General features: G+C 43.7%; 4 protein-coding genes across 11 annotated transcripts in view; 1 reads left to right on the top strand and 3 right to left on the bottom strand.

The window, feature by feature from the left end:
* Positions 1-2,298, bottom strand: part of CLEC2L (C-type lectin domain family 2 member L) — a gene marked incomplete at its 5' end in the record, with an annotated part of 13,248 nt that extends 10,950 nt beyond the window's left edge. For both annotated transcript variants that reach the window (XM_080818865.1, XM_080818866.1), the window contains one exon: positions 2,109-2,298. In XM_080818865.1, coding sequence (XP_080674991.1) covers positions 2,109-2,298 — 190 coding nt within the window. The remainder of the gene's footprint in view (positions 1-2,108) is intronic.
* A 19,105-nt stretch (positions 2,299-21,403) lies between these two features.
* Positions 21,404-36,656, top strand: KLRG2 (killer cell lectin like receptor G2; the record flags this gene model as incomplete). Its single annotated transcript, XM_080818570.1, has 5 exons — positions 21,404-22,142; positions 27,777-27,878; positions 28,484-28,629; positions 34,875-34,978; positions 35,404-36,656. The coding sequence occupies 5 exons, from the start codon at positions 21,404-21,406 to the stop codon at positions 35,522-35,524; spliced, it is 1,212 nt and encodes a 403-aa protein (XP_080674696.1). The 3' UTR covers positions 35,525-36,656.
* Positions 36,657-55,981: 19,325 nt separating this feature from the next.
* LOC308352374 (putative RNA-binding protein Luc7-like 2) lies at positions 55,982-118,380 on the bottom strand. Of its 7 annotated transcripts, none has more exons than XM_080818612.1 (12): positions 117,872-118,297; positions 114,870-114,953; positions 104,489-104,559; positions 102,754-102,848; positions 84,074-84,172; positions 80,717-80,827; positions 75,969-76,112; positions 71,183-71,359; positions 68,435-68,526; positions 65,423-65,452; positions 60,863-61,054; positions 55,982-57,264 (listed from the first exon to the last, which is right to left on the bottom strand). In XM_080818612.1, exons 2-12 carry the CDS (start codon positions 114,905-114,907, stop codon positions 57,087-57,089), a joined length of 1,227 nt encoding a protein of 408 aa, XP_080674738.1. In that variant the 5' UTR covers positions 114,908-114,953; positions 117,872-118,297; the 3' UTR covers positions 55,982-57,086. The 7 variants fall into 7 exon arrangements, with proteins under 7 accessions (XP_080674738.1, XP_080674739.1, XP_080674737.1 ...); XM_080818613.1 differs by lacking the exon at positions 104,489-104,559 and adding an exon at positions 86,042-86,120; XM_080818611.1 differs by lacking the exon at positions 117,872-118,297 and adding an exon at positions 86,042-86,120 and having other exon boundaries at positions 114,870-114,941.
* Positions 118,381-128,895: 10,515 nt separating this feature from the next.
* FMC1 (formation of mitochondrial complex V assembly factor 1 homolog) lies at positions 128,896-133,590 on the bottom strand. Its single transcript, XM_080818618.1, has 2 exons — positions 133,300-133,590; positions 128,896-129,394 (listed from the first exon to the last, which is right to left on the bottom strand). The coding sequence occupies exons 1-2, from the start codon at positions 133,435-133,437 to the stop codon at positions 129,191-129,193; spliced, it is 342 nt and encodes a 113-aa protein (XP_080674744.1). The 5' UTR covers positions 133,438-133,590; the 3' UTR covers positions 128,896-129,190.
* Between the last annotated feature and the right edge of the window lie 10,589 nt (positions 133,591-144,179).

Raw genomic sequence — 144,179 nt, 5'->3', positions numbered from 1 at the left:
AACCCTTGATCCCAGCTCAGGTCTTGATCTCAGGGTGGTGAGTTCAAGCCCCACATTGGGCTCTGCACTGGGCATGGACCCTACTTAAAAAAAAAATAAGTAAATAAAAGTCCATAGGCTTCAGATGCTGAGCCCTCGAGGACCACAGGCATCAAGGGTGGGCAGGTGCTGGGGAGCCCATGGGGAGAACCAGAGGTGGCAGGAGACACTGAGCCAGACCTGGTAAAGAGCCACACCGGGACAGGCAAGACAAGGCTGGAAGGCTGGACACAAGCAGGCACAAAGCATGGAGCAGCTAGGTTCTGTCGGGGTGGAGGAGCCAGTCATTGGGCCATTTTCCTGCTTTCTTCAGCCTAACTGCAGGTGGTTGGCCCAGCGCCGGCGGGGAGCAGGAAGCAGAATGGGTCAAAGTCGGGGCAGGAGGTAAAATAGGAACCAGCAAGCCAGAGAAGCACTGAAAGAGGCCACATTCCCCCTGAAGTGGTCCTAACTGTCAGGGGGCTGGCGTTAGGTTAGGACAGACCCTGCAGGAGTACTCAGGAGTGAATGAAGACATACCGGCAAAAGGTGTGAGCAACTTCAAGAAATAACTTGAGCAGGAGGGAAGCAGGGATCACAGGCAAATCCAACAATGCCTGGCAGAGAGAGGGGTTTGTCCACCTCTATTCAGCTCTACTCTTCCCAGCCTGCAATGGCTCTTCTACTCCGTGATCCAACATCTCTGCTTCCTTTGTCCCAGATCACCATCCAGGCGTCAGACTGCCCCTCCCTCCAGTCAGCACAGAGTTCGTCCACACCCTTGGCCTTCTAGCCTCTGGGTCGAAAGCTGGCATTCCTGTGCCCACCTCTCCCTCCGTGACAAGGCACCTGAGCTGGCAAGTAATGGCCAGACCTCACCCACCTCGCCCATCTCACCCACCCCCCCACCACCACCACCCCTCCTTCCTCACCAACCTGGCCCCTCTTCCAAGGGCAAATCCACTGGCTCATTCTAGGCTTAAAAGCTCTCAACACCGCCTGCCGAACAAAGTCCAAACTCTTTGGCAAGGTCTGGGTGGCCATCCGCAGTCTGGGCCCTCCAGATTCATCTCCCCCCACCCCTCCCACCACCCTAGTACTCCAGAGTTCAGTCTGACACAAGGGACAGGCTAGTTCTGGCCCCCTGGTCCCTGAATGTGTCAGTCCTTGAGCCTGGTGCACCCTGTCTTCTCTCCACACCTAAGACACCACTTACTCCAGGAAGCCTTCCTGTTCTAATACTCTGTCCCTGTGGGTTGTCCCTCTGACCCAGGCTCTGGGCTTCCCTGGTTAATACTGCCCAGATCCTCAGCCTTTGGACTAGGGATGTCAGGAGGACCCAGAAGGCCAGTGCTTTCCCATGCCAGCTGCAGCATCTCCCACACCACACACCACCAGGGGCCACAAAGTTTTCCAGAAGAACTCGTGAACTTGAAATCTATTTTCCACTTGGTTACTGCTCCCTGTACTAGTGTACTGTACTAGTGACTGTACTGTACTAGTGACCCCCTAGCCAGGGGCCACTCCCTGAGCCCATCTGACTGGAAGGGGTATGTGGCACTTGTGACCTTGCAAGGAAGAGCCTAAGGCATATTCTCCACATCTCCCCTCCCTGTGTCCCCATCACCAGCAGCACCCTACCCCCACCCAACTTCCCACGGGGCATGGGCACCATCTCTGGGCTTACAGCTTTTGTCACTTTGTCCAAACCTTTCCACTACTACAGATTTCAGCCACCCTCGTAACATGCCCATCAGATGAGAGCCGCTCAGTAGCTGACCCCCCTCCCTTAGTTCTGGAGGAGATTGGGGCTCAGAGATTGAAACCTGCTCCCAAGGTCAAAGATAGAGTTAGCTGTCTAGGTAGGGTCAAGGTTGTAACCATAGGTGGTCCCTAACTACATCCCCCACCCCCTCCACCATGTGGCATCTGAGGGCCCTGAAGTCAGTCGTCCGGGCGCTCCGCCCTCCCCTCCGGGAGCTTGGCCAAGGTGACTCTGACCCGCCTCCCGGGTCTCCAGGTACCCTGGTCCCCGGGCCGAGGGGCGGGGGGTGGGGGGGAGGGGTGATGGAGGGCCGCTCGGCTCTTACCCTCCAAGGCCGCCTTCCAGCTGGTGCTGCCCTCATAACCCGACCCGGATCGCCGCAGCAGCCCCTCGGGGCCTCGGCCCTCCACCTCCGCGGGCGAGCGCGGCCTGGGCGCGGCGGGGGCGGGCGCGGGGCGGGCGGCTGGGGGCGGCGGCGGCCGGGTCCGCGCGGGGGGCTCCCGGGCCGGCTCCATGCCCCGCGCTCCGCCGCGCCGCGCCCGCGCTCCTGCGCCGGGGTGCGGGGCCCAGCCCGACGCGCACTCGGCGCTCCGCGCGCCCTGCGGGCCCCCCAGGCCGGCCTCGGGTGGACGAGGGCCGCGGCTCGCGCAGGCCGGGGCTGAGCCCGGTTCCCCGCGCCGGACCCCCTGTGCCCGGTCGCTGTCGCCTCCGCCGGCCGTGCGCGCCGCGCCTGCCCTCGCCGAGCCGCAGCTTCCGCGCAGAGCCGGGCCACTGGGAGGAGCGGGTGGAGGCGCGCGGTAGCGGGGGTGGCGGGGTGGCGCGGGGAGGGAGGGAGGGGTGCGGGTTGGGGACGGGGAGGGAGGAGGCGCCGAGGAGCAGGGACAGCCCCACAGCCACGGCCCCGCCGGCCACCCGCGCCCTCGGCGAGATGCCAGATGCTGCAGAGAGAGGAGCGCGGATCCTGGAGCCGGGAGACCTGTCCTCTAATCCGGCTGCCCCTCCCAGCCTCCTGCCTGTCCTCTGTAAAATGGAAATAAAGTTTACAGGGATAGTGCAGCGAGACTTAAGGAAAATGAGGGGCTTTCCTCTGGCGTCCTGGAGCTGGAGCAGAGGGGTGGGGCTGTCACTTGGCCCAGACCCTTGACCCAGGAGACAAAGGAGAGAGCAAAGGTCTGATGGGGACAAGTGGGGCAACATTTCAAATTGGTGAGCATCCTCTAAGCGCCAGGGACTCTTGCAGACATGAGCTGACCACCTCCCCAGTTTAGGTTGAAAATTGGAAGTCAAGGGCATTTCTGAAGGCCTTATCGTGCAGGTGTGTGGATGGTGGGTTTTCTCACTCCCAGGCCCGGGCTTCCTCAATGACCTTCACTCCACCTGTACTCCCTCCCTGACTGAACCACAGTCACCTGAGGCCCTCCCCCTGAATGTTCCTTCTCCCATCCCAATCCCACACCTGTTTCCTCATCCTCAACTCCTGTTTTTCCATAGGAATGAGAGCTTAATCTGTGTACAAGTTGTAGATTTTTCGGCTTATGCCTTTGGATTGGGCTTGAGAAACCAAATTGCCTTCCCACCATACTGGTGCATGCCCAGAAGTCCACAAAATCACCTAAGGTCTGCAACCAGGATGCCCATCACTGTGGGACACCAGGGAGGTCCTAGGTCTTGGCAGAAATAGGGCTAGGACCAGACTATTTATAATCATTTCACTTTACATAAGTGAATAAAGTGAAAAATTGTAAAACCATACAAAAAGAAGAAAAACTAAATACTGGTAGTTGAACATATTTTGTTCCATGGTTGTATTTTGGCATAGTCTCCTTCACAGAGTTTATTCTTGGCTGTCAACAATAAATTCTCATTGCCAAGTCCATGTGAGTATTGCTGTATGATTCACTGCTACTCCGCTCAAGCCACGGGGTCTTCAAGGTCCTTCTTCTTTGGGTTCAGGAAGACAAGGGGCCCCGGGTGGGGGGCAAGTATCTTTCTACTGCAGAAATGCTTCTCTGCTGGAGCAGACCCTCCCTTCTGCCAAGTGTTTCTCTCTGGCCCATGGCTCATCTTGCTGGAACAAGTCTTCCCAGCAGGAAAGGACCACTCCTCTGTCCTGCCCCTCTTTTTTTTACCAACAGGTTCCCAGTGATGCCTGTGATCCAGCCTCTTCCATCAGCCCCTTCTCAGGCCAGGTGATGACTTTGAATCTTTTTCATCCTCAGCCTCGCCCTAATATCCAGCCCATATTTGTGACCCCCAAGTGGAGCACACAAATAGAATGTTCAAAGCGGGAAATAGTGGGGATCATCAAAAGACTTTGGCCAAGAGATTTTCCAATCCCAGAGCCGAATATGAGACACACTGCCGATGATACTATGGCCCAGGAAATGGGCCATATGAGCACGCTCTTGGTTAGTTCCCCAGACTGTGCACATTAAAAGATGATCATGGTGAATAAATCTTTGAAGCAGCAAAGACTTTGGCACAGCCCAGGGTTTCCCTAAGCTGCTCCAAAGATTGTCCTCAGGAAGGACAAGAACCCATAAGAATTAAAGGATGTGACCATGACAATAAGGGTGGGCAAGGCGGTAGCTGGTAAATCCCCACATCATCTTTTCTGCACCCGGGGACCAAGGCACAGCCTGCTTCTCATTGGCGCAGCAGGGCTTGGAGATGGCTGAGAGGGGAGAGGGAGGGGGTTAGCCCACACCAGCCACTGCGAGTCACATGCCAGTGTCTCTGATAACACGATTCCCTTGGGATTTGGGGGCACTTCTAATGCAGTGGAATGGTCACAAAACCATCTACTGCTCAAGTCACAGTCCTATCTCTGTCTCTTACTGACTTCTCTTTCCTTAACAGTTTGAATAAAGTCCAGGCCATGGCTGGCATTGCCCTAACAAGGGTCACGTGTCCATCACTGACTCAATCATCACGGCAAGGTCCAGGCCATGCATCCAAGCCAGAGATGGGGTCAGACCCATCCCCATCCAAGTCACGGGACTGACAGAGAGGAAGAGATGATTCCCCAAAGGAAAGGTAGGCTGATATTCCTGGACGGAAGAGGAGAGTCTGCTGGCAAGAAAAACAAAAAATTATATACCGTATATTTAGAATAGTATACAGCTGTTTAAAAAGAATAAGGTCAGTCAGCGTATGCTGATTGGGAACAATCTCCCAAAATAAATTAAGTTAGAAGAAAGCAGTATGCAGAAGAGTGTGTATAATGTAAACTCGTTTGTGTCTACCAAGGTGTGTGTGAGTGTGTGCTTGTGTGAACGTTTTTGCAAGAATACACGAGAAACAGTGAACGGGTGTTTATCTCTGTACAGTGGCACTGGGGTGTGGATGGTGGAAAGAAGTCTCTGTTTATTTGTTTTCTGTCCTTTTGAATGCTTAATTGAGTGCCTGCACATTTTCATTAAACACCCACCAAGGTCCCACCTTTAAGTTGCGTTCAGTGCATCTGTGTTAGAATTTTTGCCTCATCGGATGATCACTGTGTGCGTGTAATCTGTGACCTGGCTGACGTTTTGACTGAGAGGCCATTGCCTGGGCTAGCCCAGCCTGGGAGCCACAGACCAGGAGCTGGGCAAAGCAGAGCTCACTGGCATGTGCCTTGGTCAGGAGCAGAGGCTGCTAAGACCTTCAGAAGGAGAGGGAAGCAGAGGGCTTGGCTCTGAGAGCACAAGTCGGGGGACTTTAGCCCTTTTTGGAAACAGAGGGGGCCTAGATTTGGGATCCAAAGGGTCTTTGGAGGGATTTCAGGGCAGCTGCAAGCCCACCGGGGCCCTTTTTTGGCACCCTGGTCCCAAGGATTTTGCTTAGGCCATTAACACCACTTACCAGTATAGGGCGATTACTGTTTATATCTAGTTAATGCGTAGCAGGCATATTCTGCAAATCACCAAGACGTGTCAGATCAACTCCATGGTGTTGTTTCTGAGTCCAGGGACGGTGGGCTCTCCTGTGTTCAGACTCCATCAGGTGCCACTCGGGTGCTCAGGCTACCTGCTCACAACTCCACAAAATGGGGAGACAACCCTGACTCGCCACCCAGGAACTGCCAGCCATATTCACAGACACCCCTTTTCCCCATGATACATAAAAATCAAGTCAATGGGAATAAAAAATTCCTCCTTAAATTCATTCAACATTTATTGAGCCATGGAGCGCCTAGGTGGCTCAGTCAGTGAAGTGTCTGCCTTCAGTTCAGGTCATGATCCCAGGGTCCTGGGATCGAGCCCCCGTGTTGAGATTCCTGCTCAGTGGGGTTTAAAAAAAACAATTATTGACCATCAGTGACCTACTGGGTGCTGCGTGGGTGCTGGGAATACAGAAGTGGACGGTGTGTCCAGTCCTGGCCCTCAGAGCTTCCTGATAAGGGTCCAACCGGCAGGTAGAAGCTGACCTTTTGGTGGTCTCTCTTTTTCTTTAGAGAGACTCAGGTCTCTCCTGAGTGAGAGAGCACCAGGTCTCATTCACCACGAGGGTGAGTGCCCTGGGGACCAGCTCTGAGAGTGACAAGGCAACTATGTTTAGCATTGCCTGATGGAACCAACGTCTGCAGTCAAGAGAAGCTGGTCTTGGCCAAAAGATGGGCTTTTGGATGAGAATGATGTCTTCAATAATAATCCTGCCAAAAACCACTGCCTCATGCATTAGCCTGCTCCCTAGAGGGTAATAGGAACCAGCAAGTGACAGAAAACTCAACCAGTACAGGCTGGGGAAAAAACCAAATCCGATTTTGTATTTTTTTCCTACAAGGACAAAAATAAACACTTTTTCTATTGTAAAATGAATAAGTAGGATGTTTTCCTGCAAACAATGTATACATTTAAAAAATAACTTTTCTTTAGACTTTGGTATACAGTATGTACTCCTAAGTACTTCTTAATATATGTAAAATAAATACTTATAATTTTTTTTACAAAAGTAGAGTTAATACATTCTGCAGCTTGCTTCTTCTGTCATTTCATATAGCTCTATTGCATTCCTTTTTTTTTTTAAGATTTTATTTATTTATTTCACAGACAGAGCTCACAAGTAGGCAGAGAGATAGGCAGAGAGAGAGGAGGAAGCAGGCTCCCCGCTGAGCAGAGAGCCCGATGTGGGGCTCCATCCCAGGACCCTGGGATCACGACCCGAGCCAAAGGCAGAGGCTTTAACCCACTGAGCCACCCAGGCACCCCATTGCATTCCTTTTTAACAGCAACATAGAATTCCATAAAGTATGGAGGTATCAAAATTATTATTACTTCATTATTTGCCTATTGGTGGACACTGAAATTGTTTCTAATTTTTTAACAGTACAAACAACACTGCAATGAACATTCTAGTACATACAATCTTGTGCCCTTGTAGGAGTGTTTCTGTGCAAGAAATTTCTAGAAGCGGAATCAGTGGGTCAAAATTTCTCTGAGATGGTTCAACCTGATTTTGAGGTGAAGGATACTGGGTAAGCGGACAGTCTGCAGATCAGAGAGTTACAAAATAATAGACGGGATTAATAATTCAGAGTAACCTGTAAAGTGTGCCCAAGGGTGTGCTTTGTGGAGTTGGGCCCGCCTGGTCAGAAATATTCCAATCGGTTTCCTCGTTAGGACAGGAAATGAGCGGAGCAGGATTCCTGAGTCGGTGTGTCCCCCTGGCATGAACGTGAGAGAAGTTTTGATGTCAGCATCAGGATTAGCCATGAACGGAACACATCAGTGAATGCCACATGAGGATGGGTCACACAGAGCGAGAGACACTTGGAAGCATCAGCCCTCAGACCGGGGAGTGCAGTTCTGAAGAGAGAACAGCGCCCCCAAGAGGCCTTTGGATGTCAGCACCTGTGCTCACACATCCGGGATGATCTCTCCTCCAGTTTAGGCAAAGAGCCGGGGGCGGGCGTGGGTGGGCGTGGGTCAGTTTCTAGCTTATTCTTAAACTCACCCAGAAATATCTGCGGTCGAAACCTCTTCTTAAATAAAATCAATACAACATACCACAATAAGACTCTGGGTAAGTCTTAGTGAGTCTGAGTATGTCGTAGTGTTTTCCTCTTGTGAGTGACCAAAGGTCCACGGTCAGCAGGAGTGTGCGGGTGAAATTTCAGACAATGGTGTAGAACATTCCCCTAACCTAGTGAGCGGAGCCTGGCCGCCAGTTCTCACTGCAGTTTTGCTGTTGTCCCAACATCACTGAATAGTCAGCAATGTTCCAGAAGTGATAGGAGGTAACACAACTGTTTGGAAGAGGGTCCTGAGATAAGAAATAAAACAGCAGACAAGAAAAACGTGGTTCTAGAATGAGAATAAGCACAGGAAAAACGCTGGGCTGAGACTTTTTTTTTTTTTTTTTTTTTTTGAGCAACACAGGAACCAAATAAACATTTCCATATTCCAGGGTTTTTCACCTTCCAAACTGTTGACTTTTTGGTCTGGAAGATTCTTCGTCAGGCTTTGGCGTTGGAGGGTTGGGCAGTCCTGCGCACTGTCTATGCACTAGATGTCACAAGCAACCCCAGACAGTTGTGACCATCATTAATATCTCTTGAACTATTGTCATTTTTGAACTTTTGGAGATTCAAGAAGCTCTTGGGCAGTATCTCTCTGGAAGACAAGCAGCCGCTGTGGACTCTGTCCCTGACCGCAGGAACCACTTCAGACTCTTGTTATTACTTGGTGTTTTCCCTCATCCTGCCCTGGGGCCTGAATTCAGCCACCATGGGGCAGACGGAGTAGCCAGTATGGCAGGGGAGCGGCCGCGGAGGACCAGAAGCCCCACAAACAAGAACCCCAGAACTTGGTTTCTGGAGCAGTAACATGTGGTTGCAGGGAACCCTTCCAGAGAACTGCGGACTCTCGCGCGGTCGTGCCTAGAGCGAGATTGAGGGAGAAACCCCAGGTGAGGGGCCGGTGTGGAGAATCACAGGAAACTTCCTGCGTCGTCCAAGTATTTACTGAGCACCTGCTCGGGGGGTGTAAGCTGGAGTGTGCATGGGGGCGGGAGTGGGGACGGACAGTAAACCTATCAAGGTGGGGAGCCACTCTGGTGTTTCCAGGAGACTGTTCTTGCGGTCGAATCTTGCAGTTCCTGCACAGCTCCCGCCTTGGGGGTGGCCTTGAGCCCGGGGTCTGTGCCTCAGGGGCCGCTGCTCGGCCGGGACATGCTCTCTATTCCTCTCAGAGCTCGCGTCCTGCGCGGACTTAGCGCTTCATCTGAAACCCGACTACCACCCGGGTAGCGCGGCGCAGGGGCAGGGGCGGAGCACACAGGAGGGCCCGGGGGCGGAGCTGCGCCCCAGAGCCACGCCTCCGAGGGCGGGGCCCCAGACCGCGCCGGCGTCCTCCCCAGCCGCCTGGCGCCTGCTCAGTCCCAGCCGCGGACCCCGCCGCCGGGAAGGCGCCCGGCGTACCCCTTTCCGCCTCAGGCATCCCGGCCGGGAACGCGGAGCAGCGACCTCCCGCGCTCCCTTTACACAGGGTCGCCCTCTAGTGACGGCAGGATATACTGCTGCGTTCAGACGGGATACCGGCCGACGTTCCCAGTTGGGAACATTCTGGTTAGTGCGGGAACACTTCGGCGTGGGGACTGGACCCACTCCCAGGCCCTGTGGGGGGAGGCTGACTGGTGGCCCTTCGCTCGCCTGCACGCCGCAGCCCGGGGCCCCTCCGCAGAGGAAGGGGGGCCTGGGCCACATCTGAGGAAGGCCCCGTGTGAACAGTGCCCTGGTCTTCAAAAGAAGGGGCCCGTGGCGCCAGTGAGGTTCGCTCCGAGAGCCCACACTTGGCAGACGGCCTGTGTGCGAGTAGGTCTGGCTTAGGAAAGCCCACCCTCTGTCGGAGCGGGGAAAGGTGTTCAGGGGGCGGGCGTACGGGAGGGGGCGCCACTAGCTGCACTAGCTCCACCAGCTCCCAACAGGCCTGCCCTCCCGAAGTGCCACCTCCAGAGGACAGGGCAGCGGAGGGCAAAACTAAGTTCCTGAAACGGCATCCCGGCGAGCACCTCCCCCCTCCCCCCACTCGCCCTCGCTGCCCCACAGACCCAAGGAACCAGCGCGCTCTGCAGCACAGGTGGGGACAAGACTCCAGTCGCCTATTTGTAGTCACCCCGAAACTTTATTAAGGGTTTTCTTGCATCCCTCCAGGTTGGCTTCGTGGAGGGAAAGCGTTACCGGACAGAGTACCGGCTCTGAACTCAGGTTGGGGAGCTCGCTACTGGAAAATCCGTACCCGGGAGACAAGTGATGGTGGGAAAGGAAAGGTGGTTTTATTCGGTAAGTCAGCAACTGGGAAGCTGGTGGACTGATGTCTCAAAGACGATCTTCTCCATCCAGGCAAAGCCAGAGGGTTTTAGACAGAAAGAGGGGAGGGGAGAGAAGGGAACTAGGTGTGCAGGGGTTTAGTCCTGTTGTTGGCATGGTCTGGAACAGACCTGCCGGCATCTGCGGCAGCTGACCTTACCTTCTGGGAAAGCCTGGTCCTTCATCCCCAAGGCCAGTGGTTTGCAAATCTCAAAGAAAGTTAGTCCTGCTACAGACCAAGGGACTTAGGTCAGCAAGCAAGGAGGGCATAAGCTTGAAGGAAGGTAATCCTTAAGACGGGTTGGCCGGCTGTTACAAAAGCACCCACCCCCTTTAAGGCAATAGCTTCTCTCTGCAAGCACTATACTCCCAAAGGCGGATGCCCTCCCTCCCTGCAAGATCTTATATTGGGAGGGAAAGAAAGTTCTCAGTAGGTACCACTCAATGAGCCCTACAGATTGGCTTGGTCGGCCTGCCGGGGTTCCTTAGCTTTCGAATATGGGGCATTTAGCACCTCTTATTCACAGTGTTGGACCTTCGCTGCCATTCTTGGGCAACAGGACAAATCCCCACCCATATGGGATCAGTACCTTAATAGAAGCAGATGCAAACCAAGAACAGAGAGAGCAATCATAGCTGCCGTGCATGTTTGTGCAAGTTGCTCACTGCACAAGGGCACCTGGTCATGGTGGAGGGGTGGGCACTGGGCACTGGGATCTGGAACTCAGTCCTTACCTGATCACAGAGCCATGCAACCTGGCAAGGGCTGTGTCTGCTGAGAGGACGGAGAGCCCTCCTCAGATTCACCTGCTCTCCATGAGCCTGCCTACAGGGACCCCCTTTTCCTTCGCAGGCACAGAGAGGGGCAGGCTGCAGCCCTTGGGGAGTTAGGTGACTGTCTTTGGAGAAAAGGCTCCTGTATGGAGCCCCAGCCCAGGATTCTTTGGTTTCTATGGGCCACAGTCACCTCACTTCTCCCACAAGTAGAAACTCCCTTGGAGGTCTACAGTGTGTTAGCCGGAGGGCCAGACCTTTCCTGGTGATTGTGGTCTCCATCAGGGGCACTGGTGGGGAACAATGCCAGTGCACTTGTAGAAGCCTGGTATTTGATTGTAAGGTTTTTCAGACAGGAAACACATGTTTGCACTGTTCTTTTGACTCTGGCCTGGTTCCTTAAGCCGAGCTGTGAACAGCTTGCCCTCATTTCTCTTGTACCCAAAATCCTTTAGGTGCAAAGACACATCTCTATACTGAAAGGTCAGTATAATCCCAGTGGACAAATGTTAAGGAGGGCCCAAAGGTGGGTTTATGTTTCTTCCATCTGGTCTATAAAATCTGAGTGGTTAGGCACATTTTGAAATTGGAAATGGGTGAGGTGTTTCCTCCTGGCCCACCAGAGGACCAGGGAAACATATACATTTCCTCAGGCTGCTGCAAGGAAGCACTTAGAGCCTGGGTGGTATGGACCATAGAAATGTGCTGTCTCACACTTCTGCAGGCAAGAAGTCCAAGAGCAACCAGTCATCAGGACTGGCCCCTTCTGAGGGCTCTCCTGGCCTTTCTCCCAGCTTCCAGGGCTTTGCTGGTGATCTCTGGTGTGTTTTGGCTTGTAGACACATCACACCCACCTGCCGTTATGTTTACGTGGCATTCTCCCAGGATGCGTGCCTGTGTCCCGACCTCCCCTTTTCATAATCACCCAGTTATACTGGATTAGCCACCCCCCCGCCAACGGCCTCACCTTGACTAATGACATCTCCAAAGAAGGTCACATTCTGAGGTGCTGGGGGTTGGGGTTTCAACATATGAATTTGGGAAGACACAGTTCAACTGATTCCATTAAGAATCGCAAACAAGATGGCAGTAAAGTCCTCCCACCCCCCGCGTCTACCCACTGCCATGGTGATAGGAAAAGGGATGTGGGAGGGAGGGAGGGGACGTTCAGCTCATAAAAGCTGCAAAAAAGTTTTTCTTTCTGCCTCAGGTTTGTATCAGGATTGTGTCTCATCCCCCGATAAACAATAAAATCCCCAAGACAGGCAGACAAGCCAGACAGTCTCTTCCTTATGTGTTCCCGGACCATAAGGGAGAGGGAGGTTTCAATGACCAGAAGACACTGTGAGCGGCCTCAGTAGCCAGAGACATGTTCATCCCTAGAGGGCCTCACAGACCTGGCCTGCCCGAGCTGTCATGGACCTCACAGCTCCTTTGCCTTTTCAAATCACAAGTTTTCTTAATCATCATCGTGAAGGTCTCCTTAAGGTTAACCATAACTTAAATGCTTGTTTCAGTTGATGAGTTTTGCTTGCAGAAATGTCCTAATTCTGGCTGCAAATCGGTGTTTAAGTCTCCAGCACTGTGGCCGGAGGGGCTGCCATGCCATCTGAATCATGGCATCTGAGTTACTTAAATCTGCCACATACAGAGTCATCCGTCATCCGAGTTTGGGGCTCTGGTGAGGCAGGTGGGGAGGAGCCGGCCACTGACGGCCTGGAAAGGCTTGAAGGGCAAAGATGTGGTAGAATCAGGAAGCTGATGGTCAGAGCTTCAGCCTCTAGCCCAGAGGTCCTTACGTTGCCATTTGTGGGTGGCCTGTAATCTCTGAACCCCTAAAATGGAAAATATGTGTTTCTTGCTACAGAAGGGAGAGGATTCCCAGCTTTTGTTGCATTCTCAAAGGGATCTAGATACAAACCGATTGAGAGCTACTAACCTCTCATCCCCTCACACATCTTTATGGTAAAACAGTAAATTCAGTTTTCTTCTACCGTGTAGAAGTTCATCATGAAATTTAGAGTTTTTAGCAAAGGGAGCAAGACCTTTAAACTTGACAGTGGTCCATCTCCTGGTTTGAACCTTGAATTTCCTGACAAGGTTATATATATGGACTTAACAATTTGGCGTGTGCAGGCTAGGTTCTAGTGGTCAGGAATTGGCATATGATGTCCCCCGTGGCCTGGGGTCTCTGATGGGTCCCCTCTAATAGAAGTGCCTATTCTTTATGGAGAAGCAGGGACCTTGATGGAGCCCATGGACTTGGTCCCAAGATTGTTACGGATGGAAGGCCCTTCCCCCGGAAGGTTGCCTCTGTGGAGGGTGTTTGTTCATGTCAGCTAGAGCTGAGTGGCACATGACTTCTGTGTGGCCAGAGGATTCACATGTTTATAATTAGGACAGAATCTCATCGAATATTCTCTCTCTCTCAGTTATGCTCCCATCTGTCTGACCCTCCTCCACCGCTCTACCCTATTACATATATAGAGAATAGATATATATCTATAGATAGATATAATGGATAATATTCATGGTACATAGTAGGGAAAGTTCTGTCCGCATTATAAAAAGGACAACAGGATATCAACTTCTACAGAAATAAAATAAGAAGTTTTAACAGACTGTTTAATCTATTTAGTAGATTTCCTTCACAGCCAGAGATCAGTAGTCTCCCCTGCAGAGGTCACTTCTGCACTAACTGATGGATTTGGCTTTTCCTTTGGGGAGAGAAGCTTCTTTTTCTCGACTTGCTTGCATTTTCTCTTTAATATCGTCTAGAAAGCTTGGGTCATTCTGACGCACACATACGGTGCCCCGAGAAGATCCCCACCTTACCGTGTGCTCTGACCATCTCTCACTGGCCTTCCCTCTCCTTGTATTTGACAGTCCGGCAATCACGCTTGTTACCATGCGGGACTGTATAGCATCTGGCGAATTATTCCTGCTGTTCGGAAAGCGTTTGCACAAGAGCACCAAGGGTGTGGCCTAATGACACCTCTGTCCCGGCCAACCCTTACGACGCGGCAGTGTTAGCATCAGTGTATCTTACTGTCTGGTGCTCCTGGTCTCCGGTAAGTGCCAAGCTCATTACCAGTGTTGTTAATGTGGGCCACAGAAGGCTCTTACAACTCCCACTTTTGGGGCAGTGAGGGGATTTCAGGCTCTTTCTGGGCCATTTTGGTCAGATGGGATGAGACTACACCTTGGGGGCGGTCCCAGCAGGTGTAGGAGAGGCTGGCACAAATGTCCATGGTCAAGCAATGTTCCAGCTGTGGGCTTCCCCTGCTCCTGCCAGTCTTGGGTCATTGGGGCCCCTGAGGCATGACTGGGTCTGTGGGTGAGAGGTGGGGTGAGACTCCTGAAGCTCTAGAGAAAAGGGACACGTGGTTTGGATGAAGGCCTGAGGGAAGTTCGGGGCTGGCAGGGAAGAGTGGCCATGATGGGGGCAGGGGGAGGTGCGAGCAGCGTGTGGAGAATCCCTGAATTCTGGGGCTGTTCCCTTGTGAGAGGAGAGGGCTTCTCTGGGGAGTCACAGTGTTCACGCAGCACCCTCCTTTCTTCACATGGATAAATCCTCAGGTGTTCGAGGCCCTTCTGAATTCGGAAGCAGACCCACCTACGCTGAGGTGAGCAGAGGGGGCTGAGGGGACAGTTAGAGGCAGGTGAGAGGGAGCCATCACAGAAGCAGAACAGGACTGAGAAGGACCAGGGCCTAGGAGGGCAGGAACTCCACGTTTCGGATGGACAACGCCTCGCGCCTCAGACAGGTGACCCCTTGCCCCGGACAGGCAGAGGCAGCCGGGTCAGTTTACTTCTGACGGACCAATTTCAAGGCCCAGGACAGTCAGGAGAGACCGGCCCACAGTTGGCGATGCGGCTGCTAAGGCCTTATGTCTGACCTTCATGCTGAGCAGCCCAGCACCCCTCTTTGGCTCCGGCACGGCTGCCTAGCCTGGCATCAGGCGGCCCAGCTTCCCTGGGAGGACCCATCTTCTAGATCAGGCGGAACCAGAATCAAGTGCCGTTAAAAGGAACTCAGGCGGGGCGCCTGGGTGGCTCAGAGGGTTAAGCCTCTGCCTTCGGCTCAGGTCATGATCTCAGGGTCCTGGGATCAAGCCCCACATCGGGCTCTCTGCTCAGCAGGGAGCTTGCTTCTCCCCCTCTCTCTGCCTGCCTCTCTGCCTACTTGTGATCTCTCTCTCTGTGTCAAATAAATAAATAAAATCTTTAAAAAAAAAAAAAAAAAAAAAAAAAAAAAAAAAAAAAAAAAAAGGAACTCAGGCTCTTTGGCCTCACTGAGCTCTGCACAGCCCAGCCTGGAGCGGGTAGTCGGGGTCTTGCGGAAAGACGCCCCACCTCTTCTCTGTAGTGAGTCACCCACTGGGGCCCCAGGCACAGGGTCCAGCAGGGGGGCCCTTGACCAAGCTGTGCACCAGCAGCTCAGACTGGGAACGGCTGAGCCCAGGGGTTTCTGCTCACCTTGACTCTAACTCGAGTGAGGATGGAGGCCCCCGCTAGCGGAGCACCTAGTCCCGCCTGCTCCTGACCGTGGTGAGGAAACAAAGCCCGTGGGTAGGACTAGCCTGATCCCCAGCTAGCCACCTTCCTCTCCTACTGACTCATAACCCAAAAAGAGGGATTTTCTGCTGCTGCTTCTTCTCGGGGCAGTTGGACTTTTTGTCCTGAAAATGATAGCGTTCCTAGCCCCAAGGGAGAGTTGAGTGTTTTATTTTTAAAAGCCGAGGCTTATAAAATAATCATAACACAGGAGATCTGGGATAGAGGAGGGCTCTGAATTGAGTCCAAAGAACAGCCCAAGGGTGGAGGATACTGGGCAGAGACCGGTGTCCCCACAGTGCCAGAGACCGGCTCCCCAAGGGCACGGAGGGGGGCAGGACATCCCACTGGGGAGGGGACAAGAGGATGTGCGGAAGCAGCCTCCTTGCAGTGCGCTGGGGAGTGACAGCCGGGAGGAGGAGTCCGTGACCCCCCCCACACAAAGGCTGTATTAGTCTGGGTTCTTCAGAGAAATCAAATCAATAGGAGATATCTTGGAATTTCTCAGCCTCTCTACTTGGTGGAGCCAATTCCTTATATCTATTAGAAGGAATGATAGATACTGTGTAATCTTACAGTCTTATAAGGAAGTAGCTCACCCAATGATAGAGGCAAAAAAAATCCCAAGATCTGTAGTCAGCAGGTTAGAGACCCCACCCCCCAGGCCAAATTTGGGGCCCCCCTCACCAAGGTGTTCCTGGGCATCTGCTGCTCAGACTCCGCTGATGGGGGTCTCCCCTCAGCCTGATGGAGTCTTCCACACGCTTGTGATGTGAGGGGACGGTGGCTGTCTCTCTGAGTCTCGTGTCCCTGGCCTCCCTTGTCCCTGCTCCCCCTGGTCTCCTGGTACTTACTGCGGCCCCCCATGCAGAATGTTTCAAATGCTGAGCCCCGGATGCACGGAGAGCAGCTAAGGAGGGGCTGTTATCCACGGGAGAGCTAGGTCTGCCTCAGACGTTACTAAGTTGGGGCTGTCTATTCCCCCCCACACACGTGCACACACACGCACAGACACACTAGTTACTCGTCATCCGGCACGCGTGCACTGCTCTCCACAGGAACGGTTCTAGGGGTGGGGCTCCTGGCAAGAGAGGATCTGTCTTGACTTGCAGAAAGCAAACAGCGGGTGACTCAGGGAGATGTTTGTCTGCTCTTCTCGAAGTCTCCTCGGATGAGCTTGCACACATCCAAGTGGGACGTTCTCTCGATCCCTGTGGCCGCTGTACCCACACACCCTTTGTCCCTGCACGGGAGCCGTGGGGGTCTCTCCTCTGCCCAGGCCGCCGCAAGTGGATCAGGCACTGAATGAGGCAGGGACAGGACTGCCTGTCACTTGGAGCTGTTGGCTGAGGTCTCCGAGAGCGACGGAGACAAGCCCAGGGGTGCGGAGTGGGTGTGTGGCTGGAGGGACTGGCCTGTTGAGTAACTGGGAGGCACCTCGACCTCAGCCCAGCGCTTGACTCGTATGGACCAGATCAGCTAGAGACTGGGAGTGAAGCCTCCAGGGCACCAAGAGGGACGGACTAGGGGAGCCCGATGCAGGAAAGGGGGAGAAAAGAGGAGTTTGGGAGTCAGGGACGAGTGACGGCATCCTGGCCTTCCCACTCAGGAGGCATGGGCTCCTGGACAAGCTCCTCGAGCTCTCTGACTCTGGTTCTTCACCGCTCCAGTCGGAATTCTGGTGTCTTCCTCCCAGTGATGACAAAGTGAACAGACGCGACAGCCGAATGCCACAGACGAATTTGATGGCATCCTGCTTTGAAAAAAAATAGGGACATTTAAATAGGATCTCTTTAGTATCATCTGGCATGGAGTAATTGTTCATTTGCTGGTTTGAGAATGGTATTATACTTATTTAGGACAACCTGAACTCTTAAGAAACGCGCGCCACAGTGTTTGAGGGCGTGTTTCCTGAGGTCCGCGGCGCACTGAAATAACAACCAAAAGTGCATGTGTGTGTGGAGACGAAGAGCAAATACGGTGCAGTGCTAACTGCTGAAGTCAGGAGGAAAGGGTGCACGTGTTCATGGTTTATTCTTTTTTTTTCCCATGGTTTATTCTTAACGTTTCTTCCTAATGTTTAAAATTAGGGGCGCCTGGGTGGCTCAGTGGGTTAAGCCTCTGCCTTTGGCTCAGGTCATGATCCCAGGGTCCTGGGATCGAGCCCCGAATCGGGCTCTCTGTTCAGCAGGGAGCCTGCTTCCCCTTCACGCCCGCCTGCCTCTCTGCCTACTTGTGATCTCTGTCAAATAAATAAATAAAATATTTTTAAAAATAAAATAAAATGTGTCAAAAATGGGGGAGAAAAAGAATAGATGAGAAGATACGCCAAGCCCCCTACACAATGCCCGTGCAGCAGTCTTTATCTAAGCCACTGAGGGTGACGTCAGCCAAGAACCAGAGACGAACACGCAGATTTCTGTGGGGACACAGAAATGATTTCTAGAAGGCCAGAGACAAACATTAAACAACAAAACAAGTATGTGAACTTGGTAACCAAAGCTAGTGCTCAAGTGCTACGAAGACAATCCCCAGGTGAAGGACGGGGGACCGGAGGGGGTGGGAGTGCCTCCGAGCTCTGAGCAGGTGGAATGTGAGCCGAGCATGGACTGTGCCCGGGGCCAGCTGTGCAGAAACTACCCCTCCTCCTCTCCTCTGTGTGGCCAGGAGCCCTGGAAAGGCTCGGGATGCCAGAGGGGACATCAGCCAAGAGCCTGGAGGGTGGCGGGGGGTGGGGGGTGTTTGCTTCCTCCCTGGGAGAAACCAGCCATGCTCTTGTTTATGCTTTTGTAACTCTTGGGTCTGTTCAGACAAGTCAGATACCATCACTCTCCCTGGACCAGTGAACTCCATGGCGTGGGGGCAGGAAGGGTACCTGCTGAGCCACTTTCTGGAAGCAGCCCGGGATCTGGAACTGGCCCCAGAGGCAGCCCTTTACACAGCCCCTGAGACTGGTGAAGACACTGCCCAGTAACACAGGTCACAAATGGAGCTTCATTCATAACTAAAGAAATGCAGTAGAAATGTATTTTCACCCGTCAGATTGGTAAAGACATCCGGTACTGGGGGTGCTGTGGGGAACGGCCCCTCAGCCGTGGTTACTTCAGCTTCTCGTGGAGAATTTGGGGAGTTTTGACACTGTCCATCAAATGTGAAATTGTGACTATGCTTTGGCTCAGCATTTCCATTTTGATGAAGCTATTTTAGAGATGTCATCAGTTGAATTTTTAAAAACAGGGCACAAGGATGGCACTGAATTATAACTGGTTTTTGCAGAAATGGGACTGCCTATCTGAGTGTTGGCCAGCAGGAAACTGCTTAAATAAATGATGTATGGGTATGGGTATAATATGAGTAAAGTCTTAGAAATAAAATATATGTACCCATAATAACAATATAAATAATATGGGCATAGAAGAAAGTCCAGAAGACTCTATATTGAAGTATTAACAATGGGGATGTCTGGGGTATGAAATCACTTTCTACAGCCTGTGTTCCTGTGATATTTAAATTTTGCTTCAGAAGCATGTATGGCTGTTATAAGCAGAAAAGAAAAATAAGGATTTAAAGTGGGAGACAAGGATGGAAGGAAAAATGACAGCAGATAGTGGTTCTTCTCTGGGGGCAGCTGGGAGATAAACCTTGAAACAGCTGGAGAATTCACCTGCCTTAGCGTTTCCCACCACGCGAGTTGTCAGTGGCCTTCTGACCATAGAGCCACCATGGCTCGCCATGGAAGGCACAATGGAGATGGCTACAGAGCCCAACTCTCACCCAAAGGGAGCCCAACAGAGCCCAAGGCCACCGGTGTTAGAATTTGGGTTTTCTGCCACTTGCAGTCAGAGTGGTAAATGATATCCTCACTTGAGGTAAAAAAGGGAGGGAGGGGAGAGATCCTGTGGGGTCTCATGAAGTCCACACAGATTAACAAGCAGGCTTCAGGAAGGGCTGAGACCAGGGAAACGCCAGGGACCTGAAGAGGGGTTTGTGGGTCTTCTCTCCAGGGAGCCGCCCTGTTGGAGTTGTGACACCTCCCCGCCCTCAGTCTCTCAGATCAAGTGCCAAAATTCCTGCAAGGGAGAATCGGATTGGCCCAGCTGTATCAGCCACGGTGGGGGAAGGGGTCCAGAGGGGGGACACAGAGACCACCTGCATCCGTCCAGAGAGCCGTTGCCAGGGCGGGCAGCCATTTGGACGGGTGACTTGTTTGCTGTGGCAGCCTGTGGTGACAAGGTAACACGCTGGGCCACTTAAATGACAGAAATGTATTATCTTCCAGCTCTGGGGGCAGGAAGTCCAAGGTTAAGGCGCCAGCAGGGTTGGTTCCTTCTGAGGTCTGTGGGAAGAGAATCTGCCCTGGGCCTGTCTGGTATCTTTGGTGCTTTGCCAGCAATCCTTGGCCTTCCCTGGCCGGTAGACACATCACCCTGATCTCTACCTTCATGTTCACACAGTGTTCTCCCTGTGTGTGTGTTTGTGTCCAAATATCCCCTTTTTATAAGGACACCAGTCATGTTGGATTATGAACCCGCCTACTCTGGGATGACATCATCACAGTCCCTGCCCTAATTCCAAAGAAGGTCACTTTCTGAGGCTTGGGGGATTAAGACTTGAACATATGAATTCAGGGCAGGGCAGGGTGGAGAGACGAAATTCACCCCACAGCCTGTTACGGTCCAGGTCCAGAGAAAGATCTGGGCTGGAGGGACGGCTGCAGGGTCCGTGACCTAATGGGGAGTGAGAAGCCTTTGGGAGCAGATGGCAAACCAGCTGAGTGCACACGAGGAGAGCCACAGATGCGTGGCTTCCGCGAGATAAAGCAAGCACTGAAGACATGTGCGGGATTTGAGGGTGTGTGGTGTCCTTGGCGGGGCAAATGTCGGCAGACTAGCCGGGGCGAGAAACACTGCGGTGGTGTAAGGACGGCTTAGGATGTGATGGAGTGGAGAAAGTGTGCAAGTAGGTCGGACGTACAAGGAAGAAAACAATGTCCGCTGGAGGAGGAGATGCCAAGGAGGTATTTAGCACCTGCTCCTGTTTACTGATGGTGGGAAAGAACCCGTTGTGTGCCCACGGGCTAGGGATCCTGCTCATCAAGTGTCTGTGAAATCAAAGTGTGACCACACACAAAGGGGACAGAATCCAGAAAGCAGGTTGGAGGGACTGGCCAGGGCCACATTTGGGTCCACTGCAGCTTCTGCCCCCGCCTTCTTGCTGCCAGTGCTGGCTGCACTTTCGGCCCTGGTTGATGCCAGTGCCAACCACGGTTCAAATTCGAGATTTGAATTCAGATCACTAGCCAGGTTTGGGAACCCTGCACTGCACCACACCGGCTGACTGGGGCCAGGCTCCTCTCCCTGTGAAAACACGCGTGCATGCTTATTCATCCCTCAGTTTTTAATGAGTTAGGCTACTAAGTCATCCCTCCAGATGTCCCTCCGGCTGTCCCTGGGACTTCTGCTGCAGGGAAGTCTCCTAGGTGTGGTGTCCCTTACCCCACTACACTGTCAGGACAACCAGCTCTGCTACTTTTCCCCAGGCCACCGAATTTCTTTTGGCTCCGCTGTTTTGTTTTGTTTCCTGAGGTCGCAGCATCTCATAGACTTGGCCAACCGCTCTCAGCCCAAACTGTAATCCTCAAAATCAGCGCAATGGCAGAGGGCCGTGGAACTGGGGACAAAGAAGAGGAAGGAGTCGGGTGGGGCTCTGGGTTCTCCTTCAGCTTCTGCTTCCAGTTCTTTCTCGGTAACCCCACGGGCCGGCCCTCTGCTCCTCTCTCCCGCAGCCCTGCGGAGCGGGCGTGGAAGCCTGAGGGGGCGTGGCCAACAGAATCCCAGCCGCTGCCAATCCCAGCGGGGTCCTTCGGGTGGGCGGGGCAGAGAGGCGTGGCCTGGAAACTTCAGGGACCAGGCTGGACCAATCCCGAGCCAGGTGGTGAAGCCGACTCCATACCTGGGCCCAGGTGCGCTCGCTCTGCGGCTCTCAGTCGCTCTGCTCACCGGATGGAGCGGGCCCAAACAGGGTCCGGAGGAGACCAACCCGGAGCCGAGTTCCCAATGGAGCCCTTGGGGAGCCAGGTCGCGGCGCCGGAGCAGCCGCAGGTTCCCGCAGAGGAGCGACAGCTCGAGAGTCCCGAGAGCAGCCCGAGTCTGGCCCGCGCCGCGGGCCAGGACCTCTCCGGCGGGAAGAAGCTGCCCCCGCCTCGCCCGGCGCTCCTGCGGCTCCCGCCCCCCAGCCTGGGCTACGGCGCCTTCCGCCGCCAGGTGTCCGCGGGCTCCGAGCCGCCGTCGCCCGGCCCCGCCTCAGCGGAGCAGCCGCGGGCGGGCGAGGCGCCGGGGGCCGAGCTGGTGCCGGGGGAGCCGCCGCAGGGCGCCTGGGCCCCGGTGGAGCTGCAGGTGGACGTGCGCGTGAAGTCCGTGGGCGTGGCGGGCGGCAGCCGCGCGCCCTCGCCGGCGCCGTCCCCGCGCTTCCTCACCGTGCCGGTGCCCGAGTCCCCGGCCTTCTCCCGCCACGCCTTCCCCGCGCACCCGCTGCTGCCACGGACCCCCGCCCGGCCCGAGCGCGGCCTCGACGCCGAAGGCAGGGCGAGCCCCGCCGACGGGCGCTCGGAGCTCCCGGGCTCCCCCACGTGCCGCGGCCGCTGCAGGGAGCTGGGGCTGGAGAAGGAGGAGGCCGGCGCGCTGCTGCACAGCGCGGAGACGGGCGGCGACGAGAAGCTGCCCCGGGCCATACAGCTCGTAGGTAAGCCCGCGCGGCCGGGAGGGGGCGACGCCGCCTGAGCGCCCCCCACAGCCGCCCAGCGCCGGGGCCACTGCGGCCGAGGCCCGAGGGGACCCGGACGACCGCCCCGCTGCCCCGGCCCCACCTGGCCTGTCCGGCCTGGGATCCGTAACATTCGGGGCTAGGTAATTGTACGGCGTTCGTCTGTGCCGAGAGAATAAAACCTCTATTTCCGCCACCACTCCGCCTCCCCAGCGCGAGAACTTCCACGTTCCCTCTTCGTGCGCGCGGCGTGGCTGAGAAGTAGAGGTGGGAGGACTTCCAGGAGAGGGAGGTCTTCCAGGATCACCCGACGGCGCCGGCGGCTCGGGCGGGAACCGGGTCTCCCGCCCCGGACTCCCCTTCTCTCTCCGCCTCTGTTGGGGAGCATCGGGCCCCAAACACTCCCCCATTCATCAGCTACTGCGGGGGGACTGGGGACGGCGGAGAGGGGCCGGTCTTGGGGGACAAGAGGACAAGAAGGAGCTTGTCAGAGGACAAGAAGGAGCCTGGAGGGGCGCCTGGGTGGTTCAGTCGGTTATGCCTCTGACTCTCGATTTCAGTCAGGTCGTGATCTCAGGGTGGTGAGATGGAGCCCTTCCCCAGCTCTGTGCTGGGCGTGGAGCCTGCTTAGGATTCTTTCTCCCTCTCCCTCTGCCCTCCCTCTCCTCGCTTTCTTAAAAAAAAAATAATAATAATAATAGTAATAAAGGAGCATAAACAATCCTGGACCAGGAGCCAGGAGGGAGTGGTTGGTGAGCTTGGGGGCATGGCAGAGCTTCCTGGAATAAGTGTTGAAAAGTGAGTAGGATTCAGGAGTGGCAAAGGCCCCTTCCAACTGGAAAGCTCAGGAGGCAGTGTGCCAAGAGTTTGGCCAGGTTAGAGGAAGGCCAGGCCAGCTAGACAGGCCCCAAAGCCTCAGGGACTCTGCCACATCTTAGTCCCGGGGAGAGTTCAGGGACACAGATCACTCGGGATTTTGCAGTTTGGCGTGAGCACATTTTCTAAATGATGGTATATTGGTTTTTTTTTGTTTGTTTGTTTGTTTGTTTTGTTTTCTTAAGACAGGGCAGGGCAGAGGGAGAGGAAGAGAGGGAATCCCAAGCAGGCTGCAGGCAGTGTGGAGCCCCACACGGGGCCCATCTGACAACCTTGAGATCATGACCTGAGCCAAAATCAAGGGTCGGCTGCTTAACCCACTGAGCCACCCAGGCCCCCCAAAGATGTATTTCCTATTGCTGCCCTAACAAATTGCCTCAAACTTTGTGGTTTGAAACAACACAAATTTATTATCTTACAGTTCTGTGGGTCAGAAGTCTGATGTGGGCTCCCCGGGCTAAAGCTGAGCAGTCAGCAGCCTTATGTTCCTTCCTGGGGGCTCAAGGGGGGATTCTGTTTCCTTGCCTTTTGGAGCTAGAAGAGGCTGCATTCCTTAGTTCAGGCCTCTCAGAATATTCAAAGCCAGCAAGCAATGTTGGGCTGATTCCTTCTGCTGCCCTCTCTGACTTTCCTCTTCTTCTGCCTCCCTCTTGTTTATTCGGACCCTTGTGTTTACATTGGGCCCACCCAGAACACCCGGGAAGATCTCTTCATCTTAAGGTCAGCTAATAAGCAGCCTTAATTCCGACCAGAACCTGAAGTGCCCTTTGCCATGTAACCTAACTTACAGGTTCCAGGGATTAAGTCATGCGCATCTTTGGGGCAAGGATGGACGTTATTCTCTCTACCACAATGAGTCTACAGCTTTTTGTCAGAGTAATTAAAGAGTCTAGGACTAAAAAAAAAGTACAAGTACAGGTCAGCCTGGGCTGGAGCCAGGGGGGTCTGGGCAGGGAGGACTCTGGAGCTGAGCGTGAGAACAGAGGCTGGGGGAGGAGGTGTCTTTTTTTTTTTTTTTAAGATTTTATTCATTTATCTGACAGAGATCACAGGTAGGCAGAGAGGCAGGCAGAGAGAGAAGGGGAGGCAGGCTCCCCACTGAGCAGAGAGCCTGATGCTGGGCTCGATCCCAGGACCCTGAGATCATGACCTGAGCCGAAGGCAGAGGCTCAACCCACTGAGCCACCCAGGCCCCCAGAAGGTGTCTTTTGGAGAAGGTGGGGTGGGCCTCGGAACTCCAGAGGTAGTTCGAATTTTGGTGGGATGGGCAGGAAGAATGTACTCGGTGCTGGGGGCCTGGAGGAAATGGGGCACGGAAGGGTGATGCCCAGCATGGTCAGGCCAAGCTGGAGGAGCAAGGGCGTTTGTAACAGCTTTACCTGAAGCAGTGACACAAAAGGGACACTCATGGGCACCAGCCCCCTGAGTCAGTCCTATTCTGAGCTTTGTATTTGGAAGTTTTCTTCTTTTCTGTTTTTTGTTTTGTTTTGTTTTGTTTTGTTTTTTTAAGATTTTCCCCTCAAATTGAATAACCTTTAAGCCCCAGAAAACCTGGTTCCACCCCAGGCCACTGGATCTGACTAGGAGGAAACAGACAGTGCTTCAGCTGCCTGTAGGAAATGTGGCAGATTAAGAGGGACTCGCAGTTCGAGAGTGAACAGAGGATGTGACATCAGAGATGCCATCCAGCCTGGGGAAAGGGAAATTGGGTGGAAGCTAGAGAGTGGAGCTGAAGGGAAGGTGCTGGAGAGAAAGGGAGTGTGTGTTATTATTGCCACGTGGGACTGGGTGTGTTTGCAGACACGAGAGGATTCGGTTTAAGGGGGTCCAGAATTGGAAGTGGGGTGAAGACGGGTTTAGAGGGGCTTTAGCTTTATGTGTGTTTTCATTTTTTTGTAAGGAGAATGTTTTGGGGTTACCTGTGTAATTAGGAATTGCTTTGGAGGGGCACGTGGGTGGCTAAGTCGGTTAAGCGGCTGCCTTCAGCTCAGGTCATGATCCCAGGGTCCTGGAATCGAGCCCCACGTGGGGCTCCCTGCTCAGTGGGGAGTCTGCTTCTCCCTCTCCCTCTCCCTCTGCCTCTCCCCCACTCATTCTGTCTCGCTATCTCTCTCATTATATAATCTCTCTCCAATAAATAAAATCTTTAAACAAACAAAAAAAAAGGAATTACCTTGGAAAGGGGTAGGCAGGACTTCCTCTGCCTGGAAGTTTGGGAGGACTCTGGCTCTGTAGGGGGCCATTCCCAAGGTCAGCCATGCAGCCCTGAGCGGAAGGTGGGTGGGACTGTGTAACCTGCTCTTTTTTTTTAATGCATTCTTTTCTGAAAGGCCAGAGCGTGCAGTCACGGTCGTTGCATTGACCGAGGTGACTGGTAGACTTGTGTTCCTTTTCTTCTCCAGGTTTTTTAGTTCTGCTTTTATTTTAAGACTCTCAATTTATATGTATCTTTGATTCCAATCAGATTCAAGTCACTTTTTTTTGGTAACAGCTTTATCAAGTTATAATTCATGTAACCGCACAGTCCACCCACTTCAAGCGTGTGGGCCAGTGGTCTTCACATTCCCGAATGTGCATAGTCATCACACATCACACAGGTGGTTTTAGCATGTTTTCAACACCCTAAAAAGAAACGCTGTATCTTTGAGCTGTCAAACCCCCCCCCCCCCCCCCAGTCTCTCCCAGGCCACCACTGAGACACTTTCTGTCCCTGTGGGTTTGCCTATTCTGGACATTTCATAGATGGACTCATATGTGTCCTTCTGGGACAAGCTTCTTTCACTTGGCATAAAGTTCTCTTGTTCAGCCACGGCCCAGCACCCACCAGCCCTGCCTTTTATGGTTGAATGTTCTGCTGTATGGATATGCCACATTTTGTTTATCCATTTATCAGCTGATGAAAATTTGGGTCAAATCCCTCTAAGAAGCAGATTATGTAATTAAAAATAAAAAAGCAAACTCCAAAAAGGTCACAGATGGAATGTGACTCTTCGTATATATCTGTGTAACACACTTCCCTTTTCAGTCTTTGAAGCAAGTGTTTTTTTCTAATGGAAATAGGAAATCAAGGACTTCAAAAGTGCTTTTAGAGTTGAGTTATGATTGAAAACATGTTTTATGAAAAACCTTGGAAATGTGTCCCAGCTTTCTTTGTGTACAATGTTGTGTGTATTCATGTGGAGGTACATATGCATATGCATATGGTTTTAAAAATGGAATTAGTCTCTTCAAAATAATGAGATATTTGCTGGAGAATTAACCTCCACTGTTTTGGGTTTTGGCAAAAATATGATGATTGAGTTCTTGGGACCCTTACGCTGGACATGTGGCATTTTCAGGCTATGGCCCCGAGATGTGGGTGGGTCCTCCAGCCCCTGGCAGCAGGTGTCTGGGAAGTTTATTTTTTAAATTTTTAAAAAATATTTTATTTATTGGGATGCCTGGGTGGCTCAGTCGGTTAAAAGCTGCTGCCTTTGGCTCAGGTCATGATCCCAGGGTCCTGGGATCGAGTCCCGCATGAGGCTCCTTGTCCAGCAGGGAGCCTGCTTCTCTCTCTGCCTCTGCCTGCCGCTCTGCCTGCTTGTGCTCTCTCTCTGACAAATAAATAAATAAAACCTTTAAAAAAATAAAATCAAGTATTTTATTTGTTTGAGAGAGAGGGAGCGCAAGCCAGGAGGAGTGGTAGAGGGAGAGAGAAAAGCAGGCTCCCCGCTGAGCAGGGAGCCCGACGTGGGGCTCGATTCCAAGACCCCCAGATCATGACCCGAGTTGAAGGCAGACACCTAACCGACTGAGCCACCCAGACACCCTGGGAAGTTTAAATTGAACTCACATCTAAAGAGAGGCCTCTTTGCATTGATTTCATGCCTCTGTGTCCAGGCAGAGATCAAATTCAGGAGTGCTCGGTTACTTTAGATGTTTCTGGGTGGAAGGCTGCTTACAACCGCCGATGGCCGTGATTAGCCATTTACTGCGTTTTCTTCTCCCTGTTTTCCCCTCTGGTCTCCACCGTCACTCCGTCACCAGGGCAGATTCTGACAATCGAACAAGTTCTCTCTCTCTCTCTGAGCCTTTGCCAGCGCCTTTCCTCCCTCCCAGCTCCATCTCCGGAGCTCCTTCCCCCCCTGCAGCCTCACTGCCCTTCTCGGTCCCCCGCGGCCCTGAGCTGCGGGTAGCCTCACCTCTGTCTCCTGCTCTCCTGCCTGCAAAGCACGCCCTGCACGATGCTTCCCTGGTGGCCTCCAGTGACCCAGGGAGATAGAAGAGGCAGGTGATTTCACTGGCAAAATGGGAAAAGACCAAAAACACATGGGGGGGGGGGCGCTGTGGAGGCCAGACCTGAACCCAGGTCTGTCCAAGCTGAAACGGAACCCGCATCCCTCTCTGGAGGGGCAGCTCCCGGTACCGTTAGCTCCGTGAGTGCAGAGGTCTGGCCCTGTTCTTGGTGCGGTCTGTGCCCTGTGTCTCGTGTCCATTCAGTGCTCAGAGCACGGTTGTCAGCCACTCATTTGTTCCCTTTCTTGAACGGACTCTTAGATCTTCTAATTATTTAAGAAGCAGAATATCTTCAAGCATTTTTCTCCCCAACAGGAAGTTCTGTCCTAAATTGAGTGGGTTTTTGTGGTGTCTTGGGCCAAGGGATTGGGGTGCTGGTATGTGAGTCAGTGCGGTTCCAAGTCGGGTGTGGTTTGGGTCGTCTCCTTCTAACCCGTCTCTCCTGGTTGTCTGCTCCCCCAGGGCTGCCTATGTACATGAAGTCCCTGCGCTGGGCGCTGGCGGTCATGGCCGTGTTCCTGGCCGTGTCCGCAGTCGCCATCGTGGCTCTGGCGTCTAGAGCAGGTGTGGTGCCTCCTCCTGGTCCCTCTCCTCCCCTGTCCACCACCAGGGGGTCTACTTCTTACGGCAGCTTTGTGAGAATTAGAAAATGACATCCCCACCGGGCTTGTTGAGCAAAGAGAGGGACAAAGAGCTCCTGCCTCCCACTGGACACAGCCTGTGCTCTAACAAGCAGGGGGTTGGCAGACCCCACCTGGGGGAGGAGCTCTGTGCCCTGCACAGACTCCACAGTCTGCCCGGGGCCCTGCCCACCCTGCTTGCTCTCCCAGGGATCACCCGTTCCACACTCCAGATTTGCCCCCTCACTCAAAACAGTGCCTAGGTTTTGATTATTTATTTATATATATATTTAAAGATTTTCATTTATTTATGAGAGAGAGAGAGCGAGAGCCAGAGAGTGAGAGCACAAGCAGGGGACGCAGCAGAGGGAGAGGGAGAAGGGAGAGGACTCAGCAGGGAGCCCGATGTGGGGCTTGATCCCAGGACCCTGAGATCAGGACCAGGCCTTCGGGCAGACGCTTGACCGACTGAGCCACCCATGCGCCCTAGATTTTGACTTTTTTCACGTGCGTACATTCAGTTCTTTATAGCGGTTTCTCTGCTCGCAGGGACCAGGTGCCGGCCGTGCCCCCGGGGCTGGATGTGGTCCGAGGAGAACTGCTACTACCTCTCTGCCGAGGCTCAGGCCTGGGAGGCCAGCCAGGCCTTCTGCTCAGCTCACCAGGCTACCCTCCCGCTGCTGAGCCACACGCAGGTGAGACGGAGGCGGTGGGCGGTGGGAGGATGTGGGTATCCTCACAGACCACAGACTCCTGGCAAAGATCTAGTGCATCGCCGCATTACGGAGAAAATCACCAAGGCCTGGGGAAATAACGTGACATGCGAGAGGACCAGACCTCAGGGGTCCAAGGTCTTCAAATTACTCTTCCTTCCAAGAAGAGAGGTGGAGCAGGGAAGATGGGGGCAGGGACGGTCCCGTCCACCCTGTGGCCAAGCAGTTAACGGGGAGCATTCCTTCTTCCAGTGCTTTCATAAGTATTTATCAGGCACCTACACTGTGTTTGACACCGGGGACTCAAGGACGAGCTAGAACACCCGGCCTCACCTTTGCACGGCCAACAGAGCAGTGAGTGCGGCAGGCGTTAATCAAGAAACCACATGGGACGCCTGGGTGGCTCAGTTGGTTAAGCAGCTGCCTTCGGCTCGGGTCATGATCCCAGCGTCCTGGGATCGAGTCCCACATCGGGCTCCTTGCTCGGCGGGGAGCCTGCTTCTCCCTCTGCCTGGCACTCTGTCTGCTTGTGCTCGCTCTCGCTCCTCTCTCTCTCTCTCTGACAAATAAATAAATAAATAAATAAATCTTTAAAAAAAAAAAAAAAGAAAGAAACCATAGAAACGCGTGTTTAATCACTGTATTGATCTGTCCTGGGGAGGGAAGGCGCACAGTGCTCAAGGTATATGTTGTCTTTGAATCTTGTCTCCATCCTTGGTATGCTTTTGCCATTTTCCTAGGTGGGATCCCTGGTTCCTAGATCTCAAGACTTTTTCTTGGTTTATAGCCTTTTCTTGGTAGAGCACATATACATGTTAAGTTTCCTGGAAAAATAGTGCATGCCTGGTAAATTTCTTGAGACCTGTCATGTCTGAAGATGTTTTTATTCTAAACTTATTTGACTGATAGCTTGGCTGGGTATAGAATTCTAGGGTGGTTTCCCTTCATTATCTCCCAGTGTTCAGTGTTACCATTTAATAATTTCTGATTTCCGATCCTTTGTATGTGACCCCCCCCCAACTCCAAATTTCAGGGCTTTCATCTTTCTTCTCCCTCTGTCCTGAAATTGAACAATCCTATCCCTTTGTTGGTGTTTTTCTTCATTTTTATTTCTGCTGCCTTATTTTTAGTTTTGAGAACTCTTTTTGGTTCTTCAAATATCCTTTTTTATGGTGTCCTATTTGTTTCAAGGATGCAATATCTTCTTTTATCTCATTATAAAGATTTACTTATTTATTTGAGAGACAGAGAGAGAGAGAGAGTACATGCACACAGAGGGAGAGGGAGAAGCAGGCTCTCTGCTGAGCAGGGAGCCCGAGTCCCAGGACCCTGGGATCATGACCAGAGCTGAAGGCAGGCCCTTAACCCACTGAGCCACCCAGGCGCCCCTCTCTTATCTCATTATAGATTAGTAGATATAGCTAACTTTGTTTTGGAATTTGTTCTGCTCCCTGTACTATATCTGCTTTTTTTCTGCAAGTACTTTTTATTCTATGTACTGAGTTGTGGGGTTTTTTTGTCTTTTCATGTTAGAAAATGTCCTGAAATGTCTGATGATCCCTAGCTGTTATAATCCAGAGGGAGGCACTAGAGAACAGGCTGGAAGCTCTGTGTGGGGGTGGAGAGGAGGGGCTGCACTGGGCTTTAGCAGGGGCAGGCTTTGCAATGGGGACATCACACTGGGCCTCAACTATTCTTTTTCTTTTTCTTTTCTTTTTTTTTTTTTTTAAGTGAATGCTAAGATGTCAGCATTCCAGGAGCAGTGGGGAAAGGGAGCCAAGGTTTCACTTGTAAGAATGTAGCACTTAATCCCTCTCCTTTTTTAGTCTAACTTCCTCCAAACCTCAGCCAGACCTGGTGCTCTGGGTCCCCGGTCCCCTGTGGTTTCTCTCTCAGTTCTGGTGACCTGCCATACGGGAGGGGTGAGTGGATTTTGTGGGAAGGGGTGGGAGAGGGGCCTTTGCCGCTGCTTTTGTAGACTTGTCACCAGACTTTTCCAGGCCCCTTTCCTGTGTCTCGGCCTCTAGAAGGACCTGTCGCCTCTAATATTTGAGCATTTGGGGCCTTCTCAATTCAGAATGGCATCTTTCTCAGCTTCCTCTCACTCGACCTTTCCCTTGAAAAACCACAGCACTTTCTTGGGGCTGCTCAGCCTATCACGGTTGTCCAGCTACCCAAGTGTTATGGGAATTTCTCATTGCTATCATCTCCTGTTCTTGTCTCTTATTTTCCCCTTCTGTTATCATTTCAGGAAATTCCTTCCTACTCCTATTTTCTTAAAAGTTTTAAACATGAATGAGTTTAATTTCATTGGATGGTTTTTTGTGTGTCTGTTGAGATGATATCTTTTTGTTCACTTCCCGGATTTCTTTTTGTGTGAATTACATTGATTTTTTTTTTCTTTAATATTCTAGGGCTCTTGTGATAGTTTACTTAGCCAGGATTTTTTCTTCCCCCAGGACTTCTGGATTTGACTTGTTAATATGTTACTTAGGATTTCTCATACATGATATTTTGTTTTCTTGGACTGTTCTGCCCAGTCCTGACCTGAAAGCTATTCTGCACCAGACAACAGGAAGGGAGTCCCTGCCTCTTTCTTTCCATCTGGGAGAGTTCCCGGAGGTGGATATAACACTGAGCTGGGGAAATATAGTGAGTTATTTGATCACCAGGAATAACACTCTGCTTCAAAAAACATGGGGAAATGAAAAAGATACAGTGCCGATTGAAAAACACCAAATCTGGGCTCTCAGTATGATAAAAAGATACACGCAAAGAAAAAACACAGGAAGGAAATATGTATACTCGTTATTCTAATTGTGGTTACCCCTGGGGGCAAGATTTATGACTGGTCTTTTCTTCTTCTTCTTCCTTAAAGTTTTAATTATTATTTTTTAATTTTCTAAATGTTCTGCAAATAATCTGTGCTGTGTATAATTTGGAGGAAATGCCAGAGGGACAGTAGCCTATGAAGAAGATTGGTTTATAAAGGTGTTGCCAAGAGGCCTGGGGCGGCCTGGAGTTCTTATACTTGTCAAGTAAGAACCAGCTGTGTTGAGGAACCTTCCCAGGCCCCTCCCTGTTAGCGTCGGCAAAATGAAAGCCAGTGGGAATGGGAGCAGAGGTGAGTCCCTGGACAGTGGTGGCGCTGGGGGAGGGGGCCGAGCCTGGCAGGGACCCACCGAGCCCAGCAAGCATCCTCGGAAAGCCTGCCTCTGCCCTCCAGCCCCTGAGGACACGGGTTCAGTTCAGAATGACCTCAGCCCTCTGGTCCGTGGCAGGTGCACCCTGCCACGGGAGATGGGCTTACACCAACCAAACTGCAAGCTTGAGATAAAGAATTCTTTTAAAACTAAGCATTCAGGATCAATTATTTGGGACATACGTGTCTGAGTAAGTTCCTTGCAAAAAGAGGATTAGTTCCCAGGCAGTTAAACTCTGGAATATGATGACTGTGGAACTCTGGAATCCTTCCGAGCTCTGGACGAGGGCCAGACGCTCCAGGAGGCACCGGGGCAGGGCAAGGCAGGCAGGGGCAGTGGGCAAAGGCCAGGCTCCAGGAGCTGGGACCCACACCCAGAGACATTTTGCTGTGGTACCAGTGGTTCACCCAGCCCTGGGAGAAGCAGGTCTCATCCTTCCGCAGAGCTGGGTTTGCTCCAGATTAGCGAAAAGAGAGAAAGTTGAGGTGCCGTCGGTGCCCTTGGTCTCACACAGCTGTGTCTCCTGGGGTGCAGGGAGCTCAAGGTGCGCACATGACTGTCAGCCTCATGCACCGACTGCAGGAAGGTGAAAAAAGACACGAAGAAATACCCGTCCTAGGATTAAGCCAATTAACTAATTGATCATTTGCATATGAAAGCGGAAATGTACACAGGTGGAAAGCGGAGTAGGGCTGGCAGGGTTGGGGGGTAGGTGTTGGAGGTGCAGGGAGTTTCCCTTGAGGAAGGTAGTTCCAGAGGCAGACGGCCCTAATGGTCACATAACAGCGTGGACAACCGCGATGCCACCAACCTGGACACTTAAAAATGATGAAAATGCTCAATTCCATGATACGTATTTTACCACAACTTTAGAAAAAAAGAAATGTTTGAGGGCAGAGCAGATAATTTACCTCCACTTTAAGATGCCAGATATGGGGTTTCAAGTACATTCTGCTCAGGATCCCATTCCCATGGGCCCCAACATTGGTGGCCAAGTTGGAGAAGCGCCTTCGGGAGGCCATGGAGGCCCAGGGACGCCGGCGGCATCATTATGGGAGCGGTGGTTTGAACTCAAGTGATTCTTGAGTTTCTGGAATTTTCATCTGTGGATGATGCTTTTCCCTTACCATGGTTTTTGCTAGCTGTGAGAACAAGTGCACGGTGTCCGCGCTACGAGGAAGGAAGGGTGGAAAGGAGTGAGTGTTCAGGGACGGGCCATGCCTCCTGTTCCGGGAGGCGCAGAGGTGGAAGTCAGGGCAAGCCAGGTGGCCTGGGGCCAGAACTGAGGGCAGGGGCTTCTTGGCAACACTGGGGACCTCAGATGAGGTCCCCTGTGTTGGGGGCTGCGTTTGCACACCCTCCGGCCCAGACCGCAGAGTTCTCCTGTAGTGAGTGTGTACACTATGCCCTTGGCTTTATACAGATCCTCTCAGGCCTCCTTCCCAATGTGCCCCACTTCGGAGGCCCGTATGGAAGCTCAGAAAGGTGTCCTTGCCTAAGGTCCCACAGGACCGGAATTTGAATGGGGGGTGTCCCGGTGCTGGGAGAAGCCCCGTGCCCCGGTGTTCCTTCCCAGTTCCCAGGAGGAGGGTGCCGGCCAGCAGGGGACCCCTCTGCTGCAGCCACTGCCCAGAGCTGCTCTGCCTGCTGACTCAGCTCCCAGCCGCCTCCGGGTTCCCCGTCCTCCCCTGCACAGCCCCCTGCCTGGCCCTGCTGGCGGGCCTCGGCCTGCAGTCCAGCCCGACGTGTGGCCGTGGGTGTGCCTTCCCCGTCCTCGCCAGGTTCACGGTCCCACATGGGAAAGTGCCATGCACCAAGCTCCGGAGTCTGGTTAGGGCAGCTTACTTTACACGGGGTCCGCACAGGGTCCCTACAGGGGACGGTCATTACTTTCGTGCTTACTTTATAAGAACCAGGGTTAAATAGCGAGGTTTGGGATTTCTCAACTTAAACAAGTTTTCTCGGGAAGAGCTGGTCAAACCCTAAACTCACACAGGACAGTCTCCTAATTTTCGCTCGTGAATAGAGGCTTCTGGATGTTGTGAGCAAAGTGTCCTTCCCGGTGCGGTCTGCTTTTCTTCACTCAGCATGATTTCATAGTTACATTTTCTACGTACTTGGCATCCTGAACAGCATTGTAATTTTCCATCGTGTTGATATCCCATAACGGGCCCAGTTATTTCCTGATTGCCGAGCATTTGGGTGGTTTCCATTTTTCCTTTCTAAATAGCGCTGTGTTATCTTTGGGTAAGTTCATTTTCTCCCCTTTATGTTCTTGGATTTATTTTCCAAAGTGGAATCACTCCTGGGAGTGGCAGGAAGGGTGTGACCTTGCGTGCAAAGTGGCGGCAAAGTAAGTTCTGAAACCACGCCAGCTTTGCGGCCTCATGCCGGGACTTACAACATTAAAACATCTTTTTCCAAGTTAAACATTTTTAAATGCCATTTGTTCCTTTAATGTGTGACATCAAGGACAAATACTGAAGAGGCAGATCATCTCTAACAGCTCTCTGACATCCTTGGGGTTTTCGTCGTTCCCCTCGTGCGTCTGCGTTCTCATGCGAACACATTTTGTCGTGACTGTAATCGTGCCACACTCGGAGTCAGCCTTTTTACCCACCGTAACCCTTGATGTCCCATAACTTGCTTCTTATGGCTCCATGGTCTGTGTTCTCATCTTTTAAAAAAATACTCTTAATAACATGCTGAGCTGATATGATGTCACTGACCAGTGCCCTGCCGGCCCTCTGCTCTGTCCCCTCCATACCCAGCTCGCACTGCTTGGTGGGGACTGGCCTTAACATGCTCTCTCCCCTTGAGGCTGAGAATGGATCCCCCCATTTCCGGTCTCCAGTGTCTGGCAACCGGCAAGCATCCAATACAGCTTTCCAGTTCCTGGTGTTTGGGGACAGCTGGGTGAGCTGGGAACTTGCCCGAGGTCCACCGGGGAGGAGGGGGCACAGAAGCCCCAGGTGAGTCTTACTAGCGTCCGAAGAAGGGTGACCCGCTGCTTTTTTCCTTCAGGACTTCCTGAGCGGATACCCAGTCCCCAAGTACTCCTGGGTGGGGGCCCGGCGAGGCCCCCAGGGCTGGCACTGGATCGACGGGGCCCCACTGTCACCTCAGCTGTGAGTGACCATGGGCCTGGGTGGGTGGCCCCTCTGTCTCCAGTACGACCAGAATGACATCACAGCACATGCCACAGAGGGGCTGGGGCCTTCCTCTCTGCTGACACCCCCCCACCCTCCTTGCCCCGTCTGGCTTGGAGCCTTAGTTTCACTTGTCCCAGTCACCCCATCCCTTGCTCGGGCCCCCAGAGCACTCACCCACGCAGGACCATTGCCCTGTTCTGTAGATGAGGGGGCTGCACAGAGGGATCTGGGTGGTTCTCGTGAGCTATGGCGCATCCTCACGGCTCCCATCTGAGGACCCTTCCCAGACCCCCTGGCCCCGTGCAGTGATGAAGCCTTACCCATGCCAGCATCGGCAGCAGGCACACAGGCCAGCAGGGGCCGTCACCCTGAGCTCTGTCCCTTCTTCTCACCCTCCCCAGACTCCCGGAGGAAGAGGAGGACCAGCCAGATCTCAAGTGCGGGGGCCTGGAGGGAGGCAAGCTGGTGGCTTTGGACTGTGCCTCTCCAAGACCGTGGGTCTGCGCCAAGGGGACCAAGTGACTTGGCTTCCACCCATCCTGAGACTTGGGGGCCTGCAGCCACCCCAGGGGAAGCCAGGGTGCCGGCTGGGGTAGCCTCTTGCCTGGACCCAGACTTCCAGGTCTCCCTGCTCTGTGCTCAACAGGGGCCCTTTCTGAGCCATAAGGGACTGGACTTCTGGCTCAGGCGGGTCATGTCCAAGGGAAAGGAGGCTTTCTGTGGCCCGGGCTGAGTGTCCAGCTTCTGAAGCAGATTTGTTCGATTACCCTGGGATGGTGTGTGGTTTTCTTTTTGTTTAAGTTTTTTTTTTGCTTTTTTGAGCCTAGGTTTCTCCCTCATTAAAATGCCCATTTCCCATCCTCTCCCTCACCTGCTGAATTCAACCTGCACACCCCCTGCCCCCAAGTCTTGGAGGACCAGGAGGCCTTAGCGATCCCAGGTGCTGCCAGGCGGTTCTCCCCTGAGCGCAGGGACCGAGGCTGGGATGCGGCGGCTGGGTGCATGGCCGACACCGCTGACCAACAGTGTTGGAGGACAGCAAGTGAGAAGTGGTTGTCCCCGGAGGAGGGAAGAGGAGGGTGTCCTTCCCGGCCCCAAGCTGGCAGAGGGTAAGGTTCACGGTGTGCGGCACTGGCTGGGCTTCTGAGCCCCTGATGCCCAAGGCTGGGAAGATGCGGAGCACAGCCCACCCCCACCCCGGCCCCGGGCAGGAAAACCCGGGAGCTGCAAAGCACAGGGTGAGGAAGGAAATCAAAATTGTGGGGAGGTTCGAGGCAGCTCTTCCCCTGACAGGTGTGGGGACACCAGCCTAAAGATGTCTGTGTTGGGGTTCAGTGAGGGGCCTTCAGGCCAGAGGGAGTAGCCGGAGGGGGGCCGGAGGACTGGTTTAGTCTGTGCAGGCTGTCCAGACGACCTCTCTCAGTGACCGGGGACAGTACCTGCATGTTCCCTTGGTGCCAAGCACTCGATGCGACTGTCCTGGGCCCACCGACCTCCCTCGTCAGGGGCAGGCCAGGCGTTCAGCTTCCTCTTGAACAGAACCTTTACTGGTCCGTTCACACCAGTCTCTGGTACAGAACGCACGGGCTGGCTGGCAGAGAGGGGTGGGGTCCTAAGAGTGCACTGGGCAAGCAATAAAAATCTTAGAAACGCTCTGGTGTTTCTCCTGGCTTTCTCACTCCCGCTACCGTTTCACCCCGGAGCTTGGTAACATGTTCCACTCACACCTCACAGCCCTGCTCAGCAAGGTCCCGAGCCTGGCTCGTTAGGCGCATCTGACACTGGCAGCCGTCAGGCTGCTCCCAACTCAAGGCCAGGGACCACAGGTGGGGGACACCTGGGGCACGGGTGGCCAGGTGGGGTGGGTGGTCCCAAAGCCCGGAAGTCCTAAAGTTTTTAAGCTTCACCGGGTGAGGAATTGAAACAAGAGCGATCTTTTGACCTACTGTTCTAAGAAGCTACTAGTTCCTGTCCGAAGTAGGCAGACCAAGAAACAGGAGTGTAACCATATTATTTAGAAGTATGGAGAGGCGCCAGGGTGGCTCAGTAGGTAAGTGACTGACTCTTGGCTTTGGCTCAAGTCATGATCTCAGGGTCAGGAGATCGTGTCCCACCTTGGGCCCCGCACTCATTGTGGAGGTTCTCTCCCCCTCTTCCTCTGCCCCTCCCCACCCAATAAATAAAAATCTTTTTTTTTTAAGATTTTATTTATTTATTTGTCAGAGAGAGAGAGAGAGAGCACAAGCAGGCAGAGTGGCAGGCAGAGGCAGAGGGAGAAGCAGGCTCCCCTCCGAGCAAGGAGCCGGATATGGGGCTCCATCCCAGGACGCTGGGATCATGACCTGAGCCAAAGGCAGCCGCTCAACTGACTGAGCCACCCAGGTGTCTCAATAAATAAAAATCTTAAAAAAAAAAAGAAAGAAAGAAAGAAAGAAAGAAATACGGAAACAGTACTAGAAGAAATGGCAAAAATAATTTAAAGTGGTTGCCTTAAAACTAACTGATGGTGACTGGAGTCAGAATAGTGGTTATGTGAGGGAAATATGAACTTAGAAGGGTCCCCAGGGAACATTCTAGGGTGCTGGAAGTGGTCCGGATCCGGACAGGGTCAGGTGGACACGTACATAAACGTTCATCAAGCTGTACACTTAAGATTAAGAAACTCCAGTGTTTACAAGGAGCAGGAATAAGATTATAGAGGGACCAATGTTTGTTGTTTAAAAAGCTTACTTTAGTATTACTGAAGCTGTATTCGTTGGTCGGTTTTCTTGTTTGTTTCAAGAGCCCGTATTTATGTACTACTATGATTCAAAGAGGAATTAGACTTTTTAAAAAAGTCCACAAGATCCTGACGCACAGCCCGGCTTGAGAATTGCTGGCTTCAGAAGTGAGTGCTGGGGCTGCCCCTTCTTGCAGCCTGTCATTACCTCATTTGCCGAGGGGCCTTCTCATGGATTCCAGGCAGGCGTTCAGAGCGCATCTTTCCCTTTGTACAAAACTGAAGCTGGGGAGATGACACAGCAGGCTGGACGGCATGGAATTCCTCCTAAGGATTTTCTCTAGTCTCTCTTCCCACCAGGCACCACCAGCTGCTAGTGTGTGAAATCCACACATCATCATGCCACTGCCGGTACTGGCTGGGGTCACAGAGCCGTGGGGACCAGCTGCTGGCATGGGTGGGCCCAGCAGCCTCCGAGGTCCATTCAGATGGCCATCCAGTGGTGGATGGTGTATTTGACTCCTCCTCCGCCCCATCAAGAGATTCTGCTTCAGTGGGTCAGATTTTTACCAGCTTTCCTGGTGATGCTGATGCACATAGTCCAGAAGCCACATTTTGAGAAACCCGGTCTAAAAGAGCCCATGGCGGGGCAGGGAGGTGGGGAGCGGGAGAGATATGTAAACCTATTTTAAATCAACTTATTGGGGTGCCTGGGTGGCTCAGTGGGTTAAGCCTCTGCCTTCGACTCAGGTCATGATCTCAAGGTTCTGGGATCAAGCCCCACATTGGGCTCTCTGTTCAGCAGGAAGCCTGCTTCCTCCTTTCTCTCTCTGCCTGCCTCTCTGCCTCCTTGTGATCTCTCTGTCAAATAAATAAAATCTTAAACAACAAAACAATCAACTTATTGAGGGGGTGCCTAGGTAGCTCAGTGGGTTAAAGCCTCTGCCTTTGGCTCAGGTCATGATCTCGGGGTCCTGGGATCGAGACCCGCATCAGGCTCTCTGCTCAGCAGTGAGCCTGCTTCCTCCTCTCTCTCTCTGCCTGCCTCTCTGCCTACTTGTGATCTCTGTCTGTCAAATAAATAAATAAAAATCTTTTTAAAAAATTAAAAATAAATCAACTTATTGAGATAGAGTTTGCCCAAAAGAAAATCTACCAATCTTGGAAGTACCTTCCAACAAATGTAGCTGCCTGTGTCACCACTACCAAACAAGATATGGAATAGGTCCCACAGGCCACAGAAAGTTCCCTTGTGTCCCTCTGCAGCCAATCCTCCCTGACCTCCAGTCCCAGGTGAATCTGTGGTCTGTCTCTACAGGTAAGTTGAACTTGTTCTAGGATTTTGTAGAAAAAAAAAAAAAAAGGCGTGTAGTATGTACTTTTGGTTTCAGAGACTTGCTTGCGTTGCCACAGGGGTCCGTAGCTGCTTGCTCTGCAGGTGTAGAGCCCAGTTTCTCTCTGCTCGGGTTGGTGATATCACGGTCATCTCCAGGTTTGGGCTGTTAGGAATACAGCTGCTATGAACGTTCACATACAAGTCTTTGGAGGCAGGTTTTCCTTTCTCTAGGGACCTAAGAGGATTACTGGGTTGTATGGTAAGGTTATGTTTGTAAGAAACTGCTGAATTGTTTTCCAAAGTAGCTGTACCATTTTATAATCCCCGCACCAGTGTGAGCTAAGCTCCCGCCATTCCACACCTTCATCAGCCCTGAGGTGGCCAGTCTCCTTTGGTGTCGCCATTCGCGCGGGTGTGTAGTGCTGGCTCCATGTGGCTTCTGTTTGCATTTGTTTTCATCCAGTGTCATCGACACACACGTCCCATTAGTTTCAGTGCACGGCAGTGATACCACAAGTCTGTAATTATATTGGCCTTTACTGGATGCCTGACATTGAGCTTCTTTTCATTTGCTTGTTGGCCATTTCTCTGTTTTCTTTTTGTGATTCTCCTATTGATGATGAGAGACCATATTTTTTAAAACCCTGCCTGAAGGACAGAGCACTTTTTTTTTAAAGATTTTATTTATTTATTTGACAGACAGAAATCACAAGTAGGCAGAGAGGCAGGCAGAGAGAGAGGAAGGGAAGCAGGCTCCCTGCTGAGCAGAGAGCCCAACGTGGGGCTCGAGCCCAAGACCCTGGGATCATGACCCGAGCCAAAGGCAGAGGCTTTAACCCACTGAGCCACCCAGGCGCCCCAGGACAGAGCATTTTTAAAGTGATTATTTAAATGGAAAACCTAAAGATGTCCCTCAACTTTGTGAAAATTTTCAAAATGGAGTGTTGAAAAAAGGATGAACTCCTATACACCTTCTACCCAGATCTAACGAAATAACATTTTGCTGTATTTACTGTGTGTGTGTGTGTGTGTGTGTGTAAATTGGCTGAACCATTTGAAAATAAGTTGTAGACTTCAACACTTCACCCCTACATGCTTTGGCATGCATCTCCTAAAAATAGGTGTGTTTTTCTGTGTAATTGTAATTCCACCATTATTACACTTAATGAAACTACTGTTAAATTCACATTCAGTCCATGTTCCAATAGTCCTGCTTGTTCCACTAATGTATTTTGAACAAAGATCCAGTCAGGGTCTCAGCACTGTTACTGATCCCTTTAATCTCTTTAAACCTAGAACTTATTTTCTGAAACACTGACTTTTTGAATAGACAAGGCCAGTTGTCTTGTAGAGTGACAAATATTCTGGATTTCTCTCATTTTCTGTAAGCTGCAGGAGTTAGGCTTAGATTCACTATAAACATTTTCAACAGAGACCACTGTTTAAGCCCATTTGAGTCAAATGTTATGTTACAGGTGGTCGGTAGTCTCCAGCTACAGGACAGCACTGACTGGGGACCTCGAGAGCCACTCTTCCAAAGCCCTATTGGAGGAGACTCTGGTGCTGCTGCCAGCCTTTGGCTTCTCCTGTGTGACCTCGTCCTGCCGGCTCCTTGATGGAGAGCCCTGTTCCGCGAGGCTGGGTGCCTCGCTTTCAGGCCTGCTATGCTGGCCAGGAGTTTGGTCTGATCTCCTTATGTACTTGTAGACCCAGAACACCTGACATCCTTCATGCTGTGCCAGCACCCCACAAGGCCCTCCTCACCTGAGGCCCCTGCACCCCGCTGCTGGTGGGCCTTGCCTGGTTGGTTCCCCCCAGCCTGGCCTCTGCCATGAAAACCCCGTTCTCTTGGCACTCTCCCTCTCACGCCCCTTTACTTGGATTTTTAATACTAAAAATCCTAGAAAGAATTCTTATTGTTAAAACTGTCACCAACATTTATAAAAACTTACCATCATTAAAATGGGCCATTGCTTAAAACTGTCATTTTGGGGGTGCCTGGGTGGCTCAGTAGGTTAAGCCTCTGCCTTCAGGTCAGGTCATGATCTCAGGGTCCTGGGATTGAGCCCCCCATCGAGGTCTCTGCTCAGCAGGGAGCCTGCTTCCCCCTCCTCACCCGCCTGCTGCTCTGCCTACTTGTGATCTCTCTCTGTCAAATAAATAAATAAAATCTTAAAAAAAACCCAAAACCCTCATTTTTACAAGGCACCACACAGAATGAGAAATTACCTCATTTGTCACTCGGAAGGACAAACTAGCAGTGACTGAGGGAAGCGTTGAAACGGCGGCGCACACTTGGCTCAGGCCCAATGGGGTAATGCTGGAAGCTGTTATTAAACAGTTTATAAAAGTAGACGCTTAAAATGAGACTTCAAGAGAAAAAACAAGAACTTGGAAATGATAAAGAAAAGTAAACCTTAGTGTTAGGGTTATCAGAGGAGTGAGAAAGTCTTTCTCGAAAAAAACAAGCCTACTTAGAAATGGAGGGTTTTTTCCCCTCGAGCTTCAGCTTTGGAGGAAATGCCTGATGACAGCAGAACAAAGGCCTCGAGGAAGGAAACACTGCGCATGATGTCCCCAGAGGACCGAAGGCTTTTGCGAATGTGACTAAACTTAACACCCTCTGCCGCACGGGCCAGATAACACAGCAGTGCGGAGAACTGGACAGGAGGAAGATGGCGTCAGCGTGCTGGCAGCACTGGCGCCATCTTTGGGCCGCCATCTTGTTCCCGGGGCGATGGGTTGGGGGGAGCCTCCCTCGGGCGCACAGGTGGCTCCATTTAGGTCACTGCCCCGGGACCTCCCCCGCACGCTCCTCGCTCCGTAAACGCTGGCGATTAAGGTCTGGATCGCGGCGCGGGAGTATGGCGCGGCGAGCTGCGTGGTCCTCTGCACGCCTTCCTGTCCCTGTAAGTCAGCCTGAGGAAACCTCGGTGGCTTGCTTCGTTTATTCGGTCTGACAGTGTCTTCTGACGCTGGAGGATGGGTTAGTGACCCTCCTCCACCTTTAAACAACGGGGGTAGTCAGCAGGGTACTGAAGACAAAACCGGCTTCAGCAAAGGGTCTGTGCTGGGGGAGAGCCGGCTGTCTTGGGGGGGGGGGCACGCGGCCCGGCAGGGGTTGGGGGAGGGCAGGCTGCTGGTTCAGAATCCCCCGCCGGCCGGCCGCCCCCCCGTGGGGAGACTTGGCCAGGTCTTTGGAGCATTTCGGACCAGCGCGTGAGTTCGGGGACACCTTAAAAGGGCCCAAGGAGTTGTTAGGTGCGCTCCCTGAGATGGGGGCAGGCAGAAGGGCTGGGAAGGGGTGGCAGCTTGGGTGTCAGACTGTGGGATACTGGGGGAGACGGTAGTATGTTAACTGGCTTTGCCACGTTAAAAAAAAAAAAATGCGAGTCACTGCTCAAGCAGCCTTGCAACACGGATGACATGCTGCAGGCCTGGGTGAGGATTGCAGGCGCTTAGCTAATTTGACCAGATAAACACTAGAATCAAGATAACCCGGCTCTCCAGAAGAACTACAAGAAGCAATGACAGGTGAGGCAGGAACGCAAGGTGCCATTTTCGCCCAGCATTCAGAGGCTGAAGAATTTTCCTGTGGCCTGGAGGTGTCTCGCAGTCGGCCCCAGGGATATATAGTACAGGACTTTGGCGCCTGCCCTGGCTGCTGTGGTTAATCAGCGCCTTTCCCCAGTAGCTTCATGGTGACTGACTTAAGTGAAACTGAAAGAATCCCCCCCAAAGGAAATAGGGTGAAAACAAAAGGACCCTGCCCACGACAAAATGGCGGAGAGGGGTGCCATCACGGTTGCTTGTGAACAATTGTGGCAAGATCTAGTATCTGGGACTCCCAAGAGAAAATACAACCCAATTCAGTCTTGCTAAGCCTACAGGAGGCACTGCCTAAGAAAGTAGTTTACTCCCTAGAAGGAAGGCTCAAAAAAGCCAGGGGTGTCGCCAGTTGTCCCTCTGCTAACCCTCTATCCCTAGAGGTATGGATTAGGCTAGCGTTGTCCTCTGGTGCCCACATAGGTGTGGGCCAGAGGCCCCAGGATGAATTAACTATTTTTTGGTCTCACACAGACTATGCTCTAATAGACAATACGGCTAAAGACACACTAATCTATACGGAAACCCCTCGAAATTTTGGGGAGAAATAGAGTACTGATAGTTAGGAGGAACAAGTTATTAAGGTCAAACAAATTAGTCTCTACCTCCAAGATCAGCAGGCTTCCTTCCCCGTGCTTTCTTGTGCATATGTCCCCCATTCCTGACCAATCTCTAATGACAACAGGTGAATTCTGGTTTTGTAGCTGAGTAGTGAAATCGAGCCTCGTGGGTCATGCAAAATGGGAACCTGTGCTGCACAGCTGCTGGTTCCCTAGAGAAGAAGAATGCACACAGCCAAGGCAGTGGGGCTTCATCATGATGTGGATGACGTTAACCTGTGCTGACTTATCCTCCGTCCCAAGCAGCTGCATACTTGGTCGCTAGGATGGGAGGTAAATACTGACAGGATTCGATGGCCCGGTCAGTCAAGCTCCTGACCGTCATCTGGTCGGGTAAGGCAAAAGTGCGGCCAAGATGGTCATTAATAAAATACAAACCTTTCCAGTCTCTCAAACAATAAAGGGATTGCAGGCTTGTTGGCTTACTGGGTTACTGGGGCCCTGCATTTCCCAGCTGATGCCGTTATTAAGGCCTTTAAGGGGGACCTGGCTGGCTTAGTTGGTAGAGCATGCGACTCATGAGCTCAATAAAATAAAAAAATTTTTATTCTTAAAAATAATAAATCTTAAATCTTTGTATGCCTTCATTAAGAAGGGAAGCCAATTGGATTGGGTTGCTAACCAACAAGAGGCTTTCTTTTCTTTTTTTTTTTCTAAGATTTTATTTTTAAGGGGTGCCTGGGTGGCTCATGGGTTAAGCCTTCGGCTCAAGTCATGATCTCAGGGTCCTGGGATCGAGCCCCGCATCGGGCTCTCTGCTCGGCAGGGAGCCTGCTTCCCCCTCTCTCTCTGCCTGCTTCTCTGCCTACTTGTAATCTCTGTCAAATAAATAAAATCTTTAAAAATAAATAAACAGATAAAAAAAGATTTTATTTTGGGACACCTGGGTGGCTCAGTTGGTTAAGCAGCTGCCTTCGGCTCAGGTCATGATCCCAGCGTCCTGGGATCGAGTCCCACATCGGGCTCCTTGCCCCGCAGGGAGCCTGCTTCTCCCTCTGCCACTCTGTCTGCCTATTCTCGCTCGTGCGCGCTCTCTCTCTCTCTCTCTGACAAATAAATAAATAAAATCTTTAAAAAAAAAAAAAAAAAAAAGATTTTATTTTTAAGCGATCTCTACACCCAATGTGAGACTTGAACTTAAAACCCTGAGATCAAGAGTCCCATGCTTTACTGAGACAGCCAGGCGCCCCCCACAAGAGGCTTCCTTGAAGAAAAAAATCGTAGTCAAACAACTACAGGCCCTGGGGGTCTTTAATGCCCAGTGTGAGCTGTGAATTACATGAACTTAACATCCAGGAGGGTTTGGTTGGGGCCCGCTGTGATGACCAAATGGGAAATCGAATAAATTTGATGAGAATCTGTTCTCCCTATAAAAGGACACCACTAGAAATGTCGGTTATATGACCAAGGCTTTGACTGGAATGTCCTATTTGAGAGAGACCTGCATAGGCTCAAGTATGACCAGAGAGCATGAAGGAACTAAGGTTGACTTTATGGAACCCACGAAGCCCCGTGGAAATAATGGGTCTGGCACCTTGCTTACAGAGGCGCCCCGGAGCCCTACCAGATGAGTAAGATTGTCGCTTCCTGGTGGGCTCGGGAATTTCAGGATATTTTTGGGACCTCGAGAAGAATGTAACCCAATTCTATAGGTATTCATAGGCAAGTCTGATGGCAGGTGTGTGGCTTGGCTCTTAAGCTGTTACAGGCACAATCTGAAATTCCTCAGGAGATGCTCTCGCAAACTGGATTTAAAGGAACCTGTATGGCCAGTTACTGTTCTTGCCGAACTTCCGTAGGTACTTGGGCCAAGTTTGTTAAGACGATTTGCTTCACGAACAAGTAACTCTTAATTTGGGTACCTCTGACAGAGAGTTTAGAGAGGGAATAAAGTAAAATGCCTTTATGGGAGAAATATTCTGGTTCTGATTATCCCTGAATGATTGATTACCTATAAAATGAGGCTGGATCCTGAATTCCTCTGGTTTCTTTGCAGATCTGGCTAATTTTCTACCCAGCTGCACATGACAGGCTGGATTTTGAAAGCCCACTGGCAGGACAGCCTCCAGAAATGAGACCACTAGGAACTGACTGAACTTCTGAAATGCAGAAGATGGTCAGTCTATACATCAGCGTTCTGAAATAATGGCTCCACGAAGGCTGGGGCTTCAAGTTAGTACTAGGGAATGTTTGCAATTAGATGGCAGCAGCTTCACTTGTCAAATCCTGTGGGTGCCCCTTTCCAGCAGGGGGAGAGTGGTCAGAGTCCCTACCCCTCAACAATGAAGCATGCTGAAAAGCCAGGGCTGGTTTTGCTAATGAGGACCAAACACTTACTGTGTTGCTGCTCAAGAAAGATTGGCCAGGTCTGTTTTCTGTAAGACATTTGTCTTTTTTTTTTTTTTTTTTAAGATTTTATTTATTTATTTGACAGACAGAGATCACAAGTAGGCAGAGAGGCAGGCAGAGAGAGAGAGGGGGAAGCAGGCTCCCTGCTGAGCAGAGAGCCCGATGTGGGGCTCGATCCCAGGACCCTGGGATCATGACCTGAGCCGACGGCAGGGGCCTTAACCCACTGAGCCACCCAGGCACCCCTGTAAGACATTTGTCTTATTGTCCCTAGGCTTGCATGGATGTTCCTTCCTCTTACATCAGAAAACGACTTCCTGTCACATGAGGAACCACCTTCCTGTCATGGATCGCCACTTAATGCTGAAGTTCACAGTCCCTCCCACTGTTGGGTAAGGAGAGCACCTCTTCATCAGGTGGCCAGGGCATCTCCTGTGGCTGTTCAGACTACTGCTGTGGCTTAGGTCTGGAACTCATTTCCCCGTAGCTGGCTCTCGGGTCATAGAAGAATGGCACACGGATGTTACACGGGCCATAAAGATATTGGGGCTGGCGCGTAGGAGCGCTGACAATACTGACACCATCTTTGGCCTTCCATCTTGCACTATCTGCTGGTGCACAGGCAGTAACACTGTTTTGTTTTTAAATCCAGTTAACATGGGGTGCCTGGGTGGCTCAGTCAGTTTGAGTGTCTGACTCTGGGTTTTGGCTCAGGACATGATCTCAGGGTTGTGAGATCGAGCCTCATATCGGGTTCTGGGCTTAGCGTGGAGTCTGCTGGAGATTTTCTCTCCCCCTCCCCATTGCTTGCGCTGTCTCTAAAACAAATTAATCCGTAAAATAAATAAATAAATTCCAGGGGTGCCTGGGTGGTGCAGTTAGGCATCCGACTCTGGGTTTCTGCTCCGGTGGTGATCTCGGGGTCATGAGGTCAAGTGCTCTGTCAGGCTCCACATGGAGTCTGCTTAAGAGTCTCCCTCTCCATCCGCCTCTCCCTCCCTGCTTGCTCTCTAAAATAAATCAATCTTAAAATTCCAGTTAACATAGTATAATATTAGTTTCCATACACATGGAATAATAGTGATTTCGTAATCCCTCCCAGGCATCCGCTGGTGCTCCTCACAAGTGCACTGCTTAACCCCATCCGCACACCCACTGACTCCCTTCCGATAACCATTAGTTTGTTCTCTACAGCTAAGAGTCTGCTTCTTGGTTTGCCTCCCCGCCTTTTCCCTTTGCTTGTTTTGTTTCTGAAATTCTGTACGAGTGCGGTTACATGGTACTTGTCTGGGACTAACATAAGTCACTTGGCATTGCGCTCTGGATCCATCCATGCTGTTGTGCGTGGTGAGATTCCATTTTTTTATGGCTAATATTCCATTGTACCACATCTTGTTTATCCATTCATCGATTAGTAGACATTTGGACTTTTTCTGTAATTGGGCCATGGTAAATAATGCTCCTATAAGCACTGGGTGCATGTATCCATCTGAATTACTGTTCTTGTATTCTTTGGGAAAATCCCCTGTAGTGAGATCACTGGATCCGACGATAGTGCTTTTTTTTCTTTTTCTTTCTTTTTTTTTTTAAGATTTTTATTTATTTATTTGACAGAGATCACAAGTAGGCAGAGAGGCAGGCAGGGGGGGGGGGAAGCAGGCTCCCCGCTGAGCAGAGAGCCTGCTGCGGGGCTTGATCCCAGGACCCTGAGATCATGACCTAAGCTGAAGGCAGGGGCTTTAACTCACTGAGCCACCCAGGGGCCCCTCTCTGCCCATTTTTAAATTGGATTATTTATTTTGGGGGTGTTAAATAAGTTATTTATTAATTTTGGATACTAGCCCCTCATCGGATAGGTCATTTGCACATATCCTCTCGCATTCAGTAGGTTGTCTTTTAGTTCTGTTTCCTCAGCTGTGCAGAAGCTTTCAATTTTGATGTAGTCTCGGTAGTTTATTTCTGCTTTTGGTTTTCTTTGCCTCAGGAGACCTACTTGGAAAAACACTGCTATCTATGGCCAGTGTCAGAGCGATTACTGCCTGTGCTCTCTTCTAGGCTTTTTATGGTCTCAGGTCTCACATTTAGGTCTTTAACCCATTTTGAGTTTTTGTGTACGATGTTAAGAAAGTGGTCCAGTTTCATCTTTTGCATCTTGCCGGTCCAGGTTTCCCAACATCATTTGTTGAAGAGACTCGTCTTTTTTCCCCGCTCAATATTCTTACCTCCTTTGTTGAAGCTTAACTGACCAGATGATTGTGGGTTTATTTCTGGGCTTTCTATTATGTTCCATTGATCTATGTGTCTGTTTTTTTTTTTGCCAGCACCATACTGTTCTGATCACTACAGCTTTCTAAAGATTTTATTTATTTATTTGACAGACAGAGATCACAAGTAGGCAAAGAGGCAGGCAGAGAGAGAGAGGAGGAAGCAGGCTCCCTGCGGAGCAGAGAGCCTGATGTGGGGCTCGATCTCAGGACCCTGGGATCATGACCTGAGCTGAAGGCAGAGGCTTTCACCCACTGAGCCACCCAGGCGCCCCACTACAGCTTTCTAAAACAACTCAAAGCCCAGGGGCGCCTGGGTGGCTCAGTCAGTTAAGCATCTGCCCTCAACGCAGGTCATGATCCCGGGGTCCTGGGATAAAGCCCCGCATCGGGCTCCCTGCTCAGTGAAGAGCCTGCTTCTCCCTCTCCCTTTGTGATCTCTGCCACTTTTGCTCTCTCTCAAATAAATAAAATCTTTAAAAATAAAACACAACTTGGGCGCCTGGGTGGCTCAGTGGGTTAAGCCACTGCCTCCAGCTCAGGTCATGTTCTCAGGGTCCTGGGATCGAGTTCCGCATCGGGCTCTCTGCTCAGCAGGGAGCCCAATTCCTCCTCTCTCTCTGCCTGCCTCTCTGTCTACTTATGATCTCTGCTTGTCAAATAAATAAATAAAATCTTTAAAAAATAATAAATAAAAATAAAAATTTAAAAAACCTCAAGGTCCAGAATTGTGATGCCTCCAGCTTTGTTCTTCTCACAATTGCTCTGGCTATTTTTCTGTGGTTCCATACAAATTTTAGCATTGTTTGAGCTTCATGAAAAATGCTGATTGACAGGGATTGTATTAAATGTGTTGAATGCTTTCGGCAGTATCGACATTTTAACAAAATTTGTTCCAACCTGTAAGCACAGGCTGTCCTTCCATTTCTTAGTGTTAGCCTCACTTTGTCTCATCAGTATTTTAGAGTTTTCAGAGTAAAGGTCTTTTACCTCTTTGGTTAGGTTTATTCCTAGTTATCTTACTATTTTTGGTGCAACTGTAAATGGGATTAATTCCTTCTCTTTCTGCTTCTTTGTTAGTGTACAGAAATGCAACAGATTTCTGTATGCTGATTGTTGTGTCCTGCAACTTTACTGAATTCATTTGTCATTCCTAGCACTTTTTCAGAGGAGTCTTTCGGGTTTCTGCATAGTGGATCAGGTCATCTGCAAAAAGTGAACGTTTGACTTCTTCCTTACCAATGTGGATGCCTTTTACTTCTTATTGTTATCTGACTGCTGTGCCTAGGACTTCCAGTACTCTGTGGAATAACGTGGTGGGTGTAGATATCCCTGTCTTATTCCTGACCCAGGAGAAAAAGCTGTCAATTTTTCCGTATTTAGAATGGTATTAGCTGTGGGGGCGCCTGGGTGGCTCAGTGGGTTAAGCCTCTGCCTTCGGTTCAGGTCATGATCTCAGGGTCCTGGGATCGAGTCCCGCATCGGGCTCTCTGCTCCGCAGGGAGCCTGCTTCCCCCTCTCTCTGTGTGCCTCTCTGCCGGCTTGTAATCTTTCTCTCTGTCAAATAAATAAATAAAATCTTAAAAAAAAAAAAAGAATGGTATTAGCTGTGGATTTTTCATATATGGATTTTATAAAGCTACTCTGTTTAGGGTTGTTATCATGAATGGATGTTTGTACTTTGTCAAATGCTTTTTCTGCACCAATCGAAATAATCATATGGTTCTTTAACTTACTGATGCGGCATATTATGTTGATTGATTTGTGAATATTGAATCACACTTACAAACCAGGAATAAATCCCACTTGATTGTGGTCACTTTTAAAACTACGTTGTTGTATCTGGTTTGCTAGTATTGAGGACTTTTGTATATATGTTCATTAAGGATATCAGCCTGTAGTTTTCTCTTTTTTTTAAAGTGTTGGTTTTGTTATCAGGGTAATGCTGGCCTTATAGAATGAATGTAGAAGTTATTCCTTTTCTATTTTTACAAAGAGTTTGAGAATAGGTATTAAATCTTCTTTAAAGTGTTGGGTAGAATTTGCCTATGAAGCCATCGGCCCTGGACTTATGTCTGTTGGGAATTGATCACTGATTCAGTTTCTTTGCTGGTTATTAGTCTGTTTTCTGTAAGTTTTCTATTTTTTTCATTTCCATTTTGGCAGTTGATGTTTCTAGAAACTTACCCATTTCTTTTAGATTGTCCCATTTGTTGGCGTGCAGTTTTTCACTGTATTCTCTTATGATTGTATTTCTGTGGTATTGGTATTTCTCCTCTCTTTCGTGATTTTATTTGGGCCCTTTGTCTTTTTAAGTCCAGCTAGAGGTTTACAATTCTGTTGTTCTTCTAGAAGAACCAAGTCCTCATTTCACTGATCTGTCCTACTGGGATTTTTTTAGTTTCTATATCCTTTATTTCTGCTCTAATCTCTATTATTTGCTTTCTTCTGTTTTTTGGTTTCGTTTGTTTTTTTGTTTGTTAGCTCCTTTAGGTGTAACATTAGGTTGAGATTTTTCTTGCTTCTTCAGGTAGGCCCGTATTGCTGTATACTTTTCTCTTAGGGCCACTTTGCTGCATCCCAAATGTTTTGGACTGTGGTTTTCATTTTCATTGGTTTCCATGTACTCTTATTTCCTGGTTGACCCATTCATTGTCCTTCCTCTCTCCCCCTTCATTGTTTAGTAGCATGCTAGGTAACCTTCATGTGTTCGTGATCTTTTCAGACTTTTTTCTTGTGGTTGACTTCCTGTTTCATAATGTTGTGGTCAGCAAAGGTGCATGGTGGGAGTTGGAGCTTCTTGTATTTGTTGAGGTTTGTTTGGTGGGCTAATAGGTGATCTGTTCTAAAGAATGTTGCATGTACACTTAAAAGTAATGTGTATTCTGGTGTAGGATGGAATGTTCTGCATATATCTGTTAAGTCCTTCTGGCCCAGTGTGTCATTCAAAGCCAGTGTTTCCTTGATTTTCTGTTCAGATGACATCTTCTTGAATGTTTCTCCATCCCCTCACTTTCAATCTGCAAGTGTCCTTAGTTCTGAGTCTTTTGAGGCACCTGACTGTCTCGGTGGAGCATGGGACTCAATCTAGGGGTAATAAGTGCAACCCCAATGTTGGATGTAGAGATTATTTCAAAGTAAAATCTTAAAATTTTTTTGAGTCTCTCATAAGGAATATGTAGATGGGTCTTGCTTTTTTGTTGTTTTTTAATCTACTCTGTCACCCTATGTCTTCTGATTAGAGCATTTAGTCCATTTACATTCAAAGTAATTATTGACAACCATTTCTTTTCATTTTACTGTCTTGTGGTGGTTTGTGGGGGCCTTTCTCTGATCCTCTTTCTTTCATGGTTTGCTGGTTTTCTTTTTTTTTTTACATATGTATTTGTTTCAAGGGTATAGGTCTGTGATTCATCAGTTGTAAACAATACACAGTGCTCACCACAACACATGCTCTCCCCAGTGTCAATCACCCAGCCACCCCATTCCTCCCACCCCCCCCCCACTCCAACAACTGTTTATTTCCAGAGTTCAGAGTCTCTTATGGTCTATCTTCTTGTTTCACTTTTTCCTCTCTTCCCCTATGATCCTCTGCCTTCTCAAATCCCACGTATCAGTGAGATCATATGATAATTGTCTTTCTCTGACTTATTTCACTTAGCATAATACCCTCTAGTTCCATCCACCTCACTGGAAATGGTAGGATTTCATTTTTGATGGCTACATAATATTCCATTTTGTGTGTATACACAAACACACACACACACCCCACCTCTTTTTTATCCATTCATCTGTTGATGGACATCTGGGCTCTTTCCACAGTTTCGCTATTGTGGACATTGCTGCTATAAACATTGGGAGTGAAGGCACTCCTTTGGATCATTACATTTTTACTTTTGGGATAAATACTGTAGTGCAATTGCTGGGCCATAGGGTAGCTCTATTCAACTTTTTGAGGAACCTCCATGCTGTTTTCCAGAGTGGCTACACCAGCTTCCATTCCCACCAACAGTATAGGAGGGTTCCCCTTTCTCCACATCCTCTCCAACACCTGTTGTTTCCTGACTGGTTAATTTTAGCTATTCTGACTGGCATAAGGTGGAATGTCACTGTGGTTTTGATTTGTATTTCCTTGATGCCGAGTGAGGAAGAGCACTTTCTCATGAGTCTATTGGCCATTTGGATGTCTTCTTTGCAGAAATGTCTATTCATGTCTTCTGACCATTTCTTGATCGGATTACTTGTTCTTTGGGTGTTGAGTTTGGTTAAGTTCTTTATAGATTTTGGATACTAGCCCTTTATCTGTCATTTGGTTTGCTGGTTTTCTTGAGCAATTTGAATTTCTCATTATTCTTTGCATATTTCTATTTTGATTTGTGGATACCATTAGGTTTGCATATAACTTCTACATATAGCCGTCTGTATTAAGTTGATGGTTGCTTAAGTCTGAACCCACTCTTGACTCCTATCCTCCCCACATTTTAGGTATATATTGTCATATTTTGCATCTTTTGTGAGTTCCTTGAAGGATTTTTAAAAAATAGTCATTTTTACTGCATTTGCTTCCTACCTCCATACTGTCACCTTTTGTCTCCTATTTCTCCTTTAATATTTCTTGCAGGGATGATTGAGTGGTCACAAATCTTAATTTTTGTCTGGGAAACGCTTTTCTCTTACTTTGAATGTTAGCTTTGCTGGGTAGAGTATTGATGGCTGCAGATTTTTCCCTCAGCACTTTGAATAGATCATGCCACAGTCCCTTCTGATTTGCAAGGGTTCTGATGAAAAATCTGCTGATAGCCTTATAGGTTTTCCCTAATAAGTAACGGTCTTATATTGTGTAAGTGCTTTTAAGATGTTCTTATGACTGTATTTTGTAAATTTGTCTTGGTGTTGGCCTGCTTTTTGTGGGGTATTGTTGTTTTGTTTTGTTTTGTTTGGCTGTTCTGTCTCCTGCACCTGGATGTCTGTTTCCTTCCCCAGAGCAGGAAAGTTTTCAGCTACTGCTTCAAGTAAATTTTATCCCCATTTTTCTTTCTTATTCCGGGACTCCTATGAATGTTATTACATTGATGGAGTCGATGAGTTCCCTAAATCTATTCTCATTTTGTATAATTCTTTTTTCCTTTTGTTCAGCTTCTTTACTGTACTTGAAGTCATTAATTTGTTGCTCTTCTTCCAGCCTGCTGTTCATTGCATCATTCATGCTTCTAATTCTAATCTCCTTTATTGCACTTTTTTTTAAACTCGTATCTCCATGGTAAGGGTCTCACTGATGTCTTCCATTCTTTTCTCAAGCCCCATGAGTATCCTTATGATCATTGCTTTAAATTCTCCATCGGGCATGTTACTTCCATTTCACTTAGATCTCTGGTCGTGGCCTTATCTTGTTCTTTCATTTGGGTTAAATTCACCTGCCTTCTCATGTTGTGTAAGTCTCTGCCTGCTCCTGTGGGTTAGCCAACTAGGTCTCCTGCTTCCCGAAGAAATGGTCTGAAGGAGTCCTATAGTGCCCCGGTCCTGGTCCTTCACGGGGTGTCTCCCTGTGTGCTGTATGTTTTCTGCTGTTGTATTTTAGCTCCTCTATCCTTCCAGCCCTTCATCTGCAGAACCTCTCCTTCCCTGCCATGGGCAGTGTTTGGTGCCTGGCCAGAATGTTTGAGCTGGCAAATTTTAGTTGGGTGGCCTTTGATATGCTCGAGATGAAACTTTCAATGAGGCTCTGGTTGGGAGATGTGGTATGGACAGGGGGGTTGTGCTGGTCTTCTGGATGAGGGGGCTTGCCACACTTGGGACTAAAGCAGGCTTGACTAAGAAGGGCAGGTCTACTGAGGCACAGAGGTATGGGGCTTACTGTAAGCAAGTTAGGCAACCAGTTCCTGCAGGTGGCTCTGTGTTCATGCCGAGGGACCTGGGAGGACAAGGGCAGGCAAGGGCAGGGCCAGCCTCTTTGTTCTTGGAGAGGTATCTACAGCGAATACTGCCTTTGGTCACACTTGGAGAAGATAAAATAAACCCCCCACCCCGGTTTCCGCTAGCACTCCTTAGACTGCGGTTTATTTGTCCCCAGGTTGTTTGCCTGCCTTCTTTCCAACAGCAGCTGCATGCCTCCAGACTGGACTCTGCAGGAGCCCAGCCTGCCAACAGTTAGAACTTCTGGCTTTAAGTCTCACTGGTTGCAAACTCAAATTCAGCTCCTCTTACTTTCCAAACCAATGGTTATGAGGAAACCTTGTCCTTTAGTGTTCCCCTATGTGCTCCTCTTTCTCTCTCACTCCCTCTCAACCTTCTCCATAACCAGGGTTCCCTCCTCTCTGCAGCAGCCAGGACCCATTTCTCCACAAACTCCATCTCTATGCTTTGGTTTTATTTGTCGAGTCTGTTCTGCCAGTCTTGCGGCTGATTTGGGGGGATTAAGGATGAATGGATAGTTGCATTTGTGGGGTGAGGGAAGCCAGGGTCCTCTGCGGCCGCCTTCCCCTCCATACCAGGAATACCACTTTAGATAACTAAACTGTGACCTCACCTTCATGATGCTTGCTCCAGAAGATACCGGGATTAAGGTCCGGAGAGCTGTAGAAAAATCAGCCTAGGAAACAGAGGCAGAAGACAGCTGCACAATGCCCTGGATCACCTTCAGTCTTAAGATCCTTCTCAGAATGGGGGCACCTGGGTGGCTCAGTGGGTTAGGCCTCTGCCTTCGGCTCGGGTCATGATCTCAGGGTCCTGGGATCGAGCCCCACATCGAGCTCTCTGCTCAGCAGGGAGCCTGCTTCCTCCCCCCTCTCTCTCTGTGCCTGCCTCTCTGCCTACTTGTGACCTCTGTCTGTCAAATAAATGAATAAAATCTTTAAAAAAAAAATCCTCAGAATATACCTGGCTCCTTGCTTAGCAGGAGCCTGCTTCTCTCCCTCTCTCTCTCCTCTGCTTGTGCACTCTTTCCTTCTGACAAAACCTTAAACAACAAAGTCCTTCTCAGTGTGGAAGACATGGTACTGACCCCTCTCCCACCTTCTTACAGATGAGATTTTAAGGTTACTTTAATTCAGAGTAGCTGCCCTGGCTTAAGGATGATGATTAAAAATGTAGATTGCTTATCCCGAAGTCCAAATACTAGATGTACCTAAGCAAAAGAATTGTTCTAAAAGGATTTTTAAAATGAGATTTTTAGGGGTGCCTGGGTGGCTCAGTGGGTTGAAGCCTCTGCCTTCAGCTCAGGTCGTGGTCCCAGGGTCCTGGGATCGAGCCCCACATCAGGCTCTCTGCTCAGCAGGGAGCCTGCTTCCTCCTCTCTCTCTGCCTGCCTCTCTGTGATCGCCATCTGTCAAATAAATAAAATCTTTAAAAAATAAATAAAATGAGATTTTGAGAGAGCCAGGCAGCTGACGTGCTCTAACAGGGTAACCCAGCCCCAGATGATGTCCTTCACTGGCTATTGCTGACCTGCAGATGGTCGTGTAGCCTGCACTGCCCTACAAATCAGAACTGCGTTAACAGCTAATAAGCATTTATGCAATTAGGCAGAAAGGTAGTAACCGTCACTTAAACAATGTGAAAACATTTTCCAGTGTTTTGGAGTTTTTGGTCACAGTCTTCTTTTATCTGCCAACTTAACCTGTTTGGTCTTACTCCACACCCCAAGGTACTATATCCAAAGGAGTTTAAAAAAAAACAATTCCTCAGAAACCAAGAGTAAAAGAAAATGGGCCACTGAAGGCAATGGTTCTCAGCCTGAACTCTGCATAAACTGGAGTGTGTGGAACTAAATATGGCAGCAAACCTTCCGTTAATGATACCCAGCTTAGTAAACTTGCTGAGTGTCCCTTTTAGATGTAAATTTGCAACTTAGAATTAATTTCTCTTTGCCTCTATGGCCCACGTACCTCAGTCATATTAAAGTTGTCACACTCAGGGGTCCAAAGACAATTCTTAGAAGGTGATGTTAGTTAAACAGACACTAACTTTGCTGAAGTATTTTTGTTCCTAGATTTTCTAGAATCACAAGGGATACCTCCCAACTACTATTTAAAATCACTGGTAGGTACACAGTTCTTCAGTGGAGAAATTGTTCTTCTCGTTACATTGATTACACCACATTTTTATTTTAGTTTGCTGAATGAAAAAAAAAAAATAAACCAGAAAAACCCAATTTCTTTTGCAGGTCTGGTCCTTCTCCATAGCAGTTGTTAGACAGCCCTGGAGCAGCTGGAATAGTCACCACGGGGCCCAGTTGGAGCAACAGCTCATCTTGGAAGTATGTGTTTATTTCCTTTGGTGCCTTGCACGGTAAGGCACTAATAACGATAAAACAGAATGGAAGAAATGCCCACAGCAAATAGTTCTAGTGACAATTTACTAGACAAGTTACAGTTTAATGATGGTGGTGGTGATTGTTTCATTTTATTAATTTTTACAATAAGGTTGTAGCCTTTATACTCCACACACACAAAATAAAACAAGTGCTTATGAAAGAGTCCCTGCCCCCACCCCCCTTTCCAAAACATCCTGAACATAGCAATTCAATAGAACAGAAAAATCAAGACATGTTTGATTTCAAAATTTCAATTAAAAAAGCAAAGTAGGTAATGCAACAGCTGTTCAACTTCCAACTCTAAATAGGCACCGTAAAACAAAACAAAAACTCTCAGTATTTAAATTTCTCCAGCACACTTTCCAGTATAAATGCTCTGTAATCAGCTAGTAATAAATGGGAACAGAACCTTAGAACAGAAGTTATATTGCTTCCCTGCTCCCCCTTTTTCTGATAATTAGAGGGTGGAGGTATTAGGGGATACAAAAGTCAGAGGAAGAAGAATTAAAAAGAAAAATTCTGAAAGCTGTTGTTTGTGGACTAGAAAGGAAGACAGCATTTTACAAATGTTCAAAAAATCCCAAGGCAAGCAACACAATTCGTTCACTATCACTCCTACTAGAAAGAATAAAGATATCAGCATCTTATTATATAAAACTGTACTTTCAGAATCGCATTACAGGTTCACCAGAAACTATGGATGTAGTTTTAGGCTTCATCGGGGAAACAAGTTCAGTTCAGATCAAGTTAGATACTGCGCATCTAGCCTATTTGGATCGGAGTCTGGAACTGCTCACTGTTACCCCCAACAGCTGTAAACTAAACAATAGTATGTAACTCCGTAGGAAGCTTAAGGACTGAGGATGTGTACACAGCTAATTATATCTCCCCTGCTTCGCGCTCTTCAGAGCTCCTCCTGTCTTCTGATCTGCCATTAGCGCTCTCATAGGACCGCTTCTTATCTTTTCGATCTCTGTCACGAGGTGATCTGTCTCTTGAATTCCTGTCTCTGTCACGTGATGCTAAGTCTTGGTCTCTGAATCTTTCTTTTGAGGATCTGAAAAATATTAATTTGAGGAGCAAAATGTGTTGGGAAACCCAATATCCAAATGAAAGAATCGGATAAATATTAAGGTACGGATAGCTGAAGTTATACAGAATACATCCAAGAAAGACAGAGGAGCCAGTTTTCTGACCAAAAAGAGCATTACCCAATCTGACAAGGGAGATGGGCGAAACAAATTAAGGGTCAGAAACCATAAGCTAAAATAATGACTTAATGGAGTATGTTTTCATTATCTCAGAGGTAATCATAAAGGTTTTCCAATTCATGGCAAATGTGCTTAATATAAAAAATAGTATATAGACAATACCCTTAAAAAGGGGAAGTGTTAACCAATTTAAAAAAAAAAAACAGTACAGGTGCCCAATTGGGTGGAAATTAAGGACTTAGAATGGGGGTTAGCAAACCTTTTTTTCTTTGCTGTCTGGCCAGAGACTAATTACTTAAGGGGGTATTCTTCTTCCTTTTCTTTTTATCAACCCTTTAACACTGTAAAAACCACCCATAGCTCACTAGCTATTCGAAGAACAGGCTATGGGACCAGATTTGGCCTGCAGGCAACAGTTTGCCAACACGACTTAGATACTAGAGAACCAGTCAATGACATGGCTTTAAATAATCATTTATCATTTTTGAATCCTCTTTACTCTTCCTGAGTGAGCTCATTCAACTAACAGAGAAAAATAAGAATGGAAGACATAGAAAGATGATCATCACCCTATATCTTGATTAACCATAACCGTTTCCGGATACTCTCTCTCCATTCCCATACCCAGTTTTGTTAAAAAAGGTAAGTGATAACAGGCTCACAGCAGAGATTCAGTAAGAAGGAAAATCAAAGGCTATTATGGGATCAGAATATAAAATCTATACTTTTAACATCTAGAATGAATCAGTAATATATATTACATTTATTTGGTTCTTTACAAGTGACATGGTACTTTTTATATAATCTCACTTAACCAGGCCTCAGATCCTAATTCTGAACATGGGTCAAGTAATACTTTGAACTTCTAAGGCAGGAAAAAAATACAATACTCAGCTTTAGAAATAATGTTAAGGAGGATTCAAGCAGAAAGGTTCAAAAGTTAGTATCAGCTTTGAGCATGTTCTACTGATTTTAAAAAGATGTGAGAAAGAAAAAAATCACAGTGTAATCCTCTCCACAATCTTTTTAAGAATAGAATATGGAGAGAGATGATGCCTAAGAATTAAGGACACAGTTGCAGGTAAGTCTCAGAGGTCAGTACTAACTGGAAAATAACCATGAGATGAGCATCAGCTATGATTTTGTGAGGGATCACAATGTCCCATCCATAATCAGTTTACTTACACTATGTCATTCAAACTACCACTAATCCTAACAGAGGTACTTCGAAGATGGGGGGAAGACAGGATAATGAGATTACTTGGCCAAGGCCGCTAAACCCAAGTAGTCCGACTCTCAAGACTTCACTAGGTGTTTCAACAGACCAGGAAGTAGAAAAATGCAAGTTAAGTCCTCATTTATTAAGGTAACTGTTGCCAGGGAAATGTCACCAACAGAATCATATCAGACCAGTATTTCACAATTGGGGAAAAGGGAAATCATGAGACTTGTGACTAGGATCTTTACCTTGAAATTTAAACTGAAATGTATAGCAATTGCCTGCTTATTTTTGGTAAAAACACAGAAAGCTGCTTTGAAAGAGAATAAGTTGTCGAGATTATAAGTGCTCTTGAGAAAAGCAAAAACTTTTAATAGTTTTACAAAAATAAACCTGCTTATAAACATGCTGAAAATATTAAGTGTGTCATGTAGGACAGCAGAAATATCTCCTCTACAACTTCATAAATGCAGGAACCATTAGGGACTAGGACAACATAACCCTGGTGAGGCGACATGCCCCTCCCTTCCATCCCCACCACCATTTAATAAAGACATTTGAGAGTTCACAGATACCAGAAACAATGACCTGTGGGCAGGTTCACAAACAAACTCTCCATACCTTCCATCCATCAGTAGTGTGACTCTCAAAATACACAGTGCAGGTAAATCTCAGAGGGAATTTGTTCATTCTCTGCATTGGTCTGTGATAGTTACTCCAGCTCCAATTATCTTTTTACTATCTGGTTTTACCTACTATCTGAAGCCTTTTTTAATTTCTCTGGTATTTCCTTCATCTAAACTTCTATACTACTCTGGATGTGCCCTGTAGCACTTTAAGTATCAGACCAGTCTGATTATAGAAGATGTTAGTCTTATGTTCTAACGTGAATAAAGTTGCTCAACTACAATAAAGTTGCTCAACTACAATATACTTTTTGGTTATTTTTTACTAGGCCTAGTATTGAAGCAAGTATACAATTCTTACTAAAGTTACATGAACTAGTTTGCTAATAAGAGAACATAAATGTTTTCTGCAGGGGGCGGGCGGGGGGGGGGGGGAATGATAAACACCTGAAGTGAATGATATGTTAACCACTGGCAGGAACCTTTTCATAATGTGTGTGTGTGTGTGTACATATATATATATGTATAGATATAGATATGTAAATATATATCTATACATATAGATATAGATATATATATAAGTACACCTTAAATATCTTAAAATGTTGTCAATTATACCTCAGTAAAGCTGGGGGAGGGAAAAGGATCTACTTGAAACAAGGCAAGAATATAAAGAAAATACTCAGTGAAACCCTATTCACCAACTCTGCGTGTGAGTGGTTTCAAGGAAAGGCTTCCCTCCTCTCCCCCACCCCCGCCAAAAGATTTTTTATCAGCTTTCTGTGAATTCTATCATGGGCTTTATGGAGAGTAATCGATAGAAAATTTAAGACTAGTAGGTGCTAGGCACTCAAAAAAGATTACACATATGCTTAAGAAGAGTTGTAATGAAAAAATCAACTGTAAGCATGGTTTATAGGTTTCGTAGAAATGAACTGGCTTAAAGACCATCTCGTGACCTGAGAAGTTTTGGGAGCTTGGTCAATGTAGATTTGAGTGCTAAGGCTCTATCACTCATTCTAATCCTTTGTCCTGAAAAAATATTCAGGTCCTGCAACATACCACACCCTAGATCTGCTCTCCTTGCACCTTTCAAATTTTCACGCCAAGAAAGTCCAACCTCAAGATTCTGAATCCGCCCCACCAAGCTAACTGTATATAGCAATGTATACCTATAGTGCAGATAAAACAATATACCAGAAGGTGTCTGCTCTGAAAAAGTGCACCAGCTCAAAGAAGTTTGGAAAACAGTAAGTCAAGCAAAGCTAAACTCTTTAAATGAAAAGGCTTCTCAGAACCCCTAATCCACCAATACATACTGAAAAAATGGAGTATTGGTACCTAAAATTGCCCACAAAGTACTTTTTTCCCAAAATACACTAAGCAGAGAAAAAGCAATAACCTCTGCAGCACATATTGGTTCCAATTTCTTACTCTGGCTCCTAAGTGTATTCTTTAACTACCCATATATTCAGGGGAAAAATGTTATACACTCACACACAAATGTGTACATGTGACCAGATGCAAGTTTCAAACCAATAGTATTCCAACTCTAAACCATAAAGGTAGTTCCAAATCCTCTTATGGACACCTCAGTACCTCCTCCTGGATCGCTCTCTGCTCCTGTCTCTAGAACTGTGCCCACTGCGCTGGTGGCTGCGGCTGCGGCTGCGGCTGCTGGAGCGGGATCGGTGGCGATGGCGTTTCTCCCGAGATTTGGATCGAGTTCTCCTCTTCCGTTCCCGTGACATGGAGCGAGACCGATGTCTGCGATGCTCTCTGGACCTGGACCTACAACAAAACATTTGCCGTAGTTTTTAGCTTTCTCAGCAATGCACTCTCCTTTACTAAAGCCTTCTCTTTTATGGTATCTGAATAACATGACTTAATGCCAGTTCCATCAAGTCAGCTCAATCTACACCAAAATAAAATGCTGGCATATTAGCTATATACTGAAATTCCAAAATACAAATGAAACACTAGTCTCAGGGCCCAATCAATATAGTACAGATTTACATCAAGAATATTATAAAAAATTATGACAACAATCCATACCACTACTCCACGCTAGGGATTGTTTTCTCCAGATGTTTTATGGATTTGTATTTCATTTAAACTTCTAATATTTCTGGGATACTTCAGAAACAAAGTAGGTACCTGATGGACATGGATAAAATTAAGGCAGAAGAAAGAGTATTGTTTATGATAAGTCACTAACTGAATTAAACAGGTGACAGGACCACCAAAGTAAGTCTGAATACCCACAATATGCTTAGTCATGATCAACATAGAGTTCTTTATTAAAGCAGTCCTTAATTTGGGAGAAAAAACCAACATAAGTCAGTCTAGAGAACTTTACTGGAGTTGAAAAAAGTATGAATACAGAAAAGGAAAAACGTTCCAAAGCAGCAGCAAGTGAAAAACACTTGCATGGCCTCCTCTATGTCACAAAACTAACAATGTGTGTGTGGTCTGAGGGTTGGAATGGCACTTGCAGAGACATAAAACATTTGAGAGAGGGGCACCTGGGTGGCTCAGTGGGCTAAAGCCTCTGCCTTCGGCTCAGGTCATGATCCCAGGGTCCTGGGATCGAGCCCCACATCGGGCTCTCTGCTCAGCGGGGAGCCTGCCTCCCCCTCTCTCTCTACCTGCCTCTCTACTTGTGGTCTCTGTCAAATAAATAAATAAAAAATCTTTATTAAAAAAAAAAAAACATTTGAGAGAAAAAAAAAAAGATAACGCAACTTTGTTCTAAAGGTCATTTTAAGAGTGATGGCAACGAGCTAAACTTGACTTTGACAATTCTGTAACTCTGAATTCACTAAAAATGATTGACTTGTACAGTTTAAATGGGTGAACTTATGGTATGTAAATTATGCCTTAATAAAGCTGTTAAAATGTTTGAGTCATGTTAAGAATGTGATATTTTCTCATAATCTGATAAATACAAAAGCATATTCAGGTGATACAGTTTACAAACAGCTCATTTTCAAGTGATGATTTTGTTAAAGGAAGTTTGAAAGCATTCAGCTTATGTCAACATTATATTCAAAGAAAGCATAATTAGTGGACCCAGCACCAAGCACAGTTGAGTATTTCAACAACTGAATACAGTATCTCTGAAAACCAATAGAGGGAACAGATCATAAAATTCATTCAAGTTTTATTAAAAGGTGTTTTTGTTTAGTCACATTTTGAGCAATTACAATAAATCTATGTCTTTCAATGCGCAATTTCATTCATCTTTTAAAAAATTCTAGACAATTACTCATTTAAAAGTACTTAGGGGCACCTGGGTGACTCAGTTGGTGGCTCAGGTCATGCCCCTCATCAGGCTCCCTACTCAGCGGAGAATCTGCCTCTCCCTCTCTTCCTGCTCGTGCTCTCTCACTCACTCTCCTTTCAAATAAATTTAAGTATTTACTGGGTGCACACTGCAGTACTCTAGGTACTAGAAAAAGACTGAGCAGCTAATAAAGCAAAATCCTTAACCTCATGAAAGTTACACTCCAGAAAAAAGTCCACAGATACGCTGGCAGTCAACAAAGATACATCAACTAGTAAAGAAATTATATATTAAGAAGGTAAATATGGACAGAAATGAGGTGGTAATCTTTTATAAAGAATACGCAGAAAAGGCTTTTCTGGTAAAACGGCATTTAAGCAAGATGACATAAGGTAATCAGCTAATCAGCCATCTCAAAACAAGGTGCTTCTGGTAGAGGGAACACAGGTGCAAGGGCCTTGAGGTAGAAGAAAGTTCAGAATGTTGAAGGACTAAAAGATAGCTGTTTGGCTGGAATGAAGTGAGCAAGGGGAGTAATTCAGGGGTCTTACAGGCAGGATGACCAAATACCTTATAATTCAAACCAGGATCCTGTCAAAGATAAATTACATGAAGAGCAAGGGGAAGCTATTAATATGCTGACACAAGACATAAACTGGTAACTACCCCAACTCTCAGATCAATCACTCTACTTAAAAGCTATGGGGAGGATTTCCACTTCTAGGTGAAATGGAATACCTCTGGAGAGTCTGAACAGAAGGCTGATGTAATCTGTTTCACTTGTTAAAGGGCTCATTCTGGCGGATACATAAAAACCAGAGTGAGGTGGAAAAGGGAACTGGGCAAGTACAGAAATTAAGAGACCAGTGAAGAGGCTATTGTAATCACTAGGCAAGTGGCTGGGAGCAGAATGGTAGAAATTAGATTTCTGGCCTCAATATCTGAAGATGTTCTATGTACACAGTTTAAATATCCAACAAAGGGTCTAATTTGTATTAATCAAGGTAAACAAGAATAGTATCACCAATTAATATATCCTTTTTTTAAGATTCTATTTATTTATTTGACAGACAGAGAACACAAGTAGGCAGAGAGGCAGGCAGAAAGAGAGGCGGAAGCAGGCTCCCTGCTTGAGCAGAGAGCCTGATGCTGGGCTCGATCCCAGGACCCTGGGATCATGACCTGAGCTGAAAGCAGAGGCTTTAACCCACTGAGCCACCCAGACGCTCCTATTTTTTTTTTTTTTTTAAGATTTATTCATTTGACAGAATGAGACAGCAAGAGAAGGAACCCAAGCAAAGGGAATGTGAGAGGGAGAAGCAGGCTCTCCACTGAGCAGGGAGCCCGACGTGGGGCTCGATCCCAGGACTCTGGGATCATGACCTGAGCCTAAGGCAGAAGCTTTAACAAATGAGCCACCCAGAAGCCCGAATAGTTCTATTTCTCATCCTAGATTTCAGAAACAATATAAAATGGCTGACACAACTGGGCAGGTTTTTCTTTCATAACAAATGCTCTAGTTTTATACGGTAAGTTCTCGAGAAATAAATACTCTTTAGAAGTAAGAGTACTTGGAAGGTTTCAAAAAGATGTGATCTGTACAAGAAAAATGGTAGGACTTGACAATAAGGGCATTCTAGATGGGGATGGACTCATGGGAACTGCCATGAAGTATTAAAAATGATGACGTACAACATGTCTCCCCACCTTTCTCAGAAAAAAATTACCAGCAACTAGTAAAAACTGTAAAGAAAATCTTCAAAAAGCCCTCAACTTTTAATGCCACAAGTCAAAAGAAACTGTTCTATCCTCATTAGGGCTGTAAGTGCCCCTTTCAAGTTGTCATCTATGTACAAGGGTAAGTAATAAACTCATAGAAAGTGAAGATCAAGATGTAAAACTAATAAAACATTTAAGTTTCTCTTCAACAGCCCACTATGGATCCCTCTTTCAAAAATGTATTCAACTAGGGCTGCCTGCGGGGCTCAGTCATTAAATGTCTGCCTTCAGCTCAGGCTGTGATCCCAGAGTCCCCTCATCTGGCTCCCTGCTCAGTGGGCTCAGTGGAGGGCAATGCTTCTCCCTCTCCCTCTGCCCCATACCCACCCCCGATGTCCACTCTCTCTAATAAATAAAATCTTTTTTAAAATGTATTCAGCTATTTAACCTATTTACATTTTCAACAGGTATAACGTCTTAGACCTGCGTTTCTGACATGCACCACCCAAAATGATTTTAAAAATAAATGCTGTCATATATTTAACCTGTGCTTCTAAAGATTTTTTTTAAATATTCTAAAATATTCTTAAGCATTCTTTTTTTTTTTAAGTCAGCTCTATACCCAACATGGGTCTTGAACTCACAACCCCTAGATCAAGAAGTTGCATGCTCCACAAACTGAGCCAGCCAGGCACCCCAGTATTTTCAGTTTTACCCTTACCTCCAGAGTACTGTATATATCCTTGATAAAATAAAGTTATAGTTCATAAGTACCTTCTTTTTTTTTTTTTTTTAAGATTTTATTTATTTATTTGGCAGACAGATCACAAGTAGGCAGAGAGACAGGCAGAGAGAGGAGGAAGCAGGCTCCCCGCTGAGCAGAGAGCCCGATGCGGGGCTCAATCCCAGGATCCTGGGATCGTGACCTGAGCTGAAGGCAGAGGCTTAACCCACTAAGTCACCCAGGCGCCCCTCATAAGTACCTTCTAACCAGTTACATCTTAACACACAATGCCCAAACTTGGAACTACAAAAGAATTAAGAGTACTAATCTAGTAATTCTCATTCATTTTTAAAAGACATTTAATCTTATATAAAGATTACCTCTGAAAAACAAACCAACTTCACTACTGATATGTTTTGTGTATGCTTACCTTTTGGGGTTCTTGCTATGTGATCGAGACCTAAAAAAAGAATATCTATTTTTAGAAAAAAAGAATTAAGTGAGAAAAAGTAAAAGTATTGTTAAAATTACTCTTCCTGATTTCTAATCTTTTTATTAATTCTATAAATATAAGGCACATATAAATGCACACAAATTTTTCCAAAATACACCATAAACTATGCAGATTTCCCCACAGATTGGCATAGGAGATCCCCTAAGTAGGATACCTGGCTCTTAAAAATGAGTATGCTCCTAGGAGACTAGAACATGGTACATCACCACTCAGTAATTCTCCAGATATCACTTCCCAACCTGGGAAAGATTCTTTGTTATTTTTATCTGTTATTTCTTCTTTCCCTCTGGGAAGAGAAAAAAATTTCTCTGAAATGTACTTTTTTTTTTTTTTTTGGACACGTATTCACTTTCAAACAGCAACATCATAGTATAATCCCTAGAACACCCAATTCAGTCTTACAACACCTGTTTCGTAACAAGACACGATTCCCTTATTAAAGCACTCTTCACATTTCCTAGCACATAATTAACACTCAATAAATAGTAATGGCTAACATTATGGGTACTAGGAAACAGGTGTCTTCTGTGGTGAATATAAAGCACAACTGAAGGATGGCTTTGGACTCAGCCTGATTTAAGTTTTTGTTGTTGTTTTAAAGATTTTATTTATTTATTTATTTATTTATTTATTAAAGATTTTATTTATTTATTTGACAGAGATCACAAGTAGGCAGAGAGGCAGGCAGAGAGAGAGGAGGAAGCAGGCTCCCTGTCGAGCAGAGAGCCCGATGCGGGACTCGATCCCAGGACCCTGGGATCATGACCTGAGCCGAAGGCAGAGGCTTTAACCCATGAGCCACCCAGGTTCCCAAGATTTTATTTATTTTTTTGACAGAGATCACAAGTAGGCAGAGAGGCAGGCAGATAGAGAGGAAGGGAAGCAGGCTCCCTGCTGAGCGGAGAGCCGGATGCGATGTGGGGCTTGATCCCAGGACCCTGGGATCATGACCTGAGCTGAAGCCTTAACCCACGGCGCCACCCAGGCGACCCTGCCTGATTTAAGTTTTAAAACTCTCACTGCACCACTATCTGTGACCTGGACAGATTATAAATTTTCCCTAAGCTTTCCCTGTCATTTGTCAAAGAAGGACAGTAACAGAAATTTCACGAAGCAATTATAAGGATTAGATGAACTAATGTAGGTAAATTCTTAGTACCATGCCTGATACATAATAGGCACTTAAATAAGTGACAGTGATTTTTATCATTATCTTTTTCAATACCATAGTTGGAATCCCACCTTGCTTAACTCTGTACTTGCTTTTAATTTCTTCATCTTTCATTCTTGGTTACATTATTTCCTCAAGTACCCAGGTTTAAAAATAATTTTAAACACATTTCTGAAATAGCATTGCATTTATAACCAATGTTAAAAGAAATCTGTCAGTTGACAGCAAAGGAGTAAGAGTGATATGCTTTCTTGTCACCTATAGATATGAAAATGTAGTCACGGCAAAGAATTTTTTCTTTCTCATTCAACTATCACTTCAGTTGAATCATATAAACCAGTGGCACTATATACAGAATTTTAAAAAACAGGTTTCTAATGCCACTTATATGGTCTTATATTACCATGCTGAGCACTATTCCCATAGAAACGCAGTGTACACAAAAGAGAATACTGATAAAGCTATGAGGTAAAACTTATGGTAAATGAAGAACATATTTATCAACGTATGTAAGACAGCACTTCCCCTAAAAAAGGCAAAATAGCCGCACAAAAATCATCTTTCATTATAATGCAAAAATACTACCTGCTACAAGCCATGTAACAAAGTTAGTTTAAACATTTTGAAATAGAAGAAATACAACATGCTAGAACCTTGGCGGAAGCTGGTGTGACCAAGTCACATATTATAAAGGGTTTTAATTAGGCACAAAATCTGCTGGGGATAAAGTATTTAAGTTTCAGAAATGTGTAATACAATTAAGGGAACATTATAAATTAGAACTGCAGGTTAATTCTTTTGTGGCATAGCTATCCACTGTAAGGTTGTTAAAAAAAAGTTATGTACTTGAGTTCAAAGAAGATTGCCATCATGATCCCACACAATTTGCTATCAATGGGTAAAAGTCACTCAGAACATTTAAGCATTCTAAATATGAAGAATATAAATTTATCACCTAATGAATACCAATATAAAAAGAATTGCATACATTTGGCTATTATTGATACAATTTTAATAGTTAATAGCTTCTAAAATTGAAGAATTATAAAATCAAAGTATGATTAAAATATCTTAAGATTTTATTTTTTTTTAAATATTTTATTTATTTATTTGACAGAGATCACAAGTAGGCAGAGAGGCAGGCAGAGAGAGAGAGAGAGGGAAGCAGGCTCCCTGCTGAGCTGAAAGCCCGAAGCGGGGCTCGATCCCAGGATCCTGAGATCATGACCCGAGCTGAAGGCAGAGGCTTAAACCCACTGAGCCACCCAGGCAGGCATCCCTAAGATTTTATTTTTAAATAATCTTTATACCCAGTATGGAGATCCAACTCACAGCCTTGAGATTAAGAGCCACATGCTCTACAACTAAGCCAGCGAGGTACCCCAAAACTCAAATCTTTCATCAAGAATAAAATATATCACAAAAATGAAAATAGTTTTATACCCATCTGGTACAAATCTAGCTGTTACGAAAATCAGAGGGCTAGAAGAGCTTTGTAGTCAATCTCACAAAAAATAAGGATGTGACTCACTCTTTATTTAGCCTTCCATACATTTTAAAGGAAATCACCTTGACTTAAATGGCCATAACTTAATATATTTGTATAAACACTTTCACATGGTAATATTTTCAAAAGTAAACAAATCTCCCATATCTAGATTTATTAACACCTAGAATCCTGTATCAATCACACCTCTTTTTAGAGCCAGGGACCTTCAATTTCACATACTTGGACTATTCAATTAATCACTCCATACCTCCTCAGCTTCTCTCTTTCTTCTCTCTCCCTTTCTTCTCTTCGTTTCAGGCGTTCCTGATTTCTTTTCTCCTGTTTCTCAGCTACAACTCTCTATAAAAGACAATGAAAGGTCAAATAATAAAAAATGAGAAGCATTATTTATTGGGCCTATTAACAAGAATTATTCTAAACTCTACCATAACTGGTTCCCAATACAGTATAAAGAACATCAAAATCTATTTAATAACAACTTAATTAAAAGTTTTGCTGGGTAAAATCATTACACTTACAAAAGTCTAGTTTCCAAAATCTTTCCCTCTTCTGGGGAACACTTGTAAAATTTCATACTTCTTCATGACTTAATATTCCAAAATCATTTCTGTAAGATCTTCTCCTATGAATGCTTTCTAACATTATTTTGTATTTTTTCAAGTATCTTTTTTTAGTAATCTCTATACCCAATGTGGGGCTCCAACTCACAACTCTGAGAACGAGAGGCACAAGCTCTAACAATTGAGCCAGGAAGGTGCACCTATTTTGCATTTTTTAGAGGACATTAAGCATTATAAATCACTGTAAGTTTCTATTCTCTGATTTCCAAAATGAAAATGTCTTCAGTCATTTCCAATTACCATCCTAATTCCACTACTTCAAAAAATACCAGGAAGACGCTAGAAAGTCCTGCTGCTAGGTCTGTATCTGCAAAGATTCCCAAATAGGTACCATTTTTGAGTTTTAATTCAGGGCCCAGTAACCATTTGATAAGGTAAAACTTACTTTGTCATTTTATTTACTTATTTAAGATTTTATTTATTTATTTGACAGAGACACAGCAAGAGAGGAAACACAAGCACAGGGAGTGGGAGAGGGAAAAGCAGGCTTCCCGCTGAGCAGGGCCTGATATAGGGTGATCCCAGGACTTTGGGATTATGACCTGAGCTGGAGACAGAGCCTAACGACTGAGCCACCCAGGCACCCCTTACTTTGTCATTTTAAATAAAAACTTACCCAAAATCATCCTAGCTACTCAGAATACTTATAAGATCTCACTGTTGATATAAATATGAAGACGTCCCTATGTGTTTCTGACTCATTATTTTAAATGTCAAACTACAGATCCTGGGTGAATTTCAGCAATAAAAGTCACTATCTAGTGTTTGCCATCACTGAGCCATTCTTTCATTCACGACAAAATGCTACAGTGCCGCAATTTTTTTTAAAAATTAGCCACATCACACTGTTGGAAAGGAACTGATTATATCCATTTACTAATTCTGTTTACATCTTTAGAAATACCCTATGCTGTTTCCTTATCTTCTCAAAAGAATTCAGCACATGATATAGTAAGAACTGTACTGCCTTTCTTATAATAGCCACATACGTGGCTTTTTTTTTTAAGATAAGTTTCATTCTAATTCTTTTCTGAGATGGAAGCCAAGAGAAAGTAGAACTAGAGATCTACATACAAGCTTGCTATTTAGTGAAGAACTGCAAAATACTTCACATAAATAATAGTCTCATTTTCTCAATCTTCCTTTAAAATAATATTATACTAATACTGTTAATTTTAATTCAAAGAAAATAAAAATCTGGGGGGAATTTATATGAAAAGAATATATTTTTTAAGATTTTATTTACTTATTTGAAAGATAGAGAGAGAGAGAGAGAGAGAGAGAGAGAGAGCATGAGAGGAGAGAAGGTCAGAGGGAGTAGCAGACTCCTCATAAAGCTGGGAGCCCAATGCGGGACTTGATCCTGGGACTCCGGGATCATGACCTGAGCCCAAGGCAGTCACTTAACCAACTGAGCCACCCAGGCGCCCAGTTTTTATTATTCCTTTTTTTTTTTTTTAAAGATTTTATTTATTTATTTGACAGACACAGATCACAAGAAGGCAGAGAGGCAGGCAGAGGGGGGTGGGAAGCAGGCTCCCTGCTGAGGAGAGAGCCCGATGTGGGGCTCGATCCCAGGACCCTGGGATCATGACCTGAGCTGAAGGCAGAGGCTTTAACCCACTGAGCCACCCAGGCACCCGATTATTATTATTCTTTTTAAAAGATTCTATTTATTTATTTGACAGAGGGAGAGGCAGCTAGAGAGGGAACACAAGCAGGGGGAATGGGAGAGGGAGAAGCAGGGAGCCTGGCACAGGGCTCAATCCCAGCACCCCAGGATCATGAGCTGAGCCGAAGGCAGATGATTAATGACTGAGCCATTAGTTTTTAAGACTTAGTTTTTAAGAATTAGTTTTTAAGACTGAAGAACCCAGTTTTTTTGTTTTTAAGACTGAAGAACCCAGTTTTTTTGTTTTGTTTTTTAAGACTTTATTTATTTATTTGACAGACAGAGATCACAGGAGGCAGAGAGGCAGGCAGAGAGAGGAGGAAGCAGACTCCCTGCTGAGCAAAGAGCCTGATGTGGGGCTCGATCCCAGGACCCTGGGATCATGACCTGAGCCGAAGGCAGAGGCTCTAACCCACTGAGCCACCCAGGTGCCCCAAGCACCCAGTTTTTAAGACTCCTAATTTAATGTCATACATATTCAACACAAAATACTGCCTCCCAGAATAAGGGGGACATTATTTAAAAGTCTGTTTCTCAAACATCACCCATTAAACCAGTTATTATCTCCATTTATAATCCTATACTATTCAGTATGAATTGTTAGCAGAATCATAGTCAAGAACATTATACAAAAAGATAACCAATATGCATCAAAAGAATGAGTGGTTAAATTAGAGCACATGATATTAATTTATCAATGTACCTTTAATTCTTCAAGCTTCTCTCTTATTTCAATAAATCCCAGGTGCAGTTTACCCCCAAAATGATCAGCCAGTCGTCTATCATTATCATGAAGACCTAAATAGGCAGAGCAGACTTCACAGACTCGAAGTTTCTGCTGTTGGAAACTGGAAGCTGGCATAGAATTCCGATAAACTTCCTAAATAGAAGTGAGAAAAACAATGTTCATATAAATCTCTGAGTCATACCGCTACACAAAATACATTATGTTTATATTAAAAAATGTTTTCTAATGAATAATTAAAGTATGGCTATTTTTGTCACAAAAATGGACTCCTCATATTCTCATCCTCTGTCCTTGGGACCTCTTCCACTAGAGGTAAAAGATCCAAGACACAACTGCACTTTGCCAAGAACTACTATAAGAATTCTATCATGAATTCTGACTTCTACCACAGAATATTACTTCCGGAAAAAATTTTCTCAGTGTTCTACAATGCTTTGTTTTCTACAATTTTTGTTAAAAATGAGATGCAGCAGCCCCGAAACTGTGTATCAGTGAAGGACCAAGGAAAAAGTCACCCACACTGGCAGAGAAAGAAAGAATGCATGTCTTTGATACTGTTAATTTCCTTCTAGTGCCTTCTCTCCTACAGATCATTTTCTCCTCCTTTGAAAATGTGGACAGGGCATATAAATGATGAGACTTTCTTTCTACTGAGAGGAATAGTTCTGTAAGACAAGCAATGAAAGGTGCCTTAATGAGAGAAAGATGTCTTACACAAAATGATTTTAAGTTCATTAATGAAATAACAAGTATTAGTGGGTTTGTGTATTCACTGTACTCCTTTTGTTTGAGGCCAGCAGTATGTCCAGCTAAAAGATATTACATTCCCAAGCCTCCACAGACCTTTGGCTAAGGAGATATTCAAGTGGACAATGCTGGATGGAATCTATAGTAAGTCCTTTCAAAGGGAGTCAACAGACTGAAATAAACAAAAAATCACCAATGGCTGCTATCACCTATAGATCAAAAAGTGATGGGAAACAATATTTACAGTTTCAGAAATGTCAATACCAAGATACTTATTAATTACAAAAAGAAAGCACTCTAACTTCACAGTAGAAAAATAGGCCAATCATCAGAAATGGGACAAATCATTAACATGTGTCTTCTAATGAGATATGACATTACTTGAACGGTACTGTCAAAAATCTAACCAGGGGGGCACCTGGGTGGCTCAGTGGATTGGGCCTCTGCCTTCGGCTCAGTTCATGATCTCAGGGTCCTGGGATGGAGCCCCGCATCGGGCTCTCTGCTCAGCAAGGGAGCCTGCTTCCTCCTCTCTCTCTCTCTGCCTGCCTCTCTGCCTACTTGTGATCTCTGTCAAATGAATAAATAAAATATTTTAAAAAAGAAAAAAAAATCTAACCAGGAAGAAAAATCAGACAAACAGAAACTGAAGGACATTTCATAAAATGAAGCCTGTACTTTTCAAAACTGTCAAGATCATGTCAGACAAAGACTGAAGTTTCAGATTAAAGGACCCTAAGACGACATTAACAACTAAATGCAGTACATGATCCTGAACTGGGCCTTAAACAAATAACAGAAAATTTTTAATAAAAATGACATTATTGTGGCAATTGGGAAAATCTTCATAAAGTCTTCAGATTCACAATAGTATTGTATCAGTGTTAATTTCTAATTCAGATCATTCTACTGCGGTTATATAATATCCTTGTCTTTAGAAAACACACACGGGAGTATCTGGGGATAAAGAGGCATCTTATCTATATAAGTTAATGTCAAACAGTTCAAACACACACACACACGAGGAGAAAAACAAAGCAAATATGGTAAAATGTTAACACTTGAAAGCTGGGTGAAGCATACAGGGGAATTCTTTATTCTATTTCTTAAATTTTTTTGAAGATACTTCAAAATGTAAGTTTTTAAAAAAGAAAACCAGGGGTGTCTGGGTGGCTCAGTGGGTTAAGCATCTGCCTTTAGACTCTGGTCATGAACCCAGTGTCCTGGGATCAGCCACACTGGCTCCCTGCTCAAGGGGGAATCTGCTTCTGTTTCTCCCACTACCTTTGTCCCCCAACACCCCCATCTCATGCTCTCTCCTGAGCTCTCAAATAAAAAAGTTAAAAAAAAAAAAAAAGGAAAAGAAAACCAAATGCATGACACTAGGAGGCAAGTCAACTCAATTTTAGTGCCTTGTTACTCTTCTTCCTTTTTCTAGTTACATATAGAGAAAACGCTTTAGGCATGGTAGCTCTACTGCCAACACAAATTGGTTAAGTATAAAGATGAATCCATGTAGTAAGGATGGCAGAAATAGTCTGTGTACTTGATGGAATTACGGAGCTGCTGTACCAGCCCCAGACTCCCTAATGACGATTATTTAATAAATGAAAAAAAGAAAACCCTTTCTTGGTTAAGCCATTTAAGTTTCTATTATGTGCACCTGAACATAATCTACAATGAGCAAGTAAATTTTTTAGTGCACTGTCTTAAAAATCAACTGATAATATAACATGTTAAGATCTTAAGATGTTAAGCCACTGTGTGCTACTAGAAAATCTTCAAATACATATATATGAAACTTCATGAAAACTGCAAATTATGCAAGTAATAATGCTTACTAAGGTTCATTACTTGAGTCTTTTGGGGAAATGAGCTATAAAATACTCTGCATTTTAAAATTCATAGGATTTAGGGGCACGGGCCTGGCTCAGTCAATTAGGTGTCTGCCTTTGGCTCAGGTCATGATCCCAGGACCAAGCTCCACGTTGGGCTCCCTAGTTGGTAGGGAGCCTACTACTCCTTCTCCCCCCTACTCATGCCTGGTCTCTCTCTCTAGTGCTCTAACAAATAAAGTCTTAAAAAATTTAAAAATAATAAAATTCATAGTGTTTACTTTCTGGAATGATACTAATTACATTTAAAGAAATCCTAAGTATTAAGACTTAAATAAAATTAACAAGAATGGCTACATGGTGTATCTTTTTCTATGCTATTACCTTTGATCTGTCTTTGTATTTAAAGTAGATTTCTTTTTTTTTTTTTAATTAGACACACAGAGATACCAAGTAGGCAGAAAGGCAGGCAGAGAGGGAGGGGGAAACGGGCCCCCCACTGAGCAGAGAGCCCAATGCAGGGCTCCATCCCAGGACTCTGAGATCATGACCCGAGCCAAAGGCAGAGGTTTAACCCACTGAGCCACTCAGGTGCCCCTAAAGTAGATTTCTTGTACCTGGCATATAGTAAAGTCTTGCTTTTATTTTATTTTTTTAAGACCTGAGCAGAAGGTGCTTAACAAACTGAGTCACCCAGGTGCCCTAAGTCTTGCTTTAAAAAAAAAAAAAAAACAAACCAGTCTCACAATCTCTGCCTTTTAACTGGAGTTTAGACCATTTACATTTAACATAATTACCAGTACACTGCGTTTAAGTCTACCACAATTAGAGATGGAGACTTTAATACTCCTCTCAGTAAATAGAACAGAAAATCAATCTGATATGGAGGACTTGATTAATCAATCACTATCTTGACTCAATTAACATTTATGAACACTCCACTTAATAAGGCAGAGTATCATTCTTTTCAAATGCAGATGGACCATTCCATCATTCCAAATCAACATTAAAAAAAAAATGAGTAGTCCATCTGGAGAATGGGTTTAAGACAGACATTTCACCAAGACCACATGCAGGGCACAAAACAAGTACTGATAATATCTAAGAGACCTAAAATCACACAAATATTCTCCCACTGCAACAGAACTGAATTAAAATCAGAAAACTATTTGGAAAAAACACCAAATATATAAAAACACGCTCCTAAGTAACCCATAGATCAAAGAAGAAATCACAAAGAATATTAGAAAATATCTGAACTGAATGAAAATAAAAACATCATATGGAATTCTGTGGGATCCAGCTACAATTGTGCCAGAAGAAAATCTGTAGCATCAAATGGGCTAAAATCAATTATCTAGGCTTCCAAAGAGGGCAGAATAAGAACAAATTAAACAGAGGTGTGATATAGTTAAGAGCAGTGGAGACTATGGCAAAATGGGAGAATACAACCCCATTTGAAGGCATCCAATTTTTTAAAACACACGAGGTGGGCCAAACAAAATAGAATTTAGATACTAGATTCTGACTTGTGCTACTACAGAGAAAGAATGAGAGAAGGCTCCCAAAGTACTAGCAGAACTATACTGAGATGTGAAGTGAAGAGAGAATGCTATGGTTGCACGATGGTAAAGTTAAGGGAGGGAGGGTATCATAGGAAATGCATAAATGCATTCTGTATGTGACTGCTGTGTTGACTAGCTAGTCAATTTCATTTTCTAGTTAAAAACTTCAACAGGGGACACCTGGGTGGCTCAGTTGGTTAAGCAGCTGCCTTCGGCTCAGGTCATGATCCCAGCGTCCTGGGATCGAGTCCCACATCGGGCTCCTTGCTCCGCAGGGAGCCTGCTTCTCCCTCTGCCACTCTGTCTGCCTATGCTCGCTCGCGCTCTCTCTCTCTCTGACAAATAAATAAATAAAATCTTTAAAAAAAAAAAAAAAAAACAAAAACAAAAAAAAAAAAAACTTCAACAGATCAAAGCCTCTAAAGTAAAACAAAAATCCCACAACTTTGATACATAATCCATTACTATGGGATGGACTAATTAAATTTTATAATTAGTTTATATTTCCTGTACTAGCAATAAGTTTTCAGTAATTTCCAATCAACTGTGTTTTGACAGTAAGATTTAACATATTACCATTAAAAATTGTATTACCTCCGCTTCTCTTTTCTTTGCCCGTGCTTTCTCTACTTCATCCATTACTTTCTGAGATTCTTCCACATTTCCTTCAGCTCCTAGTTGTTCCACCTTGGCCAACAACTTACCAATTTCTTCATTTAACTCGTGAACACGTTCTGCCTAGCAAGACACAGAAAAGAAGATCATGAATAAAAAGCAGAATAAATTATCAGAGTTCAAAATATTTCATAAATGCTCAGGAAAGACTTAAGGCAATATGAGGATAAATAATGCTTTCTGAGCATATCATAAATGAACTGGTGGGATATGAGGGTGTTTAAACCTACCTGCCCTCTCATTACAGGGAGGTCAGGAAATACAACTGACCTCAATTTAACTATTACTTTACAACCTCTGAATTGGCAATGTATTCCAAACATAAAATACCATTTCTTCCACTATCTGCCCCTATATACCTTTGCAAACCATCTTTTGCTGTTCCCCCACTTCACAACACAATCTAGAGTTATAGCCAGTTTCCCATATTTACTCTTGTTTTCTGCCTCTGTGACTTTACAGAGGGATGTCATCCCTCTTCCTCGGACAATGTCCCTTACCTCCCTTGTCTGAACTCATGAATGCCTATTGATTCAACAAGATTCAACTATTCTGTGAAACATTCTTGATCAATCACCACATTTCACCCCCACTTAAACATAAGCAGAGACCCAAACCTTCCTTTGTGCCATCTTTTTATCTTTAATGACACTCTTATGTACATACTTGTGTATATATATATATATATATATATAAATGTATATATATATGTATATGTGTGTGTATATATATATACTTTCATATACATATCATACCACCTTAAACACAACTATTTGTATTTCCAATGCCCAACAAATAGCACAGGCTCAAACAGGAGTTACAGGAATAAACTGGTAGATACTCTTTAAGATAAATACATGACTTTAAAGTCCAACAGGTCTGGCTTATTGCCAAACAATTACCAACTATGTAATTTTGACCACATTACTTAACCTGAATCCACTTCATCAGAGAAGTGGGAATAATGCCAATCTCATAAAGTTGTGAGAAATGAGAAAATGTGCTTTGCACATACATTGCAGAGCACATTACTGATTTTCAGTATACTACCGTAACACTCTGTGTTCCCTAGCCTTAGTTCATGTCTTTTCTCTGGGATTAATTCTTGCCTTGGAATCTGTGTCCTCCTCCTCCTCTTCATCACCATCATCCTAAGAACATAGTTCATTCCTATTGTTTTAATGGCATATGATACCCATGATACCTATACAGTCTTTATATTGGCCAGAAAGTAAGTATTCAGGCTGTGTAGCCAATTATATTATCAAAGAAGATTTTAATTTGATATGGACATCCAGTACCAACAAACCAGTGTGCCAATAATCTTTTCTTCTCAAATGTCCTTCATTCCAAACTCACCCTTAAAGAAATTTTCAATTCTATTATCATTATAACTCTTTAGCAAAATGGTAATTTTTTTTTTCAGGATCTGTCACAGAATAATTCTGTGTTATGCCCTAAACTCTTCACCTTTCCCTATATCCATCTCTTCGCTATATAATTAGTACCATCATATTCTGATTCTGAATTTGGCCATGTAACTGGCTTTAGTTAATACGACAGTAGTGGGGCACCTGGGTGGCTCAGCGGGTTAAAGCCTCTGCCTTCGGCTCAGGTCATGATCCCAGGGTCCTGGGATCGAGCCCCACATCGGGCTCTCTGCTCTGCAGGGAGCCTGCTTTCTCTTCTCTCTCTCTGCCTGCCTCTTTGCCTACTTGTGATCTCTGTCAAATAAATAAAATCTTCTTAAAAAATGTAAAAACTGGGGCGCCTGGGTGGCTCAGTGGGTTAAAGCCTCTGCTTTCGGCTCAGGTCATGATCTCAGGGTCCTGGGATCGAGCCCCGCATCGGGCTCTCTGCTCAGCGGGGAGCCTGCTTCCTCCTCTCTCCCTGCCTGCCTCTCTGTCTGCTTGTGATCCCTCTCTATCAAATAAATAAATAAAATCTTTAAAAAAAAAAAAAAAAAAAAATGTAAAAACTATACTGAATAGCACAAAATATTTCAAAGTAGTTAAAAGTCATCAAATCAACAAAATGCAATAAATGGACTTTTTTTAGATTCTGATTAGAACAAACCAACTCTATATAGGAAAAATGAACACATTCAGGATATTAGATAATGTTAAAGCATTATTAACTTTATGGATGTGATTTATTATGGTTATGCTTTAGAGGTGAAACTATGTGACATCTGGAATTTGCTTTTAAAATAATGAAACAGTGGCGCCTGGGTGGCTCAGTGGGTTAAAGCCTCTGCCTTCAGCTCAGGTCGTGATCCCGGGGTCCTGGGATGGAGCCCCGCATCAGGCTCTCTGCTCAGCAGGGAGCCTGCTTCCCTTCCTCTCTCTATGCCTGCCTCTCTGCCTACTTGTGATCTCTGTCAAATAAATAAATAAAAATCTAAAAATAAATAAATAAAAATTAAAAAAAAAAATAATGAAACAGGGACACCTGGGTGGCTCAGTTGGTTAAGCATCTGCCTTCAGCCCAGATCATGATTCCAGGGTTCTGCGATTGAGCCCCATGTTGGGCTTCCTGCTCAGTGAGGAGGCTCCTTCTCCTTCTCCCTCAGTGCCTTCCCCTGCTCCATTTCTCTCACTCAAATAAGTAAAATTTTTAAATAAATAGAACAATGAAACAAGAGCAAAAAACTATGAATCCATTGGGATTTATTGTACTTTTCTTTCCAGTTTTTTGTCTTTTTAAAGTTTATTTATTTATTTAAGTAATCTCCACACCCAACATAGGGCTCAAACTCACAACCTAGAGATCAAGAGTTGCATACTCTACCAATTGAGCCAGTCAGGCACCCCTGTTTCCCCTTTTTGTGTTTAAGTTCACATAAAAAAATTTTTTTTTTCCTTAAGTAGGCTCCACACCCAGCATGGAGCACAACACGGGGCTTGAACTCATGACCCTGAGATCAAGACCTGAGCTGAGTGATCAACACTTGGATGCTTAACCAACTCGGGCCACCACATGTTCCCATGATGAAGTACTTTTTAAAAATGGAGGGTAAAACATACATCTAAAGAACACTCAAAAATCAACATTAAAATCTGGAGAATGGGTTTAAGACAGACATTTCAATCAAGAGGTACATAAATGCCAAATAAACAGATCAAAAAAGGGGCGCCTGGGTGGCTCAGTGGGTGCAAGCCTCTGTCTTCGGCTCGGGTCATGATCCCGGGGTCCTGGGATCAAGCCCCGCATCGGGCTCACTGCTCAGCTTGGAGCCTGCTTCCCTCTTTCTCTACTTGTGATCTCTGTCAAATAAATAAATAAATAAAATCTTTTTTAAAAAAAATTAAAAAAAAAAACATCAAAAAAATGTTCAGCATCATTAGGCATTCGGGAAATGCAAACTAAAGCCAAGAAATATCACTACACACCTTTAAGAATGGCTAAAATGAAAATGAAAACCAAATGCTGGCATAGATGTGAAGAAACCAAATCACTAACACATTGCTGGTAGAATTATAAACTGGTACAGCCACTCTAAAAAAAGTTTGACACCTGCTTTCAAAACTAAAAGTGGACTTATAATATGACCAACATGACCCAGAATGCCTTTTTTTTTTAATCCCGAAGAAATGAAATATTTATTGCAGTTTCACTGGTGTTAACCAGAAAGTGCAAACAACCTAAACATCTTTCAATGTGTGGTTAAACTGTGGTATAGCCATACCATGAAATATTACTCAAAAAGGAATGAACTGATATATATAGGAACTTATATGAATCAAGGAACCTGTGCTGAGTGAAAAGAACCATCTCAAAAGGTTACCTGATTCCATTTATGTAATATTCAGTAAAATAACATAATTATAGAGCCAGAGAATACATTAGTGGTTTCGAGAAGACAGGGGAAAGGGGAAACAGATGTGGCTCTAGAAAGGTAATATGAGGGACTCTCATCGTTATGTTATAGTGAAGTAACTTAACTATGGTGGTAACTACCCAAGTTACTTACAAATGTGATAAAACTGCAACCGAGCTATATATACACATACACAAGTGCACACACAACTGGTAAAATCTGAGTAAAATGGGGCACTTGGGTGGCTCAGTGGGTTAAAGTCTCTGCCTTCAGCTCAGGTCATGATCCCAGGGTCCTGGGATCAAGCCCCACACTGGGGTCTCTGCTTGGCAGGGAGCCTGCTTCCTCCTCTCTCTCTGCCTGCCTCTCTGCCTACTTGTGATCTCTGTCAAATAAATAAATAAAATCTAAAAAAAAAAAAAATCTGAGTAAAATGTCACGATTGGACCAGTATCAATTCCTTGTGTACTATAGCCGTATAAAAATGTGAACATTAGGGGAGGCTAGAGGAAGAGCTCAGAGAATTCCCTACATATGCCTTTGCAACCTGTGGATGTAATTATTTCAAAATAAAAAGTCAGAATTAGGGGCGCCTGGGTGGTTCAGTGGGTTAAGCCTCTGCCTTCGGCTCAGGTCATGATCCCAGGGTCCTGGGATCGAGCCCTGCACAGGGCTCTCTGCTTGGCAGAGAGCCTGCTTCCTCCTCTCTCTCTGCCTGTCTCTCGGCCTACTTGTGATCTCTCTCTCCCTGTCAAATAAATAAATAAAAATCTTTAAAAAAAAAAAGTTAGAATTAGTGAGCTGAAACAGTATTTTATAGTACTAATGAAATAACCAAAATTTTTACCTTTGCTGCCACTTCAGCACTGATCTCTTCTTGAGTTTCTGCTAATCTTTTCTTAGCCACTTCTGTTCTTCTATCACAATCTGCAATGAATGACTGAAGATGATCCATAGCCTGCAAAATTTAATTAAAAGAAAATTACTGCCAGAAAAATCAACTTTATTGAGGAATATCTTTACTCAAAAATTATACATAATTTTCTTATTTTTTAAAAGGAGGCTCCAAACCCAACATGGAGCCCAATGCAAGGCCTGAACTCACAGTCCTGAGATCAAGAGTCAGACACTTAACCAACAGAGCCACCCAGGGACCCCATACTCTCTTTTTCGAAGTGCTAATAGGGTAGTAAAAAAACAAAAGCAGGTTCAATTATGAATCAAAAATACAATTTCATCACCTATTAAATTAGCAAAGTAATCATAAACAGTTCCCAGAAAAGTGAAACTGTAAGGAAACTACCACTCTCATACTCTGCTGAAGAGTCAGTGCAGTGTTTAAAAAAGGCAATGTAGTAACTGGTATCAAAAGACTTAAAAATGTCTTCTGACTTAGTAATTTTGCTTCCAGAAATACCTTTTAAGAAAGTAATCAGATATACAGAAGGCTTAATATTCAAAGATGTTCCTCACAGTGTTATTTTTATGGTAAAAAGTTGTAAATACCCTAAATACCTAAGTAATGTAGAAATTTTGATCTTCAGCCAATAAAAAAAAAGTTTTAATAGAATACTTAATGATACAAGAAAATGTTCATGATTTGTAAATAAAAAGCATTTTACACAGTATCATATGCCATAAAATCCCAACTCTGTAAAATAAAGCACAGAAAAAGGGGGGCCTGGGTGGTTCAGTGGGTTAAAGCCTCTGCCTTCAGCTCAGATCATGATCCTGGGGTCCTGGGATCGAGCCCCGCATCGGGCTCTCTGCTCAGCGGGGAGCCTGCCTCCCTCTCTCTCTCTGCCTGCCTCTCTGCCTACTTGTGATCTCTGTCAAATAAATAAATAAAATCTTTAAAAAAAAAATAAAGCACAGAAAAAAAGGAGAGCATACATAAAATTTTAGCAATTCTTCTTGAGTATATGCAAAATTTTCAATAATTAATTTTTCCATGCTTCTCAAATTTTCCACAATGAAAATGTTACAATCAGGAAAACTTGCTTTCTTTTCAAAGAATAAACCAGTGAGAATTTTAGCAACATCTACATTGTAAAAATCCAATTCAATAAATATATTAAAAACATTTGTCAGGCATATATTAGCATGTCTACAATAAAATAGTAATTTATTTAAAAGTAAATTTTCAAGATTTATTCCCAAGTCAAGCAATTTGGACTTTTATATCTTACTGTACAGAAAGAGAACTAATTTAAAATACAAATGTTTAATTAAAAATAAAATCTTAGCACATAACAGATTCTAGGAATTTCTTGGAAGTAAAAAGCAACAGGTTCATTTAAAAGCTCTTATCTGTAATGATAAAGAAACAGATATTTAGGGACAAATGGGTGGCTCAGTTGGTTAAGCATCTGCCTGCCGCTCAGGTCATAATCCTTAAGTCCTGGGATGGAGCCCCATGTCAGGTTCCCTGCTCAGCGGGAAGTCTGCTTCTCCACAACCAGCACCCTCCCCCCGCGCCCCCCAGCTCGAGTGTGGACTCTCTCAAATAAATAAAAATCTTAAAAAAAAAAAAGCTACTTAGCTCTTTTAATTTAAAATTCATCTTTAAATTCACAAAATAGGTCTATTAAAATTTACTTATGGGAAGATTAAAGGGGGATCTGAAAGCAGTCAGAGGAAAAAGATGTACTCATCAGTACTGTTAGGTCAACTAAGTAGCTATCTGGAAAAATAAAGCTAAATCTGTACCATCTGTACCTCAATTCCTTAGACCAGCATAAATTTAACTTCATTCAAAGATCTAAGTGTATAAAATGAAGCCGTAAAAAATACCAAGAGAAACCATGAGAGACTCTCAACACCTCAGAACAGGGAAGACTCTTTTGAATTAACCCATTAGAAATTTTTAAAGCACTGATAAATGAGACAACTATAAAAATATTCTGCAAGGCCCACAACCACTGAAAGAAAAACAGTTAAATATGGAAAATGACCTAATTATCCATATCGCTATATCTAGGTGATGGTTTCTGCTTTATTTTATGCCCAGATTAAATCAAAATCTAGTTGATTTAAGATGTCTCCCCCAACTGTTCCAGTCCCATATTAAATTATGTTTACATAGATGATACTGTTTTTTTGTTTTGTTTTGTTTGACAGAGAGAGAGAATGCACATGGGCAGGGAGAGAATGAGAGGGAGAGAGAATCTTAAGCAGGCTCCACACCCAGCATGGAACCCTGTGCAGGAGTTGATCTCACAACCCTGAGATCATGATCTGAGCCAAAACCAAGTAGGACACTTAACTGACTAAGCCACCCAGGCACTCCTAATTTTCATTTCTATTAGCAGAAATTCTTAGGAGAGAAATAGATGGAGGTGCCTATTGACTGCTTTACCTTCCGAACTAAGTATTATACCAATTACACCTTACTGTAAAAAGTATCATAAGATGTGTGCTCATCAGTATCTTTTATGTAATACTAATTGGTAAGTTTTATATAAATATAAAAAAAAAGTTTCCCTATTTTTATAACGAACGATTCTGTTTATATAAATAAATCAGATCTTGGGCCTTTAAGGTATGTAAATGGTACCTTTTAATATTTCTTCTATCAGTTTTACATAAAAAACATTGTACTCAATATCCTCTCTCCCTCTATACATAGTCATTGATACAAACAAAAATGAATGTAAAAGTTCTGTAGATTATTAAAGGGCCTTAAATACATTAGAAATTTGTTGTTTACATGTGCTTAAATTGAGGTTTCCTTAATCATCATAACTTTACTGAAACAGTTTTTCAAAAGATTATGTGCACTGCAAGGATTTTTACACATTTTCTTAAACTACCCAGTTTCACCTTATATTTTTTTAAAAATATTGTTAGTCAAGAAAATTCATGGGGCGCATGGGTGGCTCAGTAGGTTAAGCCTTTGCCTTCAACTCAGGTCATGATCTCAGGGTCCTGGGATCAAGCCCCACATCAGGCTTTCTGCTCAGCGGGGAGCCTGCTTCCCCCTCTCTCTGCCTGCCTCTCTGCCTACTTATGATCTCTCTCTCTGTCAAATAAATAAAATAAAATAAAATAAAGAAAATTCATGATCTTACTTAATTTAGTACTGACCTTCAAATAAACACAAAGAAGATAACTTGCTAAGAGCCTTTTCCTATAGAGATATTAATCCATATTCAAAACATTTACTACAAAAAATAATCTAACCCATTAAAGAAAAATCACATACATCAAGTTCAAAGAAAAAATCTTGTTCTTTGGACGCAATTTCATAATCTGCTCTTAAAGCCAGGTCATGAACTTTCAGACATTCTCCAAGATCCATTCTCTGGGGGGTGGAAAAAAGACATATTATTGAAACAGTAAACACATTTTTCAAAACTTCATTAACCACCACAGTACTCTTCAAAGTACATATTAAATCTTACAGATGCTTCTTTATTTATGGACTTTCAAATTACAAAATTTCATAGACAAGCATAAAAGCTGATGTCAGAAAAAAATCCACATCAATTTTGTCTACCAACAGATGGGAACAGTGATTACTTTCGTACTTAAGAACAGACAGACAAGAAAAACTATAAAAATCTGAAAAAGCTTCCAGCTTCTTTATCAAATCAAATTTCACTTAACCTATTAACACAGAAAAGATAACACGTTAGGTTAAAATTAAACTAAAAGAATATGTATATCAAATTTCTGAATTATATCAATATTCTTTGAACATTCTGATTTTCAAATAAAGATGGAGTTCTCAAACATTAGACCAGTAAACTTGATAAGGATTCCAGATAAGACTCCAGGTGAACTAGCAAAAAGAAATTTATTAACACCCAATATAACTTCACAAAAAACTAAAATCCTATTTACAAGCATGTATCAGGGATATAAAATATACTCCCATTGAACCTAGGATCCTCCTACTTAGAATTCCAATTAGACATTATTTACCAAATTGGGTTTTCCCCTGAGACCAAAATTCCTAAAAATCCACCCATTTTTACATTATCTGGGCAACTGGTAAGATCTTTCAGGAAATCCTTTAAGGGGAAAATTGAGGGGAAAAAATTGGGCTGGATGCAAAGATATTTACAGATGTGATTAATGGAGATCCAAGTAAAACAGATTTTCCAACTGCAAGTATGCTATCCTATCAAATAGAATTTCTCAGAATTGCTCAAAGGTTGGTAAAAAGAGAATACAATAATTTGAAAAGGTATAGTAAATATGGCCTTTGGTTTTGTTACACAAACTATGCATGAAGTACGACAAACATTATAGTAGTAAAGTCATTCCTTCAGTTAACTGTGTACCCATTTGTGCCATGTGGTAGGGACACAGAGCTAACTGACACAGATACATACAGTCTCTGACCTCATGGAGTTGACATTTAGAAGAGGGAAATAAGTAATTAACCATAATTGTGTCTCTGAATACAGTTAAGAGGTTTAATAAAACAGTAACCCTCCCATTATGATGGGAGGCTGCTTGGAGATCAGAGGAGGTCTTTCTCAAGAGGATACATTTAAACTGGATTTAAAATGTGTGAGGAGTGCTCACTTCGGCAGCACATATACTAAAATGTGTGAGGAAGCAAACTAACCTTAGGAAAAGCTAAGAAAAGAATCCTTGAGGTTTTATAGAAGATTTACTCTTTTTAAAAAAAAAAAAAAAAAAAAAAGCCAGTGTCAAGCAGAGGGATGTTTCTAGCAGCAAAAAACAGAATAGAACAATCACTGGCACATAGGTCTGGGCCTTAAGCTTTGTTATGTAAGTACATAGAAATGACTCTGTCTTAACTTTTTGGCCAACAACCTAGATACAACAAAGGATATGAAAGTCTATTTTGTACAATATCCCAAGCTAAAAAAAAAAAAATAGTGAATTCACTGGATTAAGATTCAAAAGAATTGGGGCACCTGGTTAGCTTAGTTGGAAGAGCATGTGACTCTTGATTTCGGGGTTGTGAGTTTGAGACCCAAGTTATATGTGGAGATTACTTAAAAATAAACTTGAAAAAAAATTTTAAGATTCAAAAGAATTGACAGATCAGGTAAAATTTCTCAAAAATACGAAGTCTTATATCTAAGAAGACAAATTTACAAATAGCTATGAGCAGAAAATTAAGACAAATTTAAAAACATACTAGTCAAGAATAAGAGTTATAATGTGGCATGATTGAGATAAATTAACTTACAGGACATAGTATGAACAAAGTAAGAATCTCTTGCTGAAGGCTGGCAAACACCTCTCTTCCAAAAGATACATTCTGTGTGCTACACATTTCAAAGGGATATAAATAAGTTAGACCAAGTGTTTCAAAACCAAGCTATACAAAAAAAGCCGGAGGACAGATGCAATTAGCCAAGAAAAATCAAAATGTGAACCTAGACCTCAATCAACTAAAGAACTTTTCAACATGAAGCAGAAAAAGATCTTAATATTGCTCCAAAGGACTTCAGAGTCAGATTTTAACTTTCTCTCAAATTAAAAACATAAACCAAAAAACCCCCACCAACTTTCTAATGATCAAAGCTTTCCAAAGACAGAATACACTTCCTGAAGAGTTAGTGAATTCCCAGATAACTGGAAGATCCCAGTATAGTTTAGACAACCATTTTTCTAAGACACTGAGCAAAGAACTGAACTGTTAAAGTAGCTTCCTCTTCCCAACTCTGACATTTTATGATTATCTTAAAAAAAAAAAAAAAAAGGCTTTTCTGTTAAACTCTACTACCTGGGTTACTAATTACATAAAAGAATGAATGTGAGAATGTAGACAATGTCTCCAAAGTTATCCTTTGGGAATAGTAAGGAATATTCACCAGTATTATAAGTTATCATCCCACTAATGGCTCTCATGTATCACTGCTGCTGAGTATGCTGAGATTCTTCCAGGCCCCACTTCTTCCTCTCATAAGTGTATGGATTAATTAAGTCTTCCAGTGACATTAAGCAGCAACTGAAACTTGCTATGGATGTGTGGAAATTCAAAACTGCTTATTAAGCAACATTTTTAAGAAGTTAAAATGTAATGCTCCTAAAATATGCAGGAAAATAAGATAGTAATGAAAGAGCTGCAAAATACATCGTTACCATCTCTGCTACACCAGCCTGTGTGTGTGTGTGTGTGTGTAAGTAGGCTCCATGCCCCAAGTGGAGTTTAAACTCATGACCTCATGACCAAGAGCTGAATGCTCTACCAACAGAAGTCAACCAGCTGCCCCATCAAGTGTGTCTCTTAACTGGTATCTTAATACTCTCTCCAACAATTCCCTCTACACATGTTTTTCTATAGTTAGAGTTGGTAATGGGAAGCTACACTCATTTCTTAAAATGTTATGATGCCAGTTGGGAATGCCACTGATCCAATACAGTGGTTTTTAACCTAGACCCGGGGTAATAATATTGATGCAAGCTTTTGAAAACAGGTACAAGCCTACCCTCCAAAGACAGAGCTGTAAAAGCCTCCCAGGTGTTTTTTTTTTAATTAATTCATTTTAATAAACATACAATGTATTTTTATCCTCAGGGGTACAGGTCTGTGAATCGCCAGGTTTACACCTTTCACAGCACTCATCATAGCCCATACCCTCCCCAATGTCCATATACCCACCACCCTCTCCCACCCCCGTCCCCCCTCCTCCCAGCAGCCCTCAGTCTGTTTTTTGAGATTGAGTCTTTTATGGTTTGTCTCCCTCCCGATCCCATCTTCTTTCATTTTTTCTTTTCCTACCTCCCCCCAACCCCCCCACATTGCATCTCCACTTCCTCATATCAAAGAGATCATATGATAGTTGTGTTTCTCCGACTGACTTATTTCGCTAAGCATGATACCCTCTAGTTCCATCTCCCAGGTGTTTTTAATGTACAGTGTTAGGAACCACTCACTGATCTAGTTTTATTCCTAATCTACAGACAAAGGAACCGGAGCCCAGAAAGACACTTATTCTAGATACTTACTGGGAAATCTGGTTACAGTGATTTCTAGGTCTAATGCCCCTTCTGTTTTACCATGCTATGCTAGTGTTCTGCACAGAGCAGATACCCAAAGCAGTTGTCTAACTGCCTTTCCCCCAGTTAACTCCCTTATCTTTATCCCCCTGCTTAACTAGATTTCCAATCTGTTCTCAATAAAAATTTAAAAGGAGGGCACCTGGGTGGTTCATTGGGTTAAAGCCTCTGCCTTCGGCTCAGGTCATGACCCCGGGGTCATGACCCCGGGGTCCTGGGATCCAATCCTGCATCACGTTCTCTGCTCAACAGGGAGCCTGCTTGCTGCTCTCTTTCTGCCTGCCTCTCTGCCTACTTGTGATCTCTGTCAAATAAAGAAAGAAAATCTTTAAAAAAATAAATTACAAAAAAAATAAAAAATAAAAAATAAAAAAATAAATTACAAAATAAACCTAAGAGGAGGGGCGCATCTGAGTGGCTCAGTCATTAAGTGTCTGCCTTCGGCTCAGGTCATGATCCCAGGGTCCTCTAAGATCAAGCCCCATCATCGGGCTCCCTGCTCAGCGGGAAGCCTGCTTCTCCCTCTCCCACTCCCCCTGCTTGTGTTTCCTCTCTTCCTGTGTCTCTGTCAAATAAATAAAATCTTAAAACAACAACAACAACAACAACAAAACTCTAAAGGGAATATACAAATCTTGTCTGTTTAACCTGAACATCACTGTTGCCCACCCATACTGGCAGGAATTCTAGACTTTTCCTCTGCTTTACCATTAAACTTCCATCAACCAACCAACCAAAGGGAAAAACCCAACTCTTTGGGTCAAGAACAAAATGAACACCAAAAAGGACACAACTCACAATTATACCACTGGTGTTAAGGTGGAGTTTTGGTAAGAGGATGAAATTTAGAGGGGGAGGGTGGATGTATGCCTTGGAGGGGAATTTGCACGAGGAGGAAATTTTTACTACCTCACCAGAATGTGAGCTCCACAAAGACCAAGTGTTTTTTTGTTTGTTTGTTTGTTTGCTTTATCTATACGTAGTTTGCCCGGTATACAAGATGTTTAAGAAATATTTGTTGAAAGAAACTGGTAAAAGAGGACAAATGACATGTGGCATAGTGAGCCCTGAGGTTAACAAGCAAGTGTGGTCAAGATCCAACTGAGTACAAAACTGATCTGAGTTCTGGAGGGGAAGGTCTTCTTCACTTCTCCATGGATTATCAATTTTGCTGGGACTTCTTTCCTTCCTAAGTACTTTATGCTACTCTCCTCCAGAAGGTAGACCACTTGGACTTGACACTACCCTGGGCCATGAGCTCTGCAGCATTCCAGTCTAGACTAGCTTACAAAAGTAGATTTGCAGGGCGCCAAAATCCTAAGAGGAAGGGCCTAGCTATAATTTTTTTTTTCTTTTGGCCTGGAATAGCCTCAGTGCTTATTCTTTGGGGATCTAGCAGGACAGTAGGTATATACAAATTTTCAGAATTCTAGATACTAGTCATCTATTTTCCTCTCTATCCATACCATCGTGACTAAACACATACTCTGGCACTGTCATACACACAGGGAATATTTAAAATAAAGAACAATGGGGCACCTGGGTGGCTCAGTGGGTTAAAGCCTCTGCCTTTGGCTCAGGTCATGGTCCCAGGGTCCTGGGATCGAGCCCTGCATCCGGCTCTCTGCTCAGCGGGGAGCCTGCTTCCTCCTCTCTCTGCCTACCTCTCTACCTACTTGTGATCTGTCTGTCAAATAAATAAATAAAATCTGGAAAAAAAAAAAATCTTTGGGGCGCCTGGGTGGCTCAGTGGGTTAGGGCCTCTGCCTTCAGCTCGGGTCATGATCCCAGGTCCTGGGATCGAGCCCCGTGTCAGGCTCTCTGCTCAGCGGGGAGCCTGCTTCCTCCTCTCGCTCTGCCTGCTTCTCTGCCTACTTGTGATCTCTGTCTGTCAAATAAATCAATGGAATCTTTAAAAATAAATAAATAAATCTTTTTAAAAATAAAATAAAGAACAAGCAAGCCAAAGTAAACACAACTACCTGCCAATGTAAAAGTGAGGGAAGGGTAAGTGTGTCCGTGTTAAGGCTCTTCAAGACCGCAGTCATCTAATTAAAAAGCCACCACAAAGGGAACCATGATAGAACCACACTATGACCAATTATGGACCAATCCTCAAGAACCTAATCAATCCTGACTTTATCACTGACGGTTCAATAGTGCTTTGAACGCTCAGTGCACAGATACCTGCTGCTGCTTCTTTTGTAAAATAAATGAGCTTCAAACAGAACATAATACAAAGTTTGGCTATTTTAACTTATAATGGCTCTATCTGTAATGAAATCCACAGGGAGAGTTTTTGAATTTTTAAATTTAATAAGTAATTTACTTCATAATTACATTCTTCCCACAAGTTTATTTATGGCATTTTAATTAAAAGACACCTAAATTCTTAGATTGTAAATGGGGAAAATGTTTATTTTTAATTGGAAAAATTCAGTTCTGCATTTTTGTCTTCTCCATCCTAAATATATTTCCCTTGTGAAGTCGTCTAATTCTGAAAACTTCTCTTACAACCTCTTAGCATTTTTGTATTACATTTTACTGTTTAACAAAGTTGATTCTGTTAAGTGCTTTTCTAAGTGTTCTTCTGAAATTTGAAAAATGAACATTATCTCCTCAAACTGACTTTAAGCTTCATGAGGAAAATAGTTTCTCTTATTTTTTCCCTCCTACATAAAAGACCAGGTTTTATACAACCCATCACTACTAAATAAATGTGATGATTTAACTAAGGAATTCTACTTCTAAGAACTTGAAGAAACAATGAAGTAAGTACACAAAGGTAAATGGACAAAACTTTAACAATGATGTTTTAGAGCGTAGGGTCTTAACTGAATTATGGAATAGTCATACAACACATTATTTAGCCATTAGAAATTATCATCTTGATACGAAATGGAGAAAATAGATAGCAAAGAAAAACATAATAAAATGCCATTTTTTCATGTACAGATTTTCAGATTCATGTGCAGACACTGCTGTGAAGCTGGTCTGATATTGGTTGTATTATTCTTACACTCAGAAAAAAGTCAATAAAGCCACCTGAATTTTGGAGGAAAAAAATTAAGTAACAGAACAGAGGCATGCAGAAATTATACATCAAAATCAACAAATAAATATGGTATTAGAGTAGAGCAAATAAAAAGGTTGACCTACACATCTGAGTGTACTGCCAGTTATAAACTAATGGCTGTAGTATGTTAATGCATGAAATAGTGATAGAAACTGGGCATTGTAACTACTTCAAAAATGGTAAATATTCTTGCTTTGTTGTATTTACTCAGACCAATGAGCTAGATCCTAAAGGGAATTATAAAACACGGTAAGAAGATAATCTCTGCTATCAAGGAGTTTATATTCTCAATGAAAAAAATGGAGACATTAAAATAACAGTTGCAAATACATACACAGATGCACATGCAAAGATTTTATTGCCAGACTGCGCACCAAAACCAAAAACTATTAACACGATAATAGTCACTGAATAAATAATTTAGGAAACAGCCATATTACAAAATATTATGTAGGCACATTTTAAAAATACAGACCACTGATTTGGAAACTTCTCCAAGACAAGTGAAAAAAAAAAAATCAAACATAATACCGTTTGTTAGAACTTGCACATGTACACACACACACACAGGAGAGTGAAAAAGGTACATTAAATTGTTGACAGGCTTTATGTCTGGGATGGGGGATGATATATAATGGAAAATACTCATGTTTTATGCTTTTTCCACTTTTACTTAAAAACTTTATTGTCTAAGTAATAAAGTAAGGACAGACTGGGTACTCAGCAACTCAGAAGACCTCCCTAACATCTTATTATCCATTTAACTCTGAAAAATTCATTTAATTTCTCTGAACTTCTCTTTTCTCAAATATTTCAGGATTGCTGCACCAATCAAATTACAGATTCTGACTAGACTGTTGAAGATTTTGAACATGTATCAATATGCAGAATTTTCTCTAAAGGCAAAGAAGAATGCTTGACTATTTGGGCAGAAATAGGATACAATGAAATCTGTATTTTAGAACACATATTTTATTAACACCATATTACTGGATGGACTGACAAGAAGAAAGAGGTCAAGGGCAGAACAGGCTATGAGGACAAGCCAGAAATAAAGTCATAGGGTCAAATCAGAAAAAAAAAAAAGAAAGCAGGTGATGGAGGTAAAACAGAGTGCTACAGAAGAATGAAAGCATTTTAAAGATGGGAAGGATCTCTCAAATCATCAATTCCATCACCTTTCTACAACAATGAAGTCAAGGCTCAGAGAAGTCATAAGATCACAAGTCTAAGATTATAAGCAGGCAGGAGCACAGTAAAAATTTAAATCCAGTCCTTAATATAGTTCAGTATCCTCTCAATGAACTAATTAAATGCAACTATCGAGTACCCAATTAACTAACTGGAAATGAAGTGCAGAGAGGAAAAGATCAGGAGTACTTCCAGCATGAGCAACAAAGAGCATCAAGAGAAATGACTAAATCAAATGGAAGAGTTGGTCTGTGAAGGAAATGTTTTGTTCTGGACATGCTGAAGGTGATGTAACAACAGGAAATCTAAGCACCAGTGTCCAGTATGGCACAGATATAATACTTCGTTCAGTAAAGGCTTGCTTTATCCAATTAAGTTTTCCAAGCAGACAGTTTTACATATTCCTCCATAGAGTTACAGCTCAAGTATTCTTCTAGGAGCCCCTCTTTAACAAATTATATAGGAACCCCAAATCTGCCCTTCCTAAGTCAATTTATTAACAATGGAAATACTTTAAAGTATTTTTCTAAAAGATTTTATTTATTTTTCTGAGAGAGAGAGATCACAAGTAGGCAGAGAGTCAGGAAGAGGGAGAAGCAGACTCCCTGCTGAGCAAGGACCACCCCCTCCTCCCCCACACCATGTGGGGTTCCATCCCAGGACCCTGAGATCATGACCGAGCTGAAGGCAGACATTTTACCAAGTGAGGCACCCAAATAAACAAAACCTAAGATAGACAGACAGACAGAAAGAATAGAAAAGTATTTTTAAAGAACAGTACCACCTGTAAGATCACAGTATACTGCCAGAGGGAAATTTAATGAGGGAGAAGATGAGGAAGAATACTTGAGAGTAACAGTATAAATTCCTATTATCATACTTATGATTTAAAAACAAACCCCCCCAAAAAAACAAAAAACAAAAAACATACTCCACTGCTTCATAATTTTAACTTTCTAAAAACCACTTTCATTAGAGCAATAGTTTCACTGTTCTCTAACCTGGTTTTAATCCTTTTATTTATTTATTTACACTGCTTAGTTTGTTTAAAATAGTCATTCTTCCCATGTGTCATTTTATTATGTTTTCTTACACTATTTTAAGAGCCTCAAGAAAAGGTTGAAAGACATCAAAATACAACAATAATTTAGACAAAGTACAAAAATAGCAAGGAATCGAAGGATAGTGATATTGGTAAAGTACTAAAAAGAATGCACACCAGTTGAAGAAAAAGTGAAACAACGACATGACAGCAGGACAGAGCATGGGAAATACAAAGCCCTGGCTGACCACGTGAATCCTTCCACATGCCCTCAAATGCCAATGCTATTTTCTAAAACACAAGTCACCCACACTTTGATTCTCACTTCTTGCATCATTAACTTCCTTCCTATTTGTAAAATCTCTCTTCTATGTTCAACGTTTGATTCAAGCCCCAGCTCATTAACAAGAGAAAGCCCAGTATAATATGGAAAAAGCCTTGAAATAATAAAACCTGAGTACGCATTCAAGTTATGCCACATTGTCTTAAAATAGAAATTATGGTATGTCTTTCCTAATTCTAATCCTGGCTTTCAAATGAACAAGTCCAACACAAATGATGGGTGAAGAGGAAAATGGGCACACTGGGCACGCAGAGATTAGTTCCTGCTTTCTGCCACTTCCCATTTATTAACTGCTCATTCCCATTTATATGTTCCACTTCCAAGTCCATTTTTCCCTGAGTGGATAAATAATAAAGCTCTTCTTCTAGCTTTTAATATTGTTTTTGAAGAACATAGCATGAGATATTTTCTTATTCATCCCAAACCAAGATATGCAAAGATATCTAGATAACATTAAAACAAAAGTCCCTGGGGCACCTTGGTGGCTCAGTTGGTTAAGCATCTGCCTTTGGCTTGGTCATAATTTCAGGGTCCTGGGATCAGGTCCAGCATCCGGTTCCCTGCTCAGTGGGGAGTATGCTTCTCTCTCTCTCTCTCCCTCTACCCCTCCACCCAGTTTGTGCTCTCTCTATCGCATGCTCTCAAATAAATAAAATCTATTAAAAAAAAAAAAGTCCTTGCCCTAGAAAGACAATGCTAATTGAGAAGAGAGAACACATATATAAACAATAAAAACTAACGAATGCCTATTCAGTAGGATGGAGAGCAGGCGCTACACTGGGGTTCAGAGGCTAAAAGGCTATAGGTTCACACAATCACATGTAGCAAGCCAGGCAGGATTTAAATGTGTAAAAAAGAAAAAAATTACTTCAGCAGGAGAAAAAGAGGTAACCTAAAATGGCAATCGTGCTAGGGAAGGAAAACAGTGAGATAACAATGAATAAATCAGTCTGGTAAAAAATAGGAATTTTTCAAGGATTTATTCATTCAAGAAAGAGGCAGACTAGGCTAAGGATTTTGGATTTTTGGCCATATGTACAATAAGTAGGAAAACACCAAAAGTTTTGTGAGGAAGCAACATATAAGTTCATTCCTGCTCAGAAATGACTGGCTTAAGTTTCTTAACAGTTCTATCTCTTCAAATGTCACTTCATCAGAACAGTTTTCTCTAACCACCCTGGACCACTGTTTCAGACAGTCTAAGTTACCTAACCATGCTTTTTTTGGTCTTAGAAACTTAAATCATGACCTGAAATCACATTAGTTTTCACTTAGTTGTTTGTCTCTGACATCAGAATGCTAGCTCCCACCACTTAAAGAAGAAACCCGTGTTCACTTCTGTATCCCCAACACAGCACACAGTAGGTCCTAAGTACTTGTGAAGTGAATGAATGAATGAGTGAATGAGTGAATGAATGCTGATCTCAGCCATCAGTACCACTCCCAGAGATGAAAAAATAAATCAACTTTTTAAAAAAAATTTTTTTATTTATTTCACAGAGATACACAGCACAAGTAGGCAGAGGGGCAGGGAGGGGGGCACGCAGGGGGAGAGGAAGCAGGCTCTCTGCGGAGCAGGGAGCCTGATGATCCCAGGACCCTGGGATCATGACCTGAGCCAAAGGCAGCCGCTTAACCCACTGAGTCACCCAGGCACTTCAAACAAATCACTTTTTAAAGAGAAATTCTTTGTTAACTTTTACTGTGAATTCTCTTTACTTTCTCCATTCAGCCTACCTTCCTCACCTTCTTTTTCTATTTCTTCCTTAATTTCGGTATTACTTAAATTTCATTATTCCAAGCACTACAATAAATACCATAAAAGGAAAAAAAGAAACATAAAAACCAAAATGTGGAAAATTTACAAATTACATTATCCAAATACATTAATATATATGCCTGTATTTTTTGATCTTATAGACTAGTAATGTCTATGGGACAATAAACATTCACAATGTTTTACTGTATATGGGTCAAAATAAAACACCAACTGCCTTTACAAGTTCCCTTAATGAATGAGAATCATCAAACTAAAAAGTATTTCAGTAAGTCATCTGTCTTGCCACCTGTACATCAAGGTAAAATTCATCAGTTTAAAAAATATTTCCAGTGATTGGGACGCCTGGGTGGCTCAGTTGGTTAAGCCGCTGCCTTCGGCTCAGGTCATGATCCTGGGGTCCCAGGATCGAGTCCCACATCAGGCTCCTTGCTCGGCGGGGAGCCTGCTTCCTCCTCTCTCTCTGCCTGCCTCTCTGCCTGCTTGTGTGTACTCTCTCTCTCTGACAAATAAATAAAATCTTAAAAAAAAAAAAAAAATATTTCCAGTGATAGAGAATCTGGGACTCTGCTTGATGTTTATGGTTAATCCCCTGGTACGGTAAGAAAAAATACTTGTTTTAAGGTTTCATTTATTATCATGCGCTTGCTCTGTGTTCATTGTTTACATCCTCCAAATGATGCATTTATAACTACTCCACTCTCTCTTTTTCACTGAATAGCCTCAGAGACACACTAGTTTCTTCAGACTTGTTAAAATACAGTTTATAGAACTGTACACATCTCTAAAACAGATCTGAAGAGTTCTGGGAATACTCAGAGGATGATCTGAGGTTCTCAGGTAATGAGCATTTATTGAGAATCACTGTACAGAAAAATATGACACCAAAATATGTTAATGAAGTACCAAACTATGAGAAACAATCTGCCTTATATAACAATGACTTCCAGATCTTATTCTACTGTGCCTGGGAGTAATTGATCTTTACTATTTTATATTGCTTCAAGATTCATCCTATCAGATAGGTACAAGAGTTAAAATTCGCTTCAAAATACCAAACAAGGATGTTAAGTGATTATAAATAAGGTAGCTTTGTGGTCAAGATTTACTGAAGCTGGTGTATGGGTACATGTAGTTCATTATACAATTCTACTTCTATTTATAGTCAAAATTTTCTATTACAGAAGTTAAAGATTCAGGGTGCCTGGGTGGCTCACTCATCAAGCGGTCTGCCTTCAGCTCAGGTCGTGATTCCAGGGTGCTGAGACTGAGTCTGGCATCAGGCTTCTTGCTCAGCAGGGAGCCTGCTTCTCCCTCTACCACTTTCCCTGCTTGTGTGCACCCTAAGCATGCACCCTCTCTCTGACAAATAAAATCTTAAAAAATAAAAAAAACATCTTTAAAAAAATCACTTCCATAAGCCTAAAGTATATAAAATGAATGACTATAAGATTATTTAGTAGGGCAGAAAAAAGTTTCCCAAAGGCATACGCACCCTAAGTTGAATAGTTCAGGGTATTTGTGCGCCTATTTGCCAAGAGTGCTATCAACAATATTGAGGGCTTGGTTTTTAAAGTTTAATAGCAAAGTTTAATTACTCACTGGGAAGCTTTTACTGTGCCTCTGACTTCCTAGACACCAAAGGTGTTTTGGTTTAAGTAACCTCTAGAAAATGCTTATTAAAGGAATGCATTTTTGTAATTGAAGAATAAAACACAAATCGCAAAATCTGTTTAATAAAAGGACATAAAATATACTTCAAAAGCCAAAACTAGGGACACCTGGGTGGCATCAGTGAGTTGGGAGTCTGCCTTTGCCTCAGGTCAGATCTCAGGGTCCTAGGATAGACTCTCAGCGGAGAGTGCTTCTCCCTCATCCTGCTGTTCCCTTGCTATTACACATTCTCTCCCTCCAACAAATAAAAAAATAAAATCTTAAAAAAAAAAAAAGCCAAAACTGGTAAAACTGAGGGTGCATTAAAACTGGCATTTTTACAAATTGCGCAGCTCTCGAAATTTACTTGTCATGTAAATTGAAAAGAAAAAAAAAAAATGAAGCCAGTTATCTGGACTGATGCTAAGAACTGCTAAAAAAAATACGAAAATAGGGGCGCCTCGGTGGCTCGGTGGTTGTGAAATAAATAAAAAAATAAAATAAAATAAAAAATAAATATAAAATATAAATATAAAAATAAAAAATATAAAATAAAAAAATCTTTAAAAAAAACAAACAAAAAAACTCAAGGCCAAATTATAAATAAGGTTTAAAAAAAAAGATTTTATTTATTTATTTGACAGACAGAGATCACAAGTAGGCAGAGAAGCAGGCAGAGAGAGAGGAGGAAGCAGGCTCCCCGCTGAGCAGAGAGCCCGATGCAGGGCTCCATCCCAGGCTCCTGGGATCATGACCTGAGCCGAAGGCAAAGGCTTTAACCCTGAGCCACCCAGGCGCCCCTACTGCTGTCATTATTTAGATAAGCAACTCAACAAACCCAAGACACTCTCCAGCACCTTACGTGTTAAAAAGTAACACATTTCCCACTAACAATCGTTAATTTTTCAAACTCAGGTTAGTTTTGTAACAGACTTATTTAGTGTTTTACTTTGGGTGGACTGTACTCATTCAACACAATGGAGGGACACTGTTCTAGATGCTGAGGACATAGCACTGAACAAAATATGCCTGCCCTTATTATGAAACTTACATTCTAGGGTCTGGTTGAGAAAATTCTGCGGTTTCTTTCTTTCTTATACTTATTCTGCTTCTCCATACTCCCACGGCTCTTTTACATATGTACTAGCAAAGAGACTTCAACAGTTTTAAAGTTCAGGCTTGTATGTATCCAAGTAACCGATTTTAGACCAGCCCTTAAACAGAATAGTTTAGAGAAACAATAAGGGACTTTGAACAGTTAGTAAAAACTGCACTTCAGCTAAAAACCAGAACCTTTTAGGGCACCATAAAATCAACAGAGAATTTTTGACAACTAATATTCCTACTCAATCACTTCAAAAAGGCAGAAAAAGTTTTTACTTTATCTTTGTCTCTATTTCTCAATTTTGAACTTTATTTTTTTATAGCTTTTTTTTTAGATTATTTATTAAGCTATTTGACAGAGTGAGACACAGCGAGAGAGGCAACACAAGCAGGGGGAGTGGGAGAGTGAGAAGCAGGCTTTCTGACGAGCAAGGAGCCCGATGCGGGTCTCAATCCCAGGGCTCTGGGATCATAACCTGAGCCAGAGGCAGATGCTTAACGACTGAACCACCCACATGTCCCTCAATTTTAAACTTTCAATTCAATTTCTGAGCAGCAGAATCTCTTTTTAAACAAAATTTCATGGAAAATCCCTATACCTGTAATGTGTAAAATCCTATTGAAATAGGAAAGACTGGCCAGTCCCCATAGGGCATGAAATGCCTCCAAGGATGCTTCAGAAACATTTGAAAGTCACTGACCTAAGTAACTGTGCTATCTAAAAAACTAACAAAAACCACAAAAACATTTTTTAAAGTATTTAGATTTAAATACCTCTAAGATTCCTGTGTATAATATACTGTAATTCTCTGTGAGACATCTGACAAGCACAATTTCTCTGAGCCTTAATTTTTCCCACCTATGAAATGATGACCTTACATTACAACACATGATGGTCTGTCAACCCTACAATTATACTTGATGAAGGCTGTAATAAAATTAGCAGTGGCCATTTCTGATTTCAGGACAGGCACATCATGAGAGTATACATTTTCACCTCTGCAGACCTCAATTTCAAGCTTCTGTTACCATCTCTGCTTTATATTTAATGCCTCTAAATTATTACTACTACAGGGCACCTGGCTCAGTTGCTAGGCGTCTGCCTTCGGCTCAGGTCATGATCCTAGGGTCCTGAGATGGAGCCCCGCACTGCGCTCCCTGCTCAGTGGGGAGTCTGGTTCTCCCTTTCTCACTCCCCCTGCTTGTGTTCCCTCTTTCGCTGTGTCTCTCTCTATCAAATAAATAAATAAAATCTTTAAAAATAAGTAAATAAATAAATAAATATATAAATAAAAATATTACTACTATACACCTTTTTCCCAGATCACAAGAAGCTAAATCTGAAAGGGGGTGCTGCCTACTCTTTGCACAGTGACTAGAATAAGAAACTAAGTGTGCCAAAAGGAGGAAAAGAATGAGACTTAAAACAATATTCTCAATGACTAAGGGAATAACAAGCCTTTGAAATAAAGAAGCTTCCTCAGCTACAAGAAAAGTCATGCTTATAAAAACCATAACCCAAAAATACATATGTACAATTATTTTCACTCTCTATTCTACATCTGACCTCCTGACTTATTAACTTATGAATCAGTTATACCAGAGTATCAGACTAATGAAAGGTAAAATATTATGGAGCATTTTTCACCAAACTGAATTCCAAAAATACTTCATACAATAGTTAGTCATGACTGCATTTTTAGAAATCAGACTTTCCATCTCCAAAAATGCCAGAAAATACATTTCTGTGTATTCTTCTGCTAAATAATTTAGTATATTGGTGAGTCATATTCTGCTGTAAGTGACAGATCTCAGGAAAAGGGTAAACTTTAGTTAGTCAACAAAGAAAAAACATTATAAAATCAAGTTACAATTCAGTTCTTTTCACCTAACATGTTAAAAAAGAAAGAAAAAGAGAAACAGGCATTTCAACATAAAGAGGTATGAACTGTTAGATTGTGCCCAAAAAGTAGTTCTAGAGAGAGACTGGTTGCTAAGTAAGTCATAAGCCTGTAATTATAAACCATTTGTACACAGGATGAACTGTTATAAATAGCTTTTTCCTAATAAGGGTCATGCAAAAGTAATACCATGTATGGTTTTCAGTTATCAAGGAGACCACTCTCTAACCCTTAAGTCTTAACAAAGTCCCATAGCCATCTCTACAAGCTCCGCTTAAATTCTCACAGAGGTTCACAACTTCTTAATAACATCTTTACATAAGGCAATCTCAGGTCTATTACACTGACAAAAAGGAGGTATTTTCATCCAGAGTTTCCCTGGCATAGTGCCTATAAAAGGGTTTTCATTAACTGTTTTTAATATAATCCAAGCACTGACAATTTTAAGCCACAATATTCAATTCCGTACCATAAGAAAATGTTACCAATTAATATTTTTCTATCATCATTTTAAAATGTGTGTTTCAGAGATGTTAGATTTGAGAAAATGTGCATCTTATAAATCCACCAGGCAAGAACTTACAAGAAGGAAAGTCTACGACCAACCACTCATCCTTTTTTATTTAAAAGAATAAAAAATTAAGTATTCCCTACAGAGTAGAAAACATGATGAGTAAAACTTGGGTCTGGTCCCAATTGTACTTTAAATAGAACTATGGGATTTTGAATACTCGCCTACTATCATTAAAGCTAACTGTGGATCATAAAACAAAACAGTTTTAAGATTTCATTTGTTTTGGGGCACCTGGGTGGCTCAGTCATTAAGCTTATGCCTCGGGCTCAGGTCATGATCCCAGCATCCTGAGATCAAGCCTTGCCATCAGGCTCCCTGCTCAGCAGAAAGCCTGCTTCTCCCTCTCCAGCTCCCCTGTGCTTGCGCTCTCTCTCTCACTCTCTGTCATTAATAAATAAGTATCTTAAAAGAAAAAAAAAGATTTTATTTATTTTATTTAAAGAGACAGTATGCGTGCACATAGAAGCAAAGGAGTGTGGCTGTGGGGGGCAGAGGTAGAGAGAGAATCCGGAGCGAACTCTGCCCTGAGCACCAAGCCTGACGCACCGCTCAATCCCAAGACTTTGAGATCATGACCTGAGCCGAAATCAAGAGTTGGACATTTAACCAACTGAGCCACCCAGGTGCCCCTAAACATCTGACTCTTGGTTTTGGCTCAGGTCATGATTTCAGGGTCATGGAATCGAGTACCACAATGGGCACGGCGCTCAGTGCAGAGTCTGCTTGTCCCTCTCTCCCTTTTTGCTCCTCCCCCTCTTGTACTCTCTCTCTCTCTCAAAATTTAATAAAATTAAAAAAAAAATAAAGAAATGAGCATAAATGCATATGCACATTATAAAACATAAAGCACTACTGTGATGTCAGATTTTTATTATTAATGGCAAATCTGAAGAATATAACACTTGCTATGGCTGGTTTTATAGTTTAAAAAAATAAAAAAACTAACTTTGTCACTCTGTTAATTACTCCTGTTCTCAAAAATTACTTGAAATGATAATTTAGCCATTAACTAAAATGACTGTTAAATTTAATAGTAAATGTGGAGAATCAAAGTATACTACAGATAATTATACATTTTACAGATTTCAAATGTTTTATAAGTATAGCAGAAAATACTTTATGGACACTCTAAAGAGTAGAAACGAGGGTCAATTATCTATCATAGTTCTAAGTTGAGTGCTCAGAATCTGGGTTACGTTATTGCACTTAGAAAAAAAATCAGCTATCACATATACTTTTAAATGCAGGGTTGTTGTTGTTTTTTTTCTTTCTTTTAACCTAATACAGTTTCTACAGTTTTTCCTACTGGAAAAAGACAGAGGTGTTTCCTATTGTATATGCCCTTGATTTCTGTTAGAGCTATTTAACTTCTCCTATCCAGAAGAAACCACTCATTTACAATACTTTAACTACAGGAACTCATCATGTCTGAAAATGGACCAGAAATCTTTTCTTCATTTCAGTCATTTCAGGCAAATGAGAAATAAAGCCAGCTAAATGTTTAGCTACTACTAGTCTTCCTCCACCACCACTTGCAGCCTGTGAAGGAAAGCTCCTGCACTGAGTAATCATTTCAACCAAACCCCAAAGTCAGAAAATCAGATCCTCTGTTCCATTTAAATAGGTCCATCACCATGTGATTTATCTTTCAAATTAAAATGACAATACTCCAAGGTCAACCAACATCACTAGATACAGAATCTAAATTAAGTAAGCTTTACATTATTAGGAGTCAGAAATATAAATGCATTTTAAGTGACACTACTAGCAAATTAAGTTGTGTGAATTTAAGTATTTGCGACTATGTTTTCCTCTCTCTGACTTCCACAATATAATGTGCACAAATCTAAACGTATAATGCTCTAGACTTAAGTCTACTCTGATGAACAGTAAAGAAAACTATTTTAAAAGTTGTTTCTATAATTTCAGAACTGAAAGTGCAACTATAGCATAAAAATTGCCTCTATATTCCAAATAAGAAGTGCTTTTTCAAAAATTTCTCTGAAGAATTGAAATAATTATAAAGCAAAGGATGGCAATGACTTTTTGGAGGAATTCCATTTTTGCAGATTTCAATCATCAACTTCAATAAATAATACAAGAGATGCAAATCCCTCCTATAAGCCTTTTTAAAAAATCATCATATAATAATGTGACAAGGAATTAAGTCTTTATCAAGTAGTTCATTTCTGTAGGATACCAATAATCAAACAGTAAATTTAATAAATACGTACAGTTCCAGAGAGGACATCGTGGGGGCAACAGTTGAGAAGGTGACTCTTGCATACTCTGTCATCACTGAATTTGATTCGTTGACGAGTAGTATCTCCTGTAATATAGGAAAGTTAATAACATTCAAGGTTAGACGACTAGAAAATACTTATTTTCTGAGAGCCCTACTATCACTAGCTTTTTCTGTGTGGCTATACACACATATATTTATTTATAAATCAGCTCAAGAGGGATTAGTTTTTTATATAATAGCCTACAGAAAAACTATCTTAGACATGCAGTTGCAGTATGTGTACTGCACATGTAATTCAAATAGTCAAAGTGGGAAAGCAATGCATTCTGTTAAACAGAGTACTTCAGGAAAGCATAGGATATAGAGCAGGAATGGACTTTTAAGATTATGGAGTCCAACTCCTTTACATTGCAGATGACGAAACTGAGGCCCCAAGAGGTTAAGCGACTTGCAGCAGACCCACAAGGAAGTTTCTACTGGTATATAGTGTTCCCTACTTGACGCTAAGCATAGATTTATTTTGTAATTATTTACATTAATTGAAAAACATAAAAAGTAATCTTGCAAACATTGCATACACACTGCGAATCCCCACTGAACCCCAGACGCCATTTCTTCCACTATTTTGTTCCAGCTGAAGTGTCTCCCTTTTGCTGCTGGGATGAGTTAGAGAGGGTAGAATAGCGTGTTTAAGAGTGTACAAACCTGGAAGAAGGACTTACACACCAGTCAGAAAAAGGCACATTGCCTAAATGAAACGTTAACTTTAATGCCTCCAAAGGTACCATACCTTCAAATTTTAGGTGGTCTGTGCTACATATGGCCAAACCCGGTACATTTAAATTTATTCTGTCTTCATATAACACAATACACCTCCTAAGCAACAGAAGCATCCAACCTCCTAGTCATATATGCCTATCTAACTCAAACTTTAAAGAGTCTAAGAAAAAGAAAGGTAACTAGCTCTAGTAACAAAATATAGATGTTAGTTACAGTTTTTTTGCTTAGAATCTCTTTGGAAAAAAATATAAAATAAAAAAAAAACCTCGTAAGGACATTTTTTCTATGTAGAATGATAAGCCCTAAGAAATGTAGGTGTTTTATTTTAGCCTTAAAATGATATCATCATTGATGAATGAAAACCTACTGATGAATTACTGAAGCGAGAACTGTTGGTACCAAAGAGATTGTAAATACCTCTGTACTTAACATGATGCTTGGGGCACTCCAAAAACTCATCTAGAAGTGATTCAATTATTTAAATCAGATTTGTTTTTCACATGTGAATAACAGAAAGGTTAAACCTTTGCCCCTTTCACATGGACGTTGACATTACTTCACATGGACATGACATTACTTTGAAGAACTTAATGCGAAGTCAACTAAATATGTCATTTTTAGGTGGGGTAAGATTTTGTTCAAATTGTTTTAACTCCGTTAAAAAGACTTAAAGAAAATTCTCATTTGTAATCAGGGTATATAAAATTTAAGAAAAGTAATTTATAGCTAAAATGATAGCTTCAGAGCAGTTCAACAATAGGTTTTCTAGAGGCTAATCTCTAGTTAAAGTAGGTTATTTTTGACACCACAATTTGGAATAAATCATTTAGTGTTCACGCCTGCTACTATAATAAAGGTTATTTTGATGGTCCTTTTTTCCTTTTAAACACAACTGCTTTTGTTCCACATTCATTAACACATCTGAAAAGTTAGTGATAACTCACGGCTCGGCGAATGCGGGGCCTTTCTGACACTCCCTTGCAGATTGAAGTAGGCAGGCATAGATACATTGAACCTTTACAAATAAAACAAGGGGCCAGATTGTTCAGTTTGTATAGAATAGACTCTGCCAGCAATTTCAATACAGCATCTAGAAGTACATGTTGACTGTAAAGATTCTTGTATATGAAAACAAAAGTGAACAAAATCAGGGTGTTTTGTTTTTTCAAAATATTGACTTAACAAGTGTAACCCTACATAAGAATATGACTGACCATAGGAAAAAGTCCAATGCTGAAACTCTGGGAAATGGTCTCTGGGCCAAGAGGGGCTTTAAAAAAATGCTTTTTAAAAGATTTTATCTCATTAAAACTTTGGTGAGGGCCGGGCCTAAGTTCACGTTAGAATGGTACTATGATAAGCAGCACCAGAAGGGCAATGCTATATATTAGGGGTTTTTTTGCTTACTGGCATGTAAGAAAAAATGTCTTACTTTTAAACTGTACCCAAATTATGCTAAGAATTTTAAAGATGATGTAGCTTTTTTAAATAGGAAAAAAAAAAACAACCCTTACATATCTAGGACTCTAACAACTACAATATCTAAGCTTTTTAGCATGCAACAACAATATTGTTTCAATGCTATGTCAAACTAACGGCTCAGTAGTAGTATAAACCAGGCCTTAGAATAATACCAAGGTTCTTAGAAGTTTTACTAATCTAACATTTTATGAAGTAGGGTGACTGTTTTTGCTTCAGAAATCACAACATTAAGTCTAACATTAAGATATATGTGCCCTGAAGACACAGCTATCAGGTACAATATAAACAATTCCAAATACGAATTTAGCAAACATTATCCCTACTGAACTCTTACGAAAAGCAGTATTTCTATAAATGCCAAGAAGCATTTTAAAGTAACTTCTCACTGCGTAAGAGTGGTTGCTCTAGAGGCTCCTGGGTGGTTCAGCGGGTTAAGCGTCTGCCTTTGGCTCAGGTCATGATCTCAGGGTCCTGGGATCAAGCCCCGAGTCGGGCTCTCTGCTTGGCAGGGCCTCTCTCTCTCTGCCTGCCTCTCTGCCTACTTGTGATCTCTCTGTCTGTCTGTCAAATAAATAAATAAAATATTTTTTTAAAAAGAGTGCTTGCTCTATAAACATTTGATAACTGCAAACACAATAAATACAGCTATCAAATATCAGCTTACACGTTACAAAAACCTCTAAGACCAAGAAATAATAAAACCGCTAATAATTTCAGATGCAGAAATATCCCAAGATGGACTAGCAACTAAGTATCTGGTAATTGGTATTTTTAAAGTTTTACTTAAGAGACTTTAAGGTTAACATCTTAAAATAATTTGGCTACATTACCATGCAGTATTTAATAAACTTATTTGGGCTTATGCCATGAAACGCATTATTTAGCTAAACCAACAACGAATTTTAAAATAAAAATACTGGTAATTTTGGTTTCTATCAAGGTATCTGGCCCAAACCATGTTTTTCAAAAGAAACTAGGTAAAACAGCGCCCATTTTAAAAAAGAGGGGGGGCAGACTACAATTAATAGAAAACAATTATGAACCAAATCTTTTAATAAAAAGAATTATTTTATGAATTCAAATATTTTATCTTTGGATTTTCTGGGCACATGTTCATATAAAAATAACCTGAGTTAAAAAAAAAAAAAAAGTTACCCTCTTACACTAACACTGGATCCAAATGATAGAATCAAACCTCTTAGTGCACATATCCTCTGTGCTAGTCAATGGGGTTACAAATAGGCATATAATTACAAGCTCTCTACCTTCAAGGAGTCCATGATGTTGACAGAGAAATAGGACAGTTAAATGAAATAACAAGTAATAAAGGTAGCATGACCCAAGAGCCAAATGGATGTCTCTAACAGTAGTACTTAGGAATTCTAAGAGTAGAATGGCCACGAAGGATGGAGAGGTTAGAAAAGGCTTCATACAAAAAGCAGAAGCCAAAATTTAAAGAAAAGATAGAGGATTCAGACCACAGGAAAGAAGAACATTTCAAACTGGAGTATTATCTTTAACAAAGCTTATGTAGGCAGAAAGATACAGGGAATAGTAAATACTCCAAGTCAAATTTGGCTTTGCAAATGGCTACGTGTAGAAGAATAGCAAAGCTAGGGCCAGAATAGTATTTTCTGAGTAAAATCAGATTTAATTTTTTTCTTCAATCCAGATTTTTAGTGTAAACAAAGTTTTAAAAGTTTAAAAATAACAGGACAGAGATTAAACAAAGTTATTTGAGTTAACAGCAATACAATGTCCTACCCATAAAAACATGGAGGTTTCTCTGCCCTGTAACCTCTACAATTATTAATTAGGCTTTGTACATAACTACAATGCAAGTTTTTTAGAATTCGTAACTTGATTTGGAACTTTGGTAGGCAAAGTGTTCTTCATTTGAATAGAAGCATCAAAATTTCTGTTAATATTTACTACTAAGCAACTAATTTCAGAGTAACAACTTTCTTTTGTTCTCTCTTTGGTTCAACACCTTCATGAGTTTCATATACTGTAATTTGTATTTGGGAACACCTGAGTTGCAAGTATACCAACAAAAACTGGAATGCGTATAATTCCTCTCAAGGTTCCTCAATGAGTTAACAGGACCTAACATGGTACTGAAGCAGTTTCACTTGGAGAATACAGATACGCCACTCTAAAAAGGCAGCTCCAGCCCAGAATGTACTCAAATCTGCTATGCTCAAAATCCACTTCAGTTTGTTGGGAGGGAAAAATAAGCCCACTGTAAATCCCAACACCGCTATTTTATGGTCCTGCCTCTTCTGAAACTGACTTAAACAGTAGTAGTTAACACTTAAAACTTCAGCCTAGATGGTATCTGACATCATTTTACATGGTGCATGCTATTTTCCCAATACCCACCCCCCCCCAGTGCCACCCACCCTCTCCCTCCCATACAAACAATAAATCAAATAAACTTTCATAGATTTAGGTGCTATTTTAAAAACATCAAAATTTTACTTTACCCATTCTCTCCGATGCTCCCTGTATTTTTTTAAGCTGTGAGTGGATGACCATGCTATGTGATCAACAACTGTGAAGGCTAAGCAAAAGTGAACTGAGTTTAGTATTGTAATTAAAAGAACCTTAAACTCTGTAATATTTGACATATATAATGGTATGCGGAATTCCTTATTTTACTGCATATTATCAGGCATTAAGGCAAGCAATTTATAAAACAACTAATTAGTATTTCTTTTGTATAGAATTAGCTTAGAGCTTAGCTTAGGGAGAACAGAAAAAACTCAATAGCACACAAAGCAAATGGAAGCAACCCCTGGCTTATAAATGGGGCCAGGAGAGAGAAAGCCCTCCCATATTCTCCAATGTGACAACCAAACCCCTCCCCACAGGTACACTTGTTAGGAGCCAAGTGTCACCACTGGGTTAAGACAGGATAGGTACATTCCCTCTGAAGTAAAATCCATACCCCTTTAGTGAAAGGAAAGCAGAGCAAGAAAAAGAGGTATATACCGATAGCTTAGTTTCTCATTTCCCTGTGCCCTCGGAATCATCAAATGCAGAGAAATGTTTCACCCTTGTTACCACTTCTTGTAATACATCAGCTACTGAGTCCACATAGTAACACAGAAACTCTATAAAGACTGGTGGCCAATTTCTAGTCTCATACAGGGCAGGAAGCCTGTCCCAGGAAGCCCTTGTCCTCAGGGGTGAAAGAAGGAGATTCCTGCTGCACCGTGACTGCTACACTGAAAAACCCATGTGATTACTTTTACACACTTCTCAAAGTTTCTCATCAACTCCACTAACTTCTCCCACCTACCTTTGCTGTTCCTTTAGAATTCAGCCTAAAGTTCATCTTTAAGAATGCATTTGTAATTATCCTTTAAAAAAAAAAACCTATTACTCCATGTATTGTTTACACACTTAGTTTAATCCACTGTATATTTATACAGTTGAAAGTATACAATTTGTTTTGTAAAATGACTCATTACCATGTCTTAATATATTGTGACTAGAGGGGTTTTAAAACAGTTAACACAAGGTGATACATATCAAACTTTTCAGGAATGTATTTATTACGTAAGGAAAAAAAAGAGTACTCAAAGGTGGCAGTGGGAAAAACCAATTATGGCATTGTCCCTTCCAAATTAAGTCACTTCTATCTAACAGAACTTACAAAGTCATACCAAGTAAGTAGTAGCAAATTTATTTTCCCCCAGAAAATGCAAAAATAAGGGTACTATATGGTCCAGAAAGCTATCCCTCTTAATCTTTCCATAGGGTTCTATAGGTTTATAATCACAAATAAGTACTACTATTACCCCTATCAGCACCCCCAAAACAAACCCATGCAATGCCCACTGTAGAGCTGCAATGCCCATTGTAGAAACTGCTAGAACAAGTTCATTCTTACTGAATATGATCAAAGATTAATAATGCTAAAGTAACTTTTTAAATCTACCAGCCTACTTGTCTATAAAAATCCATGTAGGGGCGCCTAGATGGCTCAGTCGTTAAGCAGCTGCCTTCAGCTCAGGTCATGATCCCAGGATCCTGGGATGGAGCCCCACACTGGGCTCCCTGCTCAGTGGGAGCCTGTTTGTCCCTCTCCCAGTCCCCCTGCTTCTGTTCCCTCTCTCGCTGTGTCTCTCTCTGTCAAAAATAAATAAATAAAATCTTAAAAAGAAAAAGAAAAGAAAAGAAAATCCATGTAACAGAATTGTAACCAATGAGACAGAGGAAAAGCCCGGCTATTAGGTGAAAAAGCTTACAGGATATTTAAGAACTAACAGAATGGTGATGGAGATGTGAGAACAGGAATACTAAAGTAGCTACATTCCAAGGGTTCTATTCCACCCCTAATCTTCTCTCATTACACAAAGACTCTTGGCCACAGGAGGGCTGGTGGTGGAATGGCGCTTTGGGATATCTATCAACATGCTTCTCCTTTCAGATTTAAGAGAAAGCCTGAATAAACTGTTACCTAAAAATGAAGTTCTAAAAGCAGATTATATAGAATATGTTTTATGATATATGTCAGAAAGGAAAGATGGTCATTAAAAAGCTGCAGCTTGCTAAATTTTCCATTTTGATACTTACTTGCAGAGCTGCAATTCTGATACAGTAACACTTATATTGGGAATATCTGGTGCCTTCTATCATCCAGAACTTTCTATACACAAAACCAGAAGTAATGAAAGCTATCTCTGGCTATGAAGAAATAGCTGAAAAGAGCCAAAAAGAAAGTGACTGGTTGATTTATCAAAAAGACAAATTCTCGTCAGCTGGCTATAGCAAAAAAAGCTAAGCGGAGCCTCCCCAAAGCAAAAAAAATAGTGAAGGAAAGAAATAAGAAAAGAAGTGAGAATATCAAAGGACAGAAGTGACAGACAACTCAATGATAAAGGAGGTTAAAATGAAAAACAGATTACAATGAAGGAGACTGAGCCTTGCAACTACTGAAACAACACAGCAGAAATACTGTGTCACGCTGAATACACACCAAATTCACTAGGATGGCCTCTGGGGAAAGAACTGTGACTGTGAAGCGGAGCAGAAGAACTTCATTTGTAATATTTTGTTTTGTTTTTAGTTTGAACATAGTAACATTTGTTCACTCCTATAGGTGTCTGATAGTCTTTTGCATTTTTTTAAGTTTTTGCCAAATTACACCCATATAATCAACATCATAGAATTCATCAATTAAAAATAAACATAATTGTTCATGTGTAAACCTTCATTTCCCACTAGCCTGTCAGTTTAGAGTCCTATATCACTACTTTATTGCAGATACAAAAGACAACAGAAACCAATGTGTCCATAATCTCTAAGGAAAAGAAGTAACTAAAGCAAATCAGCAACCTGGGGATATTCAGGAAAAGAAAGATTCTATTCCTATTAACAATTACTATACCCTAAAGCACATCAGCCAGTAAATAAAGAGAACACTATGCCCAGGGAAGTATCCCTTTAATACCATGAGGCAAGTAAAACAACATGGGAATTTCTCAAAATACGACCGCATGGTTTCCAGAATCAACTATTGTTCTAGCAAGCTTGTCCTGCTGTTCCCCTATCCACAAGGTAAAACCACAGCCACTTCACCCACAGTTTCTAGTCCAGGGGTTAATCTTTTATAAGTAGCCTTTCCCAGAGCCAGGCACCTTTCCACATGCCTGTTGTGAAACAGGTTGGTGAAGTCCTGCAGAACTGCTGGCTACCATTGGCCAAAACACTACTGAGGAGGAGAGAATTCAAGCTAAATGAAGTAATTTCACCCTTGAGGGCTAGATGAACCTCTCTAGGGATTCTAGATCGCTCCATCTCCCAGGTATGTGCTTCTTTTGGTCATTTCTACTTCAGGGCTTGGGTATGTAGTTAAAACAGCTTTTTCTTTCACTAGAACAGTATTTTCCAAAGTATGAGATTTATACAAAAGATGATTTTAGGTGTTATCCAATTTCACCAACAGAATTTCACCAACATTTTAAGTACCACTGAATCATTTAGTGATTATTTATCAGGATTAACTTTAAAAGTACATGATCAAGTCCATACCTCTAATAAGGTAATGTTTAGCATGTGTGACAACAGAGTCTAAGCTTTTTCTTGATTTTTTCTGAGTCTAAGTTTTATCTCTTAAAATATGTTGCTAGGGAGCTTGAGTGGCTCAGTCGTTAAGTGTCTGCCTTTGGCTCAGGTCATGATCCTAGGGTCCTGGGATCAAGCCCTGCTTTGGGCTCCTTGTTCAGCGGGAAGTCTGCTTCTCCCTCTCCTACTCTCCCTCCTTGTGTTCCCTCTCTCTGTCAAATAAATAAGTAAAATCTTGAAAAAAAATATTAAAAAAAAGATCATGTTGTTCCCATTTGTATTTTTCTGGTGACATAAATTTTCATTTTAAAATTAAGTTTTTAGAAAGTGAGTTTATGTTTAGAAAATATTAAATAAACAGAAAATAGGGTTAAAAAATAGTCAAGGTAGTATGTGAGATGAACACTTGGGAAACACTTATCTAGAACAGAGTTTCTCAAACTTTTAATGCACATCGGAGTAATTTAGAAGGTTGTTTAAATCACAGATTATTGGCTCCAATCCCCAGAATTTCTGGAGTCAGCCCAAGAATTTGCATTTCTAACAAGTCTCCAGGTAATGCTAAAGTCTGGGGACCACATTTTGAGAATCACTCACCAAAACAGTGGTCAACAAGCTTTTTCCTAAAGGGCCAGACAGCAAATATTTCAAACTCGCCAGCTATAGACATCTCTTGCACCTACTCAACTCTGCTGTTTCAAGGCAAAGCAGCAAAAGACAGTAGGTACACAAATGGGCATGGCTGTATTCATATAAAACTTTATTCACAAAAAGCAGGTGGGCCACAGTACCAATCCTGATCTAAAATATACCTTCAAATAACTAAAAAAGGGTATACTATATAATCTAGTAAAAGGACAAAATAAAGATGCAGTGAACAGCTAAGTATCCCATAGATAATAACCAATTAATATCCAACTTATTTTATTGAAAGGTAAAACTCTGGAAAGTTTTACTCTGAAAGAGAAAACTGAAGTCTCAAGAAGATAAAAACAAAACAATTTACCATGCATTCAGGAGACATGACAAAAGACTCAGCAAGGGCATCTGATTAAATTCTTTTCATGTTGAATCACACAGGTCAAACATTAATGCACATGGTTCACAACTAAATTAGAACATATGGATCATTACCTAATGAGCTTTTTTTTCTTAGAAAAAAATTTTAAAAAGACTCCTTTCGCTAGCCCATGTTAAAAGAGCAAAATACATTTATTCAGTTTTTACAAAACTACTCTGTAACCTCAGTCACCTTACAAAAACTGATGAACTGATGTATTTTGGCCTTGCTTCCAATTTCTACCCTAGTGGCTACTACCGCATGAGAATTTAAACCAAAAAGGTACAGAATGACTTTTCCACAGGTGAATTCACAAGATTCCTGTCAGAAATTGTACCCTCACTCCCTCATTCCTTCTCCAGCAAAATGTTCCAACTTTCTTCATCTTCTTTGTCTACAATTTCTTAGTTGACTGACTGAGTGGTTAAAATAATCGTTTATACTTCCTTGTAGACTATACTAATAGCCCCAGGTTTGTAGGATTCAACCCACTTCATGTACCTTTCTAGAATTCCATCCTTGAGGAGCACTTGCCTCACTGATCTAGTTTTGCCCACACTTAGGTGACCTTCAGTTTTAAGCCATCTACCTATCTTTGCAACCCCACTGCTTGCCTGAACTCTTAGCAACTTCAAGCTTTAATGTCTGTATAAACCACCGAGTACTCAACACCACTATCTGACTCATTCAAAGACCATGATCCATGACACCTTTCCTACCTATGTTGAACGTGCAGCTCCCCACCATTTTTCCTCATGTAACATCTTATCCAAATCAAAGCATTTATTTGTTGCTTACAGAGCTTATGTAGTGATAAACAAAATGATTTTTCTTTGGTTTCCATTTATCTCTTTACCCAAAGTAAAAGAATATCTCACAAGCACAGGCTTCCTTGAGGAAAGCTAAACGTGACTGTAGAGAATCCAAGAAGAAAACAAGATTACATGAAATGATACCGTTACTGTTTTCTGGGCTGTTTTGCAGACAGAAATATTCAGAGTTCAAAATGTAAAATGAGTTAAAGTTTGTTTAAAACAGGCTCACCGTATGGATGTTAACAGGGCTTTCAGTGTTTTGAATCTCTAAGTCAAATATTCAGTAGAACTCTTATTTAGCCTGATGTTCAACTACTGTTTAACCTTATTTTTGCCAAAATTTCTTAAGTTAAAAGAATTACAAGCTCTGGAGTAAGACATACCCCATTATTATTTTTTAAAATGTATGCTTATACATTAAAGGCTATGCCTCCTTCACTTATAATGAACAATCCAAGTGGAATAGAATGGTTTACAACTGACCAAGAAATAAATATGGCTCATTATGCTAATGAAAAAAATTAAAAAAAAATGCTCTCAATGTTGATGACAAGTCAAGAAACACAGATTACAGTAAAGATGACTTTATGAAGAAAATCCACTGAAGATAACACTGCTTCTATCTTTGATTCAATGATTTATTTTGCAGAAAGGCAGCAATGTCATACTATCCTACAGGTTCAAGTTACGTATCACTAAACTTATATTAGGAACAAGTAAATGATTTACTGAACTCTTATTTTCCTGGTTACCTCCTAGGATGAGTAGTACCCTTTTAATTTTACATTCTACAAAACTACTATACAATGTAACTGATAAATTATGACTAAATGTACTCTATTAACTAAGGAAACACATCACTGTATGTTTAGAAGGATTACCCTCAAAAATAGGTATAATTATCTGAAAGCCTTAACTTGCCCTAGACATTCCCTAACCGTAATGGGCAACTAATGCTGCAATAAAATTCTATTCTGTTTTCTACATTCTATTAGTTCACTGGTCGCTTGGAACACGAACTAGAGGAAGGGGAGATGTTGGGGATGATTGTCATTCCCAGTCTGTTTTAACCTTTCCAAGATGATCTCTGCCATTTAAAGGTTGTAAGTAATTAAAAAATAATGGAGTCCTCAAACTACTTCTCTAAATTCCCTGGTTTCTAAACTTAGGATATAATCTAAATTCATACCCTCAATTTTGTTTAATTCCTATCCCTTGCACCTTGCCAGGCCTTTCAGGGGTCAGGACCAGAGGCTTATAACCAAAGTCTATTTGCTGGCAAAAGCTTTAGCTAAGGGACATTCCTGCAATTAACCAAACTCAGAAAAAATAACTAGTCTGTGCAAGGACACTGAGTTCCTCCAACTGTCACATAGACAATTCTCAAATTGCTGCTTGAATTCTCCTTTGCTGATCCTCCCTCCTTTCAAATGGACTATGTTTAGGGGAAAAAAAATTATCCCTCTCCCTTCTACTAATGCCAACAACTACAACAAAAAGGTATTTATAAAGTTTAATTTACCTCAAACTTCAGATAAAATGACATACTAATTTATATCTACTTATGGTTCCTCTCTCCTAAAAAAATTTAAAATATACTTATTTTTCAACATTTTTTGAGTGTAACATAGGAAATTATTTGGTTTCCCATTTAACAGATTATTGATTTAACTTGAGGCAAAAAAGGTTAAGTGACTTACCCAAGGTTACAATTAGAGGTACAGCTGGGGCTAGAAACCAGGTCTCCTGAGTCTCAGCCCAGGGCTCTTTTCCTTAGCCCATGATGCCTTATCAGAAAGATCCAAATACAGTCAGACCCCCAGTTACATGGGTATGAGTTACACTGATTCACATATACAAACTTTATATAGTGTGACCAATGTTTCAACTCACGCGGTACCCTGCTTCCATTTATGCAGTATGCCAGGCATCGGCACGATTTTCAGTGGCACACAGGCGGTTGCCACCACCAGGGCCCTAGGCAAAATTGCAAAGAAGGCAAAGTTTGTCTTTGGCCCTCCCACCACCCTTATGCATTCCTCTCCCACCACCTGGTCATCCCCCTGCCCAGCCTCCCAGCACCATCATGCTGCCCTCTGATTGTCCAACGCCCCCCACTTCCACCACTCACCCAAGACTGTCCTTTCTGGGAGTGCCCAGTGATCCAAAATTACCTCTCCATTTCCCTGACACTAAAATTCCTATTTTTGAGAATTTCAATAAAGATTAGGTAATCTATAGGATTAGGTGAATTAAGTAACTCAAAATAAGGTACTTTTAATAGACTTACATCTCCAAAGGGCTTAAAAAGGAACTTAATAAAAACTGAGTTGGGAGAAGGGAAGAAGGAATAAATATTTTTATTGGTGGAGGAGAGGGGGAGGTGAAAGGGAAACAAAGTTTTCCCAGTGCCCTAGGCCTCTTGTGCCACTTCAGATTCCCTCAGAGACAGGACACTAGAGGTTGAGGAGGGGTTATTACAACCTTGAGTCACACAATCCCAGAAGACAGTAGCTGTTTTATAGTCAGTCTCTGGGATGATTTTTTTTTTAAAGGGGGGGGGGGCAGAACTGCCTTGAACACACCCTCCCCTACCTACCTTTTCCATCTCTCTCCCACCTCTTGGATCCCCATTTCCACCTCTAGTGCCAAAGACACCCAACAGCATTCCCTGTAAGCTGTTCCTTCGTCCAATACAAAGCTTTCCATTTTATGGTTTTAAAATTATATGGTGTTATTCAGGAACGTATTCTCCTACCCCTGGATAACTTGAAGTTGACTGTATGCTAAAGAACAACAATCCTAATTATTTAAAGGTCCTGAATCGTAAGATGAAATTTGTAAACTCATTATCTGGTCAGGAAAAGAATGTTCTGATTCTTATCTTGTATACATAAAAGAACTAATATGGGTATCTAAAAAAACATTCATTTCTTTTCCTTCAAAGTAGTAGGTTTCTTACTTCTGGCCCAACACAGCAGTGAAAATCCAGTCATTTCAGCTAAATAATATCGTGGACTCGTTAACATGAGTTCATTGGTAAATCCTCTTAGTCTGGAGGCAAAAAAAATTCGGTAACATACACATAAAAAATGTAAATTTATTTGTATACAAAGCAGAATGGATTTTAAGAAATCCATGTTTCTGCTGACTACACACACAGAATATATTTATATATATATATATATTTTTTAATGTAGCTTTGCAATACTAGATTGGCTACCTCATTTGGAAATGTATCAGGTGATATCAGGTGACAGCAATTACTTTGATCCAACTACCCTCCCAGTGAAATTAGAAAATTCAATCCATGCAGAAGGTACCAAAAATGGTATCCATCTAGGATTAAAAGGTTCATGTAAAATCTTAAATGATTTCCTTACTTTTATTACAAAAATTAGTTACTCTGTCAGCTAAAATCCTGAATTAGGTCCTTCCCAATACGGTCTTCATTATGGAAAAGGAGCAATGTTAAGATATGCTGCAGTTATAAAATAACCATTCTAACAGTGAAAAATGAACAGGTAAAAAAGTTCCAGGGGCATTTTTAATTAATGTTAACTTTCAAGTGTTTACTACACAAAATTCATTTCCTTCCCAATTTTCCCCTCCTCTCTACACAACCACAAGTAGGTTTGCCACACCTCCACCTATTTGTCTGTGCGTCCTATGAAGGCAAATTCCCAATATGGACTTTTATGAAAACTGAACTGTGAATCCTGAAAAGCCATTCTCTGTATGCACTGCGAAAAATACCTCAATTCAGTACATTTTTTTTAATCTACTCACATATTTTGCTGCAAAGTATTCAAGAAAATTACAAGAGCAACTGTTAAAAATATGTGTGCCTTTTTTCTTACGCCAAGCAATTTAAGTAACTTTTCAAGAAAAAAGCATTTCTTTAATGGCTAAGAAACGATCTGCTAAACAAGCAACATAAAAATAAGCAAGTGTTTTGCTTTTAAGAAAGTACTGAACTAGACCTTTCCTCCGTATTAGCATTATTTGAGCTCAATTTGATAATACATTATCACCAAAAAACAAAAGCATTTCATCTTTTTTTAGAAATTCTCTTTATGACAAAAATATCAGCAATTAGTAATTTTCTACACAAATTCTAACCTAAGTGCCTAAAAGGACCGTTGTTTCCCTCAATTCTATTTCACTGGGCACCACATTTTCAAAATGGTTCTATTTTGGGGCACATGCAAGATTTGTCAGTATTTACTGAACAAAGCTTCTATTAAATTCTCTAACAAAATGGAGGTCTCTCGGAAAAAAACAAGCCATAACATTTCTTTTCACAAAATGGGGCCAAACACACCCACTTCAAGAAACCATGGTTTGGGTCAGATTTTTCCATAAGGATTGTTTCTGTGGGGATCGAGAGTGCACTTCTGGGACTGGATTCCTAGTGAAGCTTCTCTCCGGACCCAGGTAAGGGGCGGGGGGATGGGGTGGGGCAATTCTCTCTGGATGCTCTGGAGGGCGGCGGCGAGGGATGATCCCAAAGCTCAGGGTTAAGGAATTCAGGGGGAGGAGGCCTTAGCGGTTCACCGGTACCTAATCAACCACAAAACGGGATGACCGACTACGCCAAGAAAGACGTGGGCTCTGCCGTCCCAGACAAGTCAACATTGAATCTCAAACTCTCCTTTCTGCCTCCAGGCCCCGCCTGACCCCATTGGCAGCAGTTCCCGCCAATCCGCTCGGTCACCGCCCCCCAAGCCCGCCTGCCCAGCCCTGATTGGATGGGACGGGAGCCGGGACCTCGTGTTACCAATCTGGGAGCCCCTTACTCAGCCACACACGCAAGCCCAGGTACGCCCGTGGAGCCCCTTCCCCTCGCTTTCCCCGTCCCCTCCCCCACCCCCAGGGCACTGGCAGACACTTACCGTCCCGGGAGGTGCCCATCAACTGGTCCAGCATTGCGCGCATCTGGGCCTGCGCCGACATGGCGGCGGCGTAGCGAGCGGGCGGGGGTGGGGCGCAGACCGGGCCCTCTCGGGCAGGGGGGACAGGGGAAGGGGTGGGGGAAGGTGAGACGCTGTCTCAGTTGCCGCCGCCGCCGCCGCCTCAAGGCGTGTGGAAAGGGAGCCGCAGGGCTTGTAGGAGAGTCCCGGCTGCGCTCCTCACGACGATGTGTAAGTAGAAGGCAGCAGCCCCCGAAAGCAGCCCTCGTTCCCTCACTCTCCGTCGGCTCTTGGGATAGAAGCGTTACGGGCTAAGCAAGCTCTCGCCTCCAACACCGCCACCCGCCAGAAGCCGTCAGCCCCCCCTTCCAGCTCTGACGCCGCTCGCCGCCACCGTCGTCGCGACGTGAGCGCGCACGCTCCTCGCGCTTAGTTGTTTCCCGCGGGGGCTCCACCAACTGGCGTCCAACTGTATTTGCTCCACCCGCCCCGCCCGGGAGAGGTTCCACCCTAACGGCTCTGGGGCGCGTGCACGCGAGCTTCTCCCGCCCCTTTCCCACAGATCTCGCGAGACTCTGGTTATCAAACGACCCTCGAGCCGGATCCGCCCGAGGCGCCAAACCTCACGCTACCAGCTGCAAGTGGGCCAGGGCTGCGCGGCACTACGCTGTGCTGGCGAAAGAGGCCCAGATTAGCAAATGTGCCAGAGGGCTACCCCGAGTCGAAAGTAGGTGGAGACCTTGCCCGTCGGTTCGACTGAGGTTAGCAGTCTTAGTAGCTAATAGAGGCGTATTTCTAATGATTATTCACTGCCCAATTAACTCGTTTTCAGGGGCCCACCCAGAATACGCTCCACATTTCCCCACGGCTGCCTTGACCTCCAAAAGGAGCCTTGGAGCTGTGAAATCCGGGTCATTTCCCTTCCTCTATGCATAGAGGCTTAACAGCACCCCCCCCCCATCAGGATAAATCAAGTTCAGGAAATATCACCTGAAATTAACACACTAGGAAACAGATGATCTAACCCATTCAGACTGATTATGATTATTTTTAACGGGAAGCTGTTAGTCTAAATTTGGAACTATAAAAATTAAGCAGTATTCTCAGGAAGGGTGATCTTGTAGAAAGTTTTTTTCATTCCTGCTTAAAAGATAAGTTTGAAGAATAAGGCCTTTTCAGTGTATCAGCAGCATTGACAGTGGGGGAAAAAAGCCTGTGTGGTCATAGCTTGCCATCACCTTGGATTTAAAATTTTAGTTGAGTGATTGCTAACTGGAACTTTAAGCAGTTTATTCCTTAATCTCGTATTTATAGATCTAAACACACATACCTCATAACATTGTTGTGAGGACTAAATAAGCTAACAGAAAATGCTGAGCTTGATATTTTGACTTATTCGTAAAATATTAATTCCTTAAAATAAGATATAGGTACTTCCTAGATACTTGGAAAAGTAATGTTAACATTTTTTCATTAAAAATTTATGTGCGGGGCGCCTGGGTGGCTCAGTGGGTTTAGCCTCTGCCTTCGGCTCAGGTCATGATCTCAGGGTCTGGGGCTCTCTGCTCAGCAGGGAGCCTGCTTCCCCCTCTCTCTCCGCCTGCTGCTCTGTCTACTTGTGATCTCTCTGTCAAATAAATAAATAAAATCTTTTTTTTTAAAAAATGTATGTGCGTTGGGGCGCCTGGGTGGCTCAGTCGTTAAGCGTTTGTCTTCAGCTTGGGTTCTGATCCCAGGGTCCCGGGATGGCATCAGGCTCTCTTGTTGGCCTAGAGCCTGCTTCTCCCTCTCCTACTCCCCCTGCTTGTGTTCCCTCTCTTGCTGTGTCTCTGTCAAATAAATAAAAATATTTTTTTTAATTTATGTGCATCAACCTGGAACTTATAATCTATTAGCAAGAAAAAAACAAAGTCATAGTTGTAGTCCCAAGATCCGTTTAAATGCACATTGGGCCAAGGGGCACCTAGCTGACTCAGAGGTTGATCTCAGGGCTGTGAGTTCAAGCCCCACATTGGGTATAGAGATTACTGGAAGAAAAAAAAAATAAGTAAATAACTAAAATGCATATTGGGCCAATAAAATTTCTTAATTACGTTGTCTTTTGTAACTGACAAAATAGTTTCTCTCCAATTATTCAAAGAACTCAAAATTCCAACAACTCCAAAACTATTAATATCATTGAAAACAATTTACAGTAAAAGTGTACTGGGGCTCCTGGGTGGCTCAGTCCTTAAGCATCAGCCTTCAGGTCAGGTCATATCTCAGGGTCCTGGGATTGAGCCCCACATCCGGCTCCCTGCTCCATGGGAAGCCTGCTCCTCCTTCTCCCATTCCCTCTGCTTGTGTTCCTTCTCTCGCTGTGTTTCTCTCTGTCAAATAAAATCTTAAATAAATAAATAAAAATAAAAGTGTAGAGATTATTCTGTCCTAGAGGGAGGTATAGTATATATACATACATACAGTATGAGACAGTATCCTTAGGCGGAAAGTAGAGCCACACATTGAATAATGTGTTAATGAAGAGAATTTAGTTTTTTACTTCCTACTTTTCTGGTTGCTTACATTTTAAATGGGTCTCTTAAAAACAGCATACATTTGTTTTTCTTTTTATTTAATCCAATATTCACTTTTAATTGAATTTATTCATTTATATTCATGTAATTACTCATGTTTGGGCTTGAAGTTCATTTTGACTATTTGTCTCATCTATTCAATTTTCTCTCCTTTTCTGTCTGCTTTCTAATCATTCCATTTTTCCCCCTTCTAGTAGTTTGGAAGTTTTATTCTTATTTTAGTAGTTACCCTAAAAGTTATAATCGGCATTCTTAACCAGTACCTTTTCACTTCCCCCAGATAATACAAAAAACTTAGAAAACTAACTCCAACTAACCTTTCCTGAAGTTATATACCCATTACCATGCGTTTTAGTTCTATGTTCTTTAAAACCAAACTTCATATACTGTTCATTTGCCACTTTTTTTCCTCTTCATTCCTTCTGGAATCTCTGCCTTTCCATCTGGGATCATTTCCCTTTTGTCTGAAGTTTAAACTTTAGGACACGAGTCAGCAATCTACAGTCCACAGGCCAAATCCAGCCCACTGCCCATTTTTCTGAATAGTTTCATTGGACTACTGCCAGGCTCATTCATTTACTGTCTCTAGTTGCTTTTGCACTTGCACTACCACAGCATTGTTGAGTGGTTGTGACAGATACTGTATGGCCAGCAAGACTGAAATATTTACTATCTGGCTTTTTACAGAAGTTTGCCTAATCTGCTTCGGAGTTTGCTTTTACATTGGTCTGCTAATGGGGAACTGTCCCATTCCTGTTGATCGGAAACGATCTTTCTTTTCCCTTTCTTAATTCTAGGTGGGTATTTTTACTGGGTATAGAATTCTAGGTTTGAATTTACTTTCTTTCAGCATGTTCATTCCACCTTTCTTTTGCCTTGTACCTTCCATTGCTCCTGTGAAGTCTGTCACTCCTTTGCAGATAGTTGGCTGCTTTAAAATTCTGTTCTTTTTACTCTGAGTTTCCTGCAATTTTACTATGATGTATCTGGGTGTGGATTAATTTTTTTCTGCTTTTAGGATTCATTCAGCTTTTTTTTTTTTAAGATTTTATTTATTCATTCGACAGACAGAGATCACAAGCAGGCAGAGGCAGACAGAGAGGAAGGGAAGCAGGCTCCCCGCTGAGCAGAGAGCCCGATGTGGGGCTCGATCCCAGGACCCTGGGATCATGACCTGAGCCAAAGGCAGAGGCTTTAACCCACTGAGCCACCCAGGAGCCTCTCATTCAGCTTTTAAAGATCAATTGATTTATTCTGAGAGCACAAGTGTATACGTGGGGCGGGGGGAGCGGAGGGAGGGGAAGAGAGAGAATACCAAGCAGACTTCCCACTGAATGAAGAGCCTGATGTGAAATTCGATCCCAGAACACTGAGATCATGACCTGGAGCAGAAATCAAGAGCTGGCTGGTTAACTGAGCCACTCAGGTGCCCCATGTTTAGCTATTCTTTTTTTTTTTTTTTTTTTAATAAACATATAATGTATTTTTATCCCCAGGGGTACAGGTCTGTGAATCGCCAGGTTTACATATTTCACAGCACTCATCATAGCACATACCCTCCCCAATGTCCATTTCCCCACCACCCTCTCCCGTCCCCCCTCCCCACTGTTTAGCTATTCTTAAATATTGTTTCTTACTCATCCACTTCTGAAACTCCAAGTGTTTATTAGACGGTTTTCACTGTAACCTCTGTATCTCTTTAGTTTTTTCATTTTCTACCTTGTCTTGCCAAGTTGTCTTCTTGATATTTTGACAAATGTGATAGTTCATTAGTCTCCTTTCAGCTGTATCTAGTCTGCTGTTAAATAGATCAATTGAATTATTTATTTTTTCAGTTCTAGAACTTTTATGGGTTTCTTTTTCAAGTCTACTATGTCATTTCTTAATAGTTTTTAGTTCCCTGATAAAATTTCCAAGCCTGGCTATTCTTTTTTTTTTTTTTTTTAAGATTTTTTTTTAAATTTATTTGGCAGATAGAGATCAGAAGTAGGCAGAGAGGCAGGCAGAGAGAGAGGAGGATGCAGGCTCCCCGCAGAGCAGAGAGCCCGATGTGGAGCTCGATCCCAGGACCCTGGGATCATGACCCGAGCCGAAGGCAGAGGCTCTAACCCACTGAGCCACCCAGGCGCCCCCAAGCCTGGCTATTCTTTGACGCTACTGAACATATTGTTTTGTAATCTGAGTTTGCTAAATCCAATTATCTGAAGTTTTTTGTAGTTTTGTTTCTGTTGCCTGTTGTTTCTGCTGGTTTTCACTCATGGACTCTTTGTTTTCTTGTATGTCTGGTTATCTTTATATGTTGAGCCATATTTTTGAAAAGTTACATATAAGAGGGGTGCCTGGGTGGCTCAGTGGGTTAAGCCTCTGCCTTTGCCTCAGGTGATGGGCTCAGGGTCCTGGGATCAAGCCCCGCATCAGGCTCTCTGCTCAGTGGGGAGCCTGCTTCCCCTTCTCCCTTTGCCTGCCTCTCTGCCTACTTGTGATTTCTCTCTGTCAAATAAATAAATAAATAATCTTTTTAAAAAATTACAGGGGCGCCTGGGTGGCTCAGTGGTTTAAAGCCTCTGCCTTCGGCTCAGGTCATGATCCCAGGGTCCTGGGATCGAGCCCCGCATCAGGCTCTTGGCTCATCTGGGAGCCTGCTTCTTCCTCTCTCTCTGCCTGCCTCTCTGCCTACTTGTGATCTCTGTCTGTCAAATAAATAAATAAAATCTTTAAAAAAAAGTTACATACAGGAATAATACAAATCTAAGTAGGATATGATGCTCTCTTCCTCCAGAGCTTTTTATTTTTCTGATAGGTAACTGTAGACCTTACTAGTCAAGGACCACTGTAATACAGGTTCAAGGCCTCAATTCCTCTTGACCACCAAAATGATTTAAAAAATCGGCCAAGAATCTGTTAAGGACTTTTTTACTTACAGTTCATCTTTGAGGGTGAACTTCAGGGTTCTAGATTCAAGTGGATGCGGATTTTTTAGAGTGCCTACCTTGGTGGGCCCTAGACTTTGTGTTAACCCTACAAACCCACCAAAAGTGTAGCTCAGTTTCAATCCAAAGCTATTACCTACACAACTGGCAAGTGCCCTGAAGCCAAATTTGTGCCTTTATGTGCTACATTTACAAGGGACAAGCAAGTGGTTCAGGGAAGAGGAACAAGAGATAAGAGACCTGGACTAGAGTATTAGAGAGATTCAGGGGATTCTTAGGAAGTAGAATCTAATTAATTCAGTGATTATTTAACTGAGGGTATGAAGGAGGAAGCAGTCAAGAATGACCATGTTTTCTGCTTTGAACAACTGAGTACAGGTGTCAATACCAGAGGAGATTTATAGGGGAAGATGATGAGGTTCCATTTTGGATGCTTTGAATTTGAAATGCCTTTGAATCATCTAAGTGGTGTTGTCTTTGAAGCAGCTGGACATAGAGGGCTAGAGGAGGGCTTGGACTGGACTTAGCCTGTTCATGATAATTGAAGCCTGGGAAGTAGAGGTGATTTCACCCAGGGAAAGCATATCAAGTGTGAGGTAACAACCTAGACTTGAACCTGAAGAATGCAAACATATTAGGGACATGCAGGAGAGTAAACTGAAGACAGATGGCTAGAACAAGAGAAGAAAACAAGAATGTGATGTCATCAAAGCCAAGAGAAAGGAATGGTCAGTAGTGTCAAATGCTTCCTAGAGGGGCACCCAATTGCCTCAGTAAGTAAAGCATTGAACACTTGAGCTCGATATCATGAGTTCAAGACCCACATAGGGGTAGAGTTTAGTAAAAAAACAAAAACAAAAAGTCCTTCCTAGAGATCAAGCAAGGTAAGGAATGATCCACTGAGTTTAGTGACCTGAAGGTCATTTGTAACCTTGCAAAGCAGTTCAGGTAGAGTGGAGGGGCAGAAACCAGACTACAGTGGACTGAGGATGACTGGGCAGTGAAAAATGCAGAAAATGATGCAACACGGATTATTAATCTCAAAATTAGTATGTTGAGCAAAAGAAGCCTACTCCAGAACACATACTATAGGAGTGCATTTGGAGGAAATTCCTAAGCAGGCCAAACTAATTTATGCTGACAGCAACAGGTCAGCGGTTACCTGGCACCAGGGGTGGGGAAGGGGAATTGACGACAGAAGGGCACAGGGCAACTTTTGGGTCTGATGGAAATGTTCTATACTTTTCATGGGGTTATTACACAGATGTATGCACTTGTCATTCACTGACCTGCACATTTAAAGTGGGTATATTTATTATATAAATTATACGTCACTACAACCTAATTTCATGTTTTAAAATGTAGAAAATGAGGGGGTGCCTAGCTGGCTCAGTCAGAGAAACATGTGACTCTTGATCTTGGGGTTGTGAGTTCAAGCCCCATGTTGAGTGAAGAGATTACTTGAATAAAAAACTTTTAAAAAACGTGAAAATGTAGAAAATGAGTATAATTCATTAAGTAACTCAATTTGTGAAGAGGTAGTATCTGTAAAGGCATTTGTGTAAAAAGTTGAGTGTTTTTATTTATTTTTAAGATTTATTATTTATTTTGGGAGAGAGTAGGGGAGAGGCAGAGGGACAGAATCCTTAAACAGACTCCCTGCTGAGCATAGAACCCAGTGTGGGGGCGCCATCTCATGATTCATGAGATTGTGACCTGAGCTGAGTCAGACACTTAACAAATTGAGCCACCCAAGCGTCTTTATCTTTTTTTTTTTTTTTTTTTTTGACAGACAGAGATCACAAGTAGGCAGAGAGGGAGGCAGGGAGAGAGAGAGAGGAAGAAGCAGGCTCCCCGCTGAGCAGAGAGCCCGATGCTCAATCCCAGGACCCTGGGATCATGACCTGAGCCGAAGGCAGAGGCTTTAACCCACTGAGCCACTCAGGCACCCCAACATCTTTATCTTTTTATGTAAAAGATTTATTCCAGAGGGGTGCCTGGGTGGCCTGGTGGATTAAGCGTCTGCCTTCAGCTCAGGTCATGATCCTGGAGCCCCAGGACTGAGCCCAGAGTTGGGTGCTGTGCTCAGTAGGGAGTCTGCTGCTCCCTCTCCCTCTCTCAAATAAATAAATAAAATCTTTTAAAAAAAGGTGGGGGGCACCTGGGTGGCTCAGTGGGTTAAACCTCTGCCTTCAGCTCAGGTCATGATCTCAGGATCCTGGGATTGAGCCCCACATCGGGCTCTCTGCTCAGGAGGGGGCCTACTTCCCCCCTCTCTGCCTGCCTCTCTGCCTACCTGTGATCTCTCTCTCTGTTAAATAAATAAAATATTTTTAAAAAGCGGGGGAAGGATTTATTCCAGAGAGAGAGAACATGGTGGGGAGAAGCAGAAGGTGAAGGAAAGAGAAACTCAGACTCTCTCTGCTCTGAGCATGACGGACTGAGGCGCTGTGTGATTGAGTGTTTTTAGATGGAAGAGCCTTAAGCCAGTTAATTTTTTTTTTAAAGATTTTATTTATTTATTTGACAGAGATCACAAGTAGGCAGAGAGTGGGGGGAGGCAGGCTCCCTGCTGAGCGGACAGCCCGATGCAGGGCTCCATCCCAGGACCCTGGGATCATGACCTGAGCGGAAGGCAGAGACTTAACCCACTGAGCCACCCAGGTGCCCCACCTTGAGCCTGTTTAAATGCTTCTCTAATTAAGCAAGAGGAAGTAGCTGAAATCAAAGGAGAGAGGGTAAAAGGGACAGCAAATGAAGGAATGTGATAAAGCATGTGCCACATCAAAAACTATAGCAGGGGCGCCTGGGTAGCTCAGTTGATTGGATATCCGACTTTTGGTTTCAGCTCAGGTCATGGTCTCAGGTGCCTATCAGGCTCCTCTCGGTGTGAAGCCTGCTTGAGAGTCTCTCTCTCCCTCCTCCCTTCTCCCCTCTCGCTCACATGTGTTCTCTAAAATGGGTTAAAAAAAAAAAACTATAGTAAGTTAACACGGTGCCAAAACCTCAGTTCTCAGAACTTCCCAGTATAGAAAGTTTATCTTTAATAGTTTATGTTCCAAAATCATTTCCTTTTTTTTTTTTAATTTATTTATTTATTTGACAGAGACGGCAAGAGAGGGAATACAAGCAGGGGGAGTGGGAGAGGGAAAAGCAGGCTTCCTGCTGAGCAGGGAGCCCGATGTGGGGCTTGATCCCAGGGCCCAAGGATCATGACCTGAGCCAAAGGGAGATGCTTAATGACTGAGCCACCCAGGTGTCCCAATCATTTCCTTGTATTTCTAAAACTGAGTTCAGCTAATTCTTTTTGATAAGTCCATTCATAAGAGGCACAGGTTTGAATATATATGAATCAAAATGGTTTGAGCAAATTATTTAAACTATAAAAACAAAACAAAAAAACCTGTCTATAATCCAGAAGGCAGATGGCAATAGGGTTTAAGGGTTCATGATAAAAGAATGAGTAAGATAAATAAGTGAGGGGCGCCTGGGTGGCTCAGTGGGTTAAAGCCTCTGCCTTCGGCTCGGGTCATGATCTCAGGGTCCTGGGATCGAGCCCCGCATCGGGCTCTCTGCTCTGCGGGGAGCCTGCTTCCTCCTCTCTCTCTGCCTGCCTCTCTGCCTAGTTGTGATTTCTCTCTGTCAAATAAATAAAAATATAAAAAAAAAAAAAAAAAGATAAATAAGTGAGGTAAAATGATTAAAATAGTAAGACTTTCTTATTTATGTATTTATTACAACCACCTTGTTGGCATTCCCATTTTATAGAAGAGCAAATAAGCTCATGTCAACTAACCTGCCCAAGATAATATAGCTGGGAAATTATAAAAGTGGATTAAAACCCATGATATCTTACGCTGGTTAGGCTATTTTGCCTCAAATCTTTATTGTATATACAATATTGTAACAAGGAAATCTGGGGCACCTGTGTGGCTCAGTGGGTTAAAGCCTCTCCCTTCGGCTTGGGTCATGATCTCAGGGTCCTGGGGTGGAGCCCTGCATCAGGCTCTCTGCTTAGCAGGGAGCCTGCTTCCCTTCCTCTCTCTCTGCCTGCCTCTCTGCCTACCTGTGATCTCTGTCTGTCAAATAAATAAATAAAATCTTTAAGAAAATATAAATAAATAAATAAAGGAAATCAAAACATCAACCTACTCTAATCCTCTTGCTTTCTTCATTTTATCAAAGTAAAACATCTTCAGATAATATTATACTCATGCCCATGAAATAAAGCAAGGGAAAAAATGTTAAGTATTTCTATCTTTTTGATCCATTAATTGAATAAATGCTTGTTTGACCTCTTAATACTGCTGTTTTTGTGTTAATCTCATATGGTGTTTTGAACTGCTTTATGAACAGATCCGTTCAGATTGGACGCCTCCGTGTGAGTAGTACTCACTGAGCCATGTCTTCAAAATACTGAATAATGAGGGGCGCCTGTGTGGCTCAGTGGGTTAAAGCCTCTGCCTTCGACTCAGGTCATGATCTCAGGGTCCTGGGATCGAGCCCCGCATCAGGCTCTCTGCTCAGCGGGGAGCCTGTTTCCCTCTCACTCTGCCTGCCTCTCTGCCTACTTGTGATCTCTGTCAAATAAATAAATAAACTCTTTAAAAAAAAATACTGAATAATGCTACGTGTACAGTCACTGTGGAAGGTGCTTTGGAGACCACAGTGATGAATGAGACATGGTCCTTACTCTTTAGCAGCCTGCAGTCCAGGGAAAAAGAAGTCGTAAGACATGCCTACGAGAAACTGACATGGACCATGAAGTGGGCACAAAGACCGCTACTGATTCACAGAAAGAGTAATTTCTGTTTGAGGATGTTAGAAGCAAAGAGAAAATTGAGAATAGTTTAATAGTTCAGCCAAAAGATCATCAGTGCTTGAACTAGAAGAGAGGCAATGAGGACTGGTGGGGGAAAGGAGAGTAGAACACTGCAGAAGCAGAAACTGCTGATGAGATATGGAGAGGAAGGAGACAGGAATACAGAATGAAGTCAGCGTTTACTTGGTCAGCCGAGGGCATGGTGGAGCCTTTCACGCTGACAGACAATTCAAGAGGAAGAGCAGTTTCACAGATTAGAAGGCAGAAGTCAGTGTGCTCATTCCATCTCCCTCTCTGTAGACCTCCTCCCTGCGGCCTGAGTGGTGGCCATCTTCCTATACTGACGAGGGTCTATTCTGTCACCCTGTGGAGGTAATAGTCCCCAAGTGGTGCTAGCCCCTGGAGGCTTCACAACTTGTTGACCGTAATTCAGCCCACATTTTTCTATACCCCTCCCTTAACTCCCTACAGTAACCCTATCTGTTACTCCTTTCTGTCGGGACCTTAAACATATCATATTTGTGTATTTTTAAATAAAGCGTATATATGTATGTATGTATGCATGTATGTACGTATATAATTGTATGCTTGTATATAGGAAATATATGGAAAGATACACACCAAACTGTTAGCAACAGTTTCTACCTGGTAATGGGGATGCAACAGGGTAGGGACAAGGGATAAGAAAAAAGACACCTTTTATTTTATATTCTGTACCATTTGAGTTACTTAAAACAGTAAGTTTGTATACTTTGAAAATAAAAATAATAGTTTTAAAAGTAGATCAGAAGCATCAATCAGCCTAATACAAGAAGTTCAGTAAATTCACTGAAAGGATGAAACCTCCCTAAGAAACACTCGGTCAACAAAATTACAGAGAAAAACCCTAAACTTAAACAAAAATTTAATGATAAATACATATTGAAAGATGATTAAATTCTTGTATGATGGCAGCATCCAACGACTCTCTCCATTCTCATGGCTCCCAGCCCTTCCCTCCAGGCTGCTGGGGTAACTTGAGACCCACTAAGCCAGCGGACTCCTCCACTGAGCGCTCACCCTTGCCATGAAATTCCTGATGAAGGGCCACGTGTTCTCGAATGCTGCGTAGAAGGCAGAGATAGGTGGCGGCTTGGAAATGAAGCTCATGTTGGGCTCTGCACAGCTTCTCACTGGTAACCTAGAAAGTAGCAAGGTCACAGACTTTATTAGCAGCCCAGCCAAGATACATGGCCACAAAGATTTCATAAGCATTCTCTAGAGTGAAGTAAATGCAGAGAGGAAATATAAACATGTGTACGTGTATACTAATTACATATGTAGAGACACCCTGTAGTTGATTGAGAAAGCTGACCTCCAATTAATTGAAGAGGAATTTTACAAGGTATCACTGAAGAGTTTGAGCATCCTCAGGTTTTAATACCCCAAAAAAGTTATTTCAACTCCCTTGTCTTGCAAATGTTTTACAAATAAGGAAACTAAAGCCCAGAGAGGCTTCAATGTTTGGCTACTGGCAGAGATGGGGAACTATAATCATTCATGTCACCTAAGGAATAAAATATAGAACTTCCTCCCCTTCAAATGAAAGTCTGTTTTTTATATTTCTGACTTTGGTTAATGTGGTATAGGTCTTTCATTTCACTGAAAAGTAAAACCATTTTGTCTGGAAATAATAGCTTTGTCCTCAACAGTAACAAAATGAAGGTTTTATATATAAAAGTAATATGCATTTATTTGTATTACTTATTCTTTTTTAAAAAGATTTTATTTATTTATTTGACAGAGATCACAAGTAGGCAGAGAGGCAGGCAGAGAGAGAGGAGGAAGCAGGCTCCCCGCCGAGCAGAGAACCTAGGATCATGAACCAAGCTGAAGGCAGAGGCTTTAACCCACTAAGCCACCCAGGCGCCCCTTAATTATACTTTCTATATACTTATCCATCTGCCAAATCCAGATTCTGATGACTGTAAGTAGCTGGAAACTATATCCTTTCAGAAGTCCCCAATGACTCCAAACCTTGTTTTCTCTTCTTCATAATTAATCTCGATTTAGTACACTGTCCTTTACTTGACTAGTTTTGTGTTCTGAGGTTATGAGCAGAGGGCAGGAAAGGTGAAACATATGTGTGCATGGCTTCAAGTGACTTGAGGCCTGTGTATATCTAACTGCAGATTAATCTCTGGGCACCAGTGTCTATGCAAACCCCTTTCTTTCACGTTTCTTTATTTGAATATGTAGGGTTAGAATCTGAAAATTAGAAAGTGTGGTTTAAGATCTGAAGAGCCCACACAAAGATGTGCAGATCACATATGTGAAAATGGCACTCAAACTGCTCAAAAAAAGAATTCATCTTTAATCATTTAACTTTTTATAATTAAAAATTTATGAGCAACCAATACCAGTGTCAAACATCAACAAATGGTAATATTCATGTCTATTATATAAGCCCAACTGATAGGATTTGAAACAGCAATTCTGCACTAGTGTAGAAGAATACAGATTTTGATCCAGCTGAGCTTGACTCATGAGTGAGGAGTGAAGGGTCAACAATATAGACAGAAAGTGGGATGCCTAGGGGGCTCAGCTGGTTGAGTGTCTGCCTTCAACTCAGGTCATGATCCCAGGGTCCTTGGATTGAGTCCTGCATCTGGCTCCCTGCTCTGTGGGGAGCCGCCTGCTCTTTCTCTCAAAAATAAATTTTTAAAAATCTTAAAAAAAAAAAAAAAAAAGTGGGGCACCTGGGTGGCTCAGTGGGTTAAAGCCTCTGCCTTTGGCCTGGGTCATGATCCCAGGGTCCTGGGATCGAGCCCTGCATCGGGCTCTCTGCTCCGCAGGGAGCCTGCTTCCCTTCCTCTCTCTGCCTACTTGTGATCTCTGTCTGTCAAATTTAAAAAAAAAAAAAAAAAGTATACACAGTAAGTGACTAAAAAAAGACCAAAAAAGACTAAGTGAAAAAGAAAACTCAGGGCGCCTAAGTGGCTCAGTCGGCTAAGCATCCGACTCTTGGTTTCAGCTCAGGTCATGACCTCAGAGTCCTGGGATAGAGTGCTGCTCTGTGTGGAGGCTGCTTGAGATCTCTCTCCCTCTCCTTCTCCTGCTTGTCCCGTCTCGCTCTCTCTCAAATAAATAAATCTTAAAAAAAAAAAAGTAAAAGAAAACTGTATTTTCTCTAAGGAGAATCAGAGGTTCTTCCCTAAATGAACCCCTTCAGTTTAAGAAAAGATAAAGAAAATGGGCGTAGGCGGTTATTGAGTTAGCTCTGAGCCAGCAGAAACAGAAAGCATTTCCCATAGCCTCATATGCATTCCACAGAATGGTGTTTCTGGAATTTGTGGCATGAATTTCAAATGTATTTCCAAGGAATTGAGAGCCATTACCAAGCCTCACTCAAGGGCAATGGTGTTGCCTCCAGAAAGTACAACTATAATCATGTCACCTTAAAAATCTTAGAATGATGATGCCTGGGTGGCTCAGTCAGTTAAGCATCCACTTCAGCTCAGGTCATTATCCCAGGGTGCTGGGATCAAGTACTGCATCTGGCTCCCTGTTCAGCGAGGAGTCTACTTCTCTCTCTCCTCTCTCTCTCCTTCTGCCCCGCAACCACCCTTGACTTTCCTCCTGAAATCCCACTACTTCTTTACAGGAGGACCTCCTATTGTTCATTAAGTGCTCTGCTGTAAGGCTCCTCAGCTGGACTGCAAGCTTTGTCTTAAAAGACAGGATTCATGTGCATCTTATTCATAATTTTAGCCAAGTTCCTAAAGTCCCTACCATTTTGGCCTTTTAAAAATTCTTAAATTTTAGAGGTGATTGGGTGGCTCAGTCAGCTAGGCCTTAGACTTGGTTTTTCAGCTCAGGTCATGGTATCGGGGTCCTGGGATCAAGCCCCATGGCAGCTCCACACTTAGTGTGGAGTCTGCCTGAGACTCTTGCTCTCTCCCTCTTCCTCTGCCACTTGCCCACTCTCTCTCTAATACATCTTAAGAAAAAGGAAAATTTTGAATTTTAGCCCCATGTTGGGCATAGAGTCTACTCAAATAAATATATACATATTTGTAATTTTTGAATTTTAGTTCTAAAATATTGCAATCTAACTTCCATGGCTCAAAGATTGAGCAAGATGCTGGTTCTCCTTTTCCCCACATTGTTCAAACGACAGTAAGCTTCCTACCCTACAGCCCAAAGTGATTCTCTAACCTCTATTTCAGAGATTCCTTTCAACTTCCTTCAAAGCCCAATCTGTAACTCCACAGGCAATAATTAAATGGAAGAACCCTGTGAACGGAGGTTCTAGCTGTTCCTATGCATGTCTTCTCAAAGGTCAGTGTCCCTGAGCCTCAGTTGTCCCACTTGAAAAATAAAACCGCTTCCAGGGGCTCTTGCCTAAGGGGAATATGGAGTGTGGGTTTCACAAAGGAATTTCCCAAGGATGGCTTCCCATATGTTCAAATCTATCTGCTATGTGAGGAAAAAAATGTATCTGGACAGATAATCACTTTAATGTTGGGACAGCACAATCTCATGACACGTTTCTAGTTCAGCTCTACATGGCACCATTTCCTTAAATGGCGTATGAGATACAACACAGTGTCTGCCAAGTTCTTAATATTTCTCATCGTATTACAGTTCTCTTTTCTGCATCAAAAACTGGTTTTCAGAATAACTACTAGAGGATGGGCGAGGAGAATGGTGGATAAACGCTGTAGCTAGTAACCCTACACTCTCCAAGCACATCTCTTCTTTCCCCCCATCTCCTCGACTTCACTCATCTTTCTCCTCTGCACCTGCATTAGACCAGCCAATAAAATCCTCGGGACGCCTCCACTCCACGGCGACTTTCCTGTCCTGCTGGCCCTTGGTTAGTTCCTGGGAGACCCGGGCCTAGGGCCTGGATTTGTTTGGCCAGAACCAGGGCTGGGTGGGAGGGTCGCTGACAGGAAATGCAGACGCTGAGCCCCAGTGCTCCCAACCCCTGCCCGCATTCCCTAGCCGCCCGCATTCCCTAGCCACCCCCACTCCCGCTCCCACCTCTACCCCCACCCCCAGTGGAAGGGACGCTGGAAAACCCGACTCAGGCTTCCGTACCCGATGTGCACGGAAAGCTTTCACGAGGTACCGATAGGCCGCGGTGTCGCGATAGGGTCGGCCCGTGGCCTCGCTCATGTAGCGCAATTCCCGTAGAAGACCTCGTAAAGTGCGCGCTGGGGACCCTAGGGCCGCCATTTTCCCGTCCTCGGAGCGTGGTGCCCAATGGCGTCCTACGCCCCCACTAACTCCCTCCCCCCACAGCTCAGCCGCTAAATGGTACAATCGGACGCAGACTACTGGGTCCCCCCATCGAACGCAGAGTAGTGGAATATCTCACTTCCCTTCTCTGCGGGGGCTTACTAATCAAACACCGAGCGGCACCCTAGGAGTTAAGGGAGAAGCAAACGAGAGCCGAGTTTAACTGACACACCAGGTCCTTAAGAAAAAGTGAGAAAGGCTGGGCTAGGGGAAAGGTTCTTTGTTGACTGCGTCATTTAAAACGTCATTAGCTGACCGCTGAGTCTCGAGAATAAGTGCGCCTGGTGGGAGTGGGTGTTGATTTGAAACAGAACACGAAAGATACGTTTTGATACCTAGAGGGGATAACAGAATTCAAAGTACTGACTTCCCAGAAATCTTACGGCACTATACGACTCGGAAGAAGGAAATGGAGCATTCTTATTCTCTCAAACTGTAGCCCATCACCTAGGAAAATCACACATATCCTTCCCATTTTTAAAAAAGTAAAATTAAGTTAGCATATTTCGGTGTAGTTCTCTAAAAACGGCAAGTCATTTTGAGGACGAAAAAACTAACCACCCCAGATGGGACTCGAACCCACAATCCCTGGCTTAGGAGGCCAATGCCTTATCCATTAGGCCACTGGGGCTTCTGTGAACGAACCGTCCCAGCAACGTATTCAATTCTTTTTCCTCTTTGGTACGTCATCGTCATTTAGGTCGCCTTTTAACCTATCCTAAGACACCACACCTAGTACCAACATGAGGGGTGAGGCATGCTGGGAGTTGTAGTTCAGCGAACAAGAGCCCGCGTTCCAGCTCCAAAGGCTTTACCCTCGAAACAGCACCGCTGCGCCGGACGGAGAACGGGCGCGCGCACGGTTTTGCGTCCGCGTTTCCCTGCCCTGCGCCCCCGCGCCTGCGCAAAAGTGGGCAAGCGATGTCGCGGAGCAGAGCGCGCTGGGTGCACTGGTCGAACCTCGGAGACTCGCCCTCTGAGCTTCTCCGGCGTCGGATTTTTACCGGAAACAGGCGGCCCCTTCCGGTGTTGCGGTCTTCCGGATTTAGCTTGCCCCCAACCGCCGTTAGGTGGCGTTCGCATCGGTCACTTTCTGTTTCCGGTTGAAGCGCTGAGGCCATTTCCGCAAAGCCATTGGCGAGTAGGGAACGTGTGTGTTAGGTTTTGAGTTGCCGGGTGGAAGATAAACGCGGGACAGCGGGGATTTATTAATTCACGGGATATTAGTTAATCAGAAATAATTAGAACCTCTTTTTCTGGCTCTGGTCCTAATTGTGCAGCTTGGACAAGTCACCTCGCATTATCAGCGACCTTAACTCCTCTTTTAAAATCTGGCAGTGGCTCCCTCTTGCCCCTGAAACTTTTGGACCCCTGCCTGTGTCGTAACCGTCATCTCTCCTCGTTTCTTCACACCCTTTGCGCCTGGTGCCCCAACTTCTCTCGTCTTCTCCATTCCTGTTACTCCCTCCGCCTGAGGTTTAACCATTTTGTGTTAACATTCCTATTTATCTTCTGGGCTTCCAGTTTTCTTCGACAAGTCTAGGGCAGGAACTGCTCTAGGCCTTTGTGGGTAATATGGTAAAGTTAAAACGATTCATTTCACCTCTGAGCTCCTCCTGGAGGTTCTCTAGATAACGTGTTAATCGTACCTTTTACAAATAGGATACCTGTGTCTCCGCTCCGTCGTCTTCCCGGTGAGCCAGGAAGCAACTGCTCAGATTCCTGAAGTCCCACTTTTTTTTTTTCCTTCCTTTTCCAAGATTTTATTCATTCATTTGAGAGAGAGCGTGGAGGGAAGGGGCAGAGGAAGAGGGAGAAGCGGGCTCCCCGCTGAGCAGGAAGCCTGATTGGGGGGGTTGATCCCAGGCCCCTGAGATAATGACGGGAGCCAAAAGCAGACGCTCAGCCTACTAAGCCACCCAGGCGACCATGAATTCCCACTTTTAACAGCTCCCTCCTCTTGAGTCCCTGTCAGGGTTCACCAGATTTAGCTGTGCCCAATTTCGAGGCAACAGTTCATAATCCGACTAGAATCCTGACACTTATAGCACGAACATTAGAGGAGACCAGACTAGAATGACTTAATATGAATGAATTAGGGTTTGGGGAGAATGTTATCAGTTACTCTTTTCTTAATATTGTTAACTAGAAAACCACAGGCTAAAAATGGCCTCACTTAGATTAAGGCCCCAAGTCAGTAAACCAAGAATTAACACCTAACCTGACTGCAGTTAGAAACCCTCAGAAATTGAACCTATGGGGCATCTGGGTGGCTCAGTGGGTTAAGTCTCTGCCTTTGGCTCAGGTCATGATCTCAGGGTCTTTGGGTCGAGCCCCACATCAGGCTCTCTGCTCAGCGGGAAGCCTGCTTCCCCTCTCTCTCTCTCTCTGCCTAGCTCACTGCCTACTCATGATCTCTCTCTCTCTCTGTTAAATAAATTAAAAAAAAAAAGAAAGAAAAGAAAAGAAATTGAACCTATAACCAGTCAGTATGGAAATTTACTGGTCAGGACTAGGAAATTGATAAGACTCCTTCCGTTCCCCTCAGGAAGGCAGCATTGCTTAAACCAATGGATTCTTAGCTAATAATTCCCTTTTTGTAACTATTTCTGTCTTTAAAAAGCCTTTCCTTAACTGGACAGCTATATGTAGAAGAATGAAACTTGACCATTCTCTTACACCGTACACAAAGATAAACTCGAAATGGATAAAAGACCTCAACGTGAGACAGGAATCCATCAGAATCCTCGAGGAGAACATAGGGAGTAACCTCTTTGATATCAGCCACAGCAACTTCTTTCAAGATATGTCTCCAAAGGCGAAGGAAACAAAGGCAAAGATGAACTTCTGGGACTTCATCAAGATAAAAAGCTTCTGCACAGCAAAAGAAACAGTCATCAAAACAAAGAGGCAACCCACGGAATGGGAGAAGATATTTGCAAATGACAGTACAGATAAAAGGTTGATATCCAGGATCTATAAAGAACTCCTCAAACTCAACACACACAAAACAGATAATCATATTAAAAAATGGGCAGAAGATATGAACAGACACTTCTCCAATGAAGACATACAAATGGCTACCAGACACATGAAAAAATGTTCATCATCACTAGCCATCAGGGAGATTCAAATCAAAACCACATTGAGATACCACCTTACACCAGTTAGAATGGCCAAAATTAGCAAGACAGGAAACAACGTGTGTTGGAGAGGATGTGGAGAAAGGGGAACCCTCTTACACTGTTGGTGGGAATGCAAACTGGTGCAGCCACTTTGGAGAACAGTGTGGAGATTCCTCAGGAAATTAAAAATAGATCTTCCCTATGACCCTGCAATTGCACTGCTGGGTATTTACCCCAAAGATACAGATGTAGTGAAAAGAAGGGCCATCTGTACCCCAATGTTTATAGCAGCAATGGCCACGGTCGCCAAACTGTGGAAAGAACCAAGATGCCCTTCAACGGATGAATGGATAAGGAAGATGTGGTCCATATACACTATGGAGTATTATGCCTCCATCAGAAAGGACGAATACCCAACTTTTGTAGCAACATGGACAGGACTGGAAGAGATTATGCTGAGTGAAATAAGTCAAACAGAGAAAGTCAAGTATCATATGGTTTCACTTATTGGTGGAGCATAACAAATAATATAGAGGACAAGGGTAGATGGAGAGGAGAAGGGAGTTGAGGGAAATTGGAAGGGGAGGTGAACCATGAGAGACTATGGACTCTGAAAAACAACCTGAGGGTTTTGAAGGGGCGGGGTGGGAGGGTGGGGGAACCAGGTGGTGGGTATTAGGGAGGGCACAGATTGCATGGAGCACTGGGTGTGGTGAAAAAGCAATGAATACTGTTACGCTGAAAATAAATAAAAAATTAAAAAAAAAAAAAAAGCCTTTCCTTTTCTGTAGCCCTCTGTTTCATGACTTGATTAATAAAGCCAATGAAGTCTTTCAAATTTAGTCAGCTGAATTTTTGTTATTTAACTATAAATTTGTTTAACCAGCTTTCTAAGATATAGCAAATTTAAGCCAGCTCTGAGGAAGTGGGAGAATTTATTGGAAATAGGCCTTCTATAACTTTATATGTTGTGGTACAGAGTAATTACTAATTCTGAATTCCTTTTTTACTAAATGGCCAAGAGACTCTTTTCTTCTGCTCTATGCCATTCTTACACAAAGAGTAAATAATCATGAAATGTTAGCTATATGTAGCCAGTAGCCTCCAAAGATGGGCTTCCAAGAGTCTTCTCTTTTTATACATAACTTGCTCCTTGCATCAAGAGGTGAAGCTTGGGATGCCTGGGTGGCTCCGTGGGTTAAGCTTCTGCTTTCTGCTCAGGTCATGATCCTCCTGGGATCAAGTCCTGCACTGGGCTCCCTGCTCCGCATTAGGCTCCCTGCAAGGCTTCTCCTTCTGGCTGCTGCTCCCCCTACTTGTGTGCTTGCACTCTCTCTCTCTCTGACAAATAAACAGATAAAATCTTAAAAAAAAAAATTTTTTTTTCACCAGTTTAAAAAAAAGAGGTGAAGCTTATTTCCCATCCCACCCACCTCTCCTCCTCTTGAATCTGAGCTGGCCTTCTGATTAGCTTTGACCAACAGAATACAGCAGAAGCGATATTCTAGGCCATCTATCCACGACCAGGCCTTAAAACTAGCAACTTTCACTTCTGTGTCTTATCTAGCTACCAGGCTGTGAAATCCTCAAGGCCTATGGAGGAGTACTGAGATAGCGCCAAGTGAGCTCTCCGCTGAGTTTTTTTGTTTTTGTTTTAGATTTTATTTATTTGAGAGAGAGAGAGAGAAAGAGCGCACGCGTGCACGAGAAGGGGGAGGGTCAGAGAGAGAAGCATACTCCCTGCCAAGCAAGGAGCCTGATGTGGGACTGGATCCTGGGACTCCAGGATCATGACCTGAGCCAAAGCCAGCTGCTTAACCAACTGAGCCACCCAGGCACCCCAAGAAAGGCAAGTGTAAACTATCTTGAACATCCTAATCCAGCGGCACTTGCAGAAGACCACAGTCTCTGCCAGATAGAGCAGAAAATTGCCCAGCTAAGACCAGTTAACTCCAAGAATCATAAAAGGTGATAAGACGGCTGTTGTTTGGAATGATTCCACTAAGTTTTGAAATTACTCTGCAACAACAAAACAGCAAATCAGTCTGAAAATTTTTGTGGGAACAATTTAGCCAAATTTCTCAGTTTTGCAGCTTTGGAAAGTCTTTAGGTTCCTAGTTGCAAGGCTACAAACTCAAAACCCTACGGCAGAGACCAGGCGGGTAATACAGAAGTAAATCTGGCCAGGTGGGTTCCTACGTCCTGCAAAGGAGCTAGCTGGTTTTCAGCTCAATCTCTGTTGCAAAGTAGGAAAGTGTTGCCAGTGTTGCCAGAGCCACTGACTTTTCAATAATTGTAAATCCAGCATTTTTATGAAATGCCCTAACTTTTAAATGTTAGTCATCATGTTAAAAAACAGTTTATCAAATAAAACCCTTCTGTTGGCCTTATATAACCTAGGATTGTGTGTGTGTGAATGATGACGTCCCGGAGCACTTTACAGGCAATGTCTCACTTGACCTTCACCACAATCCTATGAGGTAGTATCTCATTTTACCCACTTACAAATGTGGGAACAATCTCAGAATAGTTTCATGGTTTAGTCAGCATGATCAACCATCTGTGGAAAGCTGGTGTTTAACGGCTCCAGGCAATCTAACACCAAAGCGTATTTTAAAAAATATATTTTTTAAGTTATAGCAGAAAATGGATTTTTATTAAAAAGATGCAGGGTAATTTTCAGAATTTCCTGATAAGGCCAGACTTAGAAGCCACACAGACAAAGATCTCACCCAGAATCCTGCTTCCGATCTGATCCAGTGAAAACAATTGCTAATAGCTTGCAAGTCGGACACAATGACAGTGGACAGGAGCTGGGCTCCAGGACACCAGAGCTGCTGCTTCAGGACACTGGCTATAGCCTGTGGTTTCTGTGCTTTTACTTGGGATACAACAGATAACATCTTTACCCAAGTGCCATACTCTGGGTGAGGACTTCTCATTAGCATGGCCTGGATCCTATTCCTAGGTTTTGGTCAAGGGTGGTTGGGAAAGCAATATTTGATCACTCAGTGAATTTTTATTAAGCATCTGCTATGAGTCAAGCACTCTTCTAGATGCTAGGGAAGCAAAAGCAAACAAAAGTGAAACTTCCATACCTGTGAAAGGTATATATATATATTCTATACCTTCTATACCATTCAGAAAGGCAGACAGTAATCAGATCAAACATCAAATTTATCAACCGGTGGTGAGTGCTATGGAGAAAAGGAAAGCTGAGGGCAGCAGATTCCAACCTGCTGCTTCATATACGTTCAGGGATGTCCTTGCCGATTTGGTGACATTTGGACAGAGACCCAGCTGATGGAAGGATCCAGTGTCTTGAGCTTGTGTGTGTGCATATGTCAGGGTGGGACAGTGCCCGTACATTTAAGTAGAGAGACCCAATCTCCATTGTCCCAACAATCACGAGGCCACCATTCTGTCCTTCAAGCTCTGTAAGGGAAGAGGAGGTGTTCTGGGACAAGTGTTCTATGCCCAGTGAAACTGTGGGAACAGACCCAAAGGATTCAGTCTTAACTCTGCAACTACAGCAGTTACTTGGCGACCTGGCCAGTCACATGGGAATCTGGGGGAGTTTTTGGTGGGAAAGCGCCAGGACTAATGAAAGAGGGCTTATCTAAGAGAATATACACGTGAAGGCACTGGTTCCATCCCTTGTGATACTCTAGATGTGTGCCTGAAAGTGGTGATTTCTCATTTTTTAATGAGGATAATTTTATTATTTGCTCATTTTAACTCTACACCCAACATGGGGCTTGACTCACTGACTGAGCCAGCCAGATGCCCCCCCAAGCTTTTTTGATTATGTGGCCAGTGGTAAAAATCTTGCATCTCCCCCATAAGTGTTTGCATTTATTTTTAAACTATATACATGCACTACTGAGACATCTAGTACATACGTTAAAAATATGCACAAAATAGAATTAAAAGGCTTTTTAAAAATGAAATACACAATAGTTGGAAAATATTTTTATTTTATTTACTAACAGTAAAAAAAAAGTCCTACGTTCTCTCAGCAAAGAAAGAGTAGTGTTTATTTTATTGAAAACAATGTAATTCAGTACTTTTCAGTATTTTGAAAAGGTTGGCTTAACACATCATTTTGGGCAACAGAATCACATAGTGATAAGTATTTCTAAAGACTAATTTTCAAATTTCTCTCTTCATCGCATAAGTTTCTTAAAAAAAAAAAAAAAGGCAGTTAATGCCTCCTTTGTTGCTTTAAAAAATGATTTCTAACTTAAGGGACCCATTCAGCATGTTCATTTCCTTCACAATACCAGGTACTAGACGCTGTGACCATCTGGGGTTCATCAGCAAGAGAGAGCCCGCTGCAGACCTTCCAAGCAAACAGGGCATTAAGAAGCTTAGGGCATGTTTAGAAGGACTGGACGAGTTTGGGGAAGTTGCCACCTAGGTTCAGCAGGTCTAAGCAGTTACTAGGAGGTTGGGGCGGTCACCCAGTTCAGAAAAATGCAAGGAACCCCTACTGCTGATCAGATCTGCACCTAGTTACCAACATGAGGGCTCACAGATCACCAAGACCCTAGGGGAGAACTTGAAGTCTACCATGACCTACCCATTTTGCTAGGTGCTGCCAAAGAAAAAGGTAATACCACTTTTTCCTCCCACCTACAAAAATCTCACCTGCATACACTGGCAGAAAGAAAGCGCATCCAGAACCTTGAAGGCGAAGGAGTCTGGGAGGCGTCATTTCCATAATTCCGGTCCCTGGACCACGGAGAGCGAGAGCAGCTCACACGGCTGCGGGGATGAATGCTGGCTGACAAAAGACTGTGGACCCCGCAGGAGCGTCCCCCTGATCGTCTCTCATCCTCACGGAAAAGGAAGGCAATTAAGAAACACTTGCCTCTCTTGTAAAAGAAACATAGCAATTAATTTTTCAGTTGTAAAACTCCTGTGAATACTTCCCAACAAGATAATCACTCAGTCTCTTGGCGGTTTATAGGATTTTCACGGCTAACTTGGCATTACATAGTAATTTCTTCTGTTGAAAGGTATTACTTTTCATCAAGTTAACCTAACCAATCACCTCCTGTAGCCTATAAACTGCAGTACGTTATGATAGAAGTAAACGGGACGTGCTAGATGCAGGCAGAGAGCAGCGATCTATTCCTCTCCCCACCGTGGCTCACAAACCTCCTGGCTGAATTCCTCCTCGCCAGCATGAAATTGGGATGGTTCACGCAGCTATTCCGAGAGCTAACAGGACGATTAGCCTTTTTTCTTTGGTTTTAAGAAAATCCAGGCCGTATGACATTAAAATTCCAAACTTCACCCGGTAGAACTTCTCCCCGTCGTCGGCTGAGGCTGCCAAGAGCCAAGGGTGGAGGACACGGCCAGCTTCTCCGTCTCCCTGACCTGCTCTTCGCTCCTCAGACGCAGCCTGTTTGTGGAACAAGCTAGACTTGTCAGGGGTCAAGAGAAAGCCACTTTATGCTCTCACGACCGCCCCTACAAACCTGCTGTGATGCTTTGTTTTTTCCTTCTGCCTGGATGACAGCTCCGGCTTTTCTAGTCTCTGCAAAGTAACAAACAGGTTGAAGAATGTCCAGCCTCCCCTCGTCATTTCAGAAATAGCCTCTCTTCCTGGGCATTGGCAAGTCTCACCCAGTCATCTATTAAAACTTCGAATGTCAGTTAATTTCCAACTTCTCCCCTTCCCCAGCATGGCCATCTGAGGGAGAACGGGGGTCACGGTCAGCGCCATTCTGATTTGTCACACACACTTCCTCTTCCCAGCGGCGGCTGTTCTGGGCCTGCTCTCCCTACTCAAGGGGCAGACCTGTCATCTGGTGCTAGTGTCCCCTGGGAGGAGCTTTCCTCACAGAGTCTGGGTTCTCCAGACTCTGTCCATCCCCGCGATCTCTCACCTGAAGTTCCCCTGTAGGCCACGCCTTCTCTCGTTACTGTTACTCGGATTCCTACCCCAGGCTCCCCGCCACTGATGTCATCTCAAGCCTCCAGAAGTTCCCGTCAGCTGGATTCCTTCTTAAAGTGACCAAACCTCACTCCTTTCTTGAGAACCACATCAGGCCCACAGGAACTCAGGAGCTTTGGGCGTGCAAGCCATTCCATTCTGAACCCAGGCTTGTCTTCTCAAGGAGTTAGCCACCCGATGGGTTGTCTTTAGGCTTTTAGGAGGGACTCAGACACCAGTCCCTGTGTCCCTCAAACTCCACAGTGTGTGTCAAGCTCTTCAAACGGTCCTCTTGAAGTGCCCCCTCACTTGGCATGAGGCAAAGAGAAAGCAGCCCCACCCTCTCCTGGTTGGGGAGACTTCAGGAAACATCCAGCATACTGACAAGGACGTCCACAGAAATCCTCTCACGTTCTCTTACATCTCCTGGGGTGGATGCCGAGCTAAGCCTTCCCGGTAGTGAGCTAGTGCTTCTCAGGATCCATTTCACAGTCTCTTAGCACGGGCGGCATACGTGACCTAGCTCCTCCTCTCTTTAGAATGTGGACAGACTTGGCGCCTACTGTTTGGTTCTCAGCCTTTGGGGTTTCTGGTGAAACTGACACAGAAAGAGTCCTATTTTAGTAAGTGAAGTTGCTATGGTCAACCCCTCCTCCTCGTGGAACTCCTGTCCTTTCCTCAGGACACCTGATGCACTGGGGGGGTGACAGACAACAGTCTGACTTATGAACTGGGCTGTGAATGTACAGTTAATAGAGAATTAGATACTAAAGAGCTAAATAATTTTATATTAAATATTAATATGTACATTTAACATATTTACCTATGAACTTTTATACAAAATATTTGTAGGATTTTGTTTTTGACATTATGAAAGATGAGATGTGCAGAGACTTCTCTCAATATAAAACACCATAAGCGCTGGATGAGATTTTAACAAATACACACACACAAAAACCACTTTTTCAAAGCGTGACAGAGCTGACAGTAGAGGAGCCAGAATAGCCAGAGGTGGCAAAGGAAGAGAAATAGGAGAGTGAGCACGAAGCAGCATTTGCCCTGAAGAGATCTGTTGATTCCCTGGTGGCCTAGAGTCTGGATTTCAATTTGCCATAGGCCATCAGAAGCAAAGAAGGCCTCAGACTAGCATGGGAAAGGTCAGATCAAAAAGTCTTAACAATTGGGGCACCTGGGTGGCTTAGCTGGTTAAGCGTTTGGCTCAGATCATGATCCCAGGGTCCCAGGATGGAGTCCTGCGTGAGGCTCCCTACTCAGTGGGGAGCCTGCCTCTCCCCATACCCCTCCCCCAACCCTTCCCCCTGACTCCTCCCTCTGCTTCTGCTCTCTCTAATAAATAAATCAAATATTTTTTAAAAAGAATTATTAAAAAACTCTTACAAAATGATGGAATCCCCAAAATTGACCTCATTGGTGGGAATGAAAAAAATATCCCTGATCTCACTAAGAAGAGACTTTTCTGGTTTTGTTTTGTTTTTTAAGATTTTATTTTTTAAGTAATCTCTACACTCACCCAACATGGGGCTCAAACTCACAACCCTGAGATTGAGAGTCACATGCTCTACTGACTGAGTCAGGCGGGCACCCCGAGA

This window comes from Martes martes (genome assembly GCF_963455335.1).
Source record: "Martes martes genome assembly, chromosome: 11".
Taxonomy (NCBI): domain Eukaryota; kingdom Metazoa; phylum Chordata; class Mammalia; order Carnivora; family Mustelidae; genus Martes; species Martes martes.
The sequence above is the reverse complement of the archived record's forward strand: the minus strand, read 5'-3'. Positions and strand labels throughout refer to the sequence as shown.

What these genes read in the sequence shown, in the direction of transcription:
- FMC1 (XM_080818618.1), bottom strand. Translation starts at nt 133,437, where the DNA reads ATGGCGGCCCTAGGGTCCCCAGCGCGCACTTTACGAGGTCTTCTACGG. An exon ending in AAGCTTTCCGTGCACATCGG is followed by an intron (nt 129,395 to 133,299) that starts GTACGGAAGCCT and finishes GCTACTTTCTAG; the next exon opens with GTTACCAGTGAGAAGCTGTG.
- LOC308352374 (XM_080818611.1), bottom strand. Translation starts at nt 104,554, where the DNA reads ATGTATCTATGCCTGCCTACTTCAATCTGCAAGGGAGTGTCAGAAAGG. An exon ending in ACGATGTCCTCTCTGGAACT is followed by an intron (nt 86,121 to 102,753) that starts GTACGTATTTAT and finishes TGAAATGTGTAG; the next exon opens with CACACAGAATGTATCTTTTG. An exon ending in GAAAGAGAGAAGCTGAGGAG is followed by an intron (nt 65,453 to 68,434) that starts GTATGGAGTGAT and finishes TTCTTTTTTTAG; the next exon opens with GTCTCGATCACATAGCAAGA.